Source organism: Diaporthe amygdali, assembly GCF_026229845.1.
Source record: "Diaporthe amygdali strain CAA958 chromosome Unknown NODE_53_length_281289_cov_64_976018, whole genome shotgun sequence".
Lineage (NCBI taxonomy): Eukaryota > Fungi > Ascomycota > Sordariomycetes > Diaporthales > Diaporthaceae > Diaporthe > Diaporthe amygdali.
The window spans coordinates 1-133,769 of NW_026517073.1; the positions used below are offsets into that span (position 1 = coordinate 1).

The 133,769-nt window shown below is 50.4% G+C and overlaps 47 protein-coding genes across 47 annotated transcripts; 23 read left to right on the forward strand and 24 right to left on the reverse strand.

Annotated features, from left to right (window-relative positions):
• Window positions 1–3,740: 3,740 nt before the first annotated feature.
• Window positions 3,741–4,550, reverse strand: J7T55_014909 (uncharacterized protein; the record flags this gene model as incomplete). The annotated part of the gene is made up of 1 exon (XM_053135225.1): window positions 3,741–4,550. One exon carries the CDS (start codon window positions 4,548–4,550, stop codon window positions 3,741–3,743), a length of 810 nt encoding a protein of 269 aa, XP_052986997.1.
• A 1,298-nt stretch (window positions 4,551–5,848) lies between these two features.
• Window positions 5,849–6,249, reverse strand: J7T55_014910 (uncharacterized protein; the record flags this gene model as incomplete). Its single annotated transcript, XM_053135227.1, has 3 exons — window positions 5,849–5,919; window positions 5,987–6,085; window positions 6,171–6,249. 3 exons carry the CDS (start codon window positions 6,247–6,249, stop codon window positions 5,849–5,851), a joined length of 249 nt encoding a protein of 82 aa, XP_052986998.1.
• An 82-nt stretch (window positions 6,250–6,331) lies between these two features.
• Window positions 6,332–7,816, forward strand: J7T55_01491 (uncharacterized protein; the record flags this gene model as incomplete). The annotated part of the gene is made up of 1 exon (XM_053135228.1): window positions 6,332–7,816. One exon carries the CDS (start codon window positions 6,332–6,334, stop codon window positions 7,814–7,816), a length of 1,485 nt encoding a protein of 494 aa, XP_052986999.1.
• A 55-nt stretch (window positions 7,817–7,871) lies between these two features.
• J7T55_014912 (uncharacterized protein) lies at window positions 7,872–9,080 on the reverse strand (the record flags this gene model as incomplete). Its single annotated transcript, XM_053135229.1, has 3 exons — window positions 7,872–8,087; window positions 8,425–8,481; window positions 8,577–9,080. The coding sequence occupies 3 exons, from the start codon at window positions 9,078–9,080 to the stop codon at window positions 7,872–7,874; spliced, it is 777 nt and encodes a 258-aa protein (XP_052987000.1).
• Window positions 9,081–9,644: 564 nt separating this feature from the next.
• Window positions 9,645–11,135, reverse strand: J7T55_014913 (uncharacterized protein; the record flags this gene model as incomplete). Its single annotated transcript, XM_053135230.1, has 1 exon — window positions 9,645–11,135. The coding sequence occupies one exon, from the start codon at window positions 11,133–11,135 to the stop codon at window positions 9,645–9,647; it is 1,491 nt and encodes a 496-aa protein (XP_052987001.1).
• A 1,756-nt stretch (window positions 11,136–12,891) lies between these two features.
• J7T55_014914 (uncharacterized protein) lies at window positions 12,892–13,970 on the forward strand (the record flags this gene model as incomplete). The annotated part of the gene is made up of 4 exons (XM_053135231.1): window positions 12,892–12,969; window positions 13,035–13,228; window positions 13,318–13,371; window positions 13,433–13,970. The coding sequence occupies 4 exons, from the start codon at window positions 12,892–12,894 to the stop codon at window positions 13,968–13,970; spliced, it is 864 nt and encodes a 287-aa protein (XP_052987002.1).
• Window positions 13,971–14,853: 883 nt separating this feature from the next.
• On the forward strand, window positions 14,854–17,365 carry J7T55_014915 (uncharacterized protein; the record flags this gene model as incomplete). The annotated part of the gene is made up of 6 exons (XM_053135232.1): window positions 14,854–15,055; window positions 15,116–15,509; window positions 16,014–16,070; window positions 16,128–16,336; window positions 16,560–16,815; window positions 17,203–17,365. 6 exons carry the CDS (start codon window positions 14,854–14,856, stop codon window positions 17,363–17,365), a joined length of 1,281 nt encoding a protein of 426 aa, XP_052987003.1.
• A 6,148-nt stretch (window positions 17,366–23,513) lies between these two features.
• On the forward strand, window positions 23,514–25,157 carry J7T55_014916 (uncharacterized protein; the record flags this gene model as incomplete). The annotated part of the gene is made up of 1 exon (XM_053135233.1): window positions 23,514–25,157. The coding sequence occupies one exon, from the start codon at window positions 23,514–23,516 to the stop codon at window positions 25,155–25,157; it is 1,644 nt and encodes a 547-aa protein (XP_052987004.1).
• A 1,158-nt stretch (window positions 25,158–26,315) lies between these two features.
• On the reverse strand, window positions 26,316–30,330 carry J7T55_014917 (ankyrin; the record flags this gene model as incomplete). Its single annotated transcript, XM_053135234.1, has 7 exons — window positions 26,316–26,677; window positions 26,735–26,885; window positions 26,951–28,784; window positions 28,841–29,413; window positions 29,473–29,497; window positions 29,767–29,807; window positions 29,906–30,330. 7 exons carry the CDS (start codon window positions 30,328–30,330, stop codon window positions 26,316–26,318), a joined length of 3,411 nt encoding a protein of 1,136 aa, XP_052987005.1.
• A 6,215-nt stretch (window positions 30,331–36,545) lies between these two features.
• J7T55_014919 (ATPase family AAA domain-containing protein 3B) lies at window positions 36,546–39,352 on the forward strand (the record flags this gene model as incomplete). Its single annotated transcript, XM_053135235.1, has 6 exons — window positions 36,546–37,635; window positions 37,766–38,086; window positions 38,179–38,411; window positions 38,490–38,760; window positions 38,813–39,088; window positions 39,168–39,352. The coding sequence occupies 6 exons, from the start codon at window positions 36,546–36,548 to the stop codon at window positions 39,350–39,352; spliced, it is 2,376 nt and encodes a 791-aa protein (XP_052987006.1).
• A 501-nt stretch (window positions 39,353–39,853) lies between these two features.
• On the reverse strand, window positions 39,854–41,440 carry J7T55_014920 (uncharacterized protein; the record flags this gene model as incomplete). The annotated part of the gene is made up of 2 exons (XM_053135236.1): window positions 39,854–40,216; window positions 40,556–41,440. The coding sequence occupies 2 exons, from the start codon at window positions 41,438–41,440 to the stop codon at window positions 39,854–39,856; spliced, it is 1,248 nt and encodes a 415-aa protein (XP_052987007.1).
• A 1,384-nt stretch (window positions 41,441–42,824) lies between these two features.
• J7T55_014921 (uncharacterized protein) lies at window positions 42,825–44,357 on the reverse strand (the record flags this gene model as incomplete). Its single annotated transcript, XM_053135237.1, has 2 exons — window positions 42,825–43,321; window positions 43,505–44,357. 2 exons carry the CDS (start codon window positions 44,355–44,357, stop codon window positions 42,825–42,827), a joined length of 1,350 nt encoding a protein of 449 aa, XP_052987008.1.
• Window positions 44,358–44,865: 508 nt separating this feature from the next.
• J7T55_014922 (uncharacterized protein) lies at window positions 44,866–45,576 on the reverse strand (the record flags this gene model as incomplete). Its single annotated transcript, XM_053135238.1, has 1 exon — window positions 44,866–45,576. The coding sequence occupies one exon, from the start codon at window positions 45,574–45,576 to the stop codon at window positions 44,866–44,868; it is 711 nt and encodes a 236-aa protein (XP_052987009.1).
• Window positions 45,577–47,049: 1,473 nt separating this feature from the next.
• On the forward strand, window positions 47,050–48,098 carry J7T55_014923 (uncharacterized protein; the record flags this gene model as incomplete). The annotated part of the gene is made up of 2 exons (XM_053135239.1): window positions 47,050–47,319; window positions 47,397–48,098. The coding sequence occupies 2 exons, from the start codon at window positions 47,050–47,052 to the stop codon at window positions 48,096–48,098; spliced, it is 972 nt and encodes a 323-aa protein (XP_052987010.1).
• Window positions 48,099–48,351: 253 nt separating this feature from the next.
• J7T55_014924 (uncharacterized protein) lies at window positions 48,352–49,289 on the reverse strand (the record flags this gene model as incomplete). Its single annotated transcript, XM_053135240.1, has 3 exons — window positions 48,352–48,431; window positions 48,598–48,861; window positions 48,932–49,289. 3 exons carry the CDS (start codon window positions 49,287–49,289, stop codon window positions 48,352–48,354), a joined length of 702 nt encoding a protein of 233 aa, XP_052987011.1.
• Window positions 49,290–49,818: 529 nt separating this feature from the next.
• J7T55_014925 (n-acetylglucosaminyl-phosphatidylinositol de-n-acetylase) lies at window positions 49,819–50,958 on the forward strand (the record flags this gene model as incomplete). Its single annotated transcript, XM_053135241.1, has 3 exons — window positions 49,819–50,150; window positions 50,251–50,824; window positions 50,926–50,958. The coding sequence occupies 3 exons, from the start codon at window positions 49,819–49,821 to the stop codon at window positions 50,956–50,958; spliced, it is 939 nt and encodes a 312-aa protein (XP_052987012.1).
• Window positions 50,959–51,089: 131 nt separating this feature from the next.
• On the reverse strand, window positions 51,090–53,639 carry J7T55_014926 (uncharacterized protein; the record flags this gene model as incomplete). Its single annotated transcript, XM_053135242.1, has 1 exon — window positions 51,090–53,639. The coding sequence occupies one exon, from the start codon at window positions 53,637–53,639 to the stop codon at window positions 51,090–51,092; it is 2,550 nt and encodes an 849-aa protein (XP_052987013.1).
• A 526-nt stretch (window positions 53,640–54,165) lies between these two features.
• On the forward strand, window positions 54,166–54,580 carry J7T55_014927 (uncharacterized protein; the record flags this gene model as incomplete). Its single annotated transcript, XM_053135243.1, has 3 exons — window positions 54,166–54,288; window positions 54,361–54,487; window positions 54,540–54,580. 3 exons carry the CDS (start codon window positions 54,166–54,168, stop codon window positions 54,578–54,580), a joined length of 291 nt encoding a protein of 96 aa, XP_052987014.1.
• A 539-nt stretch (window positions 54,581–55,119) lies between these two features.
• Window positions 55,120–57,426, reverse strand: J7T55_014928 (uncharacterized protein; the record flags this gene model as incomplete). The annotated part of the gene is made up of 1 exon (XM_053135244.1): window positions 55,120–57,426. One exon carries the CDS (start codon window positions 57,424–57,426, stop codon window positions 55,120–55,122), a length of 2,307 nt encoding a protein of 768 aa, XP_052987015.1.
• A 544-nt stretch (window positions 57,427–57,970) lies between these two features.
• On the forward strand, window positions 57,971–59,401 carry J7T55_014929 (uncharacterized protein; the record flags this gene model as incomplete). The annotated part of the gene is made up of 1 exon (XM_053135245.1): window positions 57,971–59,401. The coding sequence occupies one exon, from the start codon at window positions 57,971–57,973 to the stop codon at window positions 59,399–59,401; it is 1,431 nt and encodes a 476-aa protein (XP_052987016.1).
• An 871-nt stretch (window positions 59,402–60,272) lies between these two features.
• J7T55_014930 (uncharacterized protein) lies at window positions 60,273–61,078 on the reverse strand (the record flags this gene model as incomplete). The annotated part of the gene is made up of 3 exons (XM_053135247.1): window positions 60,273–60,532; window positions 60,589–60,851; window positions 60,915–61,078. The coding sequence occupies 3 exons, from the start codon at window positions 61,076–61,078 to the stop codon at window positions 60,273–60,275; spliced, it is 687 nt and encodes a 228-aa protein (XP_052987017.1).
• Window positions 61,079–62,015: 937 nt separating this feature from the next.
• On the forward strand, window positions 62,016–63,031 carry J7T55_014931 (uncharacterized protein; the record flags this gene model as incomplete). Its single annotated transcript, XM_053135248.1, has 3 exons — window positions 62,016–62,268; window positions 62,394–62,627; window positions 62,748–63,031. 3 exons carry the CDS (start codon window positions 62,016–62,018, stop codon window positions 63,029–63,031), a joined length of 771 nt encoding a protein of 256 aa, XP_052987018.1.
• A 113-nt stretch (window positions 63,032–63,144) lies between these two features.
• Window positions 63,145–64,095, reverse strand: J7T55_014932 (uncharacterized protein; the record flags this gene model as incomplete). Its single annotated transcript, XM_053135249.1, has 3 exons — window positions 63,145–63,180; window positions 63,468–63,697; window positions 63,906–64,095. 3 exons carry the CDS (start codon window positions 64,093–64,095, stop codon window positions 63,145–63,147), a joined length of 456 nt encoding a protein of 151 aa, XP_052987019.1.
• A 1,034-nt stretch (window positions 64,096–65,129) lies between these two features.
• J7T55_014933 (uncharacterized protein) lies at window positions 65,130–66,730 on the forward strand (the record flags this gene model as incomplete). Its single annotated transcript, XM_053135250.1, has 4 exons — window positions 65,130–65,133; window positions 65,214–65,495; window positions 65,561–66,344; window positions 66,412–66,730. The coding sequence occupies 4 exons, from the start codon at window positions 65,130–65,132 to the stop codon at window positions 66,728–66,730; spliced, it is 1,389 nt and encodes a 462-aa protein (XP_052987020.1).
• Window positions 66,731–67,168: 438 nt separating this feature from the next.
• J7T55_014934 (uncharacterized protein) lies at window positions 67,169–69,244 on the reverse strand (the record flags this gene model as incomplete). The annotated part of the gene is made up of 7 exons (XM_053135251.1): window positions 67,169–67,357; window positions 67,420–67,492; window positions 67,549–67,889; window positions 67,963–68,552; window positions 68,657–68,760; window positions 68,838–68,963; window positions 69,075–69,244. The coding sequence occupies 7 exons, from the start codon at window positions 69,242–69,244 to the stop codon at window positions 67,169–67,171; spliced, it is 1,593 nt and encodes a 530-aa protein (XP_052987021.1).
• Window positions 69,245–71,139: 1,895 nt separating this feature from the next.
• Window positions 71,140–72,120, reverse strand: J7T55_014935 (aldolase; the record flags this gene model as incomplete). The annotated part of the gene is made up of 1 exon (XM_053135252.1): window positions 71,140–72,120. One exon carries the CDS (start codon window positions 72,118–72,120, stop codon window positions 71,140–71,142), a length of 981 nt encoding a protein of 326 aa, XP_052987022.1.
• A 387-nt stretch (window positions 72,121–72,507) lies between these two features.
• J7T55_014936 (uncharacterized protein) lies at window positions 72,508–75,169 on the reverse strand (the record flags this gene model as incomplete). The annotated part of the gene is made up of 7 exons (XM_053135253.1): window positions 72,508–72,998; window positions 73,065–73,118; window positions 73,333–73,390; window positions 73,711–73,966; window positions 74,474–74,612; window positions 74,736–74,880; window positions 74,942–75,169. 7 exons carry the CDS (start codon window positions 75,167–75,169, stop codon window positions 72,508–72,510), a joined length of 1,371 nt encoding a protein of 456 aa, XP_052987023.1.
• A 73-nt stretch (window positions 75,170–75,242) lies between these two features.
• On the forward strand, window positions 75,243–78,703 carry J7T55_014937 (uncharacterized protein; the record flags this gene model as incomplete). The annotated part of the gene is made up of 4 exons (XM_053135254.1): window positions 75,243–75,285; window positions 75,630–77,378; window positions 77,764–77,857; window positions 77,932–78,703. 4 exons carry the CDS (start codon window positions 75,243–75,245, stop codon window positions 78,701–78,703), a joined length of 2,658 nt encoding a protein of 885 aa, XP_052987024.1.
• A 2,305-nt stretch (window positions 78,704–81,008) lies between these two features.
• Window positions 81,009–86,238, forward strand: J7T55_014938 (multidrug resistance-related protein; the record flags this gene model as incomplete). The annotated part of the gene is made up of 15 exons (XM_053135255.1): window positions 81,009–81,093; window positions 81,145–81,275; window positions 81,325–81,859; window positions 81,913–82,130; window positions 82,195–82,711; window positions 82,783–84,024; window positions 84,072–84,195; window positions 84,260–84,331; window positions 84,387–84,437; window positions 84,503–84,567; window positions 84,622–84,763; window positions 84,824–85,303; window positions 85,387–85,473; window positions 85,536–85,937; window positions 86,007–86,238. The coding sequence occupies 15 exons, from the start codon at window positions 81,009–81,011 to the stop codon at window positions 86,236–86,238; spliced, it is 4,383 nt and encodes a 1,460-aa protein (XP_052987025.1).
• A 1,210-nt stretch (window positions 86,239–87,448) lies between these two features.
• J7T55_014939 (uncharacterized protein) lies at window positions 87,449–89,457 on the forward strand (the record flags this gene model as incomplete). Its single annotated transcript, XM_053135256.1, has 2 exons — window positions 87,449–88,695; window positions 88,755–89,457. 2 exons carry the CDS (start codon window positions 87,449–87,451, stop codon window positions 89,455–89,457), a joined length of 1,950 nt encoding a protein of 649 aa, XP_052987026.1.
• A 2,135-nt stretch (window positions 89,458–91,592) lies between these two features.
• J7T55_014940 (uncharacterized protein) lies at window positions 91,593–92,285 on the reverse strand (the record flags this gene model as incomplete). The annotated part of the gene is made up of 1 exon (XM_053135258.1): window positions 91,593–92,285. One exon carries the CDS (start codon window positions 92,283–92,285, stop codon window positions 91,593–91,595), a length of 693 nt encoding a protein of 230 aa, XP_052987027.1.
• Window positions 92,286–92,834: 549 nt separating this feature from the next.
• Window positions 92,835–94,009, reverse strand: J7T55_014941 (amino acid transporter; the record flags this gene model as incomplete). The annotated part of the gene is made up of 4 exons (XM_053135259.1): window positions 92,835–92,878; window positions 92,984–93,272; window positions 93,336–93,932; window positions 93,980–94,009. 4 exons carry the CDS (start codon window positions 94,007–94,009, stop codon window positions 92,835–92,837), a joined length of 960 nt encoding a protein of 319 aa, XP_052987028.1.
• A 1,992-nt stretch (window positions 94,010–96,001) lies between these two features.
• Window positions 96,002–96,937, forward strand: J7T55_014942 (uncharacterized protein; the record flags this gene model as incomplete). Its single annotated transcript, XM_053135260.1, has 4 exons — window positions 96,002–96,023; window positions 96,094–96,169; window positions 96,240–96,445; window positions 96,522–96,937. The coding sequence occupies 4 exons, from the start codon at window positions 96,002–96,004 to the stop codon at window positions 96,935–96,937; spliced, it is 720 nt and encodes a 239-aa protein (XP_052987029.1).
• Window positions 96,938–97,998: 1,061 nt separating this feature from the next.
• Window positions 97,999–99,174, forward strand: J7T55_014943 (paf acetylhydrolase family protein; the record flags this gene model as incomplete). The annotated part of the gene is made up of 1 exon (XM_053135261.1): window positions 97,999–99,174. The coding sequence occupies one exon, from the start codon at window positions 97,999–98,001 to the stop codon at window positions 99,172–99,174; it is 1,176 nt and encodes a 391-aa protein (XP_052987030.1).
• Window positions 99,175–99,227: 53 nt separating this feature from the next.
• J7T55_014944 (uncharacterized protein) lies at window positions 99,228–100,883 on the reverse strand (the record flags this gene model as incomplete). Its single annotated transcript, XM_053135262.1, has 5 exons — window positions 99,228–99,248; window positions 99,389–99,973; window positions 100,347–100,451; window positions 100,514–100,736; window positions 100,828–100,883. 5 exons carry the CDS (start codon window positions 100,881–100,883, stop codon window positions 99,228–99,230), a joined length of 990 nt encoding a protein of 329 aa, XP_052987031.1.
• A 1,531-nt stretch (window positions 100,884–102,414) lies between these two features.
• J7T55_014945 (uncharacterized protein) lies at window positions 102,415–105,061 on the forward strand (the record flags this gene model as incomplete). Its single annotated transcript, XM_053135263.1, has 9 exons — window positions 102,415–102,570; window positions 102,629–102,699; window positions 102,760–102,855; window positions 102,972–103,010; window positions 103,068–103,299; window positions 103,362–103,593; window positions 103,785–103,931; window positions 104,095–104,438; window positions 104,876–105,061. The coding sequence occupies 9 exons, from the start codon at window positions 102,415–102,417 to the stop codon at window positions 105,059–105,061; spliced, it is 1,503 nt and encodes a 500-aa protein (XP_052987032.1).
• A 461-nt stretch (window positions 105,062–105,522) lies between these two features.
• J7T55_014946 (uncharacterized protein) lies at window positions 105,523–107,099 on the forward strand (the record flags this gene model as incomplete). The annotated part of the gene is made up of 2 exons (XM_053135264.1): window positions 105,523–106,840; window positions 106,900–107,099. 2 exons carry the CDS (start codon window positions 105,523–105,525, stop codon window positions 107,097–107,099), a joined length of 1,518 nt encoding a protein of 505 aa, XP_052987033.1.
• A 567-nt stretch (window positions 107,100–107,666) lies between these two features.
• Window positions 107,667–108,023, reverse strand: J7T55_014947 (uncharacterized protein; the record flags this gene model as incomplete). The annotated part of the gene is made up of 1 exon (XM_053135265.1): window positions 107,667–108,023. One exon carries the CDS (start codon window positions 108,021–108,023, stop codon window positions 107,667–107,669), a length of 357 nt encoding a protein of 118 aa, XP_052987034.1.
• A 459-nt stretch (window positions 108,024–108,482) lies between these two features.
• On the forward strand, window positions 108,483–109,602 carry J7T55_014948 (uncharacterized protein; the record flags this gene model as incomplete). The annotated part of the gene is made up of 4 exons (XM_053135266.1): window positions 108,483–108,777; window positions 108,845–108,935; window positions 109,201–109,314; window positions 109,509–109,602. The coding sequence occupies 4 exons, from the start codon at window positions 108,483–108,485 to the stop codon at window positions 109,600–109,602; spliced, it is 594 nt and encodes a 197-aa protein (XP_052987035.1).
• Window positions 109,603–109,755: 153 nt separating this feature from the next.
• Window positions 109,756–113,256, reverse strand: J7T55_014949 (uncharacterized protein; the record flags this gene model as incomplete). The annotated part of the gene is made up of 4 exons (XM_053135267.1): window positions 109,756–109,802; window positions 109,911–110,111; window positions 110,370–112,705; window positions 112,781–113,256. 4 exons carry the CDS (start codon window positions 113,254–113,256, stop codon window positions 109,756–109,758), a joined length of 3,060 nt encoding a protein of 1,019 aa, XP_052987036.1.
• A 989-nt stretch (window positions 113,257–114,245) lies between these two features.
• On the reverse strand, window positions 114,246–115,013 carry J7T55_014950 (uncharacterized protein; the record flags this gene model as incomplete). The annotated part of the gene is made up of 1 exon (XM_053135269.1): window positions 114,246–115,013. The coding sequence occupies one exon, from the start codon at window positions 115,011–115,013 to the stop codon at window positions 114,246–114,248; it is 768 nt and encodes a 255-aa protein (XP_052987037.1).
• A 1,052-nt stretch (window positions 115,014–116,065) lies between these two features.
• J7T55_014951 (nucleoside) lies at window positions 116,066–121,103 on the forward strand (the record flags this gene model as incomplete). Its single annotated transcript, XM_053135270.1, has 9 exons — window positions 116,066–116,904; window positions 116,995–117,699; window positions 118,441–118,498; window positions 118,608–118,700; window positions 118,875–118,904; window positions 119,057–119,920; window positions 119,974–120,030; window positions 120,113–120,286; window positions 120,345–121,103. The coding sequence occupies 9 exons, from the start codon at window positions 116,066–116,068 to the stop codon at window positions 121,101–121,103; spliced, it is 3,579 nt and encodes a 1,192-aa protein (XP_052987038.1).
• Window positions 121,104–121,859: 756 nt separating this feature from the next.
• Window positions 121,860–122,969, reverse strand: J7T55_014952 (uncharacterized protein; the record flags this gene model as incomplete). The annotated part of the gene is made up of 4 exons (XM_053135271.1): window positions 121,860–122,204; window positions 122,273–122,487; window positions 122,544–122,812; window positions 122,866–122,969. 4 exons carry the CDS (start codon window positions 122,967–122,969, stop codon window positions 121,860–121,862), a joined length of 933 nt encoding a protein of 310 aa, XP_052987039.1.
• Window positions 122,970–124,021: 1,052 nt separating this feature from the next.
• Window positions 124,022–124,423, forward strand: J7T55_014953 (uncharacterized protein; the record flags this gene model as incomplete). Its single annotated transcript, XM_053135272.1, has 2 exons — window positions 124,022–124,224; window positions 124,315–124,423. The coding sequence occupies 2 exons, from the start codon at window positions 124,022–124,024 to the stop codon at window positions 124,421–124,423; spliced, it is 312 nt and encodes a 103-aa protein (XP_052987040.1).
• Window positions 124,424–124,983: 560 nt separating this feature from the next.
• Window positions 124,984–126,671, forward strand: J7T55_014954 (mitochondrial inheritance component mdm10; the record flags this gene model as incomplete). Its single annotated transcript, XM_053135273.1, has 2 exons — window positions 124,984–125,055; window positions 125,118–126,671. 2 exons carry the CDS (start codon window positions 124,984–124,986, stop codon window positions 126,669–126,671), a joined length of 1,626 nt encoding a protein of 541 aa, XP_052987041.1.
• Window positions 126,672–127,286: 615 nt separating this feature from the next.
• J7T55_014955 (40s ribosomal protein s19) lies at window positions 127,287–128,216 on the reverse strand (the record flags this gene model as incomplete). Its single annotated transcript, XM_053135274.1, has 4 exons — window positions 127,287–127,339; window positions 127,413–127,718; window positions 127,796–127,859; window positions 128,184–128,216. 4 exons carry the CDS (start codon window positions 128,214–128,216, stop codon window positions 127,287–127,289), a joined length of 456 nt encoding a protein of 151 aa, XP_052987042.1.
• A 1,776-nt stretch (window positions 128,217–129,992) lies between these two features.
• On the forward strand, window positions 129,993–133,047 carry J7T55_014956 (fatty acid transporter protein; the record flags this gene model as incomplete). Its single annotated transcript, XM_053135275.1, has 6 exons — window positions 129,993–130,002; window positions 130,094–130,225; window positions 130,354–131,036; window positions 131,121–131,950; window positions 132,057–132,284; window positions 132,921–133,047. 6 exons carry the CDS (start codon window positions 129,993–129,995, stop codon window positions 133,045–133,047), a joined length of 2,010 nt encoding a protein of 669 aa, XP_052987043.1.
• Window positions 133,048–133,769: the final 722 nt, after the last annotated feature.

Genomic DNA, 133,769 nt, shown 5'->3' on the forward strand with positions numbered 1-133,769 from the left:
AATAGTATAAATATATATATTATTAATATTTTATTATTTTATATTAATTATAAATTTAATTTAAATATTTATTAATAAATAATTTTAAAAATAAAAGTATTATAAATTATTAATTATATAAATAAAATTAAAAAAATTTAAAAATAATTTAAAAAAATTTAAAATTTATATAAAAATAAATAATAAAATAAGTAAATTAAAAAAAGTTAAAAAAATTAATTTTTTAAAAAAAAATATAGTTTATTTATTTTATAAAAATTAAATTAAAATTAAAAAATTAAATAATAAATTTAATTTTAAAACAATTAAATTATTTAAAATTAAAAAATAAATATTAAAAATTAATTATAAACTTTTATTATTTAAAAATATAAAAATTTATTTAATTTTTTATATTTTAATATTAAAATTAATATTAATAAATATTAAATTTATTAATAATATTAAACTTAATAATTATAAATTAAAATATAAAGTAAAATAAATTTTTAATTATAAAATATATAATAATATTATAAAATATTTAATTATATAAAAAAATTATAATAATAAAAATAATTTATAAGAATTAATTAAAAATTTAATAAATTATTAATAGTTTTTATAAAATTATTATTAATAAGTTTTAATAATTTAAAAAAAAAAAATTTTATATTATTAAGTAATAATAGCTAAATTATAAAATTAAAATTACTATTTTTTTAAACTAAAAATATTATTTTAAAAATCTTAATAATAGCTTAATTTATAATAGTTTAAGCTTTATTTTTTTAATATTTTACTTTTTTTAATTTATTTAATAAATTAAAACTATAATTAATTATTTTTATATTTTTTTAATAAAAATAATATTTTTATTTTTAAAAATAAGCTAAATAATTTAAAAATTTAATTAAATAAGCTTAAGCTTTAAATAACTCTTTTTAATATTAAAATAAATACTTTTTTTTAAGCTTATAATTATTTAAATAATATAGCTTTTTAATAATATAATTTATTAAATAAAGAATTAATAATAATAAATAAATAAAAAATATTATTAAAACTTTTTAAATATTAAAAAAGGTTTTATTATTATTATAAAAATAACTTTATTAAAAATAATAAAAATAATAATAAATATTATTAGTTATTATATAATAAAGATTTTTATTAATATAATAAAAGTAAAAATTAATTTTAAAATTATAAGCTTTAATAAAAGTAAAAGAATTTTTATAAAAGTTTTTATTAAATTTATTAAATATTTTAAGCTTTTTAATTTTAAAAAATATAGTTAATAAAAATAAAATAAAAAATATAAAAATTAAAAAAAAAAAATTTACTTAATATAAAAATATAAAGATATATAAGAAAAATATTTTTAAAAATAAAAACTTTAAAAAGAAAAAAATAATATTATAATTTTAATAAAAATAAAATTAATAATTAATTTAAAGTAAAATTATATAAAATTAATTATATAGCTATATAATAATAAAAATAAAATAGCTAAGCTATATAATTTATTAGTTTAATTAAATAAATTTATTTAAAATTACTTTATATTACTTATATTTAAATAATAATAAATAATATTATTATAGCTTATTAAATAATAATTAGTAAATTAAATTAAAAAAATAAATTATATAAAATATATTTATTATTAAATAAATAATATTAATTTAAAATAGCTTTTTAATAGTTAATTTAAGTATTTATTTTAAATAGTTATAAAGTTTTTAATTAACTATTATTATATATTACTTAAAATAGTAATATTTTAAGTAATATATAAAAATAATTAATTAAAAGCTTTATAACTATTTTAAGTTAATATTATTTACTTAATAATAAATATATTTTATATAATTTATTTTTTTAGCTTAATTTACTAATTATTATTTAATAAGTTATAATAATATTATTTATTATTATTTAAATATAAATAATATAAAATAATTTTAAATAAATTTACTTAGTTAAGCTAATAAATTATATAGCTTAATTATTTTACCTTTATTATTATATAGCTATATAATTAACTTTATATAATTTTGCTTTAAATTAATTATTAGTTTTATTTTTATTAAAGTTATAATATTTAACTTAAATTTAATAATATTTATATTAATTTAAATTAATTAAATTTAAATATATTACTTAAAAAGTTAAAAAAAAAAAATTAATTTTTTTAATTTTTTATTTTTAAATACTATAAATAAAAATTTAAAAAAAAATATTAAAAATAAAATAAAAAATTATTTTAAAATATTTTTAAAAATATTATAAATAAATATATATTATAATATAATTATATAAATATTAATTAATTATTAAACTCTAATATTTAAATAATAAGAATTAAATAAATTAATATACCCTATTTTATTAATATTAGTTATAAAATATTTAATTATTTTAGCTATTTTTATAGCAATTAAAGCAAATTTTAACAATAGTATAAATATAATTATAAAAAGGCATATAAATTTACAAAATATAACTTAAAAACAATTATTAATTTTAAAATATAATAATAATAAAAAAATAAAAGTAAAAAGATTATTTAAAATTAAAAAATATTTAAAATTAAAAGTATTATTAAATAATAATATATTAAAAACTAATATAAGTAAGAAAAAAATTGGAATTTTTAATTTTTATTTATTTAATTAAAAGTTTTAGTTATTAAATAAATATATTAAAAAAATTATTATTATTAAAAAAAGCATTTTTAAACTATTTTTTTTATTTTAATAAAATTAATTAAATATATAGTAAAAGTATTATTATAAAGCTAATTTTTAGCTAAATTTAATAAAATATTAAAAAACTTATTTAAATAAAATCTATTTATAAATTGTATTTATATTTATATTTGTATTTACTATATATTTATATTTATATTTAAATTATTTATTTGTATTTATATTTATATTTATATTTAAAAAATCTCTTATATTTGTATTTGTATTTGTATTTGTATTTATATATTTACTATATAATTACAACTCTAGCTATAAGTAAGTTTTTTATAATAATAAGTATTTAATTATTATTTTAAAAATTAATTAAAATATATTAATAGTAAATCTAAGCAAATAAGTATTATCCCTTACTAAAGTAAGTAAAAGCTATATACCTTTATATAATAAGCAAAATCTAATTTTACTACTTTAAGTTATAAAAAAAATATACCTAATTAAAGGTTAATAATAATTTACAGCAATTAATAATAACAGTAACCTTATGAAAAGGTTATTAGTAAATACCTAAGCCTATCTACAAATTTTAGTAGTTAGCACAGGACTAACTCAACTAACAAGGGGGGGGGGGGCTGCACTTCACTTGCCACAGACAGCAGATTATGTCAAAGAAACTTGGCAGATCTCCCTGTACTTGGCAGAGCGATCGAATTTCTTGGCAAATTGGCTACATCACATGAAATTTTGTTGCTGCTCCTCTACTTCTCAATAGGTAACGACGGGTGATTGCTCAAGCTCGCTGACATATATTAGCCACTGTAACAACTGCGTTATGTACCGGATTATTTAAAGGATTTTATGTTTTCTATCGGGCAGTAACCACTCATTCAGTTTAAATCAACCTAATTAAGCTGAAAGTATGCGACGTAGCTCAAAGGAAACGCGACGAATTCTTGCCAATAGTATATCAGGGCTGGCTCCACTGCCCACACGTCTGCAACAAGACGTCCATTAGAAAAGTCGCTGGAGTCAAGGAAACCACGATGTGCTTCACGTGGCTGTGCTGCATAAGAGTCCAAGACCAACGCAGCGAATAGTGACCGTCGCCGTATTGGTGATTGTCGCACTAACAGTCACCCTGGAAGTGACGGCTGGGAGTGTCAAGGTAGAAGTGAGTGCTGGAAGCGTCAAAGTAGAAGTCGCGGCGGGGAGGGTCAAAGTAGTAGACCTTGTGACGGCCGGAAGCGTCAATGTCGACACGGATCCCGGAAGAGTCACAGTCGTCAGTTTCGTAAGAGCAGAGGGAGTTTCAGTAGCAGTCGTGGTCGTGGTCACCTGGGCCGCAGGCAGAGTCTGTGTGACTGTGGTCCCAGGAACAGTAATTGTCGAAGTGGCTCCAGGAAGCTGAGACCCTGGCAGGGTTACTGTTATTGCCTCGCATGTCTGCGAGCCTCCAACACTTGCCGTTGGTGGACTGATAGTTACCCCTGCCGATAGGGATGCTGATAGGGAAGTTGGGATGACTGAGGCAATGCAAGCCAGATCATTGAATACGTATGGACTGGATGGGTTCGGGGTGAGGTTGTCGGCGACAGGGGCGGTATACAACAAGCAGTATCCCGCGCCATATGCGAAAGAGGCACAGCCTTGTGCTCTTCTGCAAAGGGATGCACAGCCGGTTGAGGTCACATCGGTGGCGTTGCTGCTAACATAGAAGGCCGCCGGGTTATTCTTGTCGTAGCCATTGTTGCCGCAGAGTGCGTCCCTTGGCTGCACAGGCGAGATCACATCTCTTCGATGCGCAGTGGGCTTCGCATGAAGGCATGGTAGAAGAGATGCCAGAGCAAAGATTGTTCGCATTTTTTTCAAATGGCTTTTTTGAGATGAAGAATATCTTTTTGAGTGTAAAAATTCAAGTGAAGGTTTGAAAAGTAACGCCCGTATCAAACCCTTTGGCGGAGGCGTGGTAGAAGTATTTGTAGGATCGGGGACTGACACTTGTCATGCGGATCACAGAACCATATTGCATCTAGCCCTTCCATTGAGCATATGGATTTCTTTGAGTCCTACGAAGTGTTCTGCACGATACTTGGACTACAGGTCAACATTGGCCTATCGTTGGAGATAACTTTCCGTGCCATCCTGCACGGGCTAGCACTGAGAAGCGGTGCCATCCTTCTCCGCGGATCACGGCATTGAAAATGCCGGAACAGACTGGTCCAGATCGTCTTGTTCGTGAGAGTCTGCTTTGTCCTTCAAGAGATCCCCACATCAACACTTTGACAATGTTGACCATTGCGCGGGATCATCCGATTGCCGACGCTGATTATCCGCCAATCCGCCAACCCGCTTCTCCTATCGAGACTAAATAGGTGAACTTCAAAACTAGGTCGGTAGGTGGCCACTAAAATTGACCATCCGCTCAAGTCTAGACACGTTCTCTTTGTGCAACGCTACTAGGCCGTGACTGAAATTTTGACCAAGACTTTAGGTGGACTATGGACTCGGGATCTTCCAATCCGTAGAGCCTCAGTCATCGCTGCTACACACCAATTGCACTGAAACAATCGTCCTTTAATAAGAAAACACATGATTTATGGACGGCAACTACAGGTTATGAATCGTCACATGCAGTAAATTAGCACTTGGATGTTTGATGTCACCACCGGAATCTCTGGCTCCCAAAAGCACCATGTCAAATTTGAAGGGGCCAGTTTGTGGAGAGCCGTTTGTCTGTATGGTGCCTAAAATAGCCGAATACTTTCAGGCTCATGACAGTCCTAGCCTCGCCCCATAATCGATATGAGCTCCTGCCGCGAAGGTCCTGAATTGGAAGTTAAATCTAGGTTCGAGAGGCCCGACTTTGTCTTTTGGAGCGGTGCTTCCAATCCAGAGCACTCTGATTGCAAGACGCTGTCACGGAGAAGGTAGCCAGATTGCTAAATGATAACTGAACGTGACCTTGTATAGGCCGCAAGCCTATAAAACTTCAAACGTGATTCTGAATTTAGTATGCTTTCGAATAGTTATTATGTTGCGCTTCTGATTTCTCTAAAAGCAGGCAAAAGCGTCGGCTTATGACCAGATACCGTCGACGTTTGCTGCCTCCCAGCATCCTAAGTAGGGCTCAGTGAAGTGTATTGCGTACGGAATCCTTTTCAATTCTGTTTCTCTGCTTGCTTCTCGTTCTTGCGCCTCTCGTGGCTGGACTGTCCAGCGTTCCTCACAGCTTGCTTTTGACGCATCCTGTTCGTCTTGTTCTTTCTGTCTCTCGCTTTATTTCTTTGCCTTCTCACGTCTGTCCTTACTGCTCTGGCCAGAAGCCATCGTAGCGTCTTCCAGATCATCCTGGTATGTCCCTTCGCTGTCGCGGTTGAAAGACATGGTGAAGCCGTCTTTATGACTGAGTCAAGCCAGCTGGGTTGTAGTGGTTTCATTTAGCGCCATGCATAACTAAGCCACTCCCAACTTGGAACCAACACGCTTCGACGTGCCACATCAGCAGCACTGAGATCACAAATGGCGAGTTGTCGGCCGTGTCTTTCACGTTCTCAGGCAGTTCACTTCCTAGCCTTCAGCGTCGTTCCATCTTCGTCTTAATTGTCTCGTTTCAAAATATGCCCTAGCAAGCACAATACATGATGGAAGCCCGGGAAGACTCTGACAACCTGGCCTGGGACCGTAGCGACGAAATCTGGGAGGAGGCACTGAGGCAGGTCCGACTGTCATCTCAGTGTCGCAAAATCGAATCTTTCGCCGCGAGAATTTCCGGAAAACCTGCGACCTTGGTAACCCCACTGATTATTGGGGGCTTCAACGTGCTATATCCTATTCGACTTGAAGGCTCTTCCGCTCCTGTTCTCGTCCGCCTGCCCTGCCCCAATCAGGCCGTCTTTCCTGAGGAGAAAACAGTTGCAGAAGCCGCAACAGCTACGTACATCGCCCAACATACTCAAATTCCGGTTCCCGAAGTTTTTCACCATGGTGTTGACTCTGATATCGGACCTTTCATGATTATTCAAGATCTCGAGTCCCGACGAGGCATGGGTCAAGCGCTCGAGGCCCCCCGCGAGGATCCCAACGAGACAGCCGTACTGGATCCTGATATCTCTGAAAGTAAGCTCAAGGCCCTGTACGTCAAAATGGCAAGGTGTGTGCTACAGCTTGCACAACCTACCTTTCCGCGCGTAGGAGCTCTCGCTGAGGCGGGTCCTAAATCTCACTGCGTGATGGGACGACCTATAACTTTGAATATGAGCAACATGGTCCAGCTTTCCAACATTCCAAAATCAACTTTTCCATCCGAAGGCACCACGTATCAAACGGCTGATGCGTGGTACGTGGCCCTGGCCGAGATGCAAATAGCCACGCTCCTTTTCCAGCACAACGACATGGTATCATCGGAGGATGACTGCAGGACTAAATATGTGGCTCGCCAACTATTTCGCAGGTTGGCCAAACAAGGCCGGCTGGCAACGTTCGGGTTTGCTGAAGACGACTGGTCTGCCCGGTCCCAGCACGCTCGTGCGACGTTGCCGATGCCGGACGGTTCAGGCTCCTTCCGCCTCTGGGCTGATGACTTCCGACCGGCCAATATCCTTGTTGATGGAAATGACGAGATTATCGGAGCAATAGATTGGGAATTCGCCTATGTGGGACCAACGCAATTCGTCTTGGATGCGCCTTGGTGGCTTCTACTGGACGTGCCTGAGATGTGGGATAACGGTATCGACGATTGGGCCAGCGTGTACGAGAGACGTCTGGAAACATGGATTTCGGCGATGGAACAGGCAGAAAAAGATATAAGTCCCAGTTCTTTGCTCCTGTCGGCGTATATGCGAGAGAGCTGGGAGACGGGCCGCTTCTGGCTCGACTATGCTGCTAGAAAGAGTTGGGCGTTTGACACTATCTACTGGAAATACCTGGACGAGAGGTTCTTTGGTGAGCGGGGAAGGGATATCCCCAAGAAGGATTTGTGGCGGGCGAGGGTGCATCTTCTCAATGAGGATGAGAGGGCGGCCATGGAGCCGCTGGTACAAACGAAGATGGAGGAGTCGAAGGAACGAGTGTTGGTCGAGTGGGACGCTGAGGCAAGGCGGCGCTTGTCTTCATTCCTATTCGACTAAAACTATAAAAAGAGCGAGCTCAGCCGGCTTACTGCTTGATTAATCTATATAAAGCTCATGGATAACCTCGACGGTGCCAATACTGCGCAACAGCTTCCACCTCATCCTCGTGTCTCGTCGGCAAGATCCTTATGATAAGGCCACCGGAGCTCACAACCTCCTCATAAAGCTTGTGCTCCTCAAAAATGACCAAGCGCATCTTGCAGTACTCCCAGTACTGCGGATTCCACCCAGGCTCTGCCCAGTCCAGGATACCCGTAATCGTCCGAGGCTGCTGGTACTTAGTCTCAACATAGCAAGTGGATTATCTGATCCCTGTTGGGTTCTAGAAATGAGAAACCACAAATTATTTCACGTCTAGCAATAGCACAGGCTGTAAATGTTCCTTGCGTCGTAGCCGGACGAGTTGTGATATACAACTAATTATCATGTGGAGTGTAGACCTCAAGTAGCTGCACGTCTGACATTGTGGATCAAACATGACGCTGATTGTAGCACGATATTTAAGCGTACGCTTTATCTACTTCATGAAGTGGTTGCACGCTAATGTTTAAGTCAATTCCCCTGCTTGCGGGAAACACTGAAAGATTTATTCAAAATTGACATACAGGGATTTCGACTTCTGAATCCTGGCATTGAGCGTTGGTGTCGTAGTCAAAATCTTGCTGGTAATTTGTCACCTCAGCCCCTCAGGAAATCCAGGTCCCAATTTCTGCATGACCGCTGGCCCTCCGCCTTCCTTTCTGCCGCTGCCCTTGACAATTTCCATGCCCAGAACTTTCTCATAGAATGACACACTCTTTTCCCAGTCGCTTGTGAAAAGCATGCTTCTCCGCAGGTGCGGCATCGTCTCGAGAACTTCTTTGACACATCGTAGAACCCATGACCCTAGTCCTTGACCTTGGTACGAGGGCAAGACGTAAACATCTGTCAGGTAAGAGAAGGTACTGAAGTCTGTCACACAGCGTGCGAAGCCTATTAACTTCTCTGCGTCCCGATTGTCTTGTTCTCCGAGCTTTTCGAAGCCGATCGGGCGCGTGTTGGGGACGTCGGCTGTAGGTTTGGTGTCGTATAAGCCAAAGCAGAGGGAGCTGTCTAGGGTCTTGCGCATAATTTCTCCAGAAAGTGGGTTCGCCCAGTATACAAGATCTGACGCAAATGCCGAGTTGAGGTCCGCAATTGGTATCAGCAAGGGATCCGTGGATATAAGATAGGTGTCGCGAGTCCACGTGCGGTGCAGCAAAGGCTGCTGCGTGGTCTGCATGCTGAGGTAATTTGACTGATGAGACTAAAGGTTTATATCATGAAGTGATTATTATGGATTCCTGTTTTAGACTGAAGGGTTCAAGTAAAGGGCATTGCGTTGTTACACGGTGCAGCAATCGCAACTTATAAAAAGCCAACAAGTTGTGCCCAGAAACTATCCTCAAGGCCAGAAACGTTAGCCGGCGATTCGCGTGACTCATATGTGACGGCCCACATGGAACTGAATCAGCTAGGTTATCGGCTGGATAGAACCGGCTAGTACAGATCATCGTGATCAAATAACTTGTTGCTCGCAATGCAGGGTACCCCTCCGAGCATGAGGATCCGAGGATATCACCAGGTCAGGGAGGTTTGATATCCAAGTAGTGGGGCCAGCGCGTTGTTAAGCTTGTGACACACCTTCAGGCGATCTTGCCGCACAAGTCTGTCCACTCTGTCACACGCCTTATAAGAAATCATAAATTACCGATGGTACATCTTTATGATTGATTACAATTAGAACATATGACGCAGGAAAGATTAGTTGATATACTGCAATGTGAAGCCCAGCTACATATATCCTTCAGTCCACATGCAGAGCGACGTCGATTCTTTTGGCCTCTGCAATGGACCTCTCGAGTCTCCTCATCTGTTCGTCAGAAAGGTCATGCATTTGCTCTCCAACCATACAGCTCATGTCTTCCCTTGTGGCGCCTTTTTGCCATTCTCCATCGACCATCCACTTGTCAGGAACGGCATAGTCGTGCTTCATTTCAGGAATCTTCTTGTTCTTGAGCAGACCGCCGTTGTACCAAATGAGATTCTCTTGCTCATCCACATGAGCAATCACGAAACTGCATACCTTCTTTGTCGAGGGATCGTCCCGCTGTTCCCGGTTGTCTTCTCTGTTCTCTGCCTCGGACTCGAGCTCAGTCTCCCATCCCACTATAGCACCGTAGTGCTTTTCCATCTCGTAGGAAGACCCAGCCAGCTCAAATCCCATCCACCATGTCTCTTTGTCGCCATATGTGATTTTGTATGTGACCTCTTCTCGGACGTCGTACGAGTTCTGCCAGCAGATATGAAGAAGGCCCATGAAGACATCCGTACGACTCTTATCAACAACCACTACGCCCGAGTCTCCTTCCTCGGCGTACTCCTGTGTCCAGACCAGGGATGTGTTGAGTTCGTCACTCGGCCGCTTGATTTGGCTGTGCCACCATTGATGCCTATCCGAAAATGCATGCTGCCAGAGTAGGCGATCTCGGAAGAGGAGGGCTCCTGTATGCTGAAATCCAGAGTGGTCGAGAAGAACCTCCGGCTTCTGCAAGAACACGGCGTCGGAATCAAGGAGGACGATCTTCTCGAAATTGCTTCCTAAAACCGCAAATGGCTTGATAGCCCACCCTCCTTCTTGAAGCTTGAGTGTTGAGTCATCAAAGACAGTCAAGATATCCAAGAAATCGAGAGCCTGGCCGCTGGACGCAACGAGCTCCGCAAGGAAGTGTCTGTTGGACGCCGACAGGTCCCTGTCACCGGCGTACACAATTTGTATTGGCAGTCTGGAGTTCAATACATTCCGAAGCGAAGATATAAGATGAGCTGCAAATCGCACGTTGTTGTTGCCAGCAGGAATCACTATCCCCACCGAGCCAGGCTCAATTGAGGAGCGTAAATTCGTTAGTCCACCTGCTGAATTCGAATTTGTTGGCGGCCCTCTTAGGAATGGGAACAGCAAAAGGGCGGTTTTGTCGATGATGTCCAGCAGGGAGCTTCTTTGAGACGGAACATGGTTGCTGTCCGCAGACTCGAGTAGGTCCCTAAGCAATCGAGTTCGTCGGCCGAGCTCACCGAATCGGTCCTTGTAGGGAGGCACCAGTGGGTAATCCTCAAAATACTGGACCAGATCCGCGGTCAATTTTGGTTCAAAGTTGCTGATTATAACCCCAGGAGAAGGGCTCGAAGATAAGGTTTCAGAGAAAGTATTGGATCGCAAATCAAATGAAGGTTGGTACAGATAGACAATGCCCAATAGGAAAACTAGGCCCGTGAGAAGAACGGCACCTCGCGGCATGTTGAGACTCAAAAAAGCCATTTCCAAAACGGTGACAAGGAAACAAATCGAAGACAAAGACGACAGTCACGTTTTGGTGTAGGTTGGAAAGATGCACATTGTCTTTCCTCACTATTGGCACTCGTGTGATAAGGTAGTGCTTCAGGTGGGCTACAGGGACAATGTCACGGGGCGTACCCGCTCTATACAGTAAAAGGCGTCTCTTCGACCGAGTCGTGGCTTTCTGCGAAGACATGCCCCGCAGCCCCCCCTTTCAAGCACAAAAGAACCATACGGATGCTTTTGAACGCTTGCCAATTTCTGTCATGGCTCTTTTTTTCCAAGCCACAACACAGGGATCTCGTCGGCGTTCGAGTTGCCGATCGTTCAGCTCGGGAGCGGGTGGGTGGAGAAATTTTGCAATTTGACTTTCAATTCTACCAACAGGTTACTACCAACATTCATTTTGTAGCCAATGAAGCTTGACGGTAGGATCAAGTGTGGCGCGAATGAAATGAGCGGAGCGGTGTCGGAATATTCAAAGTTGTAGAGCAACAACCTTTGAATTTTGGCACGCGGGCATGAAGCTATAAGGGGAACCAACTTCTTTTCTCGTAAGCCCATATAGGCTCACTCTTGTGATAGATTGGCATTTGCTAGTATTTGGAGACGAGAGGGACTACTCGAACGCACGTGGATTCGTTGGGAGAACGCGAAGTACCAGGGGGAGCTGGAAGGAGGGAGTTGACGCGATCCACTGAGCGGCTGAGTGCATTCGCAGGTACTTTTGTAGCCGCCGAGATCCCTGAGACTTTCAAATCTGAGCTTGCCGGCTCCATTCCCCTGGTCCCGCTGCTGAAAGGACCATGCTAGCATAGCTAGCGGCACAGTCAGGAGGATCCGTCCTGACGCTATCTTGAAGCGCCGTCGGCTTCAACGACCGAGTCATCAATGTCGCTGGGTGTGGAATTATAGCCAGCGTCTGCACTAGCATAAATGTCCTTTATCTTCTATGCATCCTGAGCCTCGCGGAGTGTCTCCCGTGCTCATGGATTTATTCCGTCAGCCTTATTGTAGATCAACCTGTCTTCGGTGGGCAGGATATGCTCGTCATGTGATTCAGCCTGACAACTAGATGAAAACTCCACTTCGGGCCGGATTGGAACCAACAGCAGCCCCTCTGATAGCGATCCACCTATCAATTCCGAAAGGTTTCCTTCCAGCCATACTCGAAGGGCAGTGTATTGCCCAGCATCAAGCGAAGCCGAGAAATGGATCCGTTACAATTTTGCGACACTGTGCCGTCCTGGTGCATCGCCCTGCCTCAAGTGGAACACGAAGCTAGGAGGGCCCTGTACAGCGCTTTCCCATGTCCGGTGTCGATGTGCATTGCCTCGGATTCTCGTGCTGCATCATGACTAGAAAGTCGAATATCTTCCTATGGGATGAGTAAAGTCTCTCATTTCTTCCCAACATGATGTTCTCGCGTCTCTGCACCGAAGACGACCATATCTAGTGCAGCTCTGCTACTCATGCTCAAGACCTTTACCAATGGGTGCTAAAGAGATTTTATCAGGGAGTTCCTCACTTTTAATCAGTCTCCTGCTTCTCAATTCTCTGTGTGCGCATCTAATCCGGGCTGATGGCACGGTAGGCATTGTTTGTTACGGCTACAGCGGTGCCAGCTATGTAAATAATACCAGATGTCCCGGATCGAACGCTTGCTGTGGCTACGAAGCGACATGTCTCTCAAATCGACTTTGCCACAACCCTGGTGATGCCGCGGGAACATACGTACGGGGTCCCTGTGCCAACAACGTTTGGGACGAGACGTGTGCTCAGGTCTGCCTATTCAGTAAGTATATCGGTCGCTTGACTGACAGCGATGAATTTCAATGCTAAACAATCACTTGTCCATAGATGAGACGATCCTTCAAGGCTTTCTACCACGTGTGTCTCAGTGTAGCGATGGGAGCTGGTGTTGCAGCAATGATGCAACATGCTGCAGCAACAGCCGTGGTGTCTTTCTTGACTCAGAAGGCAATACTGCCACCACCGAAGCAACGACTACTATCAGCTACCCTCCAGTGTCGGGAACAGGTCTCAGTCGCTATGTGAGACTCTCTTTTTCTTTTCTGCCTTTTATCTTCTTCTCTAAAGTCCTCTTGACCCTACGACTTTGATTGCCTCTATGCTTTGATAGCGGAATCGAGAAGATCTCCGTTGTTGTCGCGAAGCCCCAACTAATGCATATATGGTCAAAAGACTGAGACAATTTCCACACCGACCCTTTCGACAATTTCTGCCTCATCCACGAGCTCGAGCTCGACCACCTTATCCTCTGCGACATCACTGTCAACAACATCTGGCATTTCCTCCCCCACGTCCTCCGCTTCAACAGCCACAGATACCACTTTCGCCTCGACCTCTTCACCGAATCAAGATAACTCCGGCACCAAGGTTGGGCTGAGTGTTGGTCTAGGTATTCCACTTGCCGCACTATTGGCGGGAGGAAGTGTCTGGTGTTTCCTCAGGCGGAAGAAACGGCCCCAAGGCTCGCATCCGTCAGGATCAGATCCAGGTCTTCGACATGATTTTCATCTGTCGGGATCCGATGAAGGGCTTCAACATGGGTCCCATCTATCAGGATCGGATGAGGGGCTCCAACATGGGTTCTTCAAGCCGTCAGCGATGCCTCCTGCAACGTCGCCGAAGATCGAATTGAGCGGCGAGGGAAAATCAATTCACGAGCTGCAAAGTCTATCGCGTTCACCAGGATACCAACGCCATCACTATTCGGACTCACAGTCCCCAGACTTGCAGTCGCGGGATCATGTATCGTATGAGCTGGCATAGTGCTTTCAATATCCCTCACTGGAATGATTGATCCCTTGACGGAGCAAGCAGACAGTCGTACAGATCTGTTCAATTTTGTAAAGTAGATAATGCGATTTCGTACTCAATAATTATACAGCTGCGGAGAGCACCGCACGAGAGGAAACCTGGGTGTCAGTCTCCCTGATCTCGGGGCCCAGGCATTGACTTTGTGAAACAAATTTACTCATTAGTCGCCAGCATGCATCACACGGAGGGGCTGGCAAGTGGGCGATTATGTACAACCAGTGGTCACAGAGAGGCGGCGCGGTGCCACTCCGCTTCTCGCAATCCTACTCGTGGCATCTTCACACTTCACGCGGGCCGAAGCGACGAGCTACTGCATGGTCTGGCTCGATATAGTATCGCAAAATCATACAATTGCTGAAATCTTTGTGACATGTGTCATTGGCTAGTTCGACCATGGTCTGACATGGTCTCCGCACTTCAAGCGTTGTTGCTGATCAGTGGGTATGTCTCACAAAAGAGTCGAATCATGCCGAGAGCATCCGTCGACAAGAATCTCATCGGGATCAACGGGTGAACAGGTAGGCCTCTTCAATATTTCTTTGCGCAAGAGATTTCGCTAGATTATAATTTGAGGACTAGCCTCTTGCCAAGTCTATGGCATGAGAGCAAGAGGTGAGGCTGGCAACATCTGAGGTCACACTCGCTGGAATGGATCAACGTTTGACTTGATAGTTTCCCATAAGGTGTACGATTCTCGGCACAGAGATACAACATCTACTATAAAGAGAGGTGGGATACTTTCCCAGCTGGGGCAACATGGTCCAAGTTGCCAGCAAGAGACATCTGTCAAACACTCGGAAAATCGACTTAGTATACTGCGCCGAAGTCTTTCATCATGTTAATTAAAACTCTCTATCTCTCGTTCTGTCTGACTTGGTCAGTGATAGCAAGCCCAGTTTCGGAATCGGAATTGAGTTCTCGAGCGAGCACTACCGTCACGGCCAATTTCGACGACCTTACCCCAGTGGATGTTCTTTCCAGTGTCTTAAACGCACAGGAAATCGGCTCGTACAATGGCCTCCGCTACCAAGGATTCTGTACGTCTCTCCCAGGCATCAACATGAGACGAAGACACAACTGACGATCACGTCCCGCAGATGTTATCCAGCCGGGACTGTTTCAATCTTTGAGCGTGGGCGGCCTGCTCCCCAACAGTGGCTCCAACGCTGTTGGGTATGACACCCTCGGGTCACTCGACACAAACACTGCACTCATCACTCGCGTGATCACTTTGGAAAGCCGCAGCATCCTCAGACCCGCTACGCTCGACCTGCACTCGTTCTATTGGGGTTGCCAGCTGGGCTTGAAGCAATACGTGTTGACAGTACCCACTGGGTGCAATCTTACCATCATTGGCTCATTCGCTTTCCGAGAGGTGACGAGGAGGACGGTCCGGTATCAGCCAATCCTCATCGATCTGGTCCAGCCCATGAAACTGGTAGACTTGGGAGACCAGTTCACGGGGCTGGATACCTTGACCTTCATATCGTCGTATGATATCGGGCTGAATGGAGCGACCTCTTTTGATGATATTACTTACACCATCAATCGTTAAGTCAAGGGCTAATTTGGCAGTAGAGGATACCTTTCACTCCATGTTTGATTTACGTCTTGTATTGGCGATAAGACAGCTCAACGGGTTTACTTGGCTCTAGACGCGGAATATTATTGTGAAGTGACTCCTTGGCTTTCTGTGGACTTGCAAAGTTAATTGAATTCTATTTATCGTCTGCTGTACTGCTAGGCTTTTGCAATATTTGTAGTCCTTCCTAAGACAAATTGCTTTTGATCCGGACCACTGGCATTTTCGCCGAGTCTATGCTATCATAGGAGGTTCAAGGACAAGATACAATTCTTTCTAAACTCCGCCTCAAGTATTGTAAAGTGACGCGTGTGTATCTTCAGATCTACCTTCAGTGATGCAACTTCAGCCATATCTACCAGCCGTATTCAGAACAATCCTGATTCATCTGACTTGGCTGCGATACACTACAGTCACAATAGCCCGACTTTCACGCACAGCAGCGGGGTTACTGAGAGCCATAGCGGCGAGTAAGACTAAAACACACAAGCTTTTCGGTCAGGGAAAAACAAGCTCTTGCTTATCAGGACGAATTCTCCCTTCATTGCCGACATTGACACAACGTGGTTGCAACTGACAAGACAATATGTCAAAGCAACGATGGAGGCGAGCGGTGCACCCTTTCCTGGAATCGGTGTTGATCCTAAAATGCAACAGGAGGTTGATAATGAGAAACAAGGCACCCGAGACGATGGCAGAATAGCATCACCGGTCTGGCATGAACTTCGTCCTCCCTGTAGACCGTCCTTTTCAAACCCCAGATCAGCTCATGCCTGCCTCATGCTTTCGCAGACCCATTGACCGGAATCACAGTAAGAGATATAGGTCCACCCGGGCAACAACAGCTAAAGTTCATCTGTGTGCATCTATAGCGACACACACACACACACACACAAGCCGGTTTCGATGCCCATAAAATGGCACGTTGGACCACAACGGCGGCCTATGCGGAAAAACAGACTGGCAAGGTGAGAACGTGATCAAGAGCCCAGCGACACATTGGCACGGCGCCTCCTTTTTTCGTTGTAAACACCGCAACAGCCACGCAGGCCGAGCGCCGAGCGCCGAAGACACCGAGCACGAGGGCCGCAGGTCGGACCAAGACGCGTTCGCGAAACGAGGGTCGTCGGGGCAGTCGATGGGCAGCGCCGGGTTTGACCCATTATTTCATCATGGGGACGTCCTCGCCATTTTGGACGCTGGTCAAAAGACGAGGTCGCATATTAAGCTTCATCGCCGTTGCAGCCGGACATTCCGACATCACGCGAGCTTGCGTTCCAACTTGTCCCTCCACGAGGCTTGCTGTCATTTACTGTCGCGTTGTTCATACTTCTCTAGGTACTGTCAAATCACCACGTTCAACCAAACGATACCGCCTATGCTTCCATGCCCCTTGCCCAATAGACATTTTGACGAAATAGGCTGTAACACCAAGCCCATCTGCACCACATCGCGCCCATCGCGACCTCGGCAAGATCCGTTTTCAAGGCACGCAATAATTCGTTCAACTCTTGCTAATTTGAAAACAAAGCCAAAAAGGATATAGATTCACCTACCACGAAGATTAGAAAAAAAGCAAATTCCATGCCCCTCCGACTGTAGCCGCCAGTCCTCAACCCGGACCGGGCCCCTAGGGGTCGCTCAAGACTCTTTTGCCCAGGTCACTCCGACCGGACCCACACAAGAGTGGGTACCTTACCTTTCCCACCCCACTGACAGGCAGAAGAAGGGCCGGACGCAGATGCACCGGCCCGAGGACAGCTAGGAAGGACCACATAGTCTAACAAGCAGTCTCTTCTAAAAGCAGAAGGTACTTTGCAAAAAAGCCCAGACAGCAGAAATCCTCAGCGGCCTCTAGGACCCACGTTGCGCGTTCCAGAACATGTCTAGAAAGGTTCTTGACATCAGGCTTTCCTTGGAAAACGTAGAAAATTTAGGAGGCGGTCTCCACTTGGATACGCCCAATTCATAGTAACGTCACACCTGGCGTTTCTGTCACCAGTCTTGGTTGCAGTGTGCGCGCCTGATCGTGGGAAAGGCGGTGCACGGTGCAGGTGATATAGGCGGTAAAGGCTGAACGACAGATAATCACCTGATTTCTGCGCTGTTGGCTGCTGTTTTACCCCATGGGCCTGCATCTCCATCGATCTGGCTCTCCGCATTTTGAAAGAGGCCTTGTCGTCCGGGGCAGAGCACGGGGCTTGGGTTGAAGGTGAACCTCAGGTGATTGATATCACGGGGCCTGGAGTCACCGGCTTATGGGAGGGCGCGACACCTTCTTCGGCCGTCTCCGAAAAATCATCCGTCGCGTCCTTTTTGCCGCTCGCGGCTCTCATCGGAAGCCGGGTGTCAGGACCTGCGCCGCATCAGGCACTTCCCGGCGCTGACACTTGGCTGGCAGGCTGGCCTGTGCTCGCGCAATTATGCGACGGCGGAATGGTCTCGTACCTGACGATCGGTGAATCGGATCGAAACATGGGAGCTCCCGTTGTTCTGGGTTCTGGGACATTCCCAAGTCGCGGGCCCCACGGTTGCTGTTTCCGGCATCTGTACGCGGGAATGTACGTAATAGGCCCAGGACATGTGAAAAAACACTACCCCCCAAAAAATTCTGAAGGTGGCCTCAGTACCTAAGAGGTGCGAAAAGAAAGTCTCACTGGTATCCACTTGGACCAAGCGAAACCAGACCGAGAATGATGCCGTGAAAAGCTGAGTTGGCCTCAGTGGTGACGACTTATCGAGTAATGATCAAGTAACGACTCCAATATTCAGTAGTGCACGATGTTCTGACAAGCGTGGGGAGCTGGCCGATTGGATGGGAGCTGGGGCGCGGCATTGATACCTCGAACGATATCGTCAGGGTCAACTTGAGATCGGTGGATCTCTCGCTGGGCGATCCTGCGACGTCTTGTCCATAGTGTGAAGAATGCATGGAGGCAGGCATAGTACACACAGGCAGCCAGCTGTCGAGGGACTCAGAACACAAAACCAGAGGAAGCTCGAGAGGTAGAACCCTGAGCTTGGAGGCTGACTTGCGCGATGCCAGCAGGGTGAAACGTGCTGGGCTGCAGGCGTCTTGTTTGGCGGGAGGGAGACGGCTATTATGTAAAAACAATGCAGGTAGGGCGGTAGCAACCCATCACCTCATTTATGCGCGCCTGCAAGCTGTAAATCGAAACATATCTGATGATGGATGCTTCTCCTCGGAGAATTAGATGGATCTCACAACCACACGAAAGCCAACGTGTCTGACGCCTCGATCCGAATGATCAATAGGAGAAGCTACAGCACTTTCGAGGTGACGATATAGCATGACGTCTTTTAGCTGAATGCGGAGAAGAGTGGAGGCCAGCGTTCCCCGGATTTTGATTTTGCTTCTGCAAGAACATGCTGGCTGGGCGCTATCGGAGAGCGAGGGTTGCGCGGCTGCAAATGGCAAGCGCGAAAGTTATATGGCCGGACTGTGTGATCCGCACCAGCTTGTGCTGGACTGCCCCGGCCCTGTGACTTGTTGCTCTCCGGGCGATGTGACAACGGTCCAAGTGCGGCTCCGCGGAGATGGTCAGATCTAGGCTATCCATCGTCATGGTTATGGTGGCATGTCTGTGTGACACGGAAACGGCTCCAAAGCATGTCGAAGGCTGGGAAACAAGCCCAATCAATCAACACCTGGGGAATGCGGGGGGAGCATCACGACGGCTGAGTGGGCGACGGCAGAGGAAGACCCCGTCAATGGGCACCGCGTGACACGAAGTGGCTTGCAGGACGGGTGCGTAGATCGTCTCATAAGCTTCTCGAGGCCCAAGTGAGGTGATGGCGTCTGGGGTAGCGACCCATGCTCACGGTGGTGAGAGCCCGAGAGCGGCGGACATCCGGAGACAGCATTGTTGCATGCGACAGCTGATCCGTGGCCTAGACTAACAACACATGCTCCAAGACAAGCAGTGCCGTGGACGAACAACAACAAAGCAAACAAGCAGTCTAGCAGATGGAAACAGCACCCCACAGATCAAACGGTAGACCCGAGAGTTTGGGACGTCTTCTAGATTCGGGCGTCTGGCTCTCGCGAGGCGTCGACGAGGCAAGTTTGGCCTGAGCGTGCATGTGAATGACGAAAGGTTTGCCAAGCGCTCACAAGGCGTGGTCAAACAAACTCTCTCACAGGTCTGGGTCCTAGGTTCATCGGCACATTGGTACCGTAGCCTAATGACCTGGTGATCTTTGTGCTAAAAGAACAGAATTTGAAAGGGATGTGCTAGGCTGGACAGGAGTTGGTTGGCGTGGATGGCGAATTGGGGAAAACTCTGCAAGGCCTCGCTTCGGATCTCAGCAATACACGACAGCAACAAATAACGAGTAGGGCAGCTGACTGTACCGTAGTGCATCCGGAGTGGGCCAGGGGGCCATGAGGGAACAAACAACGTCTTTTTTCAACGGTGGGCAGCCAATGGAGCGCCGGGCCTTGCGCCATGTGACGGAATGCAGTGGTGGTAGTTCGTGAAGCCGGGCAGAAATTGCGAGCTCTGGTGCTTGGGCCCTGGCAGGAAAGGAGGGAAAAATTCTCCAGAGGCCCCAGGTCCCCGTCCAACAAGTTGCAAGTTGCAAACCAAGGACCGCTTCAAGCCGAAACGGGGCGCGCCATTGGCAAAATGGAGCCCAGAGGCACCCAATCCAAGCGAGTCGTGTGTGGGCTCACGATGGGATTTGCAGTCTGGATTTCTGGGATCTGGAGTCTGGACGCCGTGGGTGGATTGCACCGGCCCCGTGCCATGATGGAAGCCGGCTGCTGGATGGCGTGTGAAAACTCAAATGCACGATGGAGACAGACAGACGGAGACTGGCCTCCAACTGTGAAAAGCTCTGGCGGATGAGTCAGGGGGCCAACCTTGTACCCAGTCCACTCCCTGTGACACGCAACCAATGGGTTGCTCCGTTTGTGAATTTGTCCAAGCTTTGAAGGAAGAGGAACAAGGCAGAGGATGACGAGCGTTGGCGAGATGTGTGTGACTTGAATTTTCTGAACGAGAAGTGTGCCGAGATCTGACTTATGGCAAATGATGTGAGAAGTTTAACAAGGAAAAAAAGAGAGCAGATTAGATTCCTGAAGTCATCATGTAAGTACCCTTGTACCCAATATTTCAGGTTGCCAAGAATAGAAATCGATCTCGCTCTGATCTCACTCATGCGACTGACATTCGAGAAGGCGCAGTACAAAACATTGGTAGTCACATCCCGCATTGGGGATGGAGGGGCAAGGCAGGGCAGAGACAGGGCAGACAGAGGGGTTGACTTGAAGGGTGGAGGAGGCTCTGCGCCTTGACGCTTGACAGCGAACCTTCTTCCCTACCCAGGCGGTGATCGCCCTGGGCGAGCCCGGCGAGGTGGGTACCAGATGCTCAAATGCGCGCAGGCAGGAACTGCTGGCCCCTCCTCTGCCTCCTGCCTCCTGCCTCCTGCCTTGTACCTCCGCTTTGCTTTTGTGCCTCGTGCCTCCTCGCAGGGCTGGAATTGGGACTGAGACTGGATCTGGAAGTCGAAGGCTGGATCCAGACGGGGAAAGAGAAAGAGACATGGGGCCATTTGGGTCCATTTGGGGCCATTGGGGGCCCTCTTTCCCGGAGGCAGTCACCCTGATACTGTACCTCGACCATGTACAATACATGCGCATACAATTTGTACCCATGTACCTCCTGCCTGGTGATCACCCAAATCCCTCACTGAATGATGACAATGTCGTGATGGCTTCAATGATGTGGCTATGCAGCGCCAATGTTTTCATACGTTATACGTATTCTCATGGTCTTCATAAGAGAGCAACGTGTACACGGCGGTTCCGTTGCAAAATGTGGAACATGCTAGGCGCCCAAAGCCCAAAGCCCAGGTTCTCAGCACGCAGCCGCCAGGGCGAAGCGAGCCCGAAATGAAGGTCCTCTCCCCCCCGAGGAGATGAGGCCATCGTCACTTCCCAAAACAACCATAAAGTCCACAAGTCTCCCTCCTGGTGTTCATATTATTTCGGCCTTCGCCCCCTGACGGATATGTGCGAACTAACTAAACCAGACCAGATCGCAACCAAATGCCTCACTCACTCTTGTCTACAGGCTGACATGATGTGCTCGAGGCTCTTTATTCTGCACCTGCAGAGGCCAGGCACTGGGACGATTCGTCTTCAGCGATGAGCATGATACAATCAATCCAACCCAATCCAATCCAATACATCCAGCAAGGCAGACCATCGTTTGAGGACCTCCATGAGCTGGTGGTGCATGTGGACAGGTACGTACTGTACCTTAGTATGTACATTGCCAACTTAGATGGGCCATGTAATCGATCGCCGATGTGCGCCCGCAGTGGTACCTTTTCAGACCAGTCCAGGCTTGTACCGTGCAGGACTGGGCAGTACGTACCCGCGCACACCTAAGAGTCATCCAAGCGTGCAGTGGGCTGATGCGCCCCAAGTGTCGGCTCCAGGTGCCCTGTTTCTATGGGCTGTAGGCGCTGTGACAGGTAAAAACACCAGGGCACGTACAGGAGGCGCCAGGAGGTCCAGCGCCCGTACCCAGGAACCCCCTGATGCTATGTGTCATTCATTACCTGATGAAAACGGCCCCAGGACGAACCTCTTCTTTCATAAGGACCTCTTTGGCAGGAGGCTCGCCCGCCTTGGTGGGCTCGATATTTTATTTTATGTTGACAGTTTGGATCTGCCTCTGCGAATTCTGATCTGTGAGATTCTTTTTCTTCTCCAGATAAAAAAGATCAATTCTTGTACGCCTCGGCCAGCCAGTTCTGGATCTGTCATCTGTCTGTTTTGAGTTTGTCCACATACTTGGTAGACTCACTACCTATATTGCCTTGTCACCTATCACCTTACCTTTCCCACCTGCAAACCAGCCCAACTGCAGCTCAGAGATACCCCTCCATCTCCCCCCAGACGCCCGGGAATAAGCAGCCAGCACCGCCAGCAGCAGCACTCAGCGACCGACGACTTACACGACTTGGACACCATCACGCCACATTTGGTCCACAGGAGAAATAGCTAGCTATATATCCTCAGGAACATCACCCTCACCCAATTCATCGATCACGAAACGAGAAGCAGCAGCAGCAGTTCAATTCCAACACTGCGTGTCTGTGTCCAGCCGACCTCGTCGAAGAATTTTCGAAACATCAAAGCAAACGGCAGAGAAGGAGGCCGAGCTGCAAGTGTGTCTCTCGTGCCTGCTGCACCTAAATTAAACATTGAAGAAACCTGTACCCTGCAACCCTGCAACTGCACCTGCCACCTGCACTTGCACTTTGGACTTGCAACACTTGCATCATTTTACCCGCCCTACGCCCGATTCAGCAGGATCCGACTATCGGCCAGCAGCGTACAGCGGAAAACGGAAGGGCGCCAGTCAGCCAAGCAGTCAGTTCAGTCAGCCGACCGTCGCACATCGACTCATCCTTCCACCATCGCCAGATCCGGTAGTGGGACTGGGCTCACCGACCCGTGCCTCGAGAAAGCTGCATCCGTTTTTGGGGCAGCCTTTTTTGGGGGCGACAGGAGAATAAAAATAGGGAACACGAGCTCTCCAACAGATCGTGCTCGACGTTGCTCGATTGTTCCTTGCATTGCATCACGATCCCACCTCTGATCTCATCATCATCCTCAACATCATCATCATTCTCCAGGATCAGGACGCCACCCATTACTCAGTATATTGTTACTACAAGCACTGCACGGAACGAGTCAAGCAGTGCACACTTTGCCCACACACAAAACAGCCTACACACATACACACACACCCGCTAGCCGAGCCAGACAATAACTGGGCTCGCTACAGCCGCATCGGGCATTCCACTTATACGCGCCCAAATCGGCAGGGGGGAAGAGGATCCAGTGTGGCCTTCCACACCCACCAGAAAAGATGCCGCACCGCGTAGCAAACTTCTTCCGCAACTCCACCACAACAATTGAGCACCAAGTAACAGCCATCAAGAAGAACACAATCCGGAGCAGGACAAAGTCCCCAAACAGGACAAACAGCGGGCTGTCGGACCGCGAGTCCAGGAGCCAGGAGAGAGTGGTATCCACATACGCATCATCAATAGAAGAGGACATGGACAGCTCACGAGAACACACACCTGCACCCGCCTCCAGGAGACCCACAGACAACACGCCACGGCTGTGGTCAAAGGAGGCACATCATGAACACAAGGACAAGGAGCACCACAGGTTATCATTCCCTGGTCTGCACGCCCTGCACCTCGGCCGCTCAAGCAAGGACGTCCACTCAAATCCCCACGCCAACCTGAGCTGGAAGATCGAGTCACCTCCAATAATATTCCATGGCGATGCAGAGAACAGCTCCGGTGCCCTGGTCTCGGGCCAGCTGTTCCTGGAGATCAAGGAGGAGTCCTACGACATCGAGAGCTTCAAGGCCACCCTGCACATCCACGTCACGCAGAAGAAGCCCTTCACCGTGCACTGCACCGACTGCGCCAACCAGCACACCTTGCTCAAGGAGTGGGTTCTCCTGCCACACGCCATGCCACTGAAGCAGGGCATCCACCAGTTCCCCTTCTCCATTCTGCTGGATGGCCACCTCCCGGCGACGATGGACAACCCCATCGCCAGCATCGCCTACGAGTTCAAGGCCGAGGCCATTCCCGGCAGGCCCAACCAGCAGCCCATCAAGCTGGAGAAGCTGTTCGACGTCAAGCGCTCGCTCCCGCCACCCGAGCTGCCTCACCACTCCGTCCGTGTCTTCCCGCCAACAAACGTCAAGGCCAGCGTGCACTACCAGCAAGTCATCCACCCCATCGGCACAAACACCCTTTCCATGCGCCTAGACGGCATCGCAAAGGTCAACTCGTCAACCAACACCATCGAGTACTGGAAGCTGAAGAAGCTCACCTGGCGCCTGGAGGAGACGCTCAAGACGGTCGCCCCCGCCTGCGACAAGCACGCGCCCAAGGCCGAGGGCGCCACCGAGGAGCAGAACGAGCAGCTGCGGAAGAAGGGCGTGGCGCGCACCGAGACGCGCACCATCGGCGAGAAGACGCTCTTCGCGGGCTGGAAGTCGAGCTACGCCGGCCCGACCGACTCGAGCGTCGAGCTGGAGCTCGACTACGCCCTCAGCAAGCATGCCAAGTACAGCTGCGACCTCAAGGCCCGCGACGGCACCGAGGTTAGCCACCAGCTGATGCTGGAGATGGTGGTGTCGCAGGAGTGCGCACCCGTCGGCAAGCCCAGCCTGGTCACGCAGACGGGCGTCGGCCGCATCCTTCGCATGCACTTCGGCACCGTCCTCACCGAGCGCGGCGGCATCGGCATCTCCTGGGACAACGAGGCCCCGCCCATCTACCAGGACGTCCCGCCCAGCCCGCCCGCCTACTCTGACGAGCCCCTCTTCCCCGCACCCGGCGTCGAGGAGGTCTTTGAGACGCTCGACGGCCACCGGCCGCTTCCCGGGGCATTGGCTGGGCCGAGCGGGAGCGGCAGTGCTGGTGGTAGTGGGCACGCAAGTGCCAGGAGTAGTAGGAGGAATAGCGCCGAGGTTCACCGGTGAAATCTTTTTCTCAGTTTTGTTTACTGAGGGCATAGCGTTGTTGTTACCAATTGTTTTTGATGAGTCCATGAGCGAGGAATGGCATGGCATGGCATTGTGGGAAGAGGAAAACTGCGACTCTCCCATCCAAAACTTTTTTCTATTTGTCCTCTACTGGATATCGGTGTTTTCTACTCTTTTTTTCAACGGAATTGGGACTGGGCTGATACCCCCTATGTGCATGACGCACATTCAACATGGCTTTTAGACTGCAGCAGATTATTAATGTTTTGTCATTTTCACCACCTGTGGTTGATTTCCATTTCATTGACATGATATGATATGATATCCCGGGTCGATGGGCCGCTAGGCTAGAATGTGGTGTGTCTGATGAATGGAAAATTTTAATGATTGTGTATGAATTTGACCTTGATGTCCCTGTGTTTTGTTGTGATGAAGATGTGTATAGCGGGTAGGTTTGATGTGTGTAGAGCATTTGTGACGTCTGCCCTGTGGAGCCTTCTTAAGTGTGATATTCTTAATGCAGGGGATGTAAAATACGAAAAGTTGTTTCCCGAGTTCGAGTCTGTCGGCCTTGAGTGAAACTTTGATCGGCGCATATATATACTGGAGTCCTGACTTGACAAATGATACAGCTAGGAGTAGTAAACCATTTAAAAATGACGAAACTAGTGATTGATGATACACAACGTTTGTAATTATCGTTTTCTTTTTGCAAACATGCTCAGCGCCATATTCTATCAGTGAATTCAATTCGAATTTAACGAGATTGAAACCATGTTTTATTAATGACTTCAAATCTTTCCATAATCTTGGTCCCTTCGAGACTGCCCTCCTGGAGGAATCACTCCCACCACCACTCCGGAGAACACTTTAGCAACGTTCCATGGCATGGAATTGTCAGGGTGATTTCGCATATCGCGCAGGGAAAATATTCTTAAGCATTGTGAGCTCCATAGGAATTGTTTATTTGTGATGACTTGAAGATTGCATGGCATGCTAATTTTATGGTCATTGGTGCTGTATGGAAATGAGGATGGTGAATCTAGACATTCGATGCCCGTGTTGAACTTGTGCTGGTGTATAAACTGTCTGGCACGCATGCACTACTGCAGGCCCATGTGTCTGAATGCGACTACAATATTTCTTTTCATCGTTTCATTCATCCTCTTTCGGGTGACTATCATCTTGCAAATTATTCTTTCCCTCAATTCCTAGCATCCAGGGATGGCTCAAGCACTGTTCCACTACAAACCTCTTCTCTGGATCAACGACTAGCATTGAGTCGATCAGATCAAGCGCTGAGTCTCCCACAGGATCCCAATACGGTGAAGGATAGTCGAAGCGTCCTGATTTAATCTGCTGCGATAGGGTGTACGGGAAATCTTTGCTGTAGAGCTCATCTGAGAAGGGAGGAAACCCGCAAAGACATATGTAGAGCACAACGCCAGCAGACCAGACGTCGACAGGGTAGCTGTAGAGTCTATGACAGCTATTTTCAAGTATCTCAGGAGCAATATCTGTCATGCTGAGTATTAGCAGTGCTCTCAACGGTCGACGGATGGTAGAATGCTCACAGCTTGGTGTTCCACAAAGGACGTCATCCATCTGGTCTAGCAGATTCCGAAGGTTTACTGCCAGACCAAAATCCGCAAGCTTGATGCTATTTGCGCTTGACATCAGGATATTCTCTGGTTTGATATCTCGATGCGCCCACCCTTCCCCATGCTGTCGAGTTTTTTGACCATCAGCAAGTAGTTCTCGATGTGAGATAAGAGATCATTTGTGCTTACGATGTATGCCAAAGCCGAAAACAGCTGACGAAAGATTGATCGCGACTCTTCCTGGGTGAGCTTCTTATTCACAACAATGAAATTGAAGAGCTCCCCCTCCGGAGCAAGCTCCAGCACTAGGCAAATCTGGTCCATGGCATCTGACACCATGGTGTCTATCAAGGCCAAGATGTTTGGGTGCCTCAGCTTATTGAGTACCTTGATTTCAGCATTCACACCAATAGCTTTGATGGCATCGCCACGGGAAAAGCTCAATATCTTGACTGCGTGTCGAACACTTGTGACTTTGCTAGAGCAAAGAAATACTTCTGCAAAATGGCCTTTTCCCAACTTCTCAAGAAGATTGTATCTTCTATGAAATCCTCTTTGGTACGCGACCCCTTCTAGGGCCACTTCGAGACTGAAATCATCTTCAGATCTCATTGCGAGAGGCTGTTTTGGCTGATTGAACGGGTCGTCACTCTCTTCACCATCTAGCTCAGCAATCTGCGCAAGCTCCGGGCCGAGTGCGACGGGCTCTCGCTGAATTCCAGCATCCGCAACAGCTTCGTAATCACCGCTAAAAGAGGTCAATCTGCTGACGAGGTTTGCAAGTCCCTTCCTCGAAGCTTGCAGTGTTGCCCTTCTTCCGGCACGATTCAGTGGCAAAATGGCACCTGAATCCATGAGCAAATTCGCGATAGCTTCTTGACCGCTGACCGTTGCTAGACTCAGTGCCGTCTCGCCCCAGCTCGTCCGTGTCAAAAGGTCCGCCCCTCCTTCTATCAGTAGTCTCACAGTCTCGATACTGCCACTGGAAACGGCTGACATGAGAAGAGACCAGCCCGCTGTGCCCGTGACTGTATTCACATCGGCACCGCCATCAACCAGGGCTTTAACAGCAGGAGCGTTACCGGCCAAAGTCGCACATTCGATAGATGTTTCGCCAGCAACGTCAGCGGCAGTAATCTTGGCGCCGAGTCGGAGTAGGGTTGTGATATTTGCTGCGTGTCCAAGCCGAGCTGATCTGATGAGTGGGGTCTCCTTGTCACTACCGCTACCTTCGATATCGTGTCCTTGATTCACAAGCCTTTCCAGAACTTCTGGCAACTGGAATGAAGCTGCAAGGACGAGCGCAGGGACATCTGTCGGAAATCCGCGGCTCCAGAATGTGTATCTGTGCCGAGGTAGACTCCAAACCTGACTTGTTACGCTGACGGCTACCTCGTTTGACAAGAAGCGATCGATAGGCCCCCAGGATGTCTCGATTTGCACCCCATAGAGCTCAGAGCCCCAGTACTTTGCTGCGTACTCCAGGAACGGGAAGCTATCCAAACGCTTGGCCATGATATTGTCCGACAAAATTGGTCCATCTGAGAAGTTGAGAAGTTGTAGGTAGTTTAGACTGAGTTTGGCGAGTTCTAGTCGTGGTTCGTGCAGATGTTCAGCGTGTGTGCGAAGGAGGTAATCCTGGGCCGTGTAATGAACCAGCCTCACTGTCTTGGACGCGGCATCGACGACAATCAGACCACCGCAGACGCCAGTGACAATCTCGCCAGGCGGCAGGTCATCATCCTCTAGTGTAATCAACTCCTCATCGTCATCCTGGGTAAGGAGGTGGACAGCATACATGTGCTGCAGCTCAAGAACGCTCAATGGTCGTCGGGCGCATAGAATCCACAAGATGACAGTTTCAGCCAATTCAACATCTTCCTCGGCCTGGGTCCGAATCCTCTCAAGTGCCTGCTCGTATGTGGCGTCAAGTGTCTTGGGAAGGATTGACAAGGAGGAGCGAACATCCCGGCGAGTGAGCTTGCGAGAGAGTGAATCCAAGTTGAGGGTTGCCAGAAGAAACCTGAAAGGCGGTGATTCATCAGTTGGCTGATGCGAGTAGGGACCCAAATTACTCACATTCCTCGAGCACTCTCTGCGATATTTCGGACGATGTCGTCTTGGAGTTTCGGGTCTGCACGTATATGCTTTGCCAACCTTGATTGCTCTGGGATCTTTGTCTCCAGAAAAAGTCGCACATCCTGGTCTTGAGCTGCTATATCTATGCGCGGTGCATCTTCAAACCAGCTTTCGAAGTTGGTTGAGGTACGAGACGTGATCAAAAGACGAATGTTGTTGCCGAGATCTTTGATAGTTTGAATCAGCTCCAGAGCTAATTCATCTGAAGGAGCACATTCATCAAGTGCATCTATGACGATAAAAATATTGGAGCGTGATGATAAGAGCTTCTTGAATACCTCAGAAAGCTGCTTGACTGTAGGGCGAGTTCTTTTCTGGACGTGTTTTCTATAAAGCGACTGGACCTCTTCAGGGAGACTGGAACGACTCATTTGTCGAAGGACTTGCTCCAAAAGACTGGATACCATTTCTAGTTGGGTTTGGGACTCGCGTTGGTTATAATCGAAGTAAAAGTAAGCCAAGAGGTTGTTAGGCGAGGTGTATTGAGTCTCGATTAAATCGATGACAAGCGAGCTGACTTCATTAGCTTTCAATGTTCGCCAGCTGCAGCTATATGTCCTTATACGACTTACGCTAATCGAGTCTTTCCGGCCCCAGCTGGATTTTTTCATGTTAGACAGCTGTTAGAGATTGATGAAACGGAGCGGTTCCTGCCTTACGTATACCGGGACACCACAAAAGACAGATGTTTCCTAGCAGCCAGTCACGAAATTGATGGGCTTCCAAAAACCATTTTCCGGTTCCTGGTTGAACACTGCGTAGTATGTCCGTTTGCTTAGCTTGGAAGGAAGCCGTGCTGATCCAGGAAAGTATCTTCTCGGCTTCTTGATCTCTTCTTTCTAAGTCCATGTCTTCGACTTGCTTACTGATCTGGTCGACCTTCTCGCTCGTGAGCTTGGAGAGCGCCCTAGTCCAGGTTAGCACCTTCACGAAAACCACGCCAGGTCCACGTGTAGTCACCCAAATGCTGACGCGTATTAGGTAAAGTAAAAAACAAGAACTCACCAGAGATCATTCTGCAGAACGAGTGTGAAATGCGTCTTCAGCCTTTCTATAGTTGCGAAGAGCTCCAGAACGTCTTTTTTGTCAAATGGCCACTTGAAAGGCTGCGCAAGTCTCCTTAACCCAGCCTGAGGTGCAAGCTTTGATACGATGTCCTCCATCGTGGCCTTCATCCTCTCAAGGGGCCCGTCAGGGCCTGCCAATGATGCAATGGCGGCTGGCTTGAGGGCATCTTCACTATCCGACCCATGCTGTTCTTCGACACGGTCATGGAGCATCTCTAGGAGGCATGTGACACTGCGTAGCTCATCCCGGAGCTTCATTCGCTCCTTTCCGCCGTCTTTTACATCCCTGAGATACTCGGTCGCTTTGGCTGTCACCTGAATCAGGGCTATGAGACTGGTGGCGATGCTCAAGGGGTCGCTCATGGTCAGCGAGTTCCGCCGTCCTGCAGTCGAACTAGAATAAGCTTAATGACACCTCCCGATGTCAAACTCTTGGCCAGGTAGTCTGCGATACCGGGTTTGGGATGATTCCCGGCAACATTTGAGGCCAGTCTTTTCGGTCGCCAGTGGAAATGGCATGGTGAGGTTGAAGCCTGATTTTACCCCTCCAAAATTCCTCGTTAGTCGTTTCCAGAGACCATAACAAATCCTGATTGGTTCTTTTCTTTAGTGTATGGGGGGATCGATGTCAGACAGGATTTGTCTCCACGCAGACGCTGGTTGGTTCGCCGGATATAAACGGTAATACTCAATCAGGAAACCGTGAACTTTGCCCAAATCATTGCAGAATGTATATACGAGCAGGTATTACTGACTGCTATGGCAAGACAAGGCTCATAAAGAGAAAGGCGAGATGATAGGAATGTTTGCGAGGAGACAACACATATTTCGTTTGATCTCGAATTCAAAACAACACTTGTGCCCTATTTCCTTGTTCAACAATTATTTTCGCATGGCACATGACCTTGTTGGCTTCTTGTCTGTCACCAGACGATCCACTTTGTTTCCCGCCGCGAAAAGCCCTGGGGCCTACAATACTCGAGAGAGAGACCCAACTTTCAGGCCCTTCCATGCTATTTGTGGGAGTGGACGGTTTGTGATCTCATAGACAAGTTGGTACGTCTATACAAGACGGGCGGAGCGGAAGAAAAAGGCATTAGATCATGCAGATTGGCCCTAGACACGTCCTCCTCTCCTACATCATACTTCGCAGTCCACCCTTTTTGCTCCTGATGAGCCCGAAAAATATCATTCCTACTTTTACATCATACCATAATGCCTCAGAGTCCACGGCCTGTATGCAGCATTCTCAAAATGGGTTTTTTTTTTCGCTCTGTTGCTTCTCGCCGCCTCGGCTTCTATTACGCCCCTTCCTCAGGGCATTCCATGTAGGCTTTATCCTCAATTTGCAGAATTGACGCGTTCCGAGGTCGGCTACTTGATTAAGCGTAGCAAGCCGACTAACACATTCCAAGCCGTCAATCTGCTCTCAGAAGAGGCGGACGGCAACCCGAAACTCGACACAGACCTCTGCTTGCTGAAGCGTAATGAGAAGCGCGGTGTTCTCGTTGGGGAAGGAAGAAGCAATGGTGGCTTCCAGAGGCTACAGTCGTCGAAAAAGGAGGCTAATGTAGAGAACATCAGGCAGTCGGAAACATGGCGGGTGTTCAAGCGCGCAGGTGGGCTCCAAGCTGCATCGCTGGGCCAATATTGCAGGCCAACTGGTCAAGTATGCAGCAATGAAGCTATGTAACCTAGATGCTTCTATGTGGCACAGCTGACCCACCAACCCATGAAGTGGCAGGGGATGTTGGCTGTGTTGGCTCTGTTGGTTCGGGATTTGCAGTCTAGCCCGCGGAGCTGCTTCAAAACAGACCGGTCGTGTCTCGATCATGATACTTCAATCTCATCGACATTCCCTCTCAGTACGATTCAAGCAAACACAATGAATTCAATATGGTTGCACACAGTCTTTCTAAGCTTGGCTCTAGCTACTAACGTCGTTGCGGAGCCTGTTGCCAGGCTCGACAGGAGCAAAGTTGCGTATCGAGGTGTTGCCCGAGATTTGGTGGAAGACTTTCACAATATCAAGTTTGCCCATGACACCGCCGGGCAACGACGCTTTGCTCCCCCAGAACCATACACCCCTCCAGATGGCAGCGAAATCGACGGGACTTCGCACGGACCAGCTTGTCCTCAGTTCCAAGCCGCTATTCCGCCGTTCTTCGACGAGACGCTTGACATAAGTGAAGATTGTCTTCAACTTCGAATCACGAGGCCAGCTGGAACGACTGCAAATGATCTCCTGCCGGTCGTGGTGCACCTTGTTGGTGGTGGAGTGGTAAAGGGTTCCACATACGACTCGCACATCGATCCCAAGAACCTCATCACGCATTCGATATCACTCGACAAGCCAATCATTGTAAGCATTCTTGGCGTCACCCTTCTTGAGTTGCTGGCTGACATCTATCTTACAGCACGTCGCCTTGAACTACCGACTCACCATCTTCGGATTCGCTCGCCTCCCGATACTCAAGGACCAAAAGTCCCTGAACGTCGGAATGCGGGACCAACGAGCTGGTTTCCAATGGGTCAAAGATAACATTGCAGCCTTTGGTGGCGACCCTGAGAGGATCACGTCGTTCGGATTGAGCTCCGGCGGAACATTCTCATCCCTGCACCTGATGACATTCGCAGGCGAGCAAGGAGTTCCTTTCACTCAAGCGTGGGCTATGTCTGGTCCTCCAGGCACTGCTCTCAATATGACATCCGATGCTACTGAAATACATACCCGTGCTGTGGCCAAGCTCGCAGGCTGCCCGGTCGAACTCGACCAGATCTCTGACGAGGAAATCCTCCAGTGCTTGAGGGATGCGCCAATGAACAAACTGCTGGAGGTAGCAGTAGAGTACTCGCAGAGAAATCATCCTCCGTTAGGACTTTTTACCTTCATTCCCTCAGTCGATTCGGACTTCCTGCCTGAACGCCAGTCCACGCTGTACAAAGCAGGGAAATTCGTCAAAGGGATTCCTATTGTACTTGGCTGGACTCAAGACGATGGCGCGACCAACGCTGGCCCTGCTCCGGCCTTTCAAACCGAGGAGGATATGAAATTTCCAATCAGAAAATTCGCTCATGCACTCACGGACGAAGATTACGAACGCCTATTCTCGCTATACCCGGTCTCGGATTTCGAGCAAGATGTTCGAAATTACGAGGCGCGCAAAAGCGAATCAGACCCAGTCGTGCCTGTCCATTACTTCCGAATTTCTCGCATAATGCGTGATCTTTTGTTCACGTGCTCATCGATTGATTTTGCTTTTGAAATATCACGACAGTCGAAGCAGCAAGACCCCAGCTTTCCAGGTGTTCGCCTCTACGATTTGAATCAGAGCATGTTGACGCCTATGTTCCATGACACTGGAATGCCGTGGCTGGGTGCCATTCATGGGAGTGACTTGGATTATCTCTTCAATAACCTTTTCTCGAAAGACCACATGTCGGAGGATGACCGGCAGCTATCTGAGTATCTCCAGGGGTCTTTCATCAACTTTGCCTACACAGGAGACCCAAATCTAGGCACCATCGTCGGCAGGTCCTCGACTTGGCCAGAGTCATTCTCAGAGGCTGACGAGAACATTTCAGGTCACCCTGGGACGTCTGGATGCTCGAATATGAAACTGCAGGTCATAGGCGGGCCCTTGGGCACCGGCAGCTGCGAGTTGACTACGGGGCTGCACGACACCTCGGATTTCAATGAGAAACAGGGTACACTACAAAGCCCGTTGATTGACAGCGTACAATATCGAGAAATGGGATCACCCATGGCCCAGGAAAGACAGAACGTTATTGAGCATGAGAAGTTGATCGAGAGATGTGCTTTTATCGACAGCCTGGCAGAAAAACTAGGTCACTGAAAGCACATGTATCTCACCTCTCTCGATAACTCATGATCCATCGGAGCGTGCTGGACAGATGAAGCTTTTTAATGAATTGACAGAACCTCTACCCGGGTATAGGTATTCGACTTCCTGTATGGGTTGTAGCTTCTGAAAATTCTAGGTCCAACTCGCGTTCACGTTTCTTGTTATAACTTTCACTGGCAATATGCCACTGTGTCACCAATAACGGCCTGAATCCATCTTTGCTATCATCACTTGACTTGTGTGATTCTTTGTTAAGCCACGGCTCTGTTTTGTTGCTCAGATGCCCAAGCCTGGCCAGAACGAGGGCGGGACGTCATTTCAATTGCGCACCGTGGGACGGTCGCTTCCAGGCTTCCTCTTGGGCGAGTCCAGACAGTCAAGCCATTTCTAGATAGTCAGATCCGCGGCGCTGGAGAAGAAGCACTCTCTCGTCAGCAGTATGTAAACACCCTGCCATCGTCTCTGGTGCGCATGATGTCCAATAGGTCGTTCACACATTGTTCCGAGTTTGAGTGGTCTACTAGCTGCAGGTCGTCAATAACGCATATGATGTGGCTCGGAGATGACCGAGAATTATTTTGAAGCCTTACAAGTCAGTCTGTATGCTCTTCGTAGTACCGGCTAGTTCTGTCAGAGATGCTGTGATGCTGTTGGGCTCTTCGAGAGTCTCAGGAACTAAAATAGTAATCTGCCGTATTAATAAGTAAAACAAGAGAACTAGGCGTACAGTACGCTTTGTGTTGACTTGTCGTGCACCAACGGACGGGTAAGGAGAGTGATTGCTCGATAGCGAAGCAGAAGTGGTGCTAGCTTCACGGGGGGAGGGGGTGGTCAATGAGGTTCATCAGAGTGCGAGTTGCTTCTTCTAACTTTTTCTCGTGCGTACGATGAATGCGCCTTCGGCTGGATTAGATATTCTATGTATTTCATGGGATGGAAGGGTTGGGTTGCCAACCTGCGGAATGAATCCCTGTCCTATCTCACTCGACTCTTGGTCTGTCTTTCTACCGTTTACACATTTAATCGGAACATTGATATACCTGAAGCCGATTCATGTGCAATATACGGCTGAGAAATGTACAGGTGCCGAGTGACAGTGTCCGTGGCTAGAGTTTGCGCCATTTTTCTTATGACAAGGCGAACCCAGTCTAGCTCTTGATTTAAATCATGCTTACAGAGATTGCTATTCTGATCGAAAGTTTGGTTTTTGCCTGCGGAGCTCCGCTACGACATGTTGCAGCCGCGTGACTGTCTCATGAGTTTCGACTAGGGTCCCCTGAGTCTCCAGACGCCTCCCCTTCAACGTCTCTGACCACGTCTTCGATGCTGTTCACTATCTCCCAAACTTCTCGACTGTAGTAGCGCTAATTCACAGCAGCTTTGAACCGCTCTATTGTCGAATACCTCGGCTGCGCAAAGTTGATCTGAGAAGTTGTTGCAGACTTGCGACGCTTGGTGGGCTATGGCTGTTTGGTAATAGCTCGTCACATCCTGGGTGCTTTTCCTGTTGCTTGAGCAATATAGAACAGAGTTTTTGCACTCCTTCTAGAGCAGAGAAATATCGTTATTTCGTCCAAATTAATAGATAACCAAAGGAGAGACGGCTGTCATAAATGAGTGTGATTGAGACAATTCACTGGTCGATTCCATCAAAATACAACAGCCGCCGCAACTCGCGTCCCACGTCTTGTGCCAAGGCAGCTCGCTCGTGAGTCTCAAACTGTACGAGAGCCTGGGCGACATCATTGTTGGGGATATCTTGAGCCATCTGCAAACTGTACTTTCTTACAGGGTGCAAGGCATCCTGTCCCAATCTATATCTTTCAAGCATCATAGTTGACGTTTTGGCGCAATAGTATCACAACTGTGCTCCTCATCCTGGATATACTCCCAGCTAGAGGCGGCGGTCACTATCGTTTTTTGTCAGAACGGAACCAGAATAGATTCCGTCAAAACTATGTTACTCATGCGGCTCGCCGAGAAAGAAGCGGGGTTGGGAGAAGCGATGGTACTCTGATTCATACATCGCAGCGGCTGTGTGACAGCCATGTCAGCTTCACGATGCAGGTCACCTGCATATTGCACGTCAGCTTTACGTTGATCGTCAGCTTCACGCTGCACAAGACGACGCGATTCACCAATCATGACTGCACTAGTTCACATTGAGTTCTCATCAAACCTTGGGAGTATTTTGATGGGTCGGACTATGCAGGCATCTTCATTTCCACGCCATACTTTGGACAGTAGCGAACAAGGAACTCTTCACTTCATTGAAAGACACTTGGTAATCATATCGGAATAAGTTTACATGGATGAAGCCGAGTCCGAAGCCAAAATTGGGGCTGAAGAAGGACCGGACCAGGCTTAGCAAGATGATCTTGACCAACACATTAGACGGCGACACAGCCAGAGCTCGAGGCTTCATACGGGACAAGCATTGAACACAGGACACCGTCCGCGATTGGCAAAGACCCTGCTGAGTCCCTTAAGGGTATGTATACCGGATCTACTGAGCCGACAGCATAGACTATCGGGCGTGAGGCTCACTCGGTCATGGCGACGAATTCGATACACTTGGATTCTCTTCGGTGCCCCGTGCGAGGGCGCAATCATGCCATTCTGATCGAGTTCGGCCTTCAGTCCTGCCCTCTTTGCAAAATGGACTTGAAGTCTCCCCCGGATACAGGAATTTTACACCACAAACCGGAAGCAATGGAGGAAAACGAGGTGGTGTCCAAAAATGGGACTGGTGATGACCGCCAAAGCGACAACGACATTGGGCCTGCTCAAGAGTCGGAGTGCAACTTTTTCATACACTTCTTGGATAATTCTGGAGACTACATCACGATGCTTCCATGGCACGAAATTCTGGACCTCGAGACTGAGCGGGCGAAGATGTCCCGTCAAATCGGGCCCCCTGTGCAGATGATCACAAAGGTTGCAACGAGCCTTTCAGCTGAGTGGCGAAAGAACTTAGGGCCGAGCCAGCTTGCAGAGCTTGCTAAAGGCTTTCTCACGAACCCTAACTACATAATGGAAGTTGACTATAGGGTAGTCGGTATAAGATCCAGCTACATCAAGCAGGCCTTGCGACAGATCGTGACATACTGGCCTCATCTCAATATGGTGGGCGATGTTTTGGAGATCGAAGAGCCCTACTGTCTGTTTTATCATCACTTAGACGCCATAAAAGCCTACCAGAAGACGTTCAAGGGAGCAAAAGACTACGACGAAAGCAGGAGAGGTGTGGACTTGAAGACGCAAAGACCAGGATTCAAGCCGTGCGATGAAGTATCGTATCATCATCTGACAGTGTTGAGGAAAACGATCGAGTCTCAAAACTTGACTGCCGTCCTCGAGGAGAAGAACCGCCACAAGCAGTCCCCAGCCTTGGTAACCTTTGGCATGCTCTGGCTGCTTTTGAAGCCCGGTACGACTGTATACACTAAGATTCACGGAAAATTGGCCGCGTGCGTCATCAAGGTTTTCCAGTTCTACCCAGACTTTAGCCTCCGCAAAGAACCAAGAGCTTACAAGGTTCAATTGTGGCACTTACAATACGACGGGAAGGTCTTGGGTCGACACGAACTCACTCGTTTCATCAGCGCCTTCGAGGGAGAGAAGAAGTTGATTGATCTGGAAATCATCCCCGCCGAGTATTACGATGGTCATGACGGTGGTATTCTGCGCAAAAGCCTCGAGGCTCGTGGGCAGAAGTACTTTAAGTTTATCTCGGGCCCTCGACAGGTTGATTATCGGGGCGAGTCCCTCGGAGATGTGGCTCATTGGGTAAGCATCACTCGTGAGTCTTGCTCTATAGTCGAGTCCCAACTAATCAAAGATCCACTAGTACGAAGGCCGGGCTGTTCTGGATACTCAGGCGTATTATAATTACATGACGCGAGGCCCATTACTACACCCCTGGCCTGCAGACGTCATTCGCCGCCCCCTCGTTGGCGCAGTACTTGACGATACCGATGGTCCTGTTTATGCTGAACAGAAATTCAGAGATGCAGGGCCACCGGCTCCTCCACCTAATCCTTTCCAAGCTGTAGCAGACGCTAGAAGCAGCGTCCAAGCCTTCCCGTTGAATTCCACTTCTGAAGGTCCATGGGCAGCATATGACAATATCGATCCAAGGAACACTGAATCTTTGGACTTGATTGACGCAGTTACGGGTGAGGTTAGCCGGCATCGCTACCTGCTTTGTCCTGCCGATGTCATCGGATTTGTTCTAAAGCCAAGACGATGGGGTCAGTATTTTCGTTGACGATCTCACCCTGCAGATTTCTATCAAGCACCTTTATGGCAATAAAATTGTAAAAAGCTAACACGAGAATCTCAGATATCCTGGATGTGGAGTGCTGTTTAAACATCGAGTTCAATACCAAGGCCATCGACAGTCTCGTCATGCCTGATGAGAGAAAGATGATTATCAAATCTCTTGTGCACCGCTTCTCAGACGTTGATGCAATTAATGGAAAGATCCCTGCCCCATGGACTGCTGATGTGGTTCAAAAAAAAGGGGAAGGACAAATATTCTTACTCCATGGGAGTCCTGGAGTTGGTAAAACTCTCGTAAGCTCATGCCACATACTTCGCCACGTTATCAGTATCGTTCGAATTCAAAGAGTTGCGACTGACATTCTCTGACAGACTGCTGGCAAGTTGAACTGTTTGGAAGCGTCTTCTTCTGTGTCAAGTACTGACGAGCTGGTCTCAGAATGTATCGCAGAGTCAGCTGGACGCCCATTACTGTCTCTGACCTGTGGGGACATTGGCACTGTCGAGCGTATTGCTGAAGAAAAATTATCAAAGTGGTTTCGACTTGCTGAACTATGGGATGCAGTCATGCTCATCGATGAGGCAGACGTCTACCTTGAGAAGAGAGCAACATCCGACCTCTCAAGAAACAGTCTTGTCTCCAGTAAGACAGACTTATCTTTCAAAACGGAAGATCAAAGCTAACATGACGACAGTCTTTGTTAGAACCATGGAGTGCTACCGAGGCATTTTGTTCCTGACAACAAATAGAGTCGGTCACTTCGATGACGCTTTCGTTTCGCGCGTGCACGTGGTTATGCGATATGACAATCTTTCTGAGAAGGACCGTGCAAAGATTTGGTTACAGTTCTTCAACAAACTCCAGACAGAGCGCGGAAGGTACATAACAATCTCCAGAAGAGCCAAAAGATACGTGTTGGAGGACGGCGAAGTCACCAAGATTCCATGGAATGGAAGGGAAATCAGGAATGGTACGCCAATTGCCACCCCTACACCCATGTGACTTGGTCTTGTTCCCATTAATCTAACCTGAGTTGAACTCCCTGCCAGCCTTCCAAACAGCGGTAGCTTTTGCTGAATATCGGTTCGCGCATACAACGGCTGACCAGAGAGACGAAAAGGCTTGTTTGGAAGAAGAAGACTTTGCCAAAGTTTGTGAGATGACGGGGGCATTCAAGAACTATCTGCATTCAATTTCTGGAAGAGACGAGTCAACGTGCGAGAGGTCTGACTAAGCAAGGAATGACATTTTTTAATCCCGGAAGTGATCGATATGAACACTACACAATGTTGTGGGTGGGTAATGCCCGAGCTACCCTCCGTTTTCCAAAGTTGAACTCCATACTGGTTATTTTATCAGGCGGAGGTCTCCACAAGCTCGCTTAGTCATTGAGATTTCAGTCATGTTGTCTTCATTTTTCTGTTAATGTTCAAGACAGGTGAGTTGAGTTTGTCGCTGATGAGAGTTGAGTCTCCTCTCATAAAATTCCGGAGATAGTCCTAGTCCTGCAAACGTGAAGAGTTCTATGTGAGAATTCAATCGTTTCTATCAAGGACTATGAGGGACTCTCATCGAGTCATTAATATGGATCTACATTTCAACAAGTGAGCAGATATCAAGCCCGGTTGGGTCCTTTATTCTTGCCACTATTTCGCTTTGACTAGGTCGCTAGTAACCCACTGTTGACGTTCTAAATCATTCATGCTCTATCTAGAGGTGCGACCTAGCCATAACCTTATAGAATAGTGATGGTTTGCATGGTGAACTTGTCATGCTCGGCAAGTGGCCGCCAGCCACGCTGGTAATAAGACTTGTCATAAGTCCCGATTCTCTCATACTTTTCTGGGTCTCTGGGTGACCTTCCAAGCACAAGCATAAAATTGCGACTCTTCAAACTCTTCGGTTCAGGCTCGACCCATTTTCCCAAGTGTAGCAGCCACACGGCCGCCTGATTGAGGTTGGAATGCGCATCTCCTTGTGTAGGGACGACTGGGACGAGATTTGAGAGCTCATCATCCTTTCTATACCCTCCTACTTGAACTTCTCCACATGGTTGCGAGGACTTGCTTCGCCGGACTGATATCTTCTGGTCTCCGTCCTGCCCAACGTAGATGAATTGCACCACAGCAGAATCTAGGTCTGCTTCTATATCAATAATTCCATCGTCGGAGCGAAAACGGGAGGTTTTCCCATCGGAATATAAAATCCCTTGCAAAATCGGTCCTCTTACTTTGATCCAGGCGTCGCTCACTTTGCCAAAAGGATTGCGCCCGGATACGACGCTCTCTGATTCAGAAACAGAGGAGCATGAGACCCAGGTCCATTTTTTCTTATATTCCCACGAATTATAAAAGGCTCCATCGTTTATCGACGCCCATGAAAACGACGGCGCTCTATAGCTTTTCGGGAGAGGGGTGGCTTTCAATGGAATACTTACCCGCGTCCACGCGAGATCTAGGATAATATCCTCCTCCCACAGGCCGGCCAGGTACCGCGACTTCATCCTGGCTCCAAATATGCTCGCCAGGCCCGAAAATGCAGGAAGCTTATCGTCGGGGCTGGTCAGCTTGCGTGGGCTATACCGCATGACCGCCTTCCGCCATAGGTTCTGGAGGGTGTGGCCTCCCATGGCGACAGCCTGTCGCGTGTCATCGCAGTAGTCCGGGAGAACGGGATAGGATACGCTGGAGCAGCCCGCGCCGCACTCGCAGGCGGTATTGGTTCTGCACATCCACTGCAGCTCGTCTATCGAGAAGATCAGGCACCGCGTTGACATGTGTTGCTCCTGGAAGGCCCATGCTCGCTGAGCCAGCGGGTCCATGGGATCATATGCATCGTGGAAGCCGGAACAAGGCCGTCTACGAGCCCCGATGACTATCGGCATGCCGTAATGTTCCGGAAGCGTGAGATGGTAAGGGCGTGATTGTCTTTGATGGCCTAAAAAGCCTTGTTTCGCTGATGATGACGAGGACGCTGCGATGACCAGGTATGCCTTCTCGTAGATAATTGCCATCTGTTCCGCCTCCTTTTCCCAGTCTTCGATGCTGTCTTGGATTATACAGAGCGCATCAACCCAAAGGTACTGAATCCCTAGTGAACGCGTGACATGGACCGCGTCGACGAGTGTCTGGGGTAAATGGGAGAGCAGCAGCTGCCCGGCCTTCAGATCATTGATGTTGGCACAGGTCGTTTTGAGCGGTTGGTTGCCCCCCCAGCAGTAACTAAGGGCGGTGTACTGACCGATCGTGCTCGCTTGCGTCTCCAAGAGCCGTAATTTCTCATCACCAATATTGCCAACTTCAATTACCCGCGTTGGGAGCATGGTGTCTCTTAGTCGACACAATTTATGGTCTTGAGTGCAAGTCCGGATGCAATCCCGTGCAAACTTCTGCGCCAAATCTGACCATGCGCTTTCAGAGATTTCAGTTCTCACTGGGATTGATCTAATTATCTTGTTTTCTTTCTTTGGAAGACCAGAGGACGAGTCAATACGTTCTGTTGCATGGCAAGAGCTTTCTGACGTGCGTCTGGTCCACCACCAAGTAGCTCCCCCAGGGCGGTATATATCGAGATTATGTTGGTGCTGCACACGACGCACCACCGGTTCACTCCCAGAAGAGAGGTCGACCTCAATATCTGTGTCGGGACGTATTGACTCATCCCCTGAGCGGGCGATGTTGGCCCAAACCCAGCAGGTGGTACATCCTCGGTCGGCGGACTGGTCGACCTCGAAGAGAGTCCGTGAAAGAATAATGAAGGACAATTCCAACTCTCCCCCGGGCAGAGGGCAATGAAAGTCGAGATTCCGGCACACGGAACAGAATGCGACCGGGTCCTCAGACGCCAAGTCCTTTGCAGAAGCCATGGATAATACTTAAGACAGCAATTAACTCGGTTGTTGACAGGAATTATGGTGCTTGAGCCAGTCACCACGGCACTGTCTGATTGACGTTTACGGTTATCGACACGCGAACACTGCCACGTTCGGCGCTGGGTCATGTGAGCTCCATTGATGAGCAAATGCTAGCCTAGGACAGGAAGACGGTAGCTTTAGGCTTTGTGTTGCCTAAATACAGTGGGTCTCAGAAACTCTTGGGGCAGTCGTATAGTCCAACTGTTGTATTTAAAATAGTCCTTATATTTTTACCCTACATGTATTAAATAATATATATAGCTCTGTGTAACGGAAACCACCATTATCAATAATCATCCGCCAACTCATCTACGCATTCAAACCACAATGTTGGTGACAGGCCATCACTAGCCTCGAATGTTGACAGTTTGTGGATAATCTCATCTGTGCATCCATGCGTGGGTCAATACACAACCTCGGGAAGTCTTTTCAAAGAAAGGTTAGACTGGTAGGGCTTCCAAACTGGGCTTGTGTATTGCGCAATAGCATGACAGAACAAAAGTTTTCCAGCAGCCACTTCAGCTAGTTCGAACGTCGTGCATCTGCACTTAGCTCATTGTAATTAATACTGCTTCTTTTCTGTGTTGCTGTCTCGAGCAGACACCGAAACAGCTACGTACGTCGTAACGTCCAAACACCTTCATTTCTGTATGCTTCTTCGGCCCCCACTCGCTGCAACAATTTCCCAGACGAACAATATTCATGACTGCTTCTGAGGAAGCCTACCTTCGCGCAAGAGGATCGGTCGACAATGACACATAAGTTATGTTTGAACATACCATAAAGCCCCAGATTAGTGGTTCTCGGCTGCTGCGACATATCGGCCCAAAGCTTCTAGTACGTCGGACGTCCACGGCCAATGGCGGCAGACGCGCATTAGCACAGGCGAGGAGGCCCACAGATCCTTGAGATAGTCTTTCGTGTCATCGAAATCGATTCGGTGCGCGTCCCAAAAGACATATCCCCACCGTCTGATCTCGTCCGGTATATACTCGCCAAAGAGATTCGAGTACTTCCCGCCCCATAGGAGAGTCCAAACAAGCGGTGGCGCGCCAGCGTCGTCGCCTGCGAATGCCATGGCCTGCCTCCTCTCCTCAGCCCGGTCTCTGTCATCGAACTGGATGTCCCGCCGGTGCCTCTGGGCTGCGAATCCCACGGCCTCTTCAAAGAAATCGCCCTCGTTTTGAAGGGACTTGGTCATCAGATCCACTCGTTCGTAATGGCTCGCAGCCTTGATCATTTCCAGAGCCAGCTTTAGACCGCCGTGCCCGATGGTGCCGTTTAAAAACCCTGGACGCTCTGATCAGAAGATAGGCCCATGCTGTACCTGCATACGATCGGTCGCACAGCTTTGTACATCTTTCTTGCACAATATAGGCGGCAGGGTGAGTCGGCTAAAGGGACAAGGTTCAAGGAAAAGAGGACAAAAGGAAAAAAAGACATTTGGAAAAGAGAGGGAGAAAATACACTTACCATCGTAATCCTGGTCAATTGGGAAGGCTAAGCCCTGAAGCTCAGGCTCGAATTGACCATCAAATTTAGGATTTTCTTCATTCAAATCCCCCTTGACGTCGTCCAGCACTGCTTCATAATTCTGCTTGACAAACGCGTAGATGCAGTTCATCTCCTCTGCCTCCCAGGGTGCAAGATCCAGATTGGAGAAGAAGACCTCATTGATATCCATGGCGACGAACCTCTCATATTGGGATCCACAGAAGAGGTGGCAAAACACCTCAAAACGGTAGAGTGCTCGCGTCAGGCGTGTCTTCTCTGTTCTTGTCAGGTCTTCCGCGGCCTCGGGAGATTGGGCGTTGGGCTGGACGGGGCTGGAGCGGAAGTTGGCGAGCGCCCAGGAAATGAAGTAGGTGACCAGAGGATTGACAGTGGACTGGTGAAACCGAGCCATCCAACATATTCCGTCTAGCGAACACGTTTCGAGAGTTGGCCTGTCACTGGCAGAAGGAGAACGCCAGACTCGATATAAAGCGAGGAAGCTAGTGACATTCGTGTTGGGTCCCGTGGGTAGCCCGATATTGTATGGACGGGACCTGAAAGCAGCGTAAACGTCGACAAAAACATCCTCGGTGGTCTCTGTCAGGAGGACGCGAGTGAGAATGGATTTGCGGTCGAGCAGGTACTGGGCATGGAAGACGGGCGACGCGTGCACGAGTCGGCTCAGCGTCGCCAGATTTGGTATGCTCATGAGCAGTATGGTCCTCAGCTCGGCGGGCAAACTCTCCAGCGTTGGGGAGATGGCACCTTCAGGTGCACGTCGGACTACTTGATGGGCTGGAGGTTCTAGCCCTGGCAGGTTGTCATCGGCCATTCCTCGAGATGGGAGTCGACCTGGAGCAAGGCTGGTTTGTGTAGGGACTGGGCAACGTGGCGTCGGTCCCACTTGACGCCTCATCCCTCACACAGCTTTGAGTCATAGGGTGGCAGGAGAGATATTTGATGGTTAACTACGCCTTCCGGTATCGGATAAAGAGATGGACACGGATGGAAGTACCGGGAGTTAAGTATGGCGAGAAGATATCGTTGAGAAAAAGTTCCAATACGACCGATAGTTATTGGTGAATAAGCCAAGCAAACCGGACCATTGATTCTGTTTTGCAATGCCTGTAATGATTAATATACACAATACAATAAGACTGTAACACAATCGATTGATACTTTGAGCCATTAATAAACGATCTTTACTGCACGGATCAACTTCTTGCTCCTGTCTTTTGATTATTAAGTCTTTTATAAAGCTGAACGCAGCTAAGAGATATATACAAGCTATGTCTTCCGTTCAGCTTAAAACTGCGAGTTGCTCACTGGTCTTAATTCTTTTAAAGCTTCCAAACCTCGAGATTACGATATCGGGCAACCAACGGCGTCATCCCACGAAATGCAATGCGGCCTCCACGCACGACTGGACCAGTAGACTTGTCATCTTGGAAAGAGAAGATAGGCAAATCATTGATAAAGAACTGCACGTCGCGTTTGTCCTTGATAACAGTGATTCTATAGAAAGCACCGGCAGCGTCCGCAACAGGCGGCAACGGGTCCGCCCCCTGAGCGACGAGGTTGAAACCCGGGGACTTGCGCAGGTTGGCGAGGAGAAATGCGCGCTCTTCGGGCCAGCGCCGGCGGAAGTACGACGCGTGCAGCGTGCGGATGTCGCCAGAATGGTACTGTGGATAGGAGCCGTTGCGCGGTGCCAGGCCCGGGTCGAAGATGCTGCCGCCGGCCACGGACTCGGCGCCGAAGAAGAACATGGCCAGGCCCGGCTCGTTGCGCGGGGAAAACTCCCAGGTGATGCGGATGCTGTCTGGGAACACCTCTGGGGCCCAGAAGACAAAGTGGTCGTCGATACCGCCTCCTCCGGATAATTCCAGCGCGCCCTCGACGGCCGTGACGTTCACAGGGCCCTCGGCTACCCAATTCGCAACATCTGACGTCGAGTTCAGAGGGTTTCGGTAGAGAAGGGTTTCGTTCGAAGCCGCCATGGACGACGATATGGTTGTCGCGAGGGCTACTGCCAAGATTTGTGCCCGCATCGTCGCAGAGGATAGTGCTTGACTCAGAACAAAAGTGCCGAGTGATCCGATTGAGAGCACAATCAAATAATAGTCGGCGGCCAGAGAATGCGATGAGGAATGGGAATATATTACAAGATGTTATGCGCGATAGCCTAGCTTTAACTACTTCGTAAAACCCGCTGTACTTGGCCAGCTGAAATATCTCATGGGGCAATGTTGCACCGAAATAGCGAGATTACGGCGTCTTGACAATACGCGCTAGAGTTTAAATTCCGATATTTAATGAAAAAGCCTAGAATTCCGACCACTTGGGTAAAGAGGGTTCTCCACAAAAGAGAATTCGATCATAAGGTGCAGCGAAGACGTGATCCCATTTAACATCAAAACAGATAATGCTAAGAGCCCCTGTAAAGCTTTGAATCTTATATCCACGTCTTCCTGTTCTGTCGTTCGTGCCTCTTCTAACTTTTCTGCCTCTCTTCAAAATTCAAATGTGAAGACCTTCGATACATGGGCGTATGAAGGGTCGTCATTTGTAACATAGCAATCAATATTAACATCACCCAGAGGAGGATATGAGGATATCTGTAGGAATGATTCATTCTCAGATTGAGATACCTTGGCACCACTCGAATTTATGGACAATGGAATCAGTATGACTCCAGGCTGGAGAGCATGAAATGTCTGCTGCTTCGAAATGGTCTCAGCGATATCGAAAAGACGAGGAGAAAAATCGAACAAGCGACACAACTGTAGAACGCATACCATCTCTGTGAAGTAGACGAACACATTGAACACCTCGACATTCCTATTAGACTAATGACTGACCAAGCATGCACTGCAAACAAATCAGACAACCCACCCAGACTGACCAATGGCACCACATGACTAATCCTAAACAACGTCGACTTAGGCGTTAAGCCAGGTAGGTTCCCGTTCCCTGACTCGGCGATAAGAGGAAAACAGTACCCCTCATACATACATAAGCAACCGTCCTCAGGAGGTCTTGGCGTTCACATGGGTCATGCATGCGAGTCAAAAGAATGCAAACTGCCAGCCTGGCGGACTGCCGCGGGAAGACGGTTATGGTGTGTCATGATATGTGTGTGGATGGGCTTGGTGTGGGCAGATCTCTCGTCGGAGAAAAGGAATGGTCGGTCGGCTATGGTCCCATACCCTTGTCGTCATCGGACGTCAAGAGTCTGGGTGCATGCTACACCTGGGCATAACACTTTCTCCATAGGCGGGTGGGGAATAGCTTCAGGATTAATAAGAGGAACCCCTGGTTTTCTTGGACCCGGCCGTCTTGATAACGCCACATCGATCGTGCAACGCTGAGAGGGTTATCTTCAAAATCAGAATCTTTTAAAGCCGTGGCAGGACGACCGCATGAGCAACCAAAGGCCACCACAGCGACAACCCACTATAGTCCCTAACATAACCCGCTACACACACATCTATAGTCCACGTACCTACATCGCAGACGCTATCATGGGCATGAAGGAGATCGGCATCTTCCCGGCCTCGGGCGCCCTAGGCGGCAGCACCTATCGGCACCTTCTCAAGCTGGTGCCCAACGACCACGTCACGCTCATCAACCGTTACCCCGAGAAGGTGGAGGCGCAGCACCGCGATGCGGGCGTGAGGGTTCGCAAGGCGTCATACGAGTCGTCGCTTCAGGAGCTGGAGCTCGCCTTCAGCGGGCTGGACGTGCTGTTCCTGGTGTCGTATCCCAGCCACGTGCACGAGTATCGAGTGAAGGTGAGTTGGTTGGGTTCTCATTCCCCCAAAGGATGTGTATCTATATCGAATGGAATTCTGCTGACTTTCCTGCGAAGGTGCAACTCCCAGCACTAGATGCCGCCAAGCGCGCTGGGGTGAAGCACATCTTCTACAGCAGTCTGGGCTTCGGCAGTGACGCGGCGAGCAAGTCGCTCAAGGCCGACTCCAAGACGGTCGTGATGCAGGCGCACCTCGACAGCGAGGCACACCTGGCGTTCCTTGCCAAGACGGACCCCGGGTTTACGTACACATCCATCCGCGAGGGCCTTTACTCGGAGTCGTTCCCCATCTACACGGCGTCCTTCGATCCCAAGACTGCGGCGGACGGGTCAGAAGTGCAAATCCCGCACGACGGCAGCGGCCGCGGCGTCAGCTGGGTCAAGCGGGACGAGCTGGGCGAGGCGAGTGCGAAGCTGATCGCGCGATACTGTGGGGTTGGCGGGCAGTTCCCTCAGCAGCTTGTCAATGGCAAGGTGCTGCTCTCCGGGGACAGAGAGATCAGCCTGAAGGAGACGGTGGAGATCCTGGGTAAGACAGTCGGGAAGACTTTCAAGATCCGACAGGTCAGTGTGGACGAGTACGTAAAGCTGCCGCAGGTATTGGGCGTATTTGGGTCCGAGGAGAAGTGTAGGACGTGGGCGGCTTCCTGGGAGGGCATAAAGGATGGCGAGGCGGCGCTGGTTACTAAGGATCTGGAAGAGATACTAGGGAGGAAACCGGAGGCATATGAGAAGACCATCAAGGAGTTGTTGGCATGATTGGCATGGACTTTTATGCTCTGGAAGCTGCCGAGTGTCAATGGCACGCACGTCTTCATGCCTAGAATCGGTGCCTATGTTTGCGACTTGGTACAGCTTGTACATGAGATGCGAGTGCTTCTTTGAGTTTCCATGAATGTACTGGCCCAATTAGTTGTCTCGGTATGTTGTCCTGGAGTCTGGGCTGGTGTCGCGATGAAAGGGCTTATTGGTTGCATAACTTCCAGAGTATACGTGGAAGACTTGCATGCCCTCATCTGTCCTTTTGAATCTTTTGATTTTCAGGCTGGACCTCGTAGCTCAGGATGGGTGTTTTCCCACCTGAACCATTATCTAGGTGTGTCATGCCGGGGAGAAAGCACATTTCTGTCAGCCCTCAAGCTTCCAGTTTAGGAGGCTTCTAAGAAATTGAGGATCCAGAACGGGTCGTTAATTGTAGCCTCTCTTGAATTCATACTGTTTCACCGGATTGTATACCCTCCCAGCCAGAAAAACAAACCGGATCCGGCCAGGCTGGCTACTGCCAGGACGAGGTTCAACTCGATGATGGACCACACCCAGAGACACCCAACGGGTGGAGCCTGCTTGAGGACAGCAATATAACTGTACTTGTTTGTGATGTAGATCAAGTAGCACCCGGCGATTGTTCCCATTACCAGAAATATCGTCTGTCGAGCAGGATTCTGGTAACGTTGGGGTAGGCCGGGAACGACAGTCGGGGCTGCGGCATGAGGATGGAGGGCGTAGACGAGGGCCGCGAAGACTGATCGCAGAAGGACAAGTCAGCACGATTACTACGAGACTGATGACAGCAAGTTAGAAGGAAAACATACCCATCAGAGCTTGTACCGCCCTCTGCACAATCTTGAACCAGTCCATCTCAATGGCATACTGCTGCTGCACCAGGACGTCGAAGGTCAAGTGCAGCATAGCCAGCGACACGGTGTAGAGCAGCGTCTCCAGGATGCGCTCGGCAGCCGCAGGTATGCCGTCGTCTTCGTCATTATCGTCGTCGTCCTCTCCGTCCTGTGCCCCTTGCTGGCCCTTGTTCTTGCGCTCCTTGGCGGCGGCTTGCTTGAAGAGATTCCTCTCGGCTGCGATGTCCAACAGCGTCTTCTCTGTCGGGCCAGACCGATCAGGCTGCTTGAGCTTGATGTTCTTGGCCCTCTTCTCTTTGCGTTCGCGGACCATGGTGGTCTTTCAGTCTCCTGTAGAGTTTTGTAAAGAGGCTTCGTCGGCCGAGGAGACAATCGAGAGAATACGAGAGTGTCGCGTGGTCTGTCGTGCGACCTGGGAATCGGGCGAGGAAGCCGAGGCCGGTTTTCCAGAAGCTCGACCCCTGTCAGGTCAGAGCTCGAGCTGCCGACAGGGTCTGCAGGGCTGACGGCCCTTGGGGTTGGCGTCACCTTAGCACGGGCAGGGGGCATCCTGACCCTCCACATGCGCGTTCAACGGCTCTTGCGGTCGAGGCTAAGCTGTGTCCTCAACCAACACGCCCGAGCCGTGTCTACGGCGCAATTCATGAACTTGCAAAAAACTTGATCTAGTAGTACAACTTTCAGACATCTTTCAGGACTGTTTCCTGGCCACTTGCACCCCCTAGCCGAGCCACCTGTCGCCAATTGCTCTATCACAACCGCCGCTACTCTTAACAACAACACCAACCAAGTACATCACAGCACTACATCTCAAGAACCCCCCAGCAGATGCGCCGCCCACCATGAACCCATTCCTCACGATCCTCGGCCTCGTGGCCCTGCTCATCCCAACACTATACCTCTACACGGTGAGCATCGCGTCGGCGCGGTTCCCGACGCTGCGCAACCGGCGCATCTGCCTGCTGATCGCGCACCCGGACGACGAGGCCATGTTCTTCGCGCCGACCGTGCTGGCCCTGACGCAGCCCCGGCTGGGCAACCACGTCAAGATCCTGTGCCTGAGCAGCGGCGACGCGGCCGGGCTGGGCGAGACGCGCAAGAGGGAGCTGGTCAAGAGCGGGATGGTGCTGGGGCTGCGGAAGGGGGAGGACGTCTATGTTGTTGATGACGATGTGTATGTCTTTGCCCTCCTGTCCTTTACTCTCTAACATGGCTGGCTGGCTGGCTGGCTGGCTGTTTGAATGGATAATCAACTAACGAATCTACCTGCCTAGGAACTTCCCCGACTCAATGACCACAACCTGGTCAACAGAAAAGATCTCCGCCCTCCTCCGCGACGCCTTCGCCCCAACCAACAACACCAACACAACAGCAACGGCCACAGCCACAGGCGAGCCCCCAAAAGCCACAATCGACGTCCTCATAACCTTCGACAAGGGCGGCATATCCTCCCACCCGAACCACATCTCCCTCTACCACGGCGCGCGCCACTTCGTCGCCTCCCTGGCGGCCAACAGGCCCGGCTGGGCCAGCCCCGTCGACATGTACACGCTGACGACAGTGAACGTGGCGCGCAAGTACGCCGGCATAATGGACGTGTTCGCCACGCTGGGCGCCACGGCCCTCGACGTCTGGCGGGGCGGGGCCGTGGGCAACAAGGGCAACAAGGGCAAGGACGGGCGCAGGCGGCCCGCCGCGCTGGTGTACATGCACGACTTCGGGGCCGGCGGCTGGGCCACGGCGCGCGAGGCCATGACGCGCGCCCATGTGAGCCAGATGGTGTGGTTCCGCTGGGGGTGGATCACCATCAGCCGATATATGTTTATGAACGACTTGAGGCTGGAAAAGGTATGATGTACCACGTACGCGTAGACACTCATGTGTAGGAATTGTTGAATAGATAAAAAAGTAGAAGCGCAAATACAGATACATTTTTCCTAACCTTCTAGGGGCTGGGAGATGCCCATGCAAGCCCCGTCTAGGTCTATCCAGTCTGGCGGCTCTAACTGCACATAGCCAGGACAGATGCACATGCACCGCAAAACATAATGCCCGAAGAGAAAAAGTCAAATAAGCAAAACAGCTCTCTTAGGTCGTACAACATCGCAGCATATCACGTCCTCATCCTCAGCACTTCATCCACCATCTTCGCGTGGCGCCTCCGCCGATCCTTGAACCGCACCATGTCAACAGGCACCCCGACTACCCTCCTGGTCGTCCGGATCAGCCTGTGCGCCGCAAAGTGCCGTCGCAGCGGGTCATCGTAGAACCCCGTGAACTCGCCGCCGTCGCGGCGTATCGTGAGCATCGACAACTGGTCCGACGGCCCGCTAAATCGCGGCCGGTACAAGTACGCCGGCTTCTCAGATTCCCGGCTCGCGGAGGCCCACTGAGGCGTGCTGATATACTCCGGCACCTGTTCGTCTTCGGTGGCTGAACTCTTGGAGTCCACGGCCTGGTCTTCGCTGACAGCTTCAACTTCACTTTCCGCAGGTAACAGCTGTTGTAATAGATGCTCGCCCTCGGTTTCCTCATCTTCCCAAGGCTCTTGCAACCATTCATCGTCCCCATCGTCTTGCGCACTGCTCGCAGCTTCTGAGAGCGGCGGCGACTTCATCACAGCCTGCTTCACTTCTACCATGTTTTTCTCGAGCGCGTTGTCAGAAGAGAATTCCAACACGCCGGTCGCGACCTTGTAAGAAATATTCAGCGGAAGGAACTGCTCAAAGTCGCCAAGAAGTTTCGGTATTTCTCTGACCGCGCTTTGGTCGTCGCTACGGCCTGGCCGGAGATCCTTGAGGATCAGGTAAATACTATGGTGAAACATATACCACATATAGTTTCTCCTGGCTTGAAGGACCTTGTAGCGGCGAAAAGCTGCGAGATTGGTTACGCGCTGCCCCGTGGTCTGCATCAGTTCGCACCAGGCCTGCTCACAAGCGTCTACGACATCTTCGTACAACGGCCTGATCTGGCGGAGGGCTTCAATGGGCCGTACCATCGGCTGGCCCTGTTTGACGAGCGACCTGATGAGGTTGTAGTAGTCCCTTGCTTGTGGCTGAAAGCTGTACGGTGCCTCGGTGCATAATGCCCACACCTGCAACACATGATCTGCTTTGGTGGCTTTGCGTCGGAATTTGGCGATGGCCCACTCATTCTGGACGGGTTTTGTCTGCATGACCCGAGTGTATTCAATCAGATCAGACCAGACGTGGTCAGGAACAGGGATATTGAAGCGTTGTGACATGAAGTCGAGTAGTCTTGTGGCCAAGGCTACCTCCCCCTGACAGCAATAACCCTGAACAATGGCGTCAAGCAAGACAGCTGTGGGTGCTCTGGGCGAGCCGGGCGGGTAGGTGTGACCTCCTTCAAGAGTTATTTCATCGGTCTCTTTGTCTATGTGGATTAGAACGCCCCAGTGTTTCTTCAGTAGGGAATTGTTGGCTCTAAGGCGACCAGCGCGGCCATTTGCCTTTAAGAGGGCACATATGAGTTCCTCACCGATACCGCTGCCTGTCAAAACACGCAGCCATGCTGTGCGTTCTAATTTCCTCAAGGGATCTCGCTTGCGAAGCAACATGGTTAGAGGTTCGTCAAAGAATCGTTCGTGAGCGTTGCTCCCGAAGCGATGTTTTCGAAGGTCCGTAATGCGTGCGGAGAGATGTCGAAGCTTTAAGTGGACCTTCCCTGGCAGGTTGAGGCTGCTGCGGTGCATGTCCAAGGGTCGCAGCCTCAACCTGACCAGGTCGTTATTTGCATAGATCTTCTCTGTCAAGTATCTGGCCTTGATGAACTCGGTGTACAGCTCCGAGTGCCTAAAATTGGCACGGTGGTCACCCGTCATGGACAACCAAACATCCTTGGCTAGTCCAATGTCGGAGGTGGCGCCGGCACATCTGATCATGACGACGTAGTCGTTCAAGAGCGGCACAATTTTGGCTTGCCGCCGAGCAAGCTGTATGCGCCGGAGTCGGCGAAGGATGCGGACGTAAAGAACCTTGACACCCCATTTGTTGACCAGCTCGCCCAAGGGGGTGTGGACGGCCACGCCCCACGAGATGTTCAGGCCAGGAGCGGTATCGATTTTGTCGGCGATATTGTTGGGGTCAAAGCTTCTCAAGATTTCCGAGAAAGTGGTTGCGGGAATACTGGCCACGGCCTCGGTGAAGACGCGGGCTCCAGACTCTGTCTCATAGCCACGCACAAGATTCATGAGACAGAGGTACAGCTGGAAGGTATCCCCCTTCCTGAGGGCGCAGAGAAGAGCCTCGACGGCGGCATGGTAGTAGGTGATCGAGCCAGAACGGGCAGAATCATCTGAAGGCAGTAAAGGGCCGGGCCTGAAGGGCGTTCCGTACGGGAGGTGAGCCCGCTCGATAGGACGTCTTGGGTCCTGACGAGGGTTCTCATCCGGCGGCGGGAGGCTCCCGTCCTGCGTCAACCCGGTCCAGCCAAAAGGGACGCTGGTATGTGCGTGCCGTTGTTGTACAGGACGACTGAATGAGAGGTTATGACGGCAGAAACTGTTGTGGCTGTTGTTCTTGTCGGCGATGAGTCGACTGGTGTGCAAGGTGGCGGAGGGGAGGATGAGCACACGCGAGTGGAGCTGGCTTGAGTTGTGGAGGGCAGAGTAGCCGCGCTCCACTGAGCGAGTCGCGATCATCCGGGGCGGGTCTGCGATAGCTCATTGCCGTGAGGTCGTCAAGACATTGAAAGTATTGCAGATCAAGAAACAGCCGCGTTCGATGAGGAAGAGGTGAGAGTTGCTTCGTTGCATTCGATTAATTTTCCATTTTCATGAGACCACCTGCAGCTTCCCCAACTCTCTCCCCTGCCCCCTTCCCCTTTGCCCCTTCCCCCTCACTGCAACATGCTGCAGCAGGGCAACCACAGCCCAGCACCCAGGTCTCTCACTGAGCAGGTGCACAGGTACCCAGGTACCTCGGTACGTACCGTCGTGCACGGACCTTCAATCTCTTCGGCCGGCGCAGCTCCAATTTGGCTGGGCCTGTCCAACGACAAACGTCAACAGCTAAGCCTGGGGTGAGAGCTCCATTCATGAATTCAACGTTCACTCACTCATTCACTCGTCCACTTGCTCTAAGCCGCTGCATCTGGCAGATCCTGACGCCACGAACATCGGTTGAACCCGTCTGATCACCATCTTTCATTCATTATCACCTGCCACCATGGCCGACGCCGGAGACGAGCCCACCAACGTCTCGGAGCCCCTCGACCTGGTCCGTCTCCTGCTCGACGAGGTCGTCTTCGTCAAGCTGAGGGGCGACCGCGAGCTCAAGGGACGACTCCACGTACGCGAAACCAGTCCCTTTCATTCAATATGAACCTCTCAGGGCAAACCCCGCTGACTCTGCTGTTCCTAGGCATATGACAGCCACTGCAACCTCGTGCTTGGCGACGTCGAGGAGACGGTCTACGTGGTCGACGACGAGGCAGAGGACGAAGACGTCAAGACGGTCAGCAAACGATCGGAGATGCTGTTCGTCCGAGGTAGGTTCGGACCGCTGGCCCCGGGATTGGTGCCTGCTGACGGTCTCCGTAGGCGACAGCGTCGTCTTAATATCGCCCCTCTCTCAGTCATGATACATGAGTAAGGATGACGCGCTTCACGGGCCACCAGGGCTCACTGCTGCCATCTCGTCCTGTTTGGCTTGGTAGGAAAGACTCTGGGTATAGGAGACGCTACTGTGGCCACGGCGTTTCGATCGAACCGACGCAGAGACACATAGGAGGAGCGTCAACGAGGGAGGCCTAGGCAGTCGAGAGAATGTTATCATGGGATCAAGCATATTTCTCACGCCACGATGAAAAGTGGGAGTCGAGACTTCTCATCCAGGTCGGACGAGACAGACTGAGAAGCAAGTTGCTGATTGGACAAATAACAATGATCAACAGGCATTGCGGGAAAAGGAAACCGGGTCATTTACACAATGATAAAAAAATGAGATACCATCTCCCTAGGGAGCGAATGATGGACCCCGTCACTCACTGTTGTGTCGAGTAATTGCTACATCTAGATTGACGCACCACAAGGCTGAGCTGCATTTACAAGTTGAGTAATTGAGTTCAACAATCATGTGAATACAGAGTCTATAGGCCTAAATCCGCCCGGGACATTTCAGTCAAGACAAGCCCACGTCCGACATGATCGAGTCCCAGTCCAAATTCATCCCTAACCCGAACATGTTAAAATCATCATCCCCCTGATCAACATCGACTCCAGCGGCAGCGCATCCAGCATCAGCAGGCGATGCCAATGACACCGGGGCGTCCCTGGTCCTCGCACTCAATATCCCATGACAGAACTCCAGACTATCCCTCGCGCCCCGGGCAACCTGCAACTCAACCGGCACGCCCGCCTCGACAGCCTCGACCTGAGCAAGGGTCATGCAGAGGAACATATGACTCTTGACGTTTGTCTCGCCTAGCCGGATCCGCTCCTCCGACAGCGCAATGAGGTCCCGCACAGCCTGCTTAAGCATGTCGCGGTACGCGCGCGCCCGGTCCAGCGTGCCGTCAAGTCGCTGCGCCTCGGCGTGCGCGAGGAGCTCGAGACTGACTGCCGTGAGGGCGAGCCGCAGGCCCTCGGAAAACATGCCGCCGCCGACGCCCATCAGCCGCGCAAAGCGAGCGTCCGGCTCCGGCGAGGTGATCGCCACGGCCGCGTCGAGGCTGGCCTTGCGCGAGTAGTGGTATGCCGGGTTGGCGCGCGCCTGGCTGCTGAAGGAGATGTGTAGCGGGATCACGAAGCGGCGGACGAGGTAGTCGAGCAGGTTGCGGCGAAAGGGTGTGCAGTGGTCGTTGTTGTGCTTGGTCGTGCTGGCGCGGGCGTGGAGGGCCTGGGTCAGCTCGGTGCTTAGCTCGAGGACGCGCTGGTAGGAAGGTTCCGAGTGCAGGCTGTTCATATGCTGGACGATGCGGAGGCGGACTGGGAGGGATCCAAGCAACGTAAGCTGGATCGAAGTCGCAGTGAAGGTGCTTTGTGGATGTGGTTCTATCACCGTCGTTGACTCATCCAAGTCTTCGTCGTTCACGTTGGAAGGGGGATCTACATCGAACTCGTCGAAAGAGATTCTTGGAGGCATCCAAGAGTCCAAGGACGATTGCACGACGAGTTCAAGAATAGTGGCCCAGAGCCTCCGCCGGATTTCAGCCTGCAGCGGCGTCATAGCTGGTAGATGTTTGGGGTCACGATACAGCCCCATCTGCATGGCCCTTTGAACGAGCGAGCCCGTCGATATCCATATTAAACCACCGCCGACAGAAAATATCTGCCGCGCTAGGATGGTCAGGCAGTAGACTTGCAAACCACTAATGCTGAGACGGTCCTTTTCCAATGGTCCAGAAAGCCAGTTCTGAGCCGCGTAAATCCATTGCTGAACCAGTTCAGCATTGCTAAGGGCCTTTTCTGTAGTTTGATGGTCGTGCAAACTTGAGCCCAAGCCGATGACAAGAAGAATCTTAAGGCGCGTCTCGGTCTTGGCACGGTCAGGGTGGTCCCAATATTGCTGGTACTCAGCCCGAAATGTAGGACCATGTAGTATGCGGTGTGTTGACTCAAATGATGCAAAGTAGAGGTTGACCATATCATCAGATACATCGCGGGATAAGGGTCGCATCTCAGGAGACGATGCGTAACTTCTGCTGGGCCGACTGACTTTGATGTTCTTGGCCGTGTTCTTGCATTTCTGAATAAAATCGCCAGACTGTGCCACAAGTAGTGCGGTCTCAGGAGTCTTGTATGATGCGTCCTTTGAGTCTTTGCCAATGATCTCGCCATAACAGGCGATGATGACAGAAAACTCATGGGCCATCCCCATCCACTGACTCTTGCCCAAGTCTCGAGATTTATTCAACACGAGTCGCGGTGGATAGTCCGACGAGCTGGCTTCGGCGCGAGAGGCCGAGGACTCTTCGAGCTTCTGTATCCGCTGAATTAGTTCTGCGACGCTACAATCTTGCTTCGCGCTCTGAACATGGCCCGGTATATATTGCACAGCTTGGCTATCGATGTGGTCAATCGGGGATTGGACAGTGGCATGGGGCCTGTGAATGTGAACCGCCGGGGTGGCCGTATCGACCCGAGCCACATGACCACAGTCATCACGGTGGTTCTCTGTGATCAGCCTGTTGGGGTTAAAGATGCTGCCAGTGGTAGCTGGGGTAGGTTCTTGAGCCGATGCTTCTTCCGATGACGGGCCTACTCCAGGCCCAACTATTACGGCCTGTTCCCTTAAGATTTCTGGACCTGGGCGGGACGTCCTCGCTGACACATCTCGACTGTCGTGGCTATATGATGTGTAGATGCATTTAGTCGTATGACGCAGGCAATGTGAGCAAGGGTCGTTGTGGTCGCATTTGATCTTGCGGCGCCGGCATTCCTGACACGACAGCGCAGGTCTTCGTCGTCGACGTGACTGTTTCTCCATTGATGAGGAGTCGTCAATGAAGTGAATGCTCGGGTGGTCTTATTTCTCGGCCGATCCAGCAAGCTCGACCGACCCTTTGGACGCAGATGAGGATCGAAGGGACAGAAAGCCAGAGCAGGCAAGAAAGTGACTAAAGGGAGCAATAGAACATCGGGTATATTGAATGCGTATTGTGCAAGGAAGCGCAGATATCGGCCTTTTGGATGAATTTTCCGGCCCGTGTCTCGCCTTAAAGCCGCCTTAGTGCTGACCAAAGTCCGCCAGGACTGACCTCTCGGCCGAAGCAGCTTGTCTCCTAAGTGGTCACTCATGCCTACATGCCCTTACTACTAGTCTCAAGGCATTTATTTAGGCATGCGATATTGATGATGCAAACTCAGCGTGCGAAATGAGCTCGGGTTATTTCACGCGCATGTAGTTGAAGCAGCCTTTTATTTCGGCCGAAAAATTGGTAGGATGGCTAGACTTGAAATGTCATAAATACACGGACAATGTCCATCAAGAAATTATCGCGCTCTGGATTACCTCGAGATCTGCTTCCATCATGATCAAGTTGCGATCACCTTTAATCTTTCTCTTGCCACTCTCTGCTATCTTTACCAGCAAGTCTCTAGCCAAGCAAACTTTGTTTGACGACCCGTACGCAGACACACGCACACGCCCTCAGAACGACATGACACGACCGAATTTAAAGGTTCTCATCAGCGGCGCTGGGATTGCTGGTAACGCTCTCGCCTTCTGGTTGACCAGGTTGGGGCATGATGTCACCGTCGTTGAGCGCCACCCAGTCCTACGTGTCTCAGGGCTGCAGCTCGACCTACGTAGCCACGGAATCGAGGTGTTGAGACGCATGGGCCTCGAGCAAGCCTTCCGAGCCAAGTCCGCGCCTGAACGAGGAATGCAGGTTGTTGACTCTACTGGGAAGCAACGTGCGTATTTCCCGGTGTCTGAATCCGGTGGCAAAGACCAGCAGGGCTTCACCAGCGAGTTTGAGATTATGAGGGGTGATCTGTGTCGCCTGTTCCATGATGCGGCCGCAAGTTCAGCTGGCAGGAATGGGGCCAAATACATGTTTGGGACGTCGATCGAGAGCTTCGAGCAAGATGATAACTCGGTAGACGTTCGCTTCGATAATGGCAAGACAGACCGATTTGATCTCTTGGTCGGTGCTGACGGCCAGTGGTCACGCACGCGCAAAATGATGCTTGGCCTTGGGAATGAGAGCTCTGGAGCTACGCCTGCCGACGGACTGCATCCGGTTGAAGGCCTCTATTTTGCATACTTCACCCTGAATCGCCCAATTGAGGAGGGCGAACAGTACCTTGCAACCTCTTATATTGCTCCTGGGAAAAGAGGTATCATGACGCGGAGGCACAGCCCGCATGAGATGCAGGTGATGCTTGCGTGCAAGACAGATTCCCACCGACTAAAAAATGCTAGACGCGGAGACGTGGAGGAGGAGAAGACGGCATTTGCAGACATCTTCCGGGGGGCCGGGTGGCAGGCTGAGAATCTGGTGGAGTCCATGAGGGACGCTGATGACTTCTATTGCGAGCGGTTGGGGCTTGTCAAGTTGGAATCCTGGTTCCGCGGCCGTGTGGCACTGGTTGGAGATGCCGCTTACTGCCCAACCGTCCTCACGGGCATGGGAACTACAAGTGCCGTAGTTGGTGCTTATATTCTGGCTGGCGAGATCGAGAGACAGTGTGGAGAAATTGGAAGTCGGGACTCCATTCCGAGCGCTCTCAAGGCTTATGAGAGAACGTTTCGGCCTTTCATGAACGAAATGCAGAAAGGTGTGTTGGAAAATTCACCGCGCCAGTGGGACATGATGGGATCTGCCTTCAGTGTTGCTGTTATCAACTGGGTTTTCAGCCTCGCTTCGTACTTTAAGGTCAAGGCTGGGTTGTTCGGAGTTCGTGAGACTGTGAAGGGATGGGAGCTTCCTCACTACGAGAATATGGCACTAGATTAGGGTTTCAGCGATGTCTTGACCGTGTGCAGACCTAAGAACAGAGTAAGGGGAGAACTCTGCCTCAGCTTCAATAGATTAGTGCTTGTGCTTATCGGAGAAAACTAGTACAATATACATTCAATGCATATCCTTTGTTCCGGTGACCAGGGCAAGAGCATTATGGCGAGTAACCGAAGACATTAACAAGCTCTGATTCAGACCAAGAGTAATTCAGTATTGGATTTCCGTTCCATGCTCTTTTTCGTTGGTGCAACCCTCTATCTGATCCAGCAGCTGACCCGCGTCCGGGAATCTCTGTCTCATCAGCCTCACCGGCTCAGCTTCAACCAGATTCTGGGATATGATGGCAGTCTGGCTCAATCGTGGCGCCGGAGCAACAGGAGGGGAAGGCATGCGGTAGCTATCCTACTGATCGTCCGCTACCCAAGGTTGTCCGTTCTGGACCCATGCGCCATCGATGATCCCATCAACAAGACCGTAGTATGTTGGATATGATTAACAAGAGACCCAAATGGAAGAAAAAAGGTCTACATTTGTCTCTGCTCTCTATGCTGGTGCTCTGTCTCAAAATATCAGGAAGCGCACAAAGGAGACAAAGAAACGCGGAGAGGCTTGGAATGGCACTAGATCAACTTGGCTCTGATCGGAGCAGATATATCACGAGAGCGTTTACTTTTGAAAGAGTGTAGTTTGTATTACTATAAAGAGTGTGTTATTTTCTTTAGAGACAGTGTTCCAAATATAACCAACCACCATTTCATTTCCATTTCTCCGAGGTTCCTCCCAGGTCTCACGTGTCTGTCCCATCCGACCCCCGCCGCAACCTTTGCCGTGCCCTGCGGAATCCCGCCGCCGTTTGTATCCGCCCTCACTATTTCTGGACAACAAGGTTGCCGTGATCATCGTGGACGACAGTGACGTCGTCATTAAGAACACCGTAGTCGATGGTGCACAACGACCCGATCTTGTTCACATCAATGAGCGCGCCTTGAGTGTAATTACCGAAGGTCAGATAGTAGACATTGACCGGCTCAATCTGGTAGTCCACATTGGGTTCTGGCATGAATGTGGCAGCCGGGCCCATGCTGCCGCTCCCAGTTTGCGCACCCCCGAGACCAATCATGTAATTGTCTAAGAAGGAGTTGTTAGCTTGCCCACTCTGTCCCTTCCCGGCATTGATCACGTACGCTTCTTCGCATCGTTTATAGTGAAATCATTCTTGGTCTTGATTTCGTACGACTCCTTGTAGGCGCTATCTGGGAATGTGGTGTCATCGAATTCCGGCGCGTCTTCGCTCACGGAAAGGCCTAGAGTAGTTCCGGGAACAACCTCGCCGTCGGGTTTGGTTGAGCCAAGATTGACCTCACGCTCCGCTGTGACATTGACCTGAACACCGTCCGCAGGAGACCCCTCGGAATTTCCAACGATCGCATAGTACTGTGTGTACACGCTTTGAGCCGTCAACTTAGATTCGTTCTCGACTGATTTTTGTTAGGAAGGAAGGGGGGCCTACGAGAATTTGGCCGTGCTATTCTTTGGCGTGTTGCCTGTCGCAAACACATTGGACCAGATTTGACTCTGGACCAGACCCGTCACCTTGGGGGGCTTGTTGAAGAGAGCATAGTGCTGGTGGGCACCAGAGTTGTTCTTGACGGTGATTGTATACTTGTTGACCATTTTGAATTGGTGTTTATGTAGAGTTTCGAAAGTGCCTTTTTTTAATAATCTATGAGAATGTTCCAGTTATTACTGAGGGTGGTACGATCTATTCGGAATATCTAGTGAGATGGGCGGGCCTCTTATAGTTATAGGTCTCGCAATGTGAACTGAAGATCGCTCTTCATCAACTGCTAGAACACATGCTCTTGACTTTTCTTTCCTCATTCGGTGATTCTATCACGAAGACGTCAATTTTCAAAAGTCCCTACGCCGTGATGCCAAAGCGTACTGTAGATGTCGCGCTATCAAAGACGCAAAAGTCGTAGTTTCCAGCCACCACAACAGTGTTGAGCCAGACTCAGTCCTAAGCGCATATTGAAGACTTATAGAACAAACACAGACACAGAAACAAAAGCCCCCAGCAGCAGCACTGAAACTGAAATATCCACAATCTTCAAAGACGATGTCAACACGATGACCAAACCATCCAAGCCACATACGAAAAATTGTGTCAACTGGCCCTTGTGTGATTCTAGACCGTCTATAAAATTGTACAGTGCTTTCATGATTGGTCATTTTTACGTGCCGTGTCTTGACAGCCTTGCAACTCCAACTCCAAGGTCAAAACGGGAGCGTTTTTGGTGTGCGGGGGCTGTCAAACAACATCAGGCCTAGCCTTAGTACTGGGAGAACGGCTGGACCAGGTCATGTAGACAAAGGAGATCAAAGTCTAGCTCTCACTCTCATTTAAAGCCTCCATTAATTACCTCGCTTTGAAATCACTGGCGTAAAATCTCTAGTCGCGATGTCTATCCTCACAGTAGCACCGTAGAGTATAGCTAATGTGACTTAAAAACGTCGTGGACATGGCTTACGATGCTGGCATCCCAGAGTCTACAAATTTATTCACATAATCTTTTCCCGTTCTATGAACTCATTCGAAGAGCCAAACATCATGTCTCGTAGCGCCCCATTTACAATTTCCGTGGCCAATAAGTCTGGCGTGATGCAATCCTATGCGATCTTCAGTGACGCTCCGACTATACGCCCCTCTGGAGGGTCCCCTGGCACCTCTACCAGGTCAACTATACGCATTATCACTAGCGTCAAGGGTGTGAGCAGTGGGCAAGGCATGGGCTGTTTTACCCTCAGCAAGAAACTGTACGCGACATGCGGCACTTACGACGTTGACAGTGACCCCTCAGAAGGTACGCATTTTCTTGCTCCCACTCCTCGTTGAACGGCAACATGACCACTGTTAGCTTTCTCTTTTCTATTCAATGACTCTGGCTCCCTCTGGTCGCCCAATTATTCGCTGATGTTCAAATCCTAGGCGACGAAGAGCGGTCTCCAGTTGGCACTGGCACGGAAGTCATTGACCAGAGGCCTGTGACATTGGGTAAAACCGATGTCAAAGGAAAAAACATTGGGGGAACTCTACTAGAGGTTGATTCTAGCGGTGGCTCCCCTGCGTTTGTGAACGGTGGTGATCAGGAAGCGGCAGGCGAAGTCGATTGCTTTGCCATACGGACCCGGTCCGAGTTCACTTCACAGGAAGCTAAGCTAAGTCAGTTTTCTTATTTCTCTTTCACTTTCACTTTGGTCTCTACTTTCCTTTCATCTTGATTTCTTGGCTACATGGAAAGCACACTCCTCCATCCTCATTCTAATCTAGATCCTCGCACAGACAAGTTCGTCCTGGGCTTCAGCTCTTCTTTGAGACACACAATTGGGGCATACGCCACCTTCGTACCTGCACCCAACCAGACCTACCAGGTCAAGCCTTCGAAGGTCTTTTACGTTGCCATTGGCACTTACAACGCCCGAGACCTTGTCAAAGAGGGCCTACGTACAGCCACAGCGACATTTCGTGTTGACTTTGAAGAGCTAAGCACAAATGATGTGCAGCTTGTCCATGATGAGCGCGGAAATTTACAGAGACTGGTGTCTGGGAACGAAGAAGAAGAGTAGGAAGGAAATTTGGGACTACAACAGGGCACATTGTTTTCAGCAGCACAACCAAACCAATTGATGGGCACTTCCAGTTTATACGAGCAATCCCAATTCCTTTTGCGTCAAAGTTCCTAATCATTTGACAGCTCTTCAGGATCCACCTTGGTCTGTGAAATGTCTATGGCAAGTTGAGGCTTCTTTGGAAGCGGATTTAAATTTTGTGGCTCGCACGCCTGCTGACCCGTGATATTTGACCATATGAAACTCATAAATTAATGTGGGCTACTTTATCTCTCCATTTTCTTTGAGTCCTTACGTTCCGTCTGAAATTCTGTGTGATTTCTGATGTAAAATTGTTTTCATACCTCGTCTTCTTACCTAGCTGTCTAATGCGTGCGGCAGAAAGTCCACCTCACCCTCCTCGAGCGTGATCGCGTTGCATCTTCGGGCGAACCTGTTCGGCCAAGTCCGAGCCGTCATATCTCTCTTCCTCAACTAGATTCACGACCATGCTTTGTGTCAGGGACTTGTTCTTAAATTTCCACATCCTCCCTTCTAATTCATTAAACATCCAATAGCTTGTGTCATCTGTGATCAAGTAGGTGTTGCCCTCCTGTGTATCAGGCTTGACGAGGACCGGCCTGAGGTTGTTTAGCCCGAAACTGGCAGCAAGTCCTGGAGCAGCTGGAAAGGTCAGTTTTAGCTATACAGCTTAGGGGAGAATGAGTAGTATTCTAATAGGAGTCCCCTTTCCGAATTTACATCTATGTTGCAATCTCATTTCATCTTGTTTTCTGATTGCGTTTTCTTTTTCTTTCCCTCCCTGCCTTATCTTGTCCACTTCATCCCTGATCACCTCACACTTCAAAGGTAAATCATAAAATTGACATACCCTTTTGATCTTCAGCGAAATAGGTCTCAAGCTTCATGTAATTGGGGTCATTGAGCCACGTGGAATAAGTTGGCGCCGCGTCGCCTAGGGCGACGTGGCGAGCAATCCTCGACGTAGCGGCTCCCGCTGATGATGATGGCGGAGCAGCAGCAGCAGCAGCCGACAGTGAAGACGGTGTTTGATCTGGCATGATTGAGCAGTGCAGTTAGGAGGGCAATAGTGCTGAGATTTAATGTAAAGCTGTAATCTGTTGCGCGAGGGTTTGGAAGTCTTGTGGTCAAAGATTGGAAATCACTCGGAGAGAGAATTGGTGTTATAATGTTGTAAAAATGTAGGCCTTAGTCTGGTGGTAGCTTACTAATTATCTAAGTCTTTACCTTCTTGTGTCCTCCTTTCCATGTGAGTCGTAGGAGAATAGCGTACATGAAAATGGAGTCCAATTTCCAGGCTGCAAATTTAACCAAATCCGGCGTCGCTGTCTTGACCTGGGCTCTTTCGACTAGGTTGATCGAGCCTGGAATCGTCAGAGTGATGATATTACATAGTTGCGATGCGTCGGTTTGACTGAGACGATTCCTCAAAGGAACAAGAGGAGCTGAACGCTTAAGAGACGATCTTTCAACCGGCGTCGATCTTGCAGGCCGCAAAGTTAGCCCCTTCCGGCGTCGATTTTCAGCTTTCAAAAGCCACAATGAACTAATTAAATATCCTCGATCAGATTACGTTCTCGCTGAACGCGACGATGACCATGAGTAACAAAACTCGCACAGCATAAAACGAGCTTGCTAGCCATTTGATATGGACTGCAAACGCGAGCAACAGACTTTGAAGTCCTTTATTCCTTGTCTCGTCAACTTTATCCAACTTATCTGTGACTTTAAAATGTCGGACTGGAATGCGTTTACGGTCTTCCAGGGTTCTTGTACCCTTAATAAAACTGTCTTCAGCGCAACAAATCTGTTCCAATTTACGACTTGGGTGGACAGACTGAGAGCCGACGCATTGCAGGGGGGTATTCCAGCCGACCGAGTCAACGATGTCGTCAGGCTACTGAACAAATTCTTTCCGCCGTATGTCCAACAAGAACTTCTTTCTCTGGAATCCTCCTAGTACTTCTATCACGTTTATATTCGATGTTTCTCGTTTGCTTCCTGTACTATCATTCCTCCATCCCCACATACCGTCTTTTCCTTCTTCCTGTCCTGAGCTTCGGCATGGGAAATCATGAGTGCCAAGCTAAGTATTGTAGGGGTTCTCAGCCACTGCTGGTGGCCTTCAACCAACCTGATCCACCGAATCCCTCCATAGATCCAGACCCAGAGATCGTCAAATATGGGAACAATGAGATCAGAATCAACGACGGGCCTTCTGCCTTGGGCTACATTTTCAGCATCGCAGCAAGCAACGCCGCTTTCCCCAGGAAGTATGATAACTACGCAGTTCCTCTGCTGGCCATGTATTCTCGGTGTCTTTATCTAGCATACATCCTTGGCGATGCAGGGCTGCCGAACGACGAAGGCGTACCGTATATGGGCAACTGCATATACACAGTCATCGCCGGAGCAGAACCTGATTTTGATCTTCTTCTTGGTAAGATGTCAAGTCTTGACAACATAAAAGCTCGAGGAACACTAGTTGTTGATGCTTATATACAGGGAGCACTTATCAAACCATTGGAGACCTGAGAGCCTCCAAAATTCAAATGATGAATCGGTTCCGTCGTGGTATCGTCGATGGCGGACTTAGCCAGTACAACCCAGTACACACCCCACCTCTGGAGCCTCGAGTTTATGCCGGGGCTAGGTTGGCACTGAAGAAATACCTGCGAGGCTTGGTACCAAGTAAAGGCGGTACTAACTTATGGATACCTGGCACGACTGATATTGCCCAAGGCAATCCTCTGGTCACCAATTTAGCAGCCCAGACAAGCTTTAATGCGCTCGCCACAGCTTGGGCGGCTGAGTGGCTCACCCAAAAAAAGACTCTGATTGTGCCGCTGGCAATGCTGAAAGCCGTTTCTTCTCAAGCCCTGACGTCGGTCGGAGGCCCATCGATTGCACAAGCTATCGAGAATGTGCTAGGTCAGATCGTTACAAAGCGCTGGGCAGCAGATTATCATCGCGCAACCGCGTGGCCAGAACTCTTTCCTCTCGTAAAGGAATTCTATACCCAGGTGTATATCCCGCACATGTTCCCTGTCCAGGCGGCCGCGCCACTGACGCCCGACCTTACGCAACCGCAAGTGACAATGCCTGACTGGCCGGCTGCCGTCGATGCGGTGGTCGCAGGAATACTCACCGCCCAGAGAGAGGTGATCCTTGACAAGCTGGACCATCTATACTCATGGATCTCAACAGGTGCAGATAACCTATCGGATGGTGGCCCTGACAGGCCGCGCTATGGGCGATGTGCAGAGACACACCCAGTTGTCGGTCTTATGTAAGTGATGCCACCAATTCATAATTAATGCTTTCTATCCTTTTGATGCAGCTGAACTTCTCCGCAGGCCAAATTATGTTCCCAACCGGGTTATTTCGCCTGCCGCCAATCCATCCCCTGTTCGCGGATTCTCGGTCCAAATACTTCGCTTTAGCAACTTGGTCCTGCCAAACGTCGTCACGTGCAACAATCTGTCTCTGGATGGAGGTTTTACCAGTGCTACTCTGAATGCCTTCCATGCAGCCGCTGTCAACGACCCGGTCTACCGCCTCCCATGCGATAATTGCAAAATCCTGCTCCCAGAAATGGATGCGCCGATGGGACAGAATGCTTACTACGCCGATATGGCGGCACTTGATCCCATTGGTTTTCCTAACATCAGTTAACCATATCGGGCTATAGGAGGACAATGGCCCGGGAAATGCCAGTTGTCTTAGATACTCGGCAGATTTCAGAATTTCAAATCACCTGCGTAAGCTGTGATGGTGTTCAGACGGCAACATTGAAGTCGAGGGAGTGGTGTGCACTTTGGCTTACCTATGTCGAGTTTGGCTCCAGAATGAAACCTATTTTCCCCAACGTCTAAACCTGCTTCAACACCGCGAATAATAGCGGCTTTAGTCACGTACAATCTGAACGTGATATTGCATAAACGACAGTAATGAATGTATTCAATTGATTGACGAGGGATGACTAACACTTGCAAACATCTAGAAGATTATCCTTGGGATCGAACTTTTCCTCTCTCCAGTCCTCTTTTACCCACTTAGTGCCAGCCAATGTAGCTTCACAAGACTTTCGAAGACATGTGTTCACAACGAAGCTCACAAAGTCTTGACGGTGACGACGTTTGCGTCCTTCTCTACCTCAAGCTCCCTCTTAACATCTCCGACGTTCATCCTAGCGACCTTTGCATCATCGCCATCGAACACCTTGGCTACTTCCTCCAGCGTCAGACCCTTAGTCTCAGGGTAGAAGAAGTACACGAAGAGGAGATAGCAGAAGTCCAGTATCTATATGAGTAGTCAGACATTGACCAGTTTGAAAGCGGTCCTTCGTGGTTTTTTAGACTTACGGTATAGAACATTGCGAGCGTCCAGGCGTGTCCAGCCGCAGTGAAGTTATCCCAAGCGATTGGGTTTGTGTAACTGGTGATTACTAATTAGCAACATAGTCATGATAAGTAAGGGGTCTGTTCACGCACCTTCCAAGAACGATGAGTCCCTTAACAAAGATCGTCTGGATCACACCGGCCTTTGCTCGGAGGCTGTACGGCATGATCTCTAGGGCATAAGCCGCCATCACGCCCGTCCACGCAATCTGGTAGGCGACGGTGAACAGCCAGATAAAAGCGATCTGTGGATAGCCAAATCTAGCCAGATCCTTAGTTTGCTCGTATTGGGAACTGACGATGGTCCAGCCCATATACGCGAGTACAATACCCGCGGTCGAAGCGAGGAAAAGGGGACGCCGGCCAAACCGGTCTATAAAAAGGGAGAAGGTGACCGAAACGATCAGAGACAGGATGGTCTGTCCCCCGCTAAGCTGTAGGACTCATCTATCAGCTCTGGAAAGAGAAGGGAAAGATGGGGGGCTGGCGGTCGCCGCGTCAACTTACAAGGATCTTGTTCGTCTGCTCGTGAATACCAGCACCCTCATATATCTTGTTGGCGTAGTTTGAGAACAGATTACTCCCGCTGTACTGCGAAACCATCGCCAGAGAGACGAGCAAGAGAACGCGATACCTGTTGCCCGCGGTTCTCGCAAAGTCTAGAAAGCTGCTCGACCTCTTACTTTGGAATTCGAGCGCTAGCGTCTGCTTCATCTCCTGGAATTCGAATGCGACCGTCTCGTTTGCCTTGTCACCGTTGCCATGGTACCGCGCCAGCATCTCCTCGGCCTGCTCGTATCTCTCCTTGGCCACCAGCCAGCGCGGCGATTCTGGTATCCAGTAGATGAAGGCGAGCACGAGCACCGCGGGAAAGGCTTGTAGAAGGGTGAGCGAGCGCCAGGACCAATCGCCCGCGATGTGGATGGTTGCCAGCGCCAACCAGGAGCACGACGTCGACCCGACACCGTACATGCAATTAACGATAGCGGAGGCCTTGGCCCGGTGTTGAGGGTGGGCTACCTCAGTGATGAGCAGCCCAGCCATTCCGCCGTTGAAGGAGCTTCCGAAGCCAAGGATGAACCGACCGGCCATGTACACTGTGATATCACTTCGCGTTAGCCTTCCTGACTTTCAGCCTCGCGCTCCTCAGTGCTCGCTTGTCGACACTGAACTTTCATCATTGAGGAAAGAGTCTTCGTACTCCCGTAGCCATTAGAGAAGGCGCCGATGAAGGCGCCAATCGCCTCGACGACACAGCCAATAATGATAGGCGTCTTCCGCCCGTAATTATCCGCGAAGAAGGGCCTGGGAGATTCAAATATGGTCAGTGAGCAGGCACACACATGCATTTGCTGCGAGTAGTTCTCAAGGCATCTCCTTACACCATCCAAAAGCTGCACAGAGATCCTATGTCAAGAATGGCTACTATTATGCCCAGTCTACCGCCAGTAGGTCGGTCAAAATGGACTTGCCACTGATCCATGACCTGAGATGTATTCATGAGCTTCCTGTAGAACAATCAAGTCAGCCTTCTCAAAGCACAAGAACGGGTTGGTCGCCACACAGCAATGGATATTCGGGAGTGCTCTTCTTAACATCGGCATTCAGGGCCAACTTACGCGTCAAAGCCCGTCGACGCTGACATCCACATCAGAATACTGCACCAGAAGTACAGCCTTCGGAGCCCACGATCCTTCCACCATATGACAGGCTCGAATTCAGGAGCTTCCGCCTGGGCAGCTTCCGCCTGGGTGTGCTTCGCCCCGCGGCCGAGGGCGATTTGAACCATCTTAGACGCTGTCAATCCGTAGATTACAACGGCGCAAACAAAAAGGAATAGCGTGTGATGGGTTTCTGCAAAAGACTAGGCGAAACCAATTTCCCGCAAGCAAGAATTGCGCTCTCTTTGTAGTCAGTCTGAAGAAGAAGTCAGGCGGCACTTTATGAAGTCAAAAACTAAGGAGACGTGTCATACATCTGTGTTTGGATAACAGCCCATGGTACGATGCCCATGAGGGGGATGAGCGCGCGGGTAACACCGCCGGCCCTGGGGATCCCCCTGAACTCTATCCTACATGCGACGAACCTTAAAATTGCCGGCACCTTAATTCCAGCAGCAAAAGGTGTGCGCCCCCAGAAAGCAAATCGCCCATTTTGGAACATCCGAAGTCAGACTGAAGTTTCCGTCCTTCGATGGAACGAGACAGAAGAAAGTGAGCTAGGTATGCGCTTGCCAGTCGACACCGCTATTCTCACCTGTACAGAGTGTTTATGCTCCTTTTCCCGCGTCGCCAATGCGGAAACTTGGTACCGAAGTTCGACTCCTCGTGGTAATTGTTAGTGAACTCCTGGCATTGGTCTTGGCTTATGGACACCTCACCGCATTGAGATGATCAAACTCGCTGACAAACCTAGTACTGGCCTCTGTACCAATGTTATGCACAACGCCGACAGGTCTTTTGAGTTCCTCTGATGGGACACATGAGTCCGGAAGTTACACACCGGGCGTACATCACGTTAATGGTGTCTTCCGGCGGTTTGATACGGGGCGACAACTCACCTGACGAGGCAAAGCCTCAAGGACTTGTAACGATATTTTGTCTTTGGTCTGAAGCATGCCAAGTCAACGTCGCTTTGCGCTCATCCGAAACCTTCTTACAAATTTAGTCAAACAAGATGAACGTGGGCAATGCGGATGGCATCCAGATGTCCCCGCGGCTTTCGAGGATGAGTAACTTAGTAGTCCTTACTGCCAGGAGAAGGCTTTTCATGTCTTCAATGCATATATGTCTGCGTTCAATCTTATTATCTCGTTTCAGAAGATCCCCACGAATGCAGTACACTGGCTGTACGTAGGACTTTGAGGGTGGACACGTGTGACATTGCTGTGTGCTGCGAAGATGGATGAAAGTTATAATACAGACCGAGGGAACTGATAAGGCCCGTACTCCGAAGATGGATTAAGAAACTCAAATTGAATGAGAAACGCGGCGAAAATCGGAAAGAAGTTGCAGTAAAGATGCATTAAAAAATAAATATACCCTCCAAAAGCACGTGGTTCATCATGCAGACTAAGTACTTAAGTGAATAAATAAAAATAAAAAAAAGAACTTCCAGCCGAGACTTGAAGAAGAGCCATATTATCACGGCTCTGAGTCCATCAACTATATGCAGCCTTGAACGTAACTGGTATTGCCGAATAAGCTGGGCTTTGACTTGATTAGAACATTATAGATTCAGGGACCTAGTCGATGTTAGTTGTCACGATCCCCTTCACATTGCGGGGTAAAGACACAGCAATCAGATCCACAAGGCCAAGTTGCAGGCACCAGTATCTTTTGAGCAGCGGTGTAAATACTAAGCTTAGAGGTAGCTTTGGGACGTAAACCGTCGGCGTGTTTGTCCAAGGATAGTTGCTGGTGACGCATTATGAATGGCTTTGGGAGTCACAAAAGATTGCAGCTACTAGCTTGTGCTTTATCAAAATGTACCAAGAAAACATAGCCTCGGCTCATTCAACCATTTCTTCGTTACACTTGAATATTCTATGTTCAAGAACACGTACGCGTGAGACGGTCTGTAGCTAAGCCTTAGGTTCACTCGAGGTTGACAATTTTGTATGAAGCTAGCTGCATAATCGAAAAGGCTTTCTACCCACTGTACTTTTGCTTCAAGCTGCAGACTCTAGCATTTCCCAATGGTAAAATCCCCATTACTCAGCTGGTGTTCGTAATCGTAGTACACCTGAAACTCGGCGTAGCAATAGTCGGGATCCCCTTCTAGATCAAAAGTGTTGCGTGCCTGCTCCTCGTCGATCAAAGCTTTGGTGATGCTCGAATTCCCCGCGACTGCTGCCTCAACAGCCAGCTGGTCACGACAAGAGTGCTCCATGGCATCGAATAGCCAGGCAGCCTCGTCCACAGTCTGACCCACCGTCAACAGGCCGTGGTTCTTCAAGATGCAGCCTTTGCCATGGGGGCCGAGGGCACGAGCGATGTTGGCGCCCTCCTCGGCCGCGAGAACTACACCACCATACGAATCGTAGACGCCGTGACCATCGCCGAAGAACTTGCATGCGTCCTGCGTGAGCATGTCTAGGCGCCGTCCGACCGCAGACCAGGCTTTGCCAGCAGGGCTGTGGCAGTGACATGCTGCATGTACATCCGCCCGGGCTTTGTGGACGGCAGCATGGATGAGAAAGCCTGCCGTGTTGGCCGGCCGTGATCGATTGCCCCCAATGATCTCCCCATCGAGGTTCACAAGAACCATGTCGGATGCCTTGAGGAGACCGAAGTGCAGGCCCAGGGGGTTAGTCCAAAACGCATCCGTGAATTCCGGGTCTCGATACGAGATGTGACCGGAGAACCCAAACACGTAACCTTCACGCGACCAGTGTCGGAAGACGGCAGCGAGATGGTTCAGTCTGTGGTTCCGGTCGGATTCAAAGGAGACATGACGAGGGGGTCCTTTGAGCGTCAAGCCACCGTGCGAGATGGTTTCGAGTGGTCTCAACTTCTCACCGCGACTCACCCGGGTCGTGGTTACACTGTTGACTAGTGCATCGTCTGCTTTTATAGAAATAGTGCCTTGGTCTTCCCTTCCTGCGGATTGTAAATTTGACTTAGCCGTTTCGGGCACCGTTATTGTTGTCGTTTTTGCTTCCATGACTATTTGCTTGGAAAGATGCTGTTTTGCTTCGTATTGATAACAGAGCGGAGAGACGAGCAAGCGGGGAAGCTCGTCGAAATGGTAAAGCAGTAGTGGGCAGACGATTTGATATCTCTGCCAATCTCTGCCAATCTCTGCCAATCAAGGCACAGGTGAGTGAGTAATCAAGCGAGGGAAACGGGAGATGCCATTTACTAATATGGATACGCTACATGTACACAAGTATATGAATGACTAGGGTCAAGAATTGAATACCAAAACACGAATGATGACTACAACGACAGACTCCCTTACTCATGAAAGTCGGACATTGGTCGGTGGCAAATCTCATCTGACGGCAATTAGAATGAATCGTCGCATTTAGAGACCAGAGAGATTTTGATATCAACTACCATCTGTCCAGCACTCAACCGTAAAGCTAGAATCGTAGTCATCCTCCCTAGGGTCGAATTTGCCCCATCTTGCCCACCACCAATAGTCAATACGAGCCTCGGCCCTCGAGTTCAGCCGCGCTGCGTCCCACATGACGAAGCCCCAGCGGCGCAAAGCCTCGGGTACGTAAATGCCAGTGAGATTGCTATACTCGCCCCTCCAATACATGACCCAGGCAAGCGTCGGTGAGTCCAGTCTGTCACCGTCAAACGGCATTTCTTGCCTGAAGTCCTGGGCCGAATCGCGTTTAGAGTACCACTTTTCACGTCTCTCCATCTGTACAAGCTCCTGAACGGCGTTTTCTATCCAGGCGTCTCCTATACCTGACACAATTGCAACGCGCATCATTTCCACTAGCTGTTCGTGACCTTTCGTCTTTAAAATATCAGATAGGAACTGCGGACCGTATTCTAGAACCGCGTTCATTGACCGCAGGTTCATATCTGATCATTTCATTAGTCAGGGGTCTAGATCTGGTGCAAAACCTACAAGGGCAGAGCTACACCTACGTTCGTGCTCTGTTCCGCTATCCGAAACAAGCAACAAATCCTCGTTGACACTGGCTAGACTCACGTGTTGGTATTTTGAATTCCGCTCCTCATTTAAATCCCAGGCTACTCGCCTAAATATATCACTATAAGTGTCCTTAGCGAATTCGTGAATAGACAAAATCTCCTCAACTTCTCACGCTGGAAATATTAAGACAATACGGAGGCGGTCGACATCATCCCAAATCCTTTCTGGAGAGCTACGTCCCTCTCCCAAATACCCGCATACGTTGCAGAACAGCTGCAAACGATATATGGCACGCTGGATACGGCACCTCTCCGTATCGCTAAGGGGTCGCTGTTCAGCTCGCTCTTCTGTCGACGGGCAGGGTAGCGACGCCAACGCCCAACTGGCGTACCGCTCGGTAAGAGGTTCTAAGACAGAGGTATGAAACCGGAGAAGATGAATGATATCGTCGAAGGACAGCTCGGCGGTCCAGTCATTTGCTGTTTTCGTGTATTTCGCTTCGTGCTCATGAACAAAAGCCCAGAGCAGAGACTCTTCGCGGGTCGCTTGAAAGAGATTTGTACCAGAGTGATACACTCCCAGGGCGTCGACAAGCATTCCGTTTTAAATCTGTGCCAAGACAGATCGCAAGATAGGCACGCGGTCCTCTATGTAGACGCGGTGTAATTGGGGCGAGGCGTGGACGAGCGCGCTCAGCGACTGGAGCGTCGGGAGCGTCGGCGCCTTGGACATGACAAGTACCTGGAGCTCAACAGGCAGCTTCTCCAGGGAGGGCTGAGGTGTTGTTGAGGGGTCAAGAGCGCTATCAAGTTGCTTGGCAGGTTCCGCTCCTTCGCCGTTGGCATCCCCGGTGCTAAGTGCCTGCAGGGACGAGGTGAGTTTGTCCATGATGGTGCTGCCTGTGATACCGAAAGTGTTGGAAGTGTGATGGCAAAATCGGATACAAGAGCCTCGAAAATGGGAGAAGTAAGTGGGACAATGAGGGGTTTTCGAAACAAACCGATAAAAGTGTGAGAGCTTGTAGACGGAGATTCATTAGGGGGATGGCACGGCGGCAGTGCCCGGTTGCTTTAGCGCACCAACAGTGGAGCGAGTGACTTCGGCCCCGGTCAGTGAGTTACTGACGAGTGCCTGCGACTGCCACACGTCCAACTATACACCCTCGCCCGTGTAGAAGCATAAAGACTGGATGTATACAGATTCCTGTCCGCGAAGACTGTTTCACGATCTCTCGCGTGGTGGGCCGAATCGCTTTGAAGACGTTGCATCACATTTATTGTTTGTAGGATTTGTATGGTTTGGTGCGTCTTAGTTCTTTGCTTGGCTGCTTGTGCAACGGACGGCTGCCAAAATAAGCTGCTTGTTGGGAGATATCTTGAGAGTAGATTGTGGCCCTTCTCACTTCTTGTTTCGGTATTTCAGGAAAATAGTGTGTATCAGGTCGAGGCCCTTCAAGTCTCGAGCCTGGGCTTTGGGGACTATTCTGGGCATAACAGGGGCAGCAAAGGTTGCCAACAGGGACTTCGGGACCCGTTCTGGACCTGAACGCCAGCTCGTGTTGCTTCAACTCCAGATTTGATTTATTATTTAATTCTTATCTGTAATCTCGCACATCAATTCATCGATAAATTTGCAATGTTAGAAGTCGCAGTCATCCTGCTTACGTGAGCTAGTCTTGTTACACAGTCCGACCAGATTTGAGTCCTCGCCCTCAGCTGAAAGTATGAAACACCAGCAGGCAGCAATTTCCGTCTTGCATTGGCGTTTCCGATGCCATTCATCGTCAAACACAATGGCGTTCTCGGCAAGCTCGAATCGTATCAGATTAGAAGGAGGTCAACTGCTTATTGCCGAATGCTTGAGGCATGACGGGAGCCGTAAGCGCGGACGACTCGACCTCAACCGGCATATAGGCAATCGCGAGGGCAACTTTGATCCGGAGGGGAGCAACTTCGTTGCCACGGCGCGTAATGTCCAGCTTCAGGGCACCGTGCTCCGAGCTGAACTCAGATCCTCTATGGGTGCTTGGTGGCCGGACGCCATCGATCTCGACTCCTTTGTCGAAAATCAGGACGGGAATCTCACGATAGTCAAGCATTTTTTCCGGGGCACGACACGTCTGCGCCCCCAGCCAGCATCATTTGATCAGTCCTCAGCTCAAGACATCAAAAATGGGTCACAATCAGCCCTACAGTGCCAACTATGTCGGAATTGGTCGGTGCCGGGCAGTCGGGAGGACCGTTTAGAAAAAGTAATCCTCATTCGGCTATCCGACCTCTCATCGAGAAAACGGCGCACTGACTGTGCATCCTGCGGGCTTGCAGAGCGGATTATTCTGGAACTTGCCCCTCAGCTTTTTAGAGGCCGTGGAATTCTGCCAGAGAATTACACACTTCAATTCTCTCGGAGATTACTCAACGATACTCAGCCAACGTTCGAAATACAGGCATCGACTTCTAGCGTCGAAAAAGAATCTATCAGATGTCTTGTGCATACTGTGACAGGTACGTCTCCGGCGGATATATGTCATGGATGACATCCCTTAATAGACTTTGTAGGAAACGAGAACACCTCGCAGACCTTTGGAAACATTTCGAATGGGTTTCTACTGAAAGGCGAAAGCAAATCGCGGGACAGCGTACTTATGGCAAGGGCTTGGCTCGACAATTGCGTCTCGAGACATCGCAAATGTCCCAAATCAGTAAATCGTCGACTGCCAACACGTATACTGGATATCGGATTTAAAAGTGACGATCCGGTCAAGCTGATGACAACTTCCAACGTGGGTCCGGCAACGTACGCCTGCCTGAGCCATTGCTGGGGCAAAAGCAATCCGCTTTTGCTGACGCAGGCGAACCTCGATAGTCTTCATAAAGGCATCCCATATCGTTCACTCCAGGAGACCTACATCGACGCCATAGAACTGACCCGCAAGCTGGGCATCCGTTACATATGGATTGACACGCTCTGTATAATCCAAAACAGCCCTGGCGACTGGAAAACGGAGTCCAGCAAGATGCACGAATACTACGGCAATTGCTTCCTCTGCATAGCAGCCACCAGTGCAGCCGACCACGACGGAGGATGCAGAACGCGCGACCTCACAGTACAGCACGTGGGCCGGGGCGACGACGGTTGGCCTTATTCCGTATACGCGCGCCCATTGATCCCCCACATCAATCACTCAGGCATGTACCCACACGAGCGCTACTTCCCGCTCTTGACGCGGGCCTGGGTCTATCAGGAGCGCCGGCTGAGCTCGCGCGTTCTGCATGTCACCGACGCGGAGTTGTTCTTCGAATGCAGCAGCACCACGCACTGCGAATGCGGCGGCAGCGACGGCGGGAACAACACTACCAGCGCCTGGACCAAGGCGGAGGAGACCTTCTTCGCCGCGCACCGCAGGGTCAATCAAATGCCAGACGGCCCGCTAAAGGGCGAGCATGAGTGGCGGGCACACATCCACGCCTACAGCACGCTCGACCTCACCAAGCAGTCCGATCGCCTGCCAGCGCTTAGCGGCCTAGCGCAGTGGACGCGCTTGCGACGGCAGCAACTGGGCAAAGACCCCGGGCGGTATCTAGCTGGGTGCTGGGAGAGCACCCTCATCGACGACTTGTCATGGGTTGTCGGGCACCAGCTCACCCGGTATGAGGTTGACAAAGACGGTGGCTGGAGGGGCATTCCCGGACTTTTTACCGCGGCAGGTTCGGACTGCAATCCTTCCAAAATGAAGCCAACCGAGTATGTGGCGCCGTCGTGGTCCTGGAGCAGTGTGCTGGACCGGGTCAACTACGCGCCCTTTGGCCATTCGGAAGCGCTTTGCCACATCGAGGACGCCCACATCGAGCCCGCAACGGAGGGGGGAGACCCGTACGGCCAGTTGAAGGACGGGTGGTTGATCCTGCGTGCCAAGCTGCGGCCAAGCCGATGGGTGACCCAGAAGAAGTTTTTCAACGGATTCAGTACTTATCTGACCGACATTGCGGGCACGCAGCAGACGCTCATGGGTCTCAAGAAGGACAAGGGCCTGCAGTGGTGGCGGGACTGGCGCGACGGAGACGGGTCGCGGCTGGACGGAGACCAGCGACTCTATGTGATGCCGCTAGCGTCGCGCAAGATTTGGAGCAATAGCGAGGGTGCCGAGTTCCATCTCCAGTGGATGCCGGGCATACTCACTGTGACGGAGACTGCGTACCTGGTGCTGAGGCTCGTTGAGGGTGAGGGCGGTACGGAGGACCCCGGAGTGTACGAGAGAGTGGGATGGGCATCGTACTCCGGTGTGACAGGGGGTCCGGACTTCCGTGGTATTGAGATGGGCTACTTAAAGTTGATATAGGCTAGTACAGGCATGCATGTCACAGCGCTACCTGCTTCAACACATGAGTACACATTAACCCCGCGCTTTACGAGTATGAACGTTGACCAGAAAATGGCCACTTGGCACGGTCATAACGACAAACACCTTCCTCATCAGGTGGCCCAGCGGGAATCCCAGTTAGTGGACCTCATCTCCGAGGTGCCGGTCTCCAGAGGAAAGGAATCCTTCCGGCACTAATCCGGCTGACGTTAACTACATAGACAGTAATGCACACCATGCTGATTCCCTATTTCATCTGCAACTTTTGAAGGAGCGACATGCGTCATTTGCTCCTCAAATTCACTCAATACCAGTTGCGCACAAACAAACAGCGGACACCGTGATGCGTCAGACCTTAATCCCCAAGCCGATTATCTACAACACACCTCGCACCGACCTCACGTACGTCAGCCAAGACAACACGAAGTACATCCAATGATCTCAACTAACACTTTTTCAGGCACCCACCTCGATCATTTGCCTTCTGCGACATCATATAGCACTCTTAAAATGCCGTCAAGACGTCTTCAGGACTATTCCTGCCTCACCTTTGACTGTTACGGGACGCTTATCGACTGGGAAAATGGCTTCATTGAGGCGTTTCGCTCTTTGACAAATCGTCTCGACGCAAGCCACTCGTTACGTAAAGACCCGGCAGCTCTCTTAAAACTCTATGGGCAGCATGAACCACGTATACAGGCTCAATTCCCCACACTGAAATACTCTGCCATCCTGGAGAAGGTTTATGAGCAGATTGCCAGCGAGTGCGGTCTCGGCGAGGCTATCACAGACGCAGAAAAGACGGCTTTCGGAGCTAGCATTGGTACCTGGACTACCTTCCCTGATACAATTGAGGCTCTGCAACGGCTTAAGCGACACTTTAAGCTGGTCATTCTATCCAATGTTGATGAGGCGTCCTTTTCCCGGACTCTTTCGGGACCACTTTCAGGCGCCACATTTGACGCCACCTATGTCGCCGAAAAGATTGGATCTTATAAGCCCGACCTGAGGAATTTTCAATACCTAATTGACCACTGCAAGAGCGACCTGCAAGTGGAGAAAGGCCAGATCCTGCACACGGCGTACTCGCTGCCCGCGGATCTGAAGCCGGCCAAGGAGATCGGGCTGACCGGATGCCTCATTGAAAGATACCCGAATGCAATGGGTGGCGACTTTGAAAAAATGAAAGACGAAGTTGCTGTGGATTTCAGATTCGCAACGTTGAAGGATATGGCTGACGAGGCGGAACGGTTGTTCTCGTCATCCAGCTGAGCATGGGAATTTCGCACCTTCATCTTACTCACAGTTCGTCACTTCCATCACTTCCCAAGGATTGCGGTCTTTAGGTCTTTATGAAATGAGTGCCAATGATCGAGTAGATGTTCCAAACAGCTGTGTATCAATTCGGGTATTGATTGTCCGTTGGTGGCTATGCAAGTGACTCGTGATTCCTGCATGCACACTTCAAGGGCAGGTCACAGATCGAATACGGAAGGTATCATAAAACGTCGTTTCAATAGAATTATATGTGTAGACACGTTTCATGCCGACGGCTGATTAATTTGGCCGGCTAAACCTTCGTGCTTTTCTCGTTGTATAAGGGTCAGATCGGCAGGATTTCATCTCGTTGAATGCGGCTAACGGCCGTGTCTTTCATGCGGTGATCTGTCACAGGAAGCTTATGGCTAGCGGCTAGAAAGTAACTTTGAAGAAAATATCCATCGAAACAAGTCGTTGTGCTGCTCTGTGTTTTCTGAATTGGGCTACTCCACCCAAGACATAGATCAACCCTAACCCACTGAGGAAAGTAATTTTTGATGTCTTCCATATTACGCGAGACGGAGCTTTAGTAATGTTGGATAGTCAGCCATGACAGACTCACCCCCAGAGTCATTCCACTGATTAGTTAGTAGTCTATAATCGAGAGAGAACTGCAGCTTATTCTTTGCTGACAGCGCACCCCCGACGCCTTGTTACACACGCGTTGTTAATAGTGGAACTCATAGCCTCACCAGCGTCGGCAGCATCTATACCTCAGCGAAATCTCTCGATAAGAGCTTGATCGAATGCATCCATGATATTTTACCCAGCTGTCATATAACGCGGGACTACGGCATACCTGAAAGGACGTGTGTCGCGACAGCCACGTATCGCAAAGACAATTTGTTTGAATCCGTCGGCTACGTATTGCCTGGAAACCAAGTCCCCCTTGTTGAGAGGGATGAAACACAATTGAAGGTCACGATGTTGTTGAAGAGCTGCGCATTCGACGACTCTGCATGATTTTGGATATCTGGGGAACGACACAGCCACGCGCAAGAAGAAGACGCCTGATGTCTGGCTGACCACAGTCATTTGCTCATTACCAACCGCATGAGGAAGCTAATCAAAGTCAAAGTGAGTTTCATAAGCTAGCCTCTTCTCTATATTAAGCTATTTTAAATCCACGATTGCGCACAGCTGGTCCTGCGGCATGCAAGTCACGCAAGTCGAGCTGGAGGCCGTGCTGAAATCAAACTGTCTCGTAGCGGATTTTATCGTCATTTCAATCTCTGACGATATGGCTGAAGAGCTGCTGCGAGCAAAGATTGTCAAATTACGGCCGGCGGAAGCCTGAGGGGTCAGTGAGATCCAGGAAGAGCTTCATGCGCTGATGAACGAGGGACTCCCCTCGAACAGGCGGTTTGCGGGTGGCATCAGTTGCTTGTCAGCGATCTCCAGAATGGCACATTATGCGGAAAAGTCCGGCGTAATCAGATGAAGCAGATGGCTAGAGATCACTATGTAGCCGGGAAGACAGCTCACGAGTTCGAGTCGGTGCTGGGGTCGACTCAAGTACTCACCTGCGGTACAGAAGAGTAGGACGAGGATAGCGGTGAATAGCGCAAAATGGTCATGTACAGGTTACTTGTCTGATCGGTATCCTCTTTCCGAGGAGCTCGACGCATTCTTTCTTCGTACCCATCCTGCAAGATATGGACAGGAAACTTCGAATCGCGTTCTGACGCTGACGTGCTTTCAAAGAAATGATTTCCCCACTACGTAACCCCCAGTCGGTCATGATTTTTCTCGGTTACTCCTATCGAGCTATTTAGTACATGCCAAGCGTGATGCGCGACCCACAGGTTCTTCTGTAAGACGGGGCATCTACGACCCGTTCTGCCTAGATTCGATCGTTTCAGAAGTACAATTTGATTGGTGGGAAAGAAGAAATATCAGTGATGAATCTCACAACAGCTTAAACCAAGATAACATTACTTATTCTTATCGTGATTTTTGGGATTTCAAAGTTGCAGCCTGGTTCATTGTAAACTTACAAGTACAGAGGTTGGTGGAAAGTCGGATATGTTATCCCTGAAATCCCAGTGAAACTAGCGTTCTCTCGTTCAGAAGGGCACGTACCTCGGTACGCAGTGCTCGAAGCCGTCGACACCACTGGCTTCAAATTCCCATAACGTCAAGTTGATTGCTCCCGTGACTGGCTTCTCCAGCAGCACAAAATCACATCTGTCACCAATTCAAAGCCAAGTACAGTCGTTCGGTGTCAGGCCTCCATCCTGGATTTGAGCGCAACAATATGGATGCCTCGATGCTCTGCGGCGACGACTCTTTCGGTCCAGGAGTCAAATCTGTTGACTGTCGCGGAGGCTTTGACTTCACTGGTTAGTATGACGTTCCAGAAATGATGATCCATGCTGAAGTCTGGGTTGTAGCCTCCTTCGAAGAAGCCATCTTGGCCATCCTGCCCACCGCCTGTTTCATTATCGTGACGCCGTTCCGGACGCTGCATTTGTTCCGAGGGAGGCTTCGAGTCAGAAAGAATGCTCTTCACGTCTTTAAGCTGGTACGTCACCGCAGCGACACGGACGAGGGAGAAGTCTAACGAGAGCTAGGGCACCATCGCCACCTTCACTGCTCTGCAAATCGCCATCTTGGTGTTGATAGCCGCAAACCCGACGTTCCGAACCCATGTATCACTGCCGTCGGCCGTACTCTCTGTAGTCGCAGCTGTGACTCTCGCTGTCTTGTCTCACCTCGAGCATGCCCGATCTGTCAGGCCGTCCTTCATCATCAATCTTTACCTCATCACCACTGCCTTGTTTGACGCTGTTCGGCTCAGAACTTATTGGCTCATGCGAGAAAACGACATCCATGTCCTTGCTGCAGTCATGACCGCTTCTCTTGCGGTCAAGCTTGTGATTCTGCTACTGGAAGCTACAGAGAAACGATCTATTCTCCTCGATATATACAGCCGATTCTCAATCGAGAGTACCAGTGGACTGATAAGTCGAAGCTCTTTCTGGTGGTTGAACTCGCTTTTGATTTCCGGTCACAGGATAGTCCTGTCTATTACCGACCTGCCAGCCATCCACGAAAAGCTCGACTCGGCAAGCTTGGGCAAACAATTACAGTCCGCGTGGGACGAATGTAAGTCTCGAAAACAAACACAAATGAATTGAAACTGACTACAATATTCACAGGTAATCAGAGCAGAAAGCACGCTTTAGCCCGCGCTTGTGTGTGGAGTCTGCGCTGGGAGATACCCGTGATCTACATCCCCAAGCTCTGCTATGCTGCACTCAACATAAGCCAGGTCTATCTCATTCAGAATGCTGTGACATACGTGCAGGGAGACGATCCTATCAACAGGGGATATGGGTTGATTGGTACATTTGCCTTGGTTTACACCGGATTTGCGGTATGTCACTAGAAGATTACGAACCTGTTTGATTTCCCAAAGCTTTTTCGCTAACGACAGGCAGATAATGATGGGATGGTCATCCCACCTCTCATATCGCCTCATGACAATGATCCGAGGCCAGCTGACAATGGTCATCTACAAGAAGATGTTGACACTTCCTACAGCCAATGCTAACGAATCGGCGGCGATGAGCCTGGTGGGCACTGACGTGCAAAGAATCGCTGAGACATTCAGGGAGCTTCTTATAGAGATAGTACCGAGTGTGCTCCAGCTGGCCGTTGCCGTCTACTTGCTCTACGCTCAACTGGGCGCCGTCTGCGTTGCACCTGTCCTGGTTACAATCATTTGCACGGGTCTATCAGTGCTCGCTGCTAAGCTCATCACCTCCAGGCAGAGGGCATGGCTCGAGGCCGTACAGAAGCGGATCAACTACACATCAGAGATCTTAGGATCAATGAAAAATGTCAAGATACTCGGTCTCACTGGCCAGCAAACTGCAGGCATTCAACAGTTTCGCAACAATGAACTCGCTAGCTCGAAGAGATACAGAAAGGTTCAAAGTCTGAATATATCTCTAGGTATGTTTTCAGAAGGACCCATGTGCATGTCTTTGTGTTCTCTACTGTTCAAGCAGCTGATGGCCAAATAGTCAACCTCCCAGACACTTTTAACTCGTTCATCATTTTCGCAGCTTATGCAGTGACAGCACAGCTGCGTGGAGACAGTGGATTCTCGGTGCCGCAAGCGATCACCTCTCTAGCAGCCTTGAATCTTCTATCAGCACCGCTTGGTATCCTCTTGTATTCGATACCACAGGGTTGGGCTGCACTCGGCTGTTTCGGTAGGATCCAGGAGTTCTTGCTTCTCCCTTCGCGTGTTGAACAGCGTAAACTGCCATCTGTCGTGAGTACCGATGACGAAAGTATTCGGGATCAGGAATGGATCGAGCTGCAGTCAACAAAACGACCGACAGTGAGCAAAATCACCATCAGTCCAGGAAGATTTGCATGGTCGGACTCAAACTCGCAAGCCGTCAAGCTGAACGTTCCTTTGGAAATCGTTCCAGGGCTCACCATCCTCGTTGGCCCGGTTGGGTGTGGCAAATCGACATTGTTGAAGGGTATACTTGGCGAGACACCGCATATCTCTTGCCAGGTCAGCATGCCGTCTCCAGAGATCGCGTACGGGGACCAATCCGTCTGGATAATGAATGGTACTGTTTTGGAAAACATCACTGCTGGAACTGGACATAATTTGGACGTCGAGTGGTACAGGACGGTCTGTCACGCGTGCGCGCTTGATGTCGACTTCCGCCAGTTGCCGGACGGCGATTCCACCGTGGTGGGAAGCAAAGGTGTAAAGATGAGCGGCGGTCAACGGCAACGCATATCCCTGGCGCGAGCATTATACTCGCGGATAAAGTTAGTTATCTTCGATGATGTGCTGGCCGGGCTGGACTCTGTGACTGAGGAACTGGTGTTCAATCGCGTCTTCGGTCGGGATGGTCTCCTACGCAAGCTCAACGCCACGGTTGTTCTCGCCACTCACTCTGTGAAACGATTACCGCAGGCCGATCTCATCCTCGTCCTGGAGCAGGATGGCACACTTGTCCAGCAAGGTAGCTTCGATGAGCTGAATGCTTCTGGGCTCTACATTCAGGAGATGGAGCTCAGGCTAGCGGATGAGATTTCTGGCCGGGACGATGAGCCCGTCGATGAAAAAGAACAAGGCGACGGAAAAGATATACCATCTGCAGCGGCAGCCGTTGATGAGACCCGCAAGACGGGTGACTGGATGATCTACAAGTACTACGCACGCGCCTTGGGACCGCTCGGGCTGGCCTTTTTTATTTTCCTTGTCGCCGGAACATCGGTATTCAATGCAATGAAGCGTAAGTACCCTCAACCGCTGACAGGAGGTGCCTTCTAATTGTCATAGAGGTCTGGCTCAACTGGTGGGCGAATAATAACCAGAACGGTGGCGCCCAAAATCTTGGTTATTGGCTCGGCATGTTTGGATTCATAAACTTCATGAGTGGGCTTTTTATGGTTGGCGCAGTCGCGTGAGTGTATCACCCTACTATTCCCCCGGGAAAGTTGAATTTTGCTCATGCTGAATGTTTCTAGGTTTCTTTGGGTCGTCATGATTCCGCGGTCTGGAAAGAACCTGCACCAATCAATCTTGGACGCTGTTATGCGGTTCGTGTTGCATTGACAGAGGATACTATTTGGAACTTGACTGATATGAATTCAGGGCGCCTCTGTCATTCTTCTCCGAGACAGAGACTGGAGTGCTGGTTAATAGGTAAGAGCCCTTCCACTTCGTAAGCTGCCAATCATCTCAAGTGCAAGGTGTTAACGGCTTTGTAGATTCAGCCAGGACCTGCGTTACGCTGATATGAGTCTCCCGGCGGCAATTATCAACATAGCATTCCGTGCGTTCTTCCGTGTTGATATTATTGGAAATACCCCTTACTAAATTCTCACAGATCTTGGGGGCTGCCTGGCTACCATAGCGTTGTCGGCCACAGCAGTGGGCTACTTTGCCGCCATCTTGCCATTTGTTCTAGCAGCGCTCTACGCTATTCAGAACTTTTACCTCCGCACCTCCCGGCAGCTTAGACTATTAGAGTATGCACCTCCCTGTCACTATCTACACGTAACAGCACTGACCGTTCGTTCTATGGGCAGACTTGAGGCCAATGCTCCCGTATTGGCACAGTTCATTGAGTCCCTTTCTGGGCTCGCCACTATCCGCGCCTACTCCTGGACTAGTATATACACATCGAAAAGCACCAATTTGCTGGATACAAGCCAGAAGCCATACTACCTTCTCCTCTGCATCCAACGCTGGTTGGTACTAGTCCTCGACCTCGTGGTCGCCGGTTTGGCGGTGGTCCTCGTCGGCATGGCAGTAGGCCTGCGATCAAGCATCAACCCTGGTTTTCTGGGTTTGGCATTGGTCAACATGATGAGCTTGTCACACTCCTTGACGCAGCTCGTGCAATTCTGGACTAATTTGGAGACTTCCCTTGGGGCAATCGCCCGAATCAAGGACTTCGCTGAGAATACACCCATTGAAAGGTCGCTGCAGGAGTCATCTGGTCATCTGGATGCTGATTGGCCAAGCAGGGGTGCTTTAAGGCTCGAGGGAGTATCTGCCAGATATAGGTTCGTTGGGATCGAGTAGATCTTTTTGAGGTCTTTATTTGTTAACTTTGTGGTTGACGTGCATGCTAATAACTCTTTCATAGCACTGTAAATGAGTCCCCAGTCCTCAAAGACATCAGCTTCTCGGTTCAAGGTGGCCAAAAAATTGGTATAGTTGGACGTACTGGAAGGTATGGACCTTTTATGCAAACGTCACTTGGACTGTGAGGCGCTGACACACATCTACCAACAGCGGAAAGAGCTCAACAGCACTTGCTATTCTCGGGCTCATCGATATTGTTTCTGGGCGAATTGTTCTCGACGGCGTCGACCTAGCCACCGTCCCAGGGCCGGTGGTGCGGGAACGACTTGTCTGTCTCACGCAGGACCCATTTCTGTTTCCCGGTTCCGTAAGGAGCAACCTCGATCCGCTTGGGGTCTCCTCAGATGAGCTCATTGTCTCTGCACTGCAGAGAGTCGGCCTATGGGATGTCATAAAGAAGAAAGCAGGCGGGTCCTCTTCGGACGTCTCCGTCGTCCTTGCCACAATAATGGAGACAGACACGTTCTCGCACGGCCAAAGACAACTGTTCTGTCTTGCTAGGGCTGTGCTAAAGCCCGGGAAATTGCTGATCCTCGATGAGCCTACGAGCAGGTAAGTCACACTTTCCGAAAGAGAACGAATGAGGAATATCTAGAGACGGACTTTATTGACTATTTACAGCGTTGACGGCGAAACGGACGTCCGGATGCAAGAGCTCATTCGCTCTGAATTCCAAGACTACACGATTATAATGATTGCCCACAGGCTATCAAGTCTTGTCGATTTTGACCGAGTGGCTGTCCTCGATGGAGGCAGCCTGGTAGAGTTTGGAAGCCCTGCAGAGCTACTCAGGGTTGGTTCGGGTCACTTTGCTAAACTGTACAATAACTCTGTGACCACTGGCCGAAGATAGCTTCTATTTGGGCTTCCCTCGCATCTGAGTCATTGTTCTGCAAGGACATATTTATTCTGAGCGGGAGATTGGCGATGATGAAAAAGCCACGCGCAATCACCAGTCGGTTGCATTTAATAGACGCGAGTGCAAGCATTTTTTTAATTTATTTTTTTATTTTCGTCTCTGGTATTCAGGGGCTGCGTCGGTGACAAGACTCTAATGTTTCGGAACCTGAAGACGGGATCAGAGTTGGACTTGGTCTAGCAGAAACGCACAGCAATGAGACCATGATCCTCTGCTGACCGAGCCGACAGTGTTCCTTCCAAATGCCACCTCGAAATCTGAAACCTGTGGAATGTAAATGCACCAGCTACTCTCCTTTCATCATTGTATTCTGGCCATCATCGAGAGCAATTTGATCCATTCTAACAGATTCCCTTCTTTGTCCCCTTCTTTGTCCCTTTGGACGTCAGGGTACTACTGTCTGATTGAGTACATGAGCAGGATGTGCTCTATAATTATGGTCTGTCTTCCCCCTCTCCAGAGGCGAAGGGGAGGATTTGATAGATTCAAGCAATCCAACCAGATCTCAGTACCCGGACACCTCTGAGAACCCGCCTACTTTCTGCACCTTGAGTGACCCAAACTTAGAGCTCAGGCCCACCAGAGCTGTGGTGGGGCGCTGGGGTCTTATCGATAAGATAATTGCGGGGGAAGGCGAGGTAGCTCGGTCCTCAGATGCGCGCCAGGCCGCCTCGGTCCCTTCTATGACTCGACGTCGTCACAGCGCCGGGTCCAGTCTAAGTCCACGCCGCATCACCTGTCAACTGTATTGCTCATTCGGCGAACGATCCAACCAACAAACCGTCCAAGTCATCAGGCACACGAAAGCAGTCATCGCTGCTGGATAAAAATTGGTCTCTCCCGTAGTTCAATCGCTGGGATTGCCTCGTCACTCTCGTTCCTGGCAGAAACACAGCATCAATGATCACTCGAATACATCGTCACATCTGATCAAAGGTACGCCCACGCCCCCACGCCCAACTCGCACGCTCAATTGCGATGGCCCGTCGTCGCAACTCAAGACCGAAGCATCTCTGGAGCCGATCGTGGAGTTTATGATGCTTTTGCCTCCCCTCTGCCTTGGCCGCTTGCTTCATCTAGTCCCCTCAGACAACTGTGGGATACACAGACTGACCAGCTGCCAACACCAGTGCCTCAAGACACGATGGCGACTACAAAACCTACAAAGCTACCCCAGGAGCGGCGGAAAGGCGAGGCTGCGTTGAGCGACTTCGCTGATTACGTCGAGAAGCAGCAAGCAATCAGATTTCCCAGTGCCAAACCAGCGCCGGGGGCGGTAGCTGCTGCTGCTGCTTCAGCCGAGGACGACCACGACGCCGAGCTCGACGACATCCTCGACGCCCTCGACCTCTCCGACCAAGCCCCTCTGGCCCCTCTCCACGAACTTCTCCTCGGAACTGATGACGAATCATTACAAAAGCTTGTCGACCTGTTGACATTACGGATAGAGGAGGGACATGGAGAGGCACTCTTCGACATCGGCTTCGAGCACAATGGCGAGTCCATGCGCCTTGACAAGGAGGGCTGGGACAAAGCGTGGAAGAGGCTACAGGAAGCCGCCAAGAATATCAAGGCAGACTGTCAATTACTATTAACCAAGAATGTCGGCGGTGAAGTTGAGAGCCAGGCAGCCGCCACCGACAAGGGCAAGGACTGCAATTCCAAGGTGCTCATTCGTCAAAGCCCTGCGACTGTCGAGAATGTCATCGAGACGAGGATAGCAGTCGTGGGCAATGTCGACGCCGGAAAGAGTTCCATGCTGGGCGTCTTAGTCAAAGGGGACCTTGACGATGGACGAGGAAAGGCACGAGTCAACTTGTTCCGACACAAGCACGAGATCGAGACCGGCCGGACCAGTTCTGTAGGAATGGAGATCATGGGCTTCGATACCCACGGCAATGTCATTACCAGCGACACGCCCGGTCGGAAGCTGTCGTGGGAGGAGATCGGGAAGCGCAGCGCCAAAGTCATTACTTTCACTGATCTTGCCGGTCATGAGCGGTACCTCCGGACCACGGTCTTTGGCTTGCTGTCCAGCAGTCCCAACTACTGCTTGCTGATGGTCGCTGCCAACAATGGTCTGATTGGCATGAGCAAAGAGCACCTCGGTATTGCGTTGGCTTTGAACGTCCCCGTCATGGTCGTCGTTACCAAGATTGACATTTGCCCGCCTCACATCCTCGAGCAGACATTGACCCAGATCACCAAGATACTCAAGTCTCCAGGTGCAAGGAAGATTCCCATCTTCATCAATAACCGCGACGAATGCATCAACACTGCAACCCAATTTGTTTCTCAGCGTATAACCCCAATTTTCCAGGTTTCCAATGTCACTGGCCAGAATCTGGACTTAGTACGAACGTTCTTGAATATCCTGCCGCATCACGGAAGGTGAGCTTACTTCTCGAGTCCCAGCCTGCGCTTCAACATACTAATTTTCATCACCACAGATATGACGCTGATGCGCCATTTGAATTCCATGTCAATGACACATTCTCCGTTCCTTTCGTCGGAACCGTTGTGTCGGGCATCATCAAATCTGGGGTTGTCCATGCAGGTGACAATGTTCTCATCGGGCCCGACAGCCTGGGCCAGTTTACGTCGAGCTCCATCCGCTCCATCGAACGGAAAAGAATCGGCGTACCAGCGGCGAGCGCCGGTCAAAGCGCTTCCTTCGCGCTCAAGAAAGTCAAGCGGAAAGACGTTCGGAAAGGCATGGTCGTGCTGCCGAAGCCAGCAGACGGGGCCCCATCGCCAAGGGTCTACAACGAGTTTGTCGCCGAGGTGCTGATCCTCAGCCACGCAACGACCATCAAGAAGAAGTACCAGGCGATGCTGCACGTCGGTCCCGTCAGCCAGACATGCTCCATCATCGACGTTGACCGGCCTTTCATCCGCACTGGTGACCGTGCGACAGTGGCATTCAAGTTTGTCCAGCGACCTGAGTATCTCGCTCCCGGTGATCGCTTGCTGTTCCGTGAGGGCAGGACGAAAGGGCTGGGAATCGTCAAAGCTGTGGGGTACGACCGCAGCTATTTTCCCAAGAGCGAGGACAGCGGCAGTGGGAATGGCAAGGCTGCGCAGGCGGCTGCACCGTCGGCCGCGGCTCCTGCAACTTCGGAACGTGGTCAAGATGTTAAGGTCGCGGGCTAGGTGCTTTCACCTTTGGATGACATGATTGTGTGCAGAGAGAAATGACCGCGAAGCATTCATGCTGGCTGATGTGTGGACCTAAGGATGTTGTTCCTGCATTTTGTGCACACAGATTGCGCGCACATACGAGCTGATGAGTTGATGGGTTTGGCTTTGTGCATGCTGCTGACGGGTGACTGGAGTTGGTGGAGTTCCTTGGGCTGGCTTTTTTATGAGAAAAGCGTAATGCTTGTGCATATTTGTTTCTCGTAGCTCTTTACACACTTATGTAGTAATTTGTTAACCCTGATACCAATCTGTCCATTTGTGCTGTCCTCAGGCAGCTAGCCTGAACCGCGACTGGATTTCCGAGGTGGAACCTATGGGCTTGAGCCTACTGGACCGTTTTATAACAAGCTCCACTACCGAATATTCAGGTATAAAGGTTGTGGATGTCTCTCGATTCCGGTGAAGCTCAACCGGGGAATCATGGGCCTGGTACTGTCAAAAATGAGGCTTGCGGCCTGATTAATACCCTGGATTTAGATCGGTAGCTGACGTCTGGAGCATCACCATGCCTAATCTTGGTATAAACTTGAAATATGATTGTGCAGCAGGCTCATCATACAACAAGAACGACCGATCGATGTCAGCCTGTTATATTTATATCAAGCTCTGGGCTCGGCTCATCTTTCGCACCCGAATCCAGTGGTTGACAGTTGACTTGATTTTGTAGCCATGGTTTTTTAAAATAAAGAGCCTTAGTTCAGTATCAAAAAGATGCGGACTTGGATCCGCCTTGATGTGAAGGCATGAGGGGTTGGAAAGAGGCGCGGTGTAGTATGATCGATAGCTATTGTGCACGATTTGTGCTGTTGTTGATTTTGCTTAAATCGAGAGTAGTAGTAGCTGGACGATCTATCCACAAATTCCTCGAATTTACTCCAGCCGTGAGGCTGTAGACAAAGCTTCTGCTGACTGTCTCCACTGTAGAGGTTGAAGCTGGAGGGCTCTGGAGTGCGAGGAGCCCGCCCCAAAATCTTACCAGACCACTGGACTTCTAAATTTGGCGCAGATGGAGGGATTTATACTTGAAATAAGATATATAAAGTTTTTCAGTCTCCCACTTGTCTTTTATCTTCTTGCCTAACACTAAACAAATCGCAACGCGTCAACATGCGTTTCGACCACCTCGCCCTTTTCTGCTTCGCTACATCCACGGCCACAGCAGCTGCATTCACTCGTGAGGCCACCGAACCTCTCTTGGAGGAACGAGCAGATTGCGGATGCACAAGAGACTACACCGGCAACAGCTTCGGTTGCGGTAGCATTAACCCCGGCCAAAACTACTGTCAGCTTATGGGTGTTGATGGAGATTATCCATTCTGTCTTTTTCGTTCACTTCAATGATGCCTGAGTAGTTCCTAGGGCTGAAAATATCGCAGAGGTGTGTAGAGTTTGCCTCCGGCGGCCTCACCTCGGCCAAGTGCTGCACTGTCTGCAGTGACCAGGGCCCTTGCTGGGCGGTTTTTGGGCTTGGGCTTCAAGGACTGTTCTCTATGTTTTTGATAATAACGTAATAAGAGACAGCTTTGCAAGGAGGTATGACATCGAGATAAGGCTTATTTTCTATGGGGATGGACAAAAAAGTTCAAAAAAGCATAATTTAGAAATTGTCATCAACGTCACAGGATCTGATGACGGTGTTTGCTGTGCAATGAAAGTCTATAATTGAGATTAAGAACAAATTGTATTTCATTTCTCGCCATACACGTGGTAGTCCGCGCACTCTCATATACAGCATCGATTCATGTCAGACTCGATACGACGCGATTTAGCTAAACTCTTTCCAGTAAGACATTAGTAAAAGAGGACCGCGTGGTGTATATGTGGTTTCAGGCTGAAGCAATATCATGTCCTCATGCTTTGACCCGTTGAACTAACTGATTTTGACCACCTCCGGCTCTGAAAGTTCAATACGTTAATGATTCAAATTGGATATACACTTGAATTCCTAGTCTTCGACTTATTGGAGATCGGGCAAGATGCTGATACTAAGTGGCGATATTCGGGAAAGGTTTTGTCAGATTATTTGGACTGATGTCGTATTGTAGTCGCAGGCATTCAATTTCTTTCAATCGATCCAGACATATCGATCATGAGCTTGGTTCCTGCGTTTGCGCCTCTTCCTTGTTGTCACTTTCCTTCTTCTCCTGTTGCTTCTGTGACTTGACCGTAGCCGGAGCGGCCTTTTTCTCCTTAGCTTTCTGCTCCTTTGCCTCCTCGGCAGCTTTCTCCGCCTTGACCTTCTCCTCCCACCAGCGCTGAACATAGGTAGCAAGGACCATCTCCAGCACCTCGCGGCCCTCCTCGCCGTCGTCAATGTCGATCTCCAGGTCGCCGAGCTTTCCCTGGTAGAACCACGGCTTCGCCATCTTGGCGACCACCTTGCCGTCCTTATCCGTGATTTTGGACGTCCCCGTCCATGTGTACGTGATTCCTCGGAACGTCACGGTGCGGTTGTTACTTCCAAACCAAGTGCTCTTGAGCTTCAGCTTGGCCTTATCATCGGATGCGGACTCTGCCTCCTCGGTCTCTGCCGTCCGCGACGGGTGCACTGCAAGTGTTGCATAGCTCGGCTCGTCGATGGTCGCGATGCAGATGCCGCCTTCTTTCTCGCTTGGTTGTCCACGCCAGACATACTTCTTTGTGCTCTTGACCCACCCGGTCTCGGTGGATGTGCTGTAGATAACGGCATTCGCGCTTGGCTCCTTGAACACCAGCTCGTTGGAGTTCTTGCCGAATATCCGACCTGGTGCGTTCGCGACTTGGTAAGTGAGCTTGGGCATTTTGAATGATATATATTAGATGGTGGAGCGGTGATGTGGCTGAGGTGTGGCTGTCCCAGGAATGAAATGGACAATGCCCAGTATTTCAAGGAGTGTGCATCCCGTGTAACTTGCGATGTGGGAAAAGTGATGTCATTCAGGCCTCCGCTAGCTCACACCCTCATCTCGCCATGAGTCTGATGATTGGCCTTTAGAACCTTAGACACCACACTCTCTGCATACTAATTAGCTCTAAAATTTGTCTGAACTTGCTTCTCAAGTGTTGCTTGAGTACGGGACCGCAAGAAAACATTAGACTGGATGAAGCGGAACTGTACACTCTATGAGTTCTCTTCTCAGTTATTATCCCGGTGAGCGATATTGCGAGACGATGCGATTTACTCTGCCAGTATCGTATGGGACCGTCAGACTCGATGCATCCTTGGTCAAATGTACATGTGCGGAATCATGGTCATTGCGAGTTCACTATATACACTCGTGATCTATAAATGCGGCGTCCTTCTATATGTACTTCTTAGTCTATGATAATTCTGCCCTTAGGAACCATGCTCATTCGTCCTCATGAATATACTCGGCACAAATCGTATCGCCTCCTGTTATGCGTTAGTCACATGTTACGCAACCTGAAGCAATGAATTCTGGAATGTTATAATAAAAGACGGATAGGCAAACCGTAGCAGAAAAAGGCTTATACTTACTTATATCCATCACATCAGCCACAGTGACATTTGGCATAATATCCAACATCCAAAGCACATGGTTCAATGTCGTGACGTTCCCATCATCTCCATCGTAGTCCAGTATGGCAGCTGTAGGGGCGATCCATTCGTTCTTCAACAAGTGGTCATCTCTTGGCACATTGCGTCCTCCCATGTCCGTAAGACGATAGGTCAGGTTCGCTTGCTGCCACTCCCACCAGAGACGGTCGACGTTGGCGTGATGCAGATAAAATAGAGGGTCTCCAGGGCTGGCGCTTTGGAGTTCGAGCTGTTCGTATGGTCAGCTACATGTACAAATGGTGCGGAGGATCGGGTATGGTGGAAGACTAACTGTTCCCGAAACAGCCAGATGAGCGGAGCTGTGAGGCTTCACGGAATAGCAACTCCATGCATCGTCATAAGTCGTTGCCGCGAAGCACGTGTCAGCGTAGGTACTGTTTGCCCACGACCAGTACGACGCAGTGAAGTTGCGGCCCAAGCAGTACTCCTCATATTCTATCACGCCCCAAGCTTGATCGAGGCGGAGCGTCGAATTTGCAAAGGGCCCGTCAACGACACATCGGTCGCCCTCGCGGCCGTTAGAGCCAAAGCTAAGGTCATCGGAGCCGAAAACGCTGGCATCCTCGACGGGGCCAGCGTCGGCATCTCGCTGCTCATCCCAGTAAGGCTGAGCACCGGTATAGTTGCATTCTTGCTGCAGGAGCACCTCATGGATGCGCATGTAGTAGCGGTGCCAAGGCCAGAATTGCCCGACGTCGTGGATGTCGTTGGACATGATTATGTGTGCCATTTGCAGCTCGTCCCAACGGTTCTTGGTGCCATTGATGCCCAGCTGGGCTGGCTGGGACATCAGACATTTCTCGGCCCGGATGTACTCGGCCTTCTCTTCATCGGTCAAGGCGTGCCTGTGGTGGTGATGCGTCAGCCTCTGTAACACACAAAATCAACACGTTTATGTGGGAAGCGTGTCCTCACCAGGCTTTCCTTTGATTCAAGGATGTGCATGAACTGGTTTCGTTTCTTGTGGAAAGATGAGAAGCACTAGTCAGTGCAGCAAGTGATAAGAGGCCAAGGAAGGCCGATCTAGCAAGCGAGGGACTCATTTTATCCGAAAATATCTGTAAGGACTGGCAGGACTACAAGTGATAGCCGGAAGGAAGAACGAAGGAAACATGTCTGTCAAGCGGATCATATAAGAAGGCGAATGGAGTAGTAAAAGAACCAAGCAACTGTGGCCTGCAACAATTGTTCAGTAATCCATTTCATCTCGGCGCCGGACGTCTATACCGATCCCGGCTCCGCTATGGATTCGGCATTATTCGTATGTGAGTCTGTACCAAGAAGGGCGGCTGTCAGTTCTGCGGGTCGGGCCTGGGTATCCTTCTCGTGTTACATCCGCCTCAGCCTCGCGGATCCTCTCGTACACGTAATGACCAGGGTACCCATTACTACGTTTAAGATCCATTCCGGACAATAGGCGGAGCAATCCTGAAAAGCTTTCTTAAAATATTGACCCGGTTATCCATTTCATGGAAAGGTATCAGGGATAATTCTTCCGCGTCCCTGTTGACGGAAAACTATCTTCGGGATCGCCGCCCACCTACCGTCCGACCGCTTCAGGAGAATGCCTGACCAGGAATCCACAGCTCAATTCCTTCAATTCAAAGCAGCAGTTTGCGTTCCCCAATGTGACCTGTACTTCAGCGATGTCCACCTCTGTGCCTTATCAGGTTCCACGCCACGACCACATGCCGCTCGCTTGCATGAAAGAAACTTTATGCGGTTGCAGGGCTGGTAGGCTGACGTGTCCTTGGCATGAAGCAGACCTGATTAAGGAAGGTCTTTCAACGGCATTTTGTTCTGTTCTCGGAGCAAGGAATTCCGGGCTTCCACATCTCGCCGTTGATGATTGCTGAGTGAAAGGAATGTTTCAAAATACAAAGCTTGACCACAATGGATCTTGATATAATCTTGATCTTGTTCAGGATCCCCACAGGCATTTATTTGAAATATGGGTGCATCCGAAGTGGCGGACACCGGTTCGGGTGGGTCCTCGTCGATCTGCAAGGGCCTGCCGTTCTAAATTCAGCGGCAACTGTCCCTGACAAGCAGCGATGGTCCTTGACTTCAATTATTTAATCTCAGAGTTTCGGTCATGACTTTGAGCTCTGGCTGTGCTGAATTTGTGAATGGGGTTTTGTTTTGGGACTTATCACCTATAATCGGTGTCCTAGCAATCCAAGCCGTCCACTTACGACAGGTCCAACTTGCATGGGACGAAAGTGGTATCACGGGGATTTCCAATAAGAAGACTCATTTTCGACACAGTTTGGGACTAAAGCTATTTTTTTTCTCTCGGTATGATAGACATGAATGTACTTCAATGGGACAACGCTCTTAGTGAAATATCACTGTTGGCAATTATGCTTCGATGCGGACTGAATGATACATATGCACATGAATAAGTGATCATCTATTACATTCTCGCTACAGGCCATTGAGTAATTCATAGGCGAAAGTCACTTCAAGGCCATCTCGCAGCGTTCTCCATGCCTCTAGTTTCCCTTCCATAAGGGCAAAATAAGTCACGTGCGCGCTGCTGGGCTTGAGCATCTGCCAGCAAATAAACCGTGATAGGATGAAGATGATGAAAACCACCAAGTCTAAGTCCAAAAAGGAACAAATTGCCATTACCATGCCTATTATAAAATACAGAACTCTTTAAAGTCTCTTGATTACTGTATGCCTTTCTGTGACTGCTGTGACTGAACTCAAGTTCAAGCTTTCTGCACACTGTGACTCTGCGATGATAATGACGATGGGTGACATTGGCTACTTACGACTTTTCATATTATATACCTCGCATACCTCGCATCCAACTCCTCCGAGTGAGATACCAAGAATTTTTCAGCCTTGCAATTAACTTTGAAAATAAAATGGGTCAAAATCAGAAGACACAAGATTGGGCACTCGTCCGCGCTACCACCGGATCCAAGCATGATAGACCATGCGGCCCACGGTGAGCATCTCTTTAGGTCTATGATCTTGGCATCGTTGAAAAGTTCTTGCTGAGTATCGCTTCCTCATAGATGTCGATTGTTCCAACCAAATGGCCGACGTCACCGCCATCCCCGGACCGAAGTTCACATACAAGGTCCCCACAGAGTCCGTGGACGCCATTCACGCTGCCTGACTGGTGAGTATGGTTTTGCTCGCAGTGTAATTGGTCTAACAGTCATGATACAGTAACTGAGACAGAAAGGAACACAAGTCCCAAGCCAGATCACCCATCCGAGCATGCAAGCCAAGAAACTGCTTCCGGGAGTGGAGGGAACACCGGGAGTGGAGAGAACACCGGGAATGGGTCGGAAGTTGCAAAGACCAGAAACGAGAATGTTGAGCTTGACGTCCCTGAAAATCAACCCGCCAATATTCAAGCGCGTGGAGGAGGCTTGAGCCGTTTATTGCGTCAATGTTTCGGTACGCGGTCACCGTCAAGCACCCGGCCGCAATACAGAACCCACAACCTGCGTCGACATCGACATCGACATCGACCAAGGCGGCACGGGAGAAGACATAGTATCAGTGGAAATAGCAGCAGCAGCAGCAGCAGTAATAGCAATAGATCAGACGGGTATGATAATCGAGGAAGAAGATACGCGGCAACACAAGGATCTCACGATCGCTCCAGGACTTGGTCAGTTTCGGGGAGACGCGATGGGGCCACTTCCGAACGACAGTCCTCGCGCGAGAGACGAGGTCCACGATTTACGCAGTATGATCAGGCTCAAAAGGGTGATTCTCCTCACAAACGCCGTGATCATCGCCATTCTAGTTTTCATCATCGCCGCGACCTACATTCTGGCACAAGAAGCGACGGGTGTCGATCAGCAGAAAGCAAAGCGACAGGGTCTCCAAATTATGATGATATGAGTGATGACGAATTGTTCAGAGTCCTGCTCGCGGAAGAAAAGGCTATGGATCCGTTGCTGCGAGATGTGGATGTACGGAGGGCCCGGGGCGAGGATGTGTAGCAATATACGACATAGCATGTACCATTGTAGATTAGGTTGATACATGAGCTCCCATTTCACTCCGCCGCCAAATTTTATGATACCGCATTAATTTACTTATGTACAGAAAATTTAATTGTTGGCACCTCAGGGCAATTCATAGCTCTTCTCAGGAGACACCTGGGCAGCTGGGAATTTCATTGTCAGAGTTTCATCCCTGAGGTTCGCCAATCTCATTTTCTACATATACGGTGTGACTCCCAAGCCATTGTCCCCATCTAGTTTCAATAGATGCTTTGTAGTATCCGTCGCGGATCTTCGACTCTACCCTTTTACAAGCCTTCATTAAAAGCTTGGATCTCTCGCCCAGGAAAGCGTCGCTTCCATTGTAAGTTCGAAAAAATAGTTTAGCATAGACACCAAGACCGATATTAGCTTTCCTAGATGGAAGCTGTAGAACGTTGGAGTTCATCGTGGCTCTCCCTCTCCTTTCAGTCAATGGCCAAACAAGAATTATATGAAATATATACTTCAAAATATTCTGATAAAGACATATATCGAAAAGTAAGCACCTGTATCTAAGCGACCAAGTTGTGAGTATTTACGAAGAAAAAGAGCGACGGCGTCCCGAATCCTCGGATTCTTCGGGCCGCAGACAAACAGCAAAGCAATGATAGCCAATGATGCAATACTTGGAGGATGCTTGTCCCACAAACTAACACCTGATGTCCGTGCTGGTGCTCTATATGCTCCATATGCTGACTGCATAGCGAAGCTATTCGATTATTACCGCCATAAGAGGAAGGTCACTGATGGAAATGGCTGCTGGGATTTGAATCCTGCCAGTCTGCTGACGCTCGCATTTCAACCAACTGACACGGAACGCGTGATTCTAGAAATATAATTGCTCTTGGATGCCAGTGTTTCTCCTCCGCTCTACCTCGAGCTTCAGGCAAGGCATTGTAGTATTTCAAGCCCAGCATGACATCTTGGTCGTCACCAACCCGCCTCTTGAGCAAGGCCTTGCCGTTGTTCTTCGCCACCTCTGGGTTTTTATCATCAGCTTTGGCTGTGGAGATCCCACCATATTCAGGAACATACAATGTCGGTGCAACTAAGCAGGTTATTGCCATCAATGAACCGGACGTGTTCGCTCCCGGGAACGTTAGCACCTCTTTTCTGGTGACGCTATTTTACCCGACATTGAAAAAGCCTGATATCCCTGGAATAACACCATACTTGACACAAGTCACCGCAAAGCAGTTTGAGGAGTATTTCCAGTTCCCGAACGGTACACTGGCCAACTTCACGACCCGTGTCCAATGGGATGCACCTTTTGCCGACAACATACTCAAAAATGAAGGGTCCGACTCGCCAACCTTGCTTTTCGGACCAGGACTTGGGGGCCCGCCCTGCGAATGTTACACCCTCTTGCTCTCAGAGCTAGCTTCCAAGGGATTCACAGTCGCTGCATTCGACCACACATACGAGCAACCATACGTTCTGTACCCTAACGGCAGCGAGTACTATGGACCACCCCTCGAGTACGCCTGGAGCACGGAGGAGGCACTGACCGCGATCGATCACCGCATAAATGACACTTTTGCTTTCATCGATGTGTGGCCCAAGATAGCCAAGAAGCTCGGTTTCGCCTCTACGACGGACCGATTCGGAACATTCGGCCACTCCATCGGCGGGGCGGCTGCCCTCGCGTTTGCGCAGCTGGTCGACCAGAGCTTGGTCCCCTCGGGTATCAACCTGGATGGGTCGTTTTGGGGTAGGCTGAATGGCTCGGATGCAGACGTGGCGCGTCCGTCGCTGCTGCTCGGGTTCGAAGGACACTTAGTTTCCCTCGATACAAGTTGGAACAGGTATATCGACGCACAAACGGATTGGTGGCGTGTGATAGAGGTCAATGGAACTCTTCATTCGGATTGGAGTGATGTCACGTTCTGGAAGGAGCTGAACCCTCCGGTGCATCCCAACACTGGCAATATCAACAGCGAGAGGATGGTTAAGGTTGAGACGTCACTTGTTGCGGCGTTCTTCAACTGGACACTATGGGGCAAGGACCAGGGTGAATTGTTTGACGAGCCTGATTTATTCTACCCAGAGACGGTTCTTGTTGCGGGGGAAGATGGAACTTCAAAAAACTGAGTTAAAAAACTGGAAGAGTTTTAACCCAGGGTAGGTTTGACGATGACCTTCGTCTACGTCTTGTCTTGTTCACGCTGAACACCAAAGTTCCAAAAAGTAACGGCTGAAAATAAGACTCAATGTAACAAGCAGCACTAATTTATGCTGGCTCATGATATACATTCCACTGAACTTCTTTTTTTATGATCATGTCCCTACTACCGCATCTACTGACACCTCGTCCGTCATCTGTTGCATTGCTCTCATTATCGGACCTGCGATCGGGGCTGTGATGGATGGTGACCTCGTGTAATACCGATCTTGGTCGTAGTACAGGTTGTTGGCTAGCATCTGAATCATGAATTCCGTCGTAGATGTGCTCAGTGGGCATTTCTTCAGATCGATTTCTTCGCCTCCCGGACAGTGTGGTCAATGCTTGAAGAGCATAAGCTTCAGACGAGGTGTCGAGGTCCTTGTCCATAAAACCGAAAGAGACGCCGAGACCGGTGGAGAATGATTTCATGAAGCTCTTGAGGTTCGGAATTGTCGCGGAAATGAGTGAGTATGTGAGCATCACTTGTTGTAGAAGGAGAGTCCCCGATATCTCGAATAGTGGTTGGTTCGATTCCAGATATTGTTCGAACAGGTTGAGATGGGCAACAGAAAGGGCGATCAATGGCAGACGGAATGCAAAGGCAAGGAAGACTTGGAACTTCAGCCAGAACGACATAGTGTTGGACCACACGAAGACGACTGGTAAGGAACAGATGATTATCTCTGTGATGATGTCAAACGCTGTTATAATCTGCCAGCGAAGGAACTATTTCGCTCCCACAATTAGATACAGCTTCTAGTGTAGGGGCTTGTGCTAGGTGACTTGCCTGTTCCGGACACTGGCGAGAATGTGCCATTGTCAGTGTTGTCTCGGGATTGCAGTCGACTGCGATTCCAGTAATAGACGCAAGACCCCAGACGGCACTGAATCCCAAGGCCCCCATGCACATCATCCAAGTCGCATCGACATCGAACGTGAACACTCGGCGTATTAGCGAGGCAACCGAACATTTAGCCAGACAAAGTATCGCGACAGAGATTATTTCGGAGGTCAAGAAGGTCTGTGAACAAGAGGAGCTCAGCACAAAATTCCGGTGGGTCATTGATGGCATTGAATATATTTGCGGTAGACGACCTACTTTTCCAGCGATGGGCCACTGATCCTCCGAAGCGATCTCATTTGACTTTGCCAGACCACTCTTGAGCCCGTGGAAGACGACTGCCGACTGGATATAGAGTAGAAGCTTGGGAACAACAAGGTTAGTCTCGTGACACAGCTCGAACTCGACCCAATGGTCATCCTTACCGTGGCAAATCCAATCAGATAATCATCGGCGCCATAAACACCTCGTTTGATGAGACCTCTAGCCAACCCCGAAAAGCTGGTATATACCATGCCCAAGATGGTCACGATCCAGAGATAGCCAGCATGGTCATTATGTCCAATTGGCGAGAATTGAACCGTCCCACCACCAAGATCGTGCGAGCTCATGATTTCAGAGAAGCCAGAGCAAGCATTCCGCCCTGTGCTGCTTGATTATGGGGGTTCCTCGACCGTATATAAACGATGGAGACAGATCGGCCAACGCAGGTCGGCCGTGCGGGATGATAGGCTCTTACCGCCCACCGGCCGACAGCGGGTTGAGTGTCTTGTATCCTTGGGGGAAAGGACACATGCTTCCGTTTCGATAGTCAAAAGCGCGCCATGATACACGTCAGGGATACATTAACAACTGATGACTGAGATGATTTTGCTTGAGGGAGAGATAGGATAATGAGTTTGACACGTTGAATATACTCAAGGAAGATACAGGGCGAGTACCACGGTCCGACAGGTTGGACCAGCTGTGTTCTGCGGCGGATCATCACTGATTCAGGTCTTCATTAGGCAACATCGTAGGCGTACTGTGGTACAGAAGCCCGGTGGGCCATCTATCATTGCCCGGTACCTTACCGACCCTCGGCAACTTATGCTCACCGATGGGCGCATAAAGCTGGCCTCCGTGCTTTTATTAAGAGGCAGATATGATGTGACAGGTCACTGGGAGCGTCGTAGACGGGGCTTTCAACGCTTCCCAGTAAAAATTTCAGCTTTCGAATAAGATCTCCGAGAAGCTAGCCACGCATGTGGTGGAATCCACAGGCCAAAATTTGACGTGTGGGGGTCGTTCTTGTCGATCCGGCTTGGATACGGATGTTCCACGTGCCCCAATCTCCAGTCGCTCAAACTCAAATGGTCGTTAATGTCCAGCTGAAGGACGCAGATGGGTCTTTACTCGCAGATCAGGCTTGAGTGGTGTTCGGCGTCCCAACAGGCGCTTGTCTTTGTCCTTCGTGTTGCAGATATAGCAGGGTCTTCAGCTTCACTATGCTGCGTGCACTCCAAGAGGGTCATGTGCTCAGCCCCAAACCACGGTACCATGCAGTAGTCTGCTGCATGAGAAGATGGTAAAGAACAGAGTTCCTTACAAATTGACAAGTCAAACGGACATCTCCTCCGGCTTTGAATCCTCTCGGGTCAATGCAAGGAGGCCCTTGTATTCAAAGTTGCGAACCAGAAAGAGCGGGGACGGTGGGTGGAAAGTTTCCACTGCTCGCCTAGCAAATCGCTCAAGGCGCGCCTGGCGATCGCAGTGATAAGTGCAGGTTACGCGTCAGGGAGCATCTCGGATCTGGTCGTGGTCTTGTCAAAATTACGATACAGTAGCCAATTGAATGACGTGTTTATTGAGATCCGTTGCAGGGTATGAGTCGCTGAATTTTTCAGGAGTTGTGCAACGGAGGATTTACCGGAACCCTGGGGACGTGAACAAAAGGTAGCATACTCATTCTGTCAATTCCGGAAATAAGCGGATTTTGTTCACCCTCTGGTCCCGTCTGACGGAATTTCTTGCGCAATAATGCGCTGAATGCTTGTTGATTTCCCCGTACCAAAGCCAGGTCCTTTGGATGGGGTCGGGAGCAGGGCTATTAGGTGGGTCGTTGTGCAGCAAGCTCGCTTTAGTATCCAAACCCGGCAGTCTGATCGAGCCAACCCATTTAGAGTGTTACATGCCTGTGTGTGTCCGCTACGCGCAGAGGAATAGTGATATATCACATGCCCCTGAAGAGCTCGGCATCTTGTTGCTTACCCTCACCATCGTCTTCCTGCCTGAGTCGTGGCAACTTACTGTTAGAAGCCAACCAGAACAGTGAGACTCGATCGCGATGGCCTCGAATGTCAAGGTCGCTGGGCAGGTCGACAATGACTCGGCTGAGCTGTCCCTCCGTCAGGCACTCGGCGGCAGTGCCGTGGACGAGAAGACGGGCACCTCGGACGACCGAGCCAATATGTTTCGGATGGGCAAGAAACAGGAGTTGAGGGTCAGTAACTCTGACGGTCTTCCCTGGTCATGGTATTCCAGATTCTGACGCTACGCAGAGGAACTTTCGATTCATTTCCATGTTTGGCTTCACTATGATCCTCATGGCATCATGGGAGAGCATACTTAGGTTTGAGAATCGTGTTGCCTTGAAAGCTACGATAACATGTGACTAAGTCTATATGTACAGCGTGTCCAATATCGGCCTTGTAAATGGCGGTACTGCTGGTTTAATTTGGATGTTCTTCATCTGCTGGGTTGCCTTCATCTTCATCAACACGTCAATGTATGTCTTTCACTCACACCACGGTTCCGCTCAGAAAATGGCATATGAAGCTTCGCATAATCGAAGGCCTCAAAAATCTTCCTCCATTACCGTCATACTGACTTCGGCTTCTTCAGGGCGGAAATGGGATCTATGATGCCCACTGTGGGTGGCCAGTATGTCCACTGCTGTATACAAAGATTCAACGCACGAGGCCGCTAAAAATGATCCAGATATCACTGGGTGTCCGAATTTGCCCCGAAAGACTACCAGAAATTCATCAGTTATCTTATGGGATGGCTTTGTGTCCTGGCTTGGCAGGTCGGCTGCACTTCAGGCGCATATCTCGTGGGGACGCAAATCCAAGGACTCATTGCACTGAACAACCCCGACTACTCCTATGAGCGCTGGCATGGAACTCTGCTCACTATAGCCGTCTCGGCGTGTGCAATTATGTTCAACACGGTATGGTGGTCGAGACCAAGCCTCTGGAATACATTATCGAGAGAATTGCTGACATGTGCTAGGTGTTGGCAAGGAAGTTGCCTCTGATCGAGGCCATCATTCTTGTCATACACATCTTTGCCTTCTTTGGTATCTTGGTCACGCTTTGGGTGCTTGCTCCTGTAAACCGTTCACCTAAGCAAGTCTTTACTCATTTCAATGATGGTGGCGATTGGAATAGCCTCGGCGGATCCGCACTCATTGGCATCACAAGTGGCATATATCCTCTTATTGGAGGAGACGCTGCCGTGCATAGTAAGAAGCTTCCGGATACGATTTTAATCCTTTCACGAACAAACACCTGCCGTCTGTGGTCTGTTTGATTACTTGCGTCAAAGCCTTTGTCAGCCTGCAGATTCTGAGACAGGCCATGGGCACATGGTGGCCTAATTATTCCTCCCTAGCTTCTGCTTAGGTTCGTTGGTGGCTGACTCCAGATGCTGCAGTGTCCGAAGAGCTTCGAGACGCCGGCAAGACGCTTCCGAAGTGTATGATCTGGACGACTATAGTCAACGGAGCCCTCGCCTGGATCATAACTATCACGTTCTGCTTCTGTGTTGGGGATCTCGAGGAGGTTCTCAATAGCTCAACAGGTGAGATATCTCTATCTTCGCCTGCATAATTCCATCTCACCCCGCTTGCCCTCTCTTCAGGATTCGCCTCTATTAGACACCTCTTTCCATCTCTCCATGTCAAACTTCGTGGCCATTTTTGCTGTGTGTGCGGACCACTCAGTCACTGACCATCATTGAACAGGATATCCGTTCATGCAGGTCTTTTACAACGCGGTCAAGTCAACGAGAGGAGCCACCGCCATGTCTGTCTTTATCACGATAATGTTCTTCTTCGGACTGTTGACATTCGTCGCCACAAGCTCCCGTCAGCTGTATGCATTCGCGCGGGACCGAGGCCTCCCCTTCAGCACATGGTTTGCCACGGTTCGCCCTGGCTGGGACATTCCCCTCAATGCGCTGATATTCACTTTTGTGTTCACCAGCGCCCTGTCTCTTATCAACCTCGGGTCTGCAACTGCCTTAAACTCCATCACTGGCCTGCAAATCAACGCCATGTTGTCCAGTTACATTTGCTCGATTGGCTGTGTAATCTGGCGCCGATGTACCAACCAACCCTTGCTTCCCTCTAAGTTCAATCTGGGCAGATGGGGTTTGCTTGTCAATATAATATCCATGGCGTTCCTAGTATTTTTCTTCATACTGGCTTTCTTCCCTTCTTTGCCCCACCCCGATGCAGCTAGCATGAACTGGAACATTTTGATATATGGCGTGGTAGTTCTGCTTTCTACAGTCTACTATCTATTCAGGGGAAAGAGACACTACGACGGCCCTGTGGAGTATGTTAGAAAGATGGACTGAGTAAATGAATTACGATCTAGCGTTAGTCTGTCTCAATTCATCGCCAGCGTCGTTGTGTGTACCAAACCATTGATGGATGAACATGGCTGTTCACCTTAGCAAACAGTCTTTCGCCTTGTCCCCACCGACGAACACTGACTTCAATTTCTCTTTCCAATGCTCAGCAGATAACGAGTCGAAAGGCAATGTCTCATGACGTATGTGCACGAATCAAGACCGAGGCGGAATTAACCTTCACTCCGCCTACGAGAGAATCGGCCCCACATCCACCAAAGCAGCGTGGTCGGAAATACAACTCGATCACGAACACGACCGTACACCTCACCTCCACAACTGATCTTGGTTTATGAATTGTAAAGCTTCGGACGACCAAGGTTTGAACACCCTCCCGAATCCGTAGCATCCTGGCTGCGGTCTTCAAAAGAATATGTGAAGGTGTGGTGAGAACACCACCTGATTTGAAATACATCATTGTGTGGACTCAGCCTGCTGTCTTTTTGGTTGTTGTATAGACTAGGCCAACAGGCTAGAGAGTACGTGCAGAAAGCACACCAGTGTTTCGGAGAAGGAGTCGGGGTCATAAATTCGCGGTGAATGTCAGGGACCGGGAGGGGGTGGGGCCGGGCATCGTGGACATGGCTCATAAAGTACAATACTTTTGAGAACTGAACTTATTAGATTTCTATCATTGGTAGATGAGCGTATGACTGCATCTGATCGTTCTCTCTTTGAGAAGCCATTTTAGTAGCTAGACCACCAAGATTTGTGAAACTCCTCCCGCGCAATCGTACGAAGACCTTGAACTGTCCCGATGGCTTCAGCATCCTCAATCATTTCGGAGCTTCGAAAGAAACCAGCTAGCGAGCAAGCAGCGCTTCTCATTGCAGCCGCTGTCTTTGCTGCTTTCCTACGACTCATTGTGATTGTCACATTTGGTAGTTTGCGACACCTACCAGGGCCCTTTTCCTCACGGCTGACGGGGCTGCCACTCAGCATTGCTGCCTTCAAGGGCCGACGAGCGCAATGGCTATATGAACTGCATAAGCAGTATGGTCCTGTGATTCGAATCGCACCCGGTGAGGCATCGGTGGCAGATCCAAAGCACTATCGAACCATATACTCAAACCCAAAGACCAGTCACAAAGACCCGAGCTTTTACGGTGCTGCCAGTTTCACAGGCCTTGACAATATATTCCAGATGGTCAATCGAGAGCAGCACGCGGCGCGCAGGAAGCTTGTGGCGGCGCCGTACTCCCTGCAGTCAATGCACAAACTGGAGCACATTATACGGAATAAAGCTCAGCTTCTAACAGATCGCTTGCTCGCCGACGCGACTACTTCGCGGCATGGGACGGTGGACGCGTACGAGCTTTTTGCCCTGTTCAGCTTCGAGGTGGTTTGTGCCGCGGGATTTGCCAAAGATTTTAGCACTCGCACCGACGCGCTGTCCGTCCTCAAGGCCATGGAAACGAGCGGTCCCAGATTCATTTTCAACTCTATTTTCCCGCCTCTGAAAGATGCCAGTTGGAATACCAAGGTACCAGGCCGCATAGGGGCAGTATACAGTGCGCATAATTACTGGTATGAGTGCAGCCGTCAGATGGTGCGAGAGTACATGGACCGAAAAGACTCCGAGGACATCCAAGATTACCTCCTGGCACCTTTTAGGGACGGAGTCGACGGGTGGCTGAGACGCCAACTCAGCGAGGCGGAGTTCGTTGAGGAGGCCATGGGCATCATGCTAGCTGGAAGCGGCACCACGTCATCCACTCTGACATATCTGTTCTACGCCATCTCCTTGCCTCAGCATCAACACATCCAGGAGCGTCTACGGCAAGAGGTCATCGCAGAATCTGACCCGGATGACCTGTCTGTACTGCGTGGGGCACCGTATCTCAATGCCGTCATCAAGGAGACTTTGCGCCTGTACCCGACCATAATCTCGACGCTGCCTCGCATACTCGACCAGCCTGTCCACATCGACGGCTTGCAGCTTCCTCCTGGTGTCACAGTAGGAATGCAAAACTACGTCCACCACAGGAATCCTCTCATTTTCCCAGACCCGGAAGCTTTCATACCGGAAAGATGGCTAGGAGGCACGAATAACGAAGACATGGACGCTGCTTTGAGTAAGTCATCGGCGCTTCCCTACCCTCTTGTGTATTCTATGCTAATCTCACCCCGAAAGCTCCCTTCAGTCTAGGACGCCGGAATTGTATCGGTCAGAATTTAGCATGGTGTGAGCTGCATGTTGTGGTTAGCAAGGTGGTGCGGACTGCTCGTCTGTCTTTCTCCGCTGAGATGAGTGACAACGACATGGAGATGGATGACCAATTTACCGTTGCTCCGAGAGGGGGAAAACTGATGCTTGAAGTAACTCCCTTGTGATCTACATGTTGAGAACCAAGTCATAAGTAGCCTCTTTCAGCAATCGAGATCGAGTCCATAAGTAATGGTTCGGATGGATTTGAATCATCCGGTTTCATCGAAATCGCATATTGTGGCGTATTGCATTTCACAACTCCGAGTGTCTTTTCTCGATGCCTTGAGCTCTGACCTGGGTTTACTGCTCCAGATTCCAATAGACATATGATCTGTCCGAATAACACGCGCGTAGATCCCGGCCATTGATGGTGACTGTATGTAAACAAATCTGAACATTTTCAAAACTTCAACCGCTTTGCTCCATGCTGTATGAACGTTGAATCATCATGAGAGTCGAACCCCTTCCCTTATTCCATTGACTTCCCCAAAGCAGAACAAGACTTGGACAGTCCATGTCAAAAGAACATTTCGACTGCATGACCCAAACTCCAATAACGCCGGCTGCCATGGCCCCGTCATCATACATCTGATTGGAAACACAACACCACTAAAGACTGCTGGAATGAACCATGATCGCCATGCCTAGACAAGCCTCCTCCCCCCCCCCGCCCCCCTTCCGAATGATCCTGTTCACGCCGGCGGCTCGGCATCCGCAGCCGGCGCCGGCGGTGGAGGTGGAGGAGCACCCGCACCCTCGGAAGACGTCTTTGAGCTCTTGGAGCTGTGATGCCGATGATGTCGTCGCCGTTTGCTACGAAAGCGCACCGTGTAGCGGTATCGATACAGGAACACCACGCTTGCAATAATGAAGATTGCAAGCAGAACGCCGACTACGATGCCGATTGTAGTGTTTGTGCTTGAGGTGGTGTCCCTCTTCCGCAGTTCCGTCCATGCTGTGAAGCGCGACACGCCGGAGGGCGCCGTGACGGCCCGCGCGGAGGGCGGTGGGGTAAAAGTGGGCGGACGGGAGGGGAGCGGGATATACATCCAATGCTTGTTGTTAAGGATCTATTCTTATGCTCTAGCAACTTGCTAAGAGGATGAGATACCCACGAGGTGATGCCGAGTGGAGATGCAAACGACATGTCTATACGATGTTAAGCGAAGTGAAGCACACGTGGAAGAATGAAAAAGAGAAGCAGAAACGGAAAAGACACGCCCATTGAATTCAGGGGCGACCGGGGAGGCTCCGAGCTCAACTTTTAAACTTTTTCTCTAGCGACCTGCCATCCCATCTTCCTTGCGGCCCGGCGGCCAGTGTGTAGGAACCGCCTACGTGCTACCCACCTGGGCACCGTTCGCCGTGCTTGGCGGCAGAGAGACTTGAATATGACACCTCACACAGGGCGAACCGAGATCCTTCCATGCGAGTTCCACGCCAGTCATGTGGCACTCATCTGCAACTCCTTTTGATATTGTGATGGCCTTTTACTTGCGAGTTTCACAATGGACTTTGAAGTCGCGCACATGGGATGGAGAATGGAGAGACTGTACTTGTGTTTCGAGAGCGAATGGAATGATGAAGCGGGGCAATATGCAGACGTGCTTGCAGGTGGCACCGCAAATCTAAGGCGTTCCCCCACTGATTCGATGGGCCTGCAGGTCTCGAGCCTCCTGCTTGGCTCCAGCTGTCGATTAGTGACGACTTACAGCGCCGAGCTACTGCAGCTGTCCCACGCCGCGCCGGGGTTGGCTTCTGGTCATCACGAAATGGCCATTGAGAATGGGGAAACTTCTAGCGGTACGACAGTGTGTTGGGTTGGTCGGTGGTCCCCATAACATCAGTGGAGTTTCTGTGCTTCGGAAAGACACTCACAAGGAGCTCAATATCATTTTGCAACTCGTGGATTCTCGTTCCGGCTTATCAAGCCGGAAGGACGGATATTTACTCCATGCCCTGTTCGTCCCATGTCAGCACATGCGGCTTCCCGTCGGCGTGGGCCAACTACTATAGAATAACCGCTGAGCTTCTTCGTCCACGTAATAATCGGCAGGATTTACGCACATCATGTGGCCAGCTCTACCTGCTGTACTACCTGCGTACGCCAAATGTTTCCCTGAGGCTTGACTTGAAAGGACTGTCTGATCGTTATGCCTCCCACCATGCTTTGCGACTTTGTGTGGAAAGTTGGCGGAAAGAATGGCAGCCCATTGGTCTCTCCAGGATCTTCAACACAGTGTCCATCTTGCAGCCCCGATATGTCTACTCTTCCTACTTGGGAATGGGAGTGCTTGTCATCGTTACTGTTCCGATACACAACATCCAAGACATCTTAACGTGAGCCACTGATGTTCCGTATACGGGCATAAACCAACGACAGGAGGAGGGGTTGGGTGGAGATGGTGTTGCGGCCCAACGGGCCCTGCATTTGCATGCATGATGTGCTTGCCCACCTATGTTGGTCAATTGGGGCGGCAGGACGGTCCATCACCCACCCTCCGAGGAAAGTCCATTATCAATACCTCCAATAGCGATTGGCCAATGACAGAAAATGGCAAGCGAGGCGTCCTGTGCCGGGCGCCGCCGTGCGACGCTGGTCCAGTCGCCGCACACCTCGTCTTCTAAGTGGAAAGTGACGACGTCGACCTCAGGATTAGGCGCATTTTGAGGGATTAGTGTAGTTCGAAGAGCCGAGAACCAATTTGTAAAACTACCTCAAAACCTACTTCCTAAGTGATTTCGCTGGCTCAAATGGGAAGCATTCGTTGCAGATTGATTTCAGAACTCGTGATGTCGAACGGCGATTTTCATTACCTCAACGGTATCTTGATTATTCCCAGTCACAATAGTCTGTTCAAATATCTCTAAAATATTGTATTGCGTTCACAATCGCTTCGTCGATTATGGGCCTCTTAATTTCTTCCGCAACCTACTTTCCAGCTCAGAGTCGCCCACTGTGTCATCGCCAATGGCCATCGCCTTCGACTTCCGTTTTCTGCCCTTGTCAGGAACCAGATCTGGGTACTCTAAGCTCAGGGACTCATATTTTTCAGGGCTCATTACACCTCGTACGGCCTCCTGGATGCCTTTGACGAGACAGGTCGAGCCTTCCGCCTTCTTCACCAGCATATTTGCTATTCCGCACATAAAAGGAAAATCGAGCACATCTAGCTCACCAGAGTAGGCAATATTCTTCAAGGGATCCAGAAAGTGTCCACGAATTAGGCTTCTTTCAGTACTAGTCTCAGTCGCTGAAGAGAGTTTCACTCCTGGTCCTAGAAAGCTGCTCAACGTTCTTAGATAGGCCCGTCGAATTGTCTCCACTCGGGGGATGTCAAAAGAACAGAAAAGGAATGTTGACCAGGCCACGGCGCGATTTCCTTTAGACTGACGATCAAGATTAGCAGTTGGATCAGCTCCCTGTTGTAGAAGATTAAGAATTATGTCGTTCTCCAGCAACCCAATTAGGAGCAGCCGGCGTTGTGGAGATGCTCGGACCAGAAGACTGAGAAGACTGGACCACGCAGTGGCCCCATTGTGTTCCATCCTAGCAGGATCAATGAAATGAGCTTCCACGGACCGCCGAAGAATCCTCAAGCCCGTCCGGAAAAGATCAGCATTTTTATCCACCGCTACCATCCCACCCGGTGATATGGCCCTCTCTGGAATGTTGTAGCAATGCCATACCAAGTGCATAGCCAGGTCCCCTCCCAGATTGCGAACGTACGCTGGATCCTCGAGAATCTTTCTGTCCAAGTAGTTGAATGCTTGTGAAATGACAAGCTGCTCCCGGAAGTGGGCGTCGGCATGACAGCCATCCTCAATGGCGAATTCACATTGCATTAACACTCTCTCCATCTCTTCAAAGATCTGAGTCAATTCCTCACTTAGATCCGAACGGCTCTCGGCGTCGACACGAGCACCATACACAAGTGCCTTGCTTGTGATTGTGTCAAACGTCACTCCTTCACATTCACTTGCATCGATTTCCTCAACGATATCTTCGTATAAATCCTCGACTGAACCTTCGACTGAACCTTCGACTGAACCCTCGACCGAATCCTCGAAGGAATCCTCGAAGGAATCCTCGGCCGAATTATTGAATATCTCAAACTTGCCGAAACGAACACGATTGACTTCTCCTCTTCTTTGGATGGCCTTGATGAATGCCAGGTGGGCTTTGAGAATGCTGAGATCAGCGTCGAAGTTCCAAGTCGAAGTGACTTGAGCATGGAGGTACCGTCTCATGACCTCATTGTTCAGGAAATCCATCACTGTGCGGTGCAAGAACGTCACATTATTGCTCTGCGGCGGAATTTCGAGTAGCCCACGTGTTCTGCTGTCCAGTCGACTTGTTGTGGATTCCCTGATGTCTTTTAGCTCGACCTCGGTCAACGGTTGGGATACCATCTTCAAAGCGTATGCTCTATCGTCGTACTCCTGGTCATGAAATTCGTAACAGAGGTAGTGCAGAGGATCTTTCGCTGCCAGTGCCATGAGTAGCATTGTTGCCGTCTTGCTGCGATAGAATGGCTCGACTGATGTTAATATCTTCATGAAGAAGGGTTCGAGCTCAGTGGGGAAGCTATCCAGCCGACGTCGCATATCCGAGAAACGGTCTCGATTTGTAAGACCGTCCAGGAGCAGTTTGGTGACGAGAGTGGCCCAAAGAAAGACACCCCACGCTCTGTCTGTTATCTGGTCAACCAGCCACTGTCCATCCTCCAAATTGGTGATTACCAAGTTCCACCGAGGATGTCCATGCAAGCGGCTTGCCGCATAACTTCTGATGTCCATCTTCGTCAACTCATGAACATGAAGTTTGGCCGTTCCATGTCCGAAGGCTTCATCGTATACGTTCCAAGGCCGACTAGAAAGGCAAACCTTTATGTTGACAGACTTGGCAATGCCGCTGAAGATTTTGCATAATTCTGCGTGATCGCCATCATGCTCATCCAAGCCATCGATAAAGAAACAAAACTTTAAATCGATATCTTCGCAGCGGCTGACGAAAATCTCGAAAGATGTCCTCAGTGTTGAGATGGTCCAGGATAGCGATGGGCTGGCCCAATGGGCCGGACAGATGGTCTGGATAATACGAGGACACTGTCGAACAACTTCATGTAGGAGCGTCTGTAGAAGGCCGTGGAGAGATCTTTGCATTGGCGTTCCACCGTTCCAGAAATAGTGGTTAACGATGACAGCCTTTTTTGGAAACGCCCATCTGGAGAGTAGGTCCATTGTTCTTGGCTCTGTGCTGATAAACTTCATGAGGGTGGATTTCCCAGAGCCGGGCTTTCCTGAAACCCAGAACACACCCTCTCCATTCTGCAACCAATGTCCCAGAGACTCGCTCCGGGTTGAAAGGTCGCAATTTTCTGTGTCATTACCCCTGTCTTCTAAGCCCCATTTGAAAGTCTGACGGTGTGCCTCTGGGATGGCTTCGTACCGAGCGGACAGGCTTTGAAACATGAGACTCTTAATTATAGCCTGTTCTTTCGCAATGTCGGTCTCCGAGAGCCTCAGTCGGCTGAACTGCTGCTCGACCTTCCGGACTTCGTCAACTGTCATCATTCGCTTTGGGTCCCCACCCACAAACTCCAACTTAGCTTTGAGATCTGCCAGAGAATTCAGAATATATTGCAGTCCAGCTTTTTGATCTGCGTGTAGTTCTTCACTTCTATGTCGCAAGACTTCAAGATCACGGGAGTGGTTCAAATGAAGCATGCTGGTTTCTTGTTAGGTTCAAGATTCACGAGGACTGATGTTATTCGACGACACGTGGAGACGTTCTGAGACATACTTCATCGATGTGCACGTTTCCAAGGTGATGGTTGATTGAACCTTGCTGAGCCGTTGCTCCAGTTCAGTGATATCCTTTTGCTTCCATGCCTTCTTCAGTGCGATTCGGAAACTACGCCATTTGCTCGTCGAGGGGGAGCCTGACTTCAATTGCCGCGTAATCTCCAAGAGAGAATCACAGTCGCCTTTGCACAAGGCTGCCAAGCCATGAATATTCATCGACTCCACGTTGTGAGTTCCCAAATATCCGGATTCCTCAGTTGTGTTTCTGGATGCTGAGCGGTCCCCGTATCTTGTAGTTTGGAGGGTATCACTTAAAATCCGCAGACGGCTATAGATTTGGTCCAATGATCTGACATCCGTAGCACAGCCGGTGGTCGACCCGTGTATCTCCCGGGTGGATTTGACAAGATCTGACGCAAATTGGACAAATGCAATGACATTAGATGCCAATGAAATAGCCGTTACTGGATCCATCGCGATGGAAGATAATTTTCATCTGATTGCGTGGAGAGGGGGTCAGGTTGGTAAGAGCAGACTGATAATGTTCGGATAAGGGGTTCCTGACGTGGAAACTTCGCAGAAATATTTGGGGTTCAGGAGCTTGATGAATTGTCCTCAATAGAAAGCATGCACTGCGCCTCAAGGTATTGGGCTTTTCTGGCACGTACCTCCCAAGCACACTGGCAACTAATCGTCGGTGTGCAGTGGCGCAGTGGAGTGATGGTGAAAACAGGGTAGATACGACTGCCAACGAGAGTTTTGAAAATTCCACGGGAAATAGGACGTGGTGCTACAAGTGGTTGCTGCAGGCTCTCGTGGCTCCAATGAAGATGCTGCTGTTCAGTATCCATGGCCAAGCGGGGTTTTCATTTGCCGTCAGCTCTCTTGCTGCTTATGTTCGCAATAGCTGAATCCATGGGGGCTGAGAGGAAGGCGGGAATCTTGGTGACACAGCATTGACTATGAGCAAAACCCACTCGCCGGCACTGCCACCAGAAGCTAGAGGTACATACGCTAGCGATGGCGGAGTCTGTGGTGTAATTATGAAATATAATAAATGTTGCCCTGCACTTCGTACAGTCACGGTCTCAAGCCCAATTATGCTCAGCAGTGGTAAAAGCCAAGAGAAGTGGCAAGCCTGTTCAGCCTTACAGACACTCAAATGGTTTCTTTTCTACCTGCTGAAATGCAAGCATCCCTAAAGTTTACAGGTATTGCGAAATGCAAAAAGCGGATGGGAGCTCTTTAAATCAAGGCTCCTCCACAGGTAGAGGTTCATCATCAATCTAGTCAGTCGGAAGGGTTCATATATAAGAGGAGTAGTCCAAGAAACAATCTCCACTCTATCCTTATAAATTTACGCTTTGAAACCATATAAGCTACGTGCAGTATCCAGGAAAACAATTCTATCCGGCTAAGCCATAATCGAGAACCACATCGTCAAAATTCACCCATCACACCAGCTACCGAACATCAGACCCACCCCTAGACATCGTCGACCCCAGTCTCGTAGCCCTTCCACTCCTAGACGCCCTCCTGCTAGCCCTGTGATGGTGTCTGATCGACTCTATCCTGGCTAGGCTTCGCGTGATGGCCCGCCGCAGAGTATCCACATTCGCAATGAACGGCTCATCGTCCGGTGTAACTTCCGCTGCGCGGGGGTCATGGCTGACCCTCATCAGGGCATCGTACGTCGTCTCCAGCTCGGATGAGAGCCGGTCCAGCGAGGTCATGAGCACCTCGCTCCGCCTGTGGCGCCGACGTCGCTGCCTCTCCTCGAAGGAGGATTGGGAGTGGGACTGTTCTAAGTGCGGCTGCCCCTGCGGCTGCTGCTCGGCCGATCTTGAAGGGGTGGCGGCTGTGGCTGTGGCTGTGGTGTTGTTTGCTGTAGGTGATGAGGTTCTCTGCCTCCTGAAGAAATTGTGGCGCACGACGTAATCCATTACCTCCTCCAGCAGCTGGCCTACCAGGACGCTCATGGCGGCCTGGCCGATCCCTGAGCCACCCTCGCTGTGCTGGTTTGTCTGACTTGCCCGTTGTTCACTGTGGCCATTTCTGTTGCCACTGCTCTGTGGCTCGCGCTGTTGAGGGTATCTACTCGCCGCATACCTCAGCGCGTGTTGTCCGAGGCGTCGAGCGGCGTCGCTTCTTTCGCGAGACGGTCGCAAGGGCGGCCTTGCTTGCCGTGGTCTCGAGCGACGAGAAGAGATATTTGGGTATTGAGGAGCCATTTTGCAGCTCTATGTATGAGAAAACAGCCCTTGATTGGTTTGTATGTAAATGATTTGTTGCTACCTGGATTCAGCGGGATGCAAGCGTGTAGTATCAGCAAGTGAGACGTGTCTGAGTCTATACACAGCTTCCAGATGAGTAGTAGTGCGAGGTTGATGTCAAGAAGAAAATGATTTGAGAATAGTACTGGCTGTCCTTTTCTTCTGTCTTTGTTGATTCTCCACGTCGATAAGGCGTGTTGGAAAGTGTGACTGCTGAGCCCGGTCATCTGGCCAAGACGGCAGCCCTTGTGACCCAGCTGCCTTGAGCCATGTGAGAGGACTCCAACTCTCAACCCCAACACACACAAGTTGGCCCCATCTTGTCCAGCTAATGGGCACCGAAAAGTCTGAAATGGTCAGGACGACTTGTTTTTATTCGTCCATTTCGCGCATTGCTCACAAGTTATCATCTGTCGCAGTGAGGTTGAACAAGGGACATATAGTCTGCCTGGTAGCAGTGGAAGAGGTGCATATGTGGTATGACATTTGTCTGTGCATCAGGGTCCAACCCTGATTCTGTAGCGCAATGTGAAAAAAATCCCAGACTAAATTCCATCAGTCATGGCCCTCTCCTGACCTGAGAGCTCCAAAATGCGCAACGGCACCGACCATCTCGTACACTCCCACACAGTATGGGCCGGGACGCGTCGGTCGAACCGTTGTGGCAACATCGCGAGGCGCTATCGAACGTCCTGAGCCCTTCTAGCCCCTCGCAAATGTGGGCCTCGAGATAAGCATTAACCATGGAAAAGCCACGGAAACAAGCTCTTTACGTACGGGGGATGATGCACCAGCTAAAGGGCCGGCTCCACAACGCCCACACGAGGGCGAAAAATTCACAATGCACATAGGGTCCAGCTGTCGCGTGTTCGGCTTCCTCTTTCTTCTCCTTCTCTCTTCTTCCTCTCTCTCTCCCTCCCTCCCAAGATGGGGGAGACGAGCACACTCGCCTGAGTAGCCAGATCAGTGACCACCTCCGACGACACCGGACACATCCCGCCTCCACAAAGATGGCTTACGACGAGGAGAAGCGGCTCGACCGCGTGGCCTCGCAGCCCGCCGAGTCCGGCTCGGAGGACAGCCCCAGCGAGCAGCAGTCCGTGGGCAGTGGCAGCTCCGTGCTGGACAAGCTGCTATCGCTGGAGGCCACCCTCGACTCCAAGCTGGGCATCGAGTCGCAGGCCATTCAGCGCATGAAGCCCGAGGACAAGAGACCGCAGTCCTGGCACGAGCAGGCCACTATGGCCCTGCTGTGGGCCGGCGCCACTATGAACGTGTCGTGCCTGTCCACCGGCTTCCTGGGCTGGGAGTTTGGCCTGGACCTGAGCCAGACCATCCCCATCACCATCTTCGGCACCCTCCTCGGCGCCTCCGTCGCCGGCTGGTGCGCCACCCTCGGGCCCGGCACGGGCTTGCGCCAGATGTCTATCGCGAGGTACAGCTTCGGCTGGTACCCGTCCAAGATCCTGGCGGCACTCAATGTCATTTCCCAGATCGGGTGGAGTGCTGTCGGCTGCATCACGGCCGGCTCCGCGTTGTCGGCTGTGTCCGACGGCAAGCTGAGCTCTATCGTTGGCATCGTCATCATCGCTGTCTGCAGCTCCGTCCTCAACTTCTGCGGTCTGCGCGCCATTCTCGAATACCAGAAGTACGCCTGGGCGATCTTCTTTGTGCTATTCATGATCATGTACGGCGAGATGGCGCCCCGTTCCGATGTTGTTACCAAAAGCGCTCTGACTGGCAACGACAAGGCCGGTGCGGTGCTGTCGCTGCTGGCCGTTGTCTACGGCTCGTCCGTTTCTTGGGCCACGATTGCTTCGGACTACTATGTCCAGCATCCTATCAACACGTAGGTGTTTCTTTTTGTCGCTGACTGTTGGCCTCTCTCTGTGCCCGCCTGCACAATAGCTGGGCTCAGCAATTCTGACTCGTTCTGTAGTTCCAAGGTCAAGGTCTTCACGCTCACAACCTTGGGCATCGGCATCTCTACCTGTATCGGCATGGTTCTCGGTTGCTGCGTGGGCTCCGCCATGGGCGCCGACCAGGAACTGGCTGATGTCTATGAGGAACAGGGCGTTGGCTTCCTGATTCAGACCATGCTGTTCCCGCGCGGGTTCGCCAAGTTCATCCTCGTCGTGCTGGTGCTCGCCGGCATCGGTATGAACTGTATCAACTTGTATTCTTCGGCCCTGTCGGTCCAGCAGTTTGCGCGCCCGCTGGCCCGCATCCCCCGCTTTATCTGGACCGTCGTGCTCTTCGGCGTTACACTGGGCATCGCCGCCGGCGGCCGGGAGCATCTCAACGCATACCTGCAGAACTTCCTCTCCCTGCTTGGCTACTGGGCCACATCATTTTTCGTCATCCTCTGGTGTGAGCATTACCTGTTCCGTAAGGGTAGCTGCGACAATTACGACCTTGATGCCTGGAATGACCCTTCGAGGCTTCCCTATGGCCTTGCTGCGTTGGTCGCTTTCCTCATCGGCGTCGTCGGCTGGGTCCTCGGTATGGTCGAGACTTGGTTTACTGGCCCGATAGGCCAGTTGATTGGGAGCGCTGGCGGTGATGTCGCGAACGAGCTGACTTTGGTGTTCACTCTGGTCTTCTTCGTTCCTCTGCGGTGGCTGGAGTTGAAGTACGTTGGTCGGTAAGCATGTGGATGGATCGACGTCGGGTAGAGGAGCGTTTTCTTGCACGAAGATATGTGCGAGAAGACTGTCTACCAGGGTACATGTCTGTCTAGTCTGGATGGAAATTCGGATTAGATCTCAGACATCACCTCGGATGTGGGAGGGAACCTACTCGAAAGAGTGGTTTGAATGCTATTGTAATTTGGCCCTGCCATATGTCCTCCCTTTTCGTTCGCCGACTGTCCAATTCCCCTGCATGCCGTATCAATTCTGTCACGCCTGAACGTAGATGTAGAGTGATGGCTGACCGAACCTGAATCTTTTAAGGTGGGTGTTGAAGCTAAAAGAAGATCTTGTCTCTGAGGAGCGCAGTCGGTAGCGACGTTTAGATCTTTGACACAACAGTTTTTGGAAGTCGACTTTGACTTTCACAATCGGCTTGTATACAATTACCTTCAGTATAGATGACCACGGTAGGTGAATCAATTGCAGGAGCTCTCTGGGGGCACTTGGTGGAGTTACTGCCGTAAGCCGTCGTTTTAAAGGCAACATATACAGCTAAGTATGAAGAACAGTGCTTGAGTAAGTCACAGGCCTGAGTTTTTCTGATGAGAGCTAGTGGTACATTATAAAATACTTGCAAATAAAATCACATAAAAGCTGCTTTACAAGAATGAAAATATTCAGCACTAGACGTACGTACGTTGTTCTAATCGTCCTCGTATGATCGCTTTTTCGAACATTCATGGTTCCCCGAGGGCCTCGTTCGGATTCGTTAACTTCTCAATGCTCCTGATAGCTTTCGAACTGTTCTGCGTAAGGCAACCTTTCACTCCAATGATAAATCCACATTGCCAACTCAAACCTTGCCCCTTCCCTCCCTCCCAACATTTTCTGAAGTGCGGTTTCTGCTATCCACCATCAGCACTTGGTTCTCACCTTTGCAATCGTATTCCCTGACGCTCTTCGTCAGATATCCAACTTCCTTGAGACCTGCACTGTAGCGATTTTCTCCATCGTCAGTCTTATCAAGCAACTTCCAACCTAACACACGCCCCTTGGGCCCTTTCCCAACTTCACGGTCTCCCAAAAACCTCGACTACTTCATCTTAAAGCCATTTGGACGGTCTATGCTTCCATATCGGATTTTCTTTGCGACCTGTGCTCCACACGACCAAGCGAAAATCCAAAGCACACCCTCAACACCGACAATCTGGTACTGGTAAGTCTCCAATGCCGAGTCTTTTCGTCGCTTTGATTATGCTTCTCTGGAAAATTTCTGTGTATTGGTCTACTTACAGCCATACTTCGTCGAATTTCTGCCTTCGTCCTGCGTTCTTGCTTTGCGTGCTTGTCTCTATCACCACCCACAAGGCGCAACTGACCTTGCGGGGAAGGGACTCGTTCCCAATTCGCAGAGAAATCATGGCGCAATTGGACGTCACCACGAGTACCAGCGGCGCCATACCCAGTAGCTCTGAATCAATGGGCAGCTTCGATGGGCTGACGGCTCTCCACCTTGCTGTCCTGGCAAACGACGTCGCAAAAGTCCGCAAGCTCCTGAGTGACAGGGAGTATGGTGTCGATCAGCGGACTGCGACCGGCGCCACTGCATTGATGCTGGCTGCCCTGTTCGGACGCAATGAGATCTTCCTCTACCTCGTCCGTAAGAGAGCCTCGCTCGGCAAGAAGGATAACCAGGGAAACATCACCCTAGACTACGTAAAGCAGATTTCACCTCTCATCCAAGATTTGGTCCGGAAGTACAAGAGCATTGCTGCAAGAAAGCCTGATGGAGTTGGGCGACGCAATATCTACGGCGTGCTGAAAGCACTCGCGCGCGACAGAAACAAGGCCTACGACCAGGGTCGTGCCGACGCTCGTGGTGAAGCCCAAGGTCAAGCTCAATTGCAAACTCCCGTACATTTGAAACAATCCAGAGCGCAGCAGCCTTCGCAGGATCCCATCCGCACCGTGTTTCTTCGATCTGTGGATGGCAAGCAGCAGGAGTTCGTCGAAGTCAGGCAGATCGCTACGGCAGAACACAACAGCAATATCGGACGCAAATGCACAGGCTTTATCCGCGCCATGGATGGAAGTGGCACCCACATCTTTGCCGTCTCTGGTTGGGGTGGCATGAAGGGCAAGAACGTCCTCGACAACAAGGAATATGCAGAGCTTGTACGGCGAGTAGCAGCTCTCCTTGGCTTCGAGCTTCAGGGACATTGGATGGATTGTGTCAGTAGTTATCTACCGAATAATTGGCGACTGACATACTGACCATGATTTAGAGATTCCCCGGTAGCCCATCTGAAAAGAAGGGGGCTTTTGTTGCCTGTCACTCTGAGGTATGTTTTGACCAGTAAATCCCATTGCTTTTATAAGGTCTTATAATGAGGCTTTGGGACAGATAATTGACCATGAGAACAGAAGCAGCTGGCAGTTTTCATCCTAATTAAGTCACTTGGCCATGTACTCGGCACAAAAACGCTCACAGTAAATAACATCGCCTCCCTCAAAAACCAACTGGACAAATTGCCGTCTGAACTACGCGAGACAATGATTCACCTGGATCATAAAGTCGTGTGCACGAGCTGTGTCAATGTAAGTAATTATTTCTCACCAGTCAACAGTCTCAATCAATTGCTAACTTAGATCCCAGTTCCTCAAGCTGCTAAGACAGAAGACTGGCCTCGTCTTCCGGTGCGTATCGCGAAATTGGTACACACACGGGCAGAGGGTTCAACTTCGTCCTGAAACCGACGGAAGCTACAAGCAAGTTACACAGGCGACAAGACGCTCTAGTCCTGATGGAGAAGCGGATATCGTCGAAGATGAGGTCGACGGTTGGGACACTGACAGCACTATTGAGTGCGATCTACAGGTTCGTGCTGCGATCCAGGAGGATGACACAATCGTGGTTCAAGACGGCATGGTCGCTCCTCCATCAACTCCACCAAGCCGCCGCAGTTGCCTTCCACGCCAGCTGGTCCTGAGAGAGCCTTCTGACAATCCGAAGAGAGGCTCGCCCGTCTATGAAGAGCCTGACCGTCGTGACTCCCGGTATGCGATTTTCGATGTGACGCCACCTTCCAAACCCCAAGCAATGCCGACTCCTCAATCTCATCACCGATTTACGGGAATCTCCGAGATCGAGGTGTCACCGAATCCGGAGGGAGTGGTCTCTGCTCTCGGTTCGGCAGACCACATAGACACTACTTCGCCGTCCTTGTCCCAAGAGTATGAAGTGGAGACTGTTCTGGAGACGAAAGTTGAGAATAGTACGCGATCATACCTCGTTAAATGGAGGGGCTATCCTTACGGCAACAACACATGGGAAACTGAGGACAACATGACCAATGCATCCGAGGCTATCAGAAAGTTCTGGGAAGACTTGCACACATCCCGAGCTCACACCTGATAGTAGGCAGAGTCAAAGCCCGGCTCGGGCTCCTATGCTTCGACTTGTCGACCTCGACTGCAAATCATCTGCTATATCTGCCTTGTCTGTCGCTATGGCTGGCTGGGATATGCAGATGGTCATGCTTACACACAAACGACTTGTTCCTTGGGATTCCTTCTCTGTGTATGACTACGACCACGGGTTCGCAGCTTTCGCATATACTGTCTTGCAAGACGAAGGAAATACTCGAGATCGTAATGATCGTTCGCGACTGACCGCCTCCGCCGCCTGAAGTCAAGTCTCAAGCCCCGACCATCGAGAAGTAATGGGGGTGGCGAGCTTCTTATGTTTCCCCTTGAAAAGTTATTGTTCTTTACCGACAAAAGTTTTTGTTTCCTTCATTTCTCTTACTGATCATAGCTGCGAAATAAGGCAATCAGATGCCTGCAGTGGATTTTGTCTTTTTACGCTTTCTTCGTTTTAAGGAAATACAGCAATACCATCCTGTCATGGTTAAGTCGCATTATTCGACACTGGAACCGAGGAGCAGCCAATTTAAGGTGTGCGCTTTGAAAGGTGTGTGCTTCGATGCTGGTCTTCAAAGGAGGAATTTCTGAGTCTCGGTTGTGAGCCCGTATTGGGTGAAAATGGGTCATTAGTTGATTCTAATTCATACTCATATGAATCACTCGAGTCCTTGTTCATGTGAAATGATGATTCGACTATGTTGAGCTCGAAGTTTCAAATGCCCCATACCAGGCGGCCTTCCCAACTTCACTCAATGCGAAACCAAGTGTGATTCAGAGCTTCACTTGCCGTAAGCCTCTTCCCAGGATCAAAGTTTGTCAACCCGCCAACCAAATCTTTCAATTCCTCATCGACACCCTGCCATAGAGAGAATGGCTTCCGCGGATTGTCGGCATTAAAGCCATCTCGGAGAACGCCAAAAATCTCCACCCATGGACTGTCGCCAAGATGCCTCAACAGCCCAGCCAGCCCTTCTTTATCAGCGAAATAGGAGATCTGTCGTTCAAGGACATGTGCCAGGATATCCTCACCCTCACCCAACTCATGCTCACCAACAGCAAATATGACTCTCTTGTAAACAGCGTAGATACACTGTAGAGTAATCAGCACATGAATTGGCTGTCAAAATTGATTAGAGCAATCCGTGTAGAGCTACTTACCACAATACCGAAAGAAAACATGTCCGAGGGCTTGTTCACAGGGCCGGATGCATGGGCTTCTGGGCTACGCCACATCCAGTTTCCCGCTTGCTTCCCAACTATGTCGCAATCCGGCGGCACATGGGCAGAATCTTCCAAGTCAGCTAGCTGTACTTGATCGACTTCCATGCCATCAGCGTTGTGCCGCTGGATGAGGATGTTGTTCGGCTTGATGTCTGCAATGTGTTAACATCGTCCACGTTGGCTCTTGTGAAGGCTTGAAAATGGTTACCGGTATGGACAATGTCTTTCTCGTGTAACTTTGCAAGCCCTCGCAGGGCATCCTTCAAGATGCGTTTCACCGTAGGTAATGGGGGATTCTCTTGAGCCAGACTTAAGAGATGGTCGCTGAAATACTTGAACACGAAAGATGATTGATCCGGTATGGTATCACAAGCGACACGCAGGTTTGGGCAGTCATCAAGACTTCGGTAAATTTCCTGGTAGTCAATGAAGCTAGTTTTGGATACATTCTTCAAGACGAACTTTTGGTTTTCCGCGCTGTGGGTACGAGCGTTAGCAGGTGTGCATTTTCGAGTGATGGAGACTCATACGTCGCAAGGTATACATGACTTGGTGGAAATTCCTTCTCCTGGAGAACCCTCTCAATCGCATAGATACGACCTGATTGACCCCTGAGGCTGTCCGGCTGCACCATCTTGGGTGATCGCTGTTTAGGAGGAGTAGAAGAATGGTACCGCAAGACTGAGAGACGTGGTGAAATGCTTGAAGGTGAAGTATTGGAGGCAATAAAACCAGCGGCTAGAACTCTCCTCCAGCTTTTATTGCGTAGTGGATGCATGATAAAAGCCTGGAGGATGCAAAGTGCACCGAAGAGGCGATGGACACATTGGAAAGTGGTCTACTTTCCGATGGGGATAAGCTCCAACGCGTCCAATCGGCTCGGTTTCCATTGGCTGCCGCGCCAAGACCTGACCCACTTCCAGCCAGTGACTCCTGGTGTCTGCTGAATAACTGACCTTGGCTAGCCTGGTAGGGACGATGTTCCCAGCCTTGATTCTACCCTGCTCGCGTGACTACCTACACCTGCGAGGTCACTCCACGCGCCATACTACCAGTGAGGCTTAGAGGAGATGCATAGTTGTGTCTAGCAATGACCGACGTCGTGGGCGTAGAATGTAACGGCAAAATGTCTCTCACAGCCTGCGCAACCAATAACTCTCAACCAGGACATGCCCAGATATTAAAATTGGCCGTTGGTAGTATTTTACGTTTTGCTGCTGGAAGGCCAACATTAGCCCGCGAGAATGAGATCGAGAACGGAGTGAACAGTCCGCAATGCCCAGCAACTCTGTGATCCATGCCTTGTCATGCGACACAAGAGCTGATGAATATGAATCAGCCTCAGTGAAAGTGCCAACAGCCAACATCACTGGCAGCTGAGAGTGGGCGTAAAATGCCCAGCGCACACATGAATAGCGTCACATCATCCTCTTAGGACCTTGAATGTTTCCTGCTGCCGCCATGCTAATTGTGATCGCTTGTGCCCATGATCTGGCTCCTGCTTGTTGCCTGAACAGGTATGAATAACCTGTCTGCAGCTCGTTGAGTACAGACAGTGGCTAATATTCTTTCTGATGTGAAGACAATATCTCTATTATTTTCAACTTGCAATTTCGACTTGCTCCTCTCGTTGCTTTTGCATCCCGTATCCCTCGAATCTTGTCGCTATACTCTAAGAATTCGAAAATGGCCGCAAGATACGTTTCCAGCCAGCTCATCAAGAACGTCTCAAAGGGCGGTCGAACATTAACTATCGAATATGTCGACAAAACAACGGCTTGGGTCCGCCCTTCGGATTTTCCTTCTTCATCAGTCAAACAGGACTTCACGGAGGTTGTCCAAGAAAATATGGATACTTTCAGCCCGGAAACGACGAAGGTTGCTATGAAGTAAGCTTGTTATCTGGATCCATTTCTTTTGACAGTTACTTTGATGCTCAAACCCACTTCGATAGGCTTTTCTAACTGGGCGCAAAACAGGGAATCAGAGCATCAGAGTGAGAAGGACAAGCGCGTGCATTATACGGCTTTCGCTCTTGACAAGAACGGGGAAGTCATTGAGACGAAGCATCTTGTCAGGCACAAATGATTTCCTGCCAGGGATTTGGATATGAAATTTGGCGCAACAATGTGAGTCTGTACCGGTAGCTATGCTGCAGTATAGAGCTCTGAATATACATGTTTTCTGATCTCGAGAGAGAAAAGAAATATGGTCCACGACTTCTTTGAAATCATGGGTCGACCAATATGCATAGGGAGTAATTGCACATATAAAAATGTAACGAAGTTAGCCTTGCCTATTGACGAGGGATAGGGTTCACGAGCTGGTCGGATGCACAGACCTCAGAGCTCACCCACACGGCAGTGATGGCATGAGATCAGCTCGGCATGAGAGTCGAAATCTCATCGCTTTCTCACGTTGAGCATCTGATGGCCAGCAGCATTGGGGCTCCGCACATAAGAGACAATATATATTTCTCATGCTTTGTGACCTTTATCTGTCAGGTCGCAGGTCGTCGCCCCGACGCTGCACCGTTTGCCGTCGCGAGGGCTGTTGAGCCCTCGCCCTCGCCCCTCCGAGGACAACTAACATCTTGTCTCATCCCACCCAGCTGGACTTGGGTCAGATGGCCCTGAGCACCACACAAGATGCGCGACTTCATAGACTACCTCCAAGAGGCCTTCATCACAGCCAGCGGAGGTAACACATATGACAACAGCGTAATGCACATAACCATCTCCTCCCAAGCAGCTCTCAGGCACATCGCTGACCCATGCTGCAGTACTCCAACCTCGACCTCACATCCCGCTCCCTGCTGCATTTTCCCACGCCCACGGGCAGCAGGATAACCCTGTCGTCCTTCGTGCGGCCCAAGTTCGGCACCTCCTACAGCATAGGCATTAAGGACGGCTGGGTCTCGTACCTCTACTCCACCCTCCCCACTGACACCACCACCAGCTCCGACCGCATCCCGCTGCCCAACCTCCTGCGCAGCTATCGCTCCCTGTCCACCACCGCCGCCCACCATGCGGTTGGCCATGGCCTCGTCTACGGCCGCCTGTACCTACCTCAAAGCAGGCTGGAGGCCCTGCTCGCCACGCGCGTCACCCGCCAGGTCAACCTGACCATCCGCGCCGTCAGCCAGGAGACCCTTCGGCACGGTGGCACGGCGCTAGCCCTGGCTTCATGGGATGATCCCGCGGGGCGCTTTGGCGTGGAAACCCTCGCTTCGTCAGACGGGGGCGTGTTGGGCTTACGGGGGCTCTGGAACGCGACGAATCCGCCGGGTCCGGCGCCGGCATCTATCAGCGGCACGGAATCGTTCTCTGGAGCGGCGGCAGCAGCATCATCACAACCGAGCACAGCCATCCCCATCACGGCAACACACTCACCCTCCTCGGACACCACCAATAACAACAACAACAACCACGCCGACAAGGAGCGCATCAACGGGCGCTTCAGCGTCGGCGGCGAGATCTACTACGGCCTGCTCAACAAGTCGGGCGGGCTCAGCCTGGGCGGGCGGTTCCAGACGCTGCCGACGCACACGGGGACGCCGCTGACTGCGGCGCTGACATTCAACCTGCTGGGCCACTTCAGCGCCACCTACGCCGTCATGGCCGGCCGCGGCTGCACGCTCGCCAGCCAGTTCGGCTTCAACGTCTACAGCTACGAGAGCGAGTGGGCCGTCGGCGTCGAGCTGTGGCGGGCCGGGCGGTCGAGGAGGGGAGGGGCGCCGCCGTCGGGCGGATCTGCCTCTGGGCAAGGCGGTGACGGGCGCGTGGTATCGGCGGATGCGCCGATCGAGGGTGCCTTGAGAGACGCTGCTCCGCCGCAAGAGGCGGAGGCGGTCCTCGCTGCCAGGACAGGGCTGGACCAGGAAGTCGATCCAAGCCTCGCCGAGGCGATGCACACGAGGAACGCAAACAACAACCAGATCAAGGCGGCCGCGGCGACCTCAACGACAGACGCGGTGCCAATGGCGAAACAAGCCACAAATCAGCGAAGCTTCCAGGCGAAGCTGGAGTGGCGGCTTGACGGCGACGATGATAGAAGTACAGCAACAGTTGTCTACGATCCCTCCACGGGGGCCAAGCTCGCCGCCACAGGCCTGGAAGAACTGTCAGCGTTTGGGGAGGGCGAGTGGGACAACAGCGACGCGGAAGACTCCCCCGCCGGCGTGGTCAAGTGCCGCTGCGACCAGCATATGCGGGTCGGGCTCATGTACGAGGGCCGGTACAAGTCTCTGCTGTTCAGCCTGGGCACGGACATCGACCTGCGGAGGCTGGACGCGCCGTTCCAGGGCGTCGGGCTGGCCGTGCAGTTCTCTTCGTGAGTCCATGAATGCGGGTTTGGGGGGGGGGGAGGGATGAGAGGGCTCAGACCTCTGGGGAGCTATGGACAAATGAGAGAGGGGACAACCCTCGTGTTGTATATACTTCTCTACAGGGAGAGGGAAAGCATCTATTGCTGTGATAACAGTGGATAGGCAGACATTGATATGGCTATAGAAGTGAACATGACGAGGTCCGGAGCCTCTGAGACGAGCCGACACGGGGCTTCTGGGAGCGTCTGGTGGTTCGGTACCAGTCATCTATGCCCGTCTTGGAAGGTAGCATATACTGAATGTGTATGGCTAGAGGGCGCCACATATATAACACAAATATCACGGTCACCGAGCGCAGACCATTGTGTGTAGCATCGTCACCGCTCACGGACTGTATCGTGTTGGGCTGGACAGGCAAACTTGGATTTGATCTCTGCGATAGCATTTCACCGGCAACAAAAGGCGGCGGGTCAGTCATGTTGACGTGGTATCATTTCCCAAATCCCGTGACAAATTCCGTGATCAGATCATTCCATTCCGATCTGTTTTTGACGCCTAAGACCAAGCAATCCGTAGTGAAAAAGTCCAACCCCGACGCCACCGTCATGCCTAGGGGCCGACAGTTTACTCGTCATCCTCCTCCTCCTCCTCGGCCTCAGCAGTCTGGGCAGCAATGCCTATTGGATAACAAGTTAGCATGCAGGTTCAAAGAGGTTGTATCATTTTTGATCGGAGCAAGGAGGAACGTACGGTCCAGATCACGCTGGCCAGCCTGGGTGATGCGGCGGCCGCCCTTCTCCTCGTCGATCTCGACAATGTTGATCTTCTCAAGGGCCTGCAGGACCTTGCGGTCGACGGAGCCGGAGGCGTTGACGTGCTTGGAGGGGCGCGCACCACGGTTCTTGGCGGTTCCGTGGATCTTTCGGAGGCGGCCGACACCGATGGTCTTGCGCAGGTAGACGGCGCGGGCGACAGCGGCGGCACGGACGTAGAACCAGTCGATGTCCTGGGGAGGCATCTCCTTGGCGGGGCCGGTCTTGACAGTGTCAACCCAACCTGGATGATGAGTTTGTGGTTAGCCGAGAGGTCCAACAAGCGGACAGAAAGAATTGGTGAGAGTAACTGTCACATACCAGGAATGGCCAGCTTGCCCTGACGCTTCAGGAACGCAGCGTAGGCGTTGATGAACTTGTGCGACTGCAGATCAAAACAAAACACCATCAGCAAATATTCCGTCTTCAGAGGTCTTTCGACCCCCTCACGCCTGCTCCACGGTGTTTGTATGTTTCTTTCATGTTTGTGCCTCGACCCGATGCCCTTCCATATTTGTATGCGCAAAGTCGAATGAGCGATTCATAACGCTCTCGAAGCAATGGCTATGCTATGGGGTGCGGTCGGGTGTCGGTTGATTGTGGTTCCTGGCCGTGATCGTCGTGATTGTCGTGCCCATGTGTGGTCGTCTTTTTGTTCCGTCTTGCAGGTCGTGCGGGATAGTCAGACTGGAAGAGTTGGGACACCTACATCAACATCGCGAACAGAGATACCGCCACCCATTTTGATTGATTTGATGGATTTTCCTGGGAGAGATTGACGTGAGGAAAGAGGGTGGTCGTCGGGGTTTAGCTGTCGAAGGTTGAGGTTGAGGATGAGAAGATTTCACGCAGGCCAGACGTCGAAGTCAAAATCCAAATGGCAGAAACTGGGGTTGTGCTGGCGCTAGCTCCACTCTGGGCTGGCAGAATTTCGAAAATTGATCCCTTGGTGTGGGCAGCGTGCACGGGCCAACCAGTCCAGATAAGTCTCAACAGCTGGCAGCCAGCTGCCATGGACTTTGCCGTGGACTTTTACGTGGACTTTTAAGTCCTGGCTAGTGCCTAGTGCCTAGTGCCCAGTGCCCAGTGCCCAGCCCACTAGCGGCCCGTGTGGTGCGGAACCTCGGCATGTAACGTCAATCAATCGGATTTGACCACTTCGCAAGCAGAGACCCATTTGGCCATTGCATTGCTGTTCAACACGACTTTGCCTCCTCTCCCTCACCCAGTCACCTCTGCAGAATTATGGTTGCGGCACAGAATCTGCACAGATCCTGCACAGAACCTGCAGAAATGTTGGGATGTCCAACGGCGAATCCCATCCTCGACGGAGCTGCTGGTCTACGAAACAATTCTTCTTATGGACTCACCGTCTACGCTGCTAGCTAAGTTGTGATATGTTCTGTCTGCTGTGTTGAGCAGTCAGGCAGTCAGGCAGTCACTCACTCAATCAATCCCTTTTTGTCCAGTTCCAGTTGCGAGTCACAGCTTCTGCAAGAATGGTCATGCAGATTCACATCAGTCATCCCTCTCTGCCTCGTCTTCTTCTGCCTTGTTTCTCGTATCAACCCCATCCCTGTGTTCATATATACTGTATGATTTGGATTTTAATACCGTTTCCTGTGAAACATGCAGATGCTTTCTCCATTGCACATGGCCACTGACCACCTCAGTCACATCTCATTATCCTCAATCTCCTCATCTACGGCGTAAAGACTGTATGCTGTTGGTGCTGAGGATTGAATATCGACGACACAGACAGAAAAAGAGTCCCTGCTCCCTTCCCTCCATCTCATCATGTCCCACTTCTTCCCAGCCCTGACTGCATGCAGGCTCAAGGGTGCATTCAATGAAACCACATGGCATCAAACCACCCTGCCCGTCCACCAAGCGGAGCCCATTCCTGTTCTCCACTTGTCCCGTCTAGGAATCTGGCCCTGCGAGCCTCGGCTGCCTTCTCAATCCATCCTAGCTGCCGCCAGCTGCAGGGCCGACCTGTTGAAGTGCCCACGGCCCGTGGATGAATGAAACACACGAGGGAGAATGATAGGCACCATGTATCCTCACCACGATTCTGTGCTATCTCTTCCCGTTGTGCCTATATGCCAGCTCATCTGGCTTCAACCTAAGCATATCTCCATTACAGGCGCTTGGACCCAACTGGGTGGTATATTTGCAAGGGTGACCAGACGAGGTGAATGAATGGACTGTGCCGGACTTGTCATGCCCAACTGTGAAGACGGATCCAGAATCTGAACGAAACCTGCTTTGATCCTCCTTCACTTTTGTTTCTACTGGGGCTTGCTAGCCTGAAGCCCTGCAGTGAAGCTGTTTGAGACTTCAACAACAAACAATATCTTCATCGTCTGAGTTGTCTTTAAAGTTTTGCCTGGACCGCTACGCCTGGCCAACCTGCGTCGTCGCTACCTGCCAAGTCGACCTCGAATCAGGCACGCCTTCCCCCCTTCTGGCCAGATAAGACCAAGGAGAGGAGCTTGGTTGGTACAAAAGCGCAGCTATGTCTTTGGGTGAGTCTCTATATATATTCTCAAGCCCTCTTAGACACCGCGTTTCCTATATGCTCTTGAACAGCCCTACTGATGCCACCGAAACCTACAGTCCCTACCGTGGTGGGCCAAGCTGCTGCTGCTTTGGCCGGCCTTGCCTACCTTAATGCTCGCTTCTCCATTGGCCAGGATCTTAACTTTCTCTTAGGCCGTAGAGCAGCCTTCGCAGCGTTAACGAAAACCGGTGAGGATTTCAACGGGGGCTCCTGGCTTCAGATGAACAGCGGCCACCCCCCCCCCCCCCGGCCTAATCCCTTCTCATATACCACACCAATTAAAGACTTGCTGGTCTTGACTAATATCAGATTACAGCCTCCAAGAATCGACTCTCGATTTACTACTTTTTCGAAGACGCAGTCAAGGAAAAAGGCGACTCAGAGGCCATATGGTCCCACGGCGAGTGCCTCACCTATAACCAGACTTACGCCCGCGTCAACCAATATGCGCAATGGTTCCTCGCTCAGGGCGTCCAGCCAGGCGGCCTCGTCGCCCTCCTGATGGTCAACTCCCCGGATATGGTCTGCGCCTGGTTCGGGCTCCTAGCCATTGGCGCCGCCCCTGCGCTGGTCAACACCAACCTTGCCGCCAAGGCCCTGATCCACTCCATCGAGATCGCGAAGGTCAAGCTCATCCTCGCTGACGGTGACGACGACCTGATGGGTCGGTTGGATGCCGTGCGCGGCGACCTAGAGGCCGGCGGCCACCGCATCTGCAAGCTGGGCGAGGCGCGCGAGCAAGTCCTCGGCATGCAGCCCCTACGGCCCAGTGACGAGCTCCGCAAGAATGTCAGTGTGGATGCGCCGCTGGCCCTGGCATATACGAGCGGTACCACGGGGCTGCCGAAAGCCATCACGTTCCCTATGGCCGTTGCCTTCCTGTCGGCGACGGTAAAGCGGCGCGGGTTCGGTGAGCTTCCCGTTGCCAATCAGAGGTGCTACAACTGCATGCCCTTCTACCACATGACAGGCGGCCTTCATGCCATATTGCAACTCTTGGTGAGTATATTAGGCAGGAAATGACCCCCACCTCCAATTAGCCTGGCCTCCTCCTCCAACTGACACCCATACTCACCACCCCAGACCCGCGACACCCTATGCATCGCCCCTAAATTCAGCACGAGCACCTTCTGGGCCGACATCCGCGCCTCGCGCGCAACATTCTTCATCTACGTGGGCGAGGCCCTGCGGTACCTCCTCGCGCAGCCGCCGTCGCCGCTGGACCGCGCCCACAACGTGCACACGATCCTGGGCAACGGGCTGCGCGGCGACGTGTGGATCCCGTTCCGGGACCGGTTCGGCATCGACACGATCCACGAGTTCTTCAACTCGACGGAGCTCATGTTCGGGCTCGACAACTCGAGCCGGGGCGACTTCACGGCCAAGTCGCTCGGCGTGCACGGCCTGCTGCTGCGCGCCCTCTTCTCGGGCATGTACGTGCCCGCCGCCACGGACCCGGAGACGGGCGAGCTGCTGCGCGACCCGGAGACGGGCTTTGCGGCGCGCGTCCCCTTCGACCAGGGCGGCGAGATCCTCGTTCGCCTCGACTACCAGAGCAAGCTGCCGGGGCGCACGTTCCGCGGCTACTGGGACAACGAGGGCGCCACCAACGCCAAGATCGCCCGCGACGTGTTTAAGAAGGGCGATGCCTACTTCCGCACCGGTGACGCCCTGCGACGCGACTCTGACGGTCGCTGGTTCTTCTGCGACCGCCTCGGCGACACGTTCCGCTGGAAGGGCGAGAACGTCAGCACCGCCGAGGTGAGCGACGTGCTCGGCGGTTACGGCGGCGGCGTCATCGAGGCCGTCGTATACGGAGTGCAACTCCCCGGTCACGAGGGGCGCGCTGGTGCCGTGGCGCTGCTGATTGAGGAGTCGAGGCGGGAAAACTTTGACTATGCGGATTTTTTGAGGTGGGTTCTCCCTTGACTCTCCCCCCTTTCCCCCGATGAGCCTGTCGAGGCTTTTGCGACCCTGTATTCCCCAGAGGGAGTGAATCGATTCTAATCGCAGACACAGACACGCCCGCGCCAACCTCCCCAAGTACGCCGTGCCAATCTTCATCCGCCTCGTCTCGGAGCCCCTCAGCACCGGCAACCACAAGCAGAACAAGGTGCCGCTCAAGGCCGAGGGCGTCGACCCGGACAAGGTGTCGAGCGGCGACGCCATCTACTGGGCCCGTGGCGACACCTACGTGCCCTTTACCCGCGCCGACTGGGACGGCTTATCCCAGGGCAGGGCCAGGCTGTGAGTGGACTAGGAATAGCCCGCTCATGCGTGCGTGCATGCGCGTGAGTGCGTGCCACGTCGCGCTGAGGCTTATCTCGCGGGGAAAGGGGGCCCCCCGTGGCGTCGCTATCGCATCTTCCGCTTGTGTGGTTGCAGTCGCAGCAGCGTGGGGTGGCGACGCGCGGTGTGAGTTGGTCTTGCGCGGGCCCTGGGGTTTCCCTTGCTTTCTGGCGCGTCATGTGCAGGCCTGCGTGAAGACCAACTTGCAGCTGGGATGATGGGTGAGATGAAGATGAGGAGAGAAAGGGCCAACCGAGGAATAATAGACGAAAGCCCGTCGTAATGTCTCGCTACCTCTTTAATGACAGACCAGCATAGCCCAGGCGTTTTAGATTCTATTTCTATCTCCTATCGCACCATTGGTGTTGACGTGAAGCGGTGTGATCTTATGCTTTCCTTTGTGCATCAGCGTGTAGTCCTGTAGTCTAAATGTGTGTGTGTGTGTGTGTGTGTGTGTTTGTGTGTAGTTTGCATACCTGATAGCCCGGGTAAGAAAATCAGCATCGCTTCCAGTGGCCAGCTCTCCATGCTTAGGATAGGAATATATGGTGAGCAGCAGACACGAATGAGTACTCAATGACAACTCGTACATAGGTACACTGGCGCAAGGCAAACCACGATGAGCCATCTGAAGCTCACCTCGGCGCAGCTGGCAGGTCCTGAGAGACAGGAACGGCTTCTGATACTGGGCTCCGCCACCACGGATATCAACACGCTATAAAGACCGGGTGCCTCACTGGTCACGAACTCGCCGCGTACATCACCCTAATCATCCCTCCGATGAGCAGTCCTCACCTTTACTTGATGACATTTTCGGACCGCGATGGGGGAACGTAAGAGCGCAGCACAGCCCAGCCCAGTTAGTTTCATACGTGAGGCAGTTGCCGCCGAGATGGACCTATCCGACTGCTATGGACTGAATTCCCCGATTTGTGTCATCCCACAGGGCTGGGATAACTTCCCCAGCGACATTGCCGGTGTTGTTCCCGTATCCGCTTCTTTGACTCGGTTGGTTGGCCGTGCGAGGCAAGAAGGGAAAGCACATTTGCCTATCTATCTGGTGCGGACGTTGCAGACAGAACCTTGGGGGTAGCATTGGCCCACATGGGTGTCCATGTGTGTGTGTTCAAGAAACTGTCTCTGGCCCGAGGGATAAGTCCCGTCATGTGCAATTTCCATGTCGTGTCTCGCAGTAGGTTTGAAAAGGAGAGGCAGAGGTCGGGAATATGTAGAAGTCTTACGTATGCATAGATGCCGAGCAACCCCCAGGCGGATTGGGTAATCTCCTGACTTCCTCTTGGAAAAGACCTCTTGTATTCCCTCAGACCCGATCAATGTACCGTCCACGACTCGACACGCTCGTGTGTTAGAGCAAAGGTACATCCAGAGAATAGGCTGCCCAAAAAGGTGAAGAACTCTTTCAGATACCATGAGGGAGGGGGG